This window comes from Trachemys scripta, chromosome 14 (genome assembly GCF_013100865.1).
Source record: "Trachemys scripta elegans isolate TJP31775 chromosome 14, CAS_Tse_1.0, whole genome shotgun sequence".
NCBI lineage: Eukaryota > Metazoa > Chordata > Testudines > Emydidae > Trachemys > Trachemys scripta.
Genome location: NC_048311.1, coordinates 24972550 through 25110256, shown reverse-complemented (window position 1 = coordinate 25110256; position 137707 = coordinate 24972550). Strand labels below are relative to the sequence as shown.

Below are 137707 nucleotides of genomic sequence, written 5' to 3'. Positions count from 1 at the left end.
AGGCAGAGTATATGTCTCTGTAACCAGAGTCAATATAGTCGCCTCTTTTAGTGGGGTAATGAGGCCTAATGGCCAGAGTCGATAAATCCCTTCTCTTGGCAGGGCAGTAAGGCCTCAATGGATTCACCCCAGTTCGCTGGGCTGACTTTGGTCTCCAGGCCTTGCATTGTATCTGCCCCTGGTATCAGGGAAGTACAGCACAGGGGCCAGAGTCAATAGGTTGGCCCCTCTTAGCAGGGCAGTAGGGCCTCGTGGCCAAAGTGAATTAGAACTGTCCCAGTTGGCAAGGTAGTACGGGCTAGTGCTCAAAATCCATGGATTCGTCCCTGTTCGCAGGGCAGTAGGGCCCAGTGGCCACAGTCACTGGATTCATCCCTGTTCGCAGGGCAACAAGGCCTTGTGGCCAAGTGGCCTCATTCAGCGAAGGGGGCTGCCATGCCCAGAAAGGGGGGTAGTGGTGGCCCAGGTAGGGGGGCCCGGGCCCTCCCTCTCCACTGGGCCCCAGCCCAGGTAGTGGCAGAAGCATGTGCCCCTGAGTTAGTGGGCGGGTGGGTCCGACTGAAACATGCTGACTCAATGTTCTGGTTCACTAACCGGGCCACTATCTGTTTCCCTTGGGTTGCTTCCTACTGTGTTTCTCGCTGTTGCAGTCTGAGCATCTCAGCTGCCTCCGGGTTCCCCAGGCTGCACTGTCCCCAGAGACTCTGGACTCTGCGGGGCCTCTGTGGGTAGCCTGGTGTCTCCCTGGGTTACGGTGTCTCTGACTCCCATGGCCTCTGGCTTCAGCTGATCCTTGGCTGGAGCCAGCAGCATGTGTCCTTCCTCTCCGGCGATCAGCCCCAACTGAGCTAAGCTGCTCCCATTTATACTGGTGCATTTGGAGCATGCCCAGTAGGGTTTAGGGGGCATGGCTTCCTCAGCCCACAATGTAGGGTTAACTCTTGCCAGTCCAATGCGGGGTGAGAGTGCCCCATCACACTCGGCTAAAAGCAGATCCCGCACACAGGAGTACTTCAGTAAATGGATGTTTTGCCCTTAAAGACATGGGATTTGATGGGTTTTCTATCACTTGAAGTCTTATAAACAAGATGAAGCCTAAAAGTTATGCTTTAGCTCAGCCATAAGGTCACTGGCATGAAATTACTGGGTAAGGTTTTGTGGCCTCTGTTATGCAGGGGTCAGACTAGATTATTATAATGGTCTCTTACAGTGTAGGAAAGTATCAAAATTCATGGGGATTTAGCATTTGGGATAATTTTTTCCAGAGTGTCTCATCTCAGTTACACAGTGGAAACCCACTCTCGTTAGTCCACCTAAATATTAGTCAGCCTTGTACTGTTGAGCAACACACATTTTTAAAGGGAAACATTTTCATTACTATGTTAAATGAATGGGCTGGAGGATTTTATTTAAACTCTTGTGTTAAAATACGTCAGCCGCCACCACCACCACCGATTGATCTATGAAAGGCAGAACCACATTCAGCTCTCTGTGAGGTCTGCTGTACTGTATATAAACCCCCAAGGAATCCAAACACATTCAGCCTGTTAGACTGCGTGTGTGGGAAAACTCCTCTGTGGTCCAGTCAGTTAGGTCAGCAGACATCAGGCATGACAGCACTGCAGCAACTGTACCAAAAGCGTCCAATCAAGTAGGAGAAAGTGACGGCTTTAGGAATGAAAATGTACTGAGCCTTCTTGAACATAAGTAACTCAGTCATTTTCATGGGGACCGATAGGAATTTTCCTGATTTCATCCACTTGTTTGGGTCCAAAAGCATTTAAACAAACAAAACAAAAAACAAGTAAGTTTGTTGCTTGAGTGTAATTGAGAGCACATGCCACTGTAGGCAATAAGGTTAGCACAGTAGATTTGGCATTTCATGGTTAAAGTGCTGATCGGTTTATGAAAACCCCTGTGTGCATGCTGCTTGAGTAGCAAACATGATCATTTGCAATTGGCTATTGTCTGATGCTTCGTACCACAACTTGCAGAAGAGTTGATTTAGAACTATTTGCGATACAAAGGACGTAAGGTTCTCGGATAGGAAAAGCCATTTTGATACACTGTATGTATTCTATTGCTAAAGCAAGCTTTCCCCCGAATGTAGCTTCAGTCCCATCACAATTTTGCAACTGGTTTGGAGTTAGTTGATTGGTCAGTATATTATTTTTCCTGGCATCCTGGTCCCTTTTATGTTTGGAAGTGAGGATATGATGTTGTGGGGCCTTGGGTAATCACAGGGTCCTGATATAATTAGACACTCTGAGGTGCAACAGCTTCAAAGAATTACACTTTGCATCATATTTCTTGCACATAATGTGACTAGGAACACTTCTTCTCCCTGGAAGTAATAAAACAAAACCTGCTTGAGGATTTAACTGTGCTTTCCATTGGGGTCTCTAAGAACTATACATCTGAGTCACGTCCAAAGTTCTTAGTGAAACAATTAATCTTCTGTCTCCCCACTCTACAGTACAGGCCTATTCAAAGCTAGGACCAACCTTTTAGAAGATGAATTCATTTTCATCCATTCTTAAGGGTCAACCAACTGAGCTAGTGCAAAAAGGCAAATCTATTTGTGTTGAGTAATATTTGGAAAACCCCCTCTAAAATATGGGAAATTGAGATTATAACCAATTTCAAAGAAAATTGACATCTGAAATAATTGAACTCACTCTCTTGAGCCACTGTTCTAATTAAAAGGGGGTGTTTTGTGACACAAAAAGTGTTTTCTGATGCACTGTAAAACATTTCTACTACATGTCTTGAAGCAAAGGACCTACCAGCAATCAGCTGAGGACTTTCAATTAGAGCTCTCTGGGGCAGGGGAAAGGCCAGAAAATTAGCAGCAATCATTTGTTTTCTTCACTAGCATCTGAAGTTTCTTTAATATAACAACATACCATGACAAATCCATAGGGGGAAGTTATGGCAGAACAATTTACTGCAAGATCTGGGCACAGTTGATTTCTCTACATGTAAGCTATTAACGGCCTTCAGACAATTCATAGATTTTAGGACTGGAAGGGACCTCGAGAGGTCATCGAGTCCAGACCCCTGCCCGCATGGCAGGACCAAATACTGTCTAGACCATCACTGACAGACGTTTATCTAACCTACTCTTAAATATCTCCAGAGATGGAGATTCCACAACCTCCCTAGGCAATTTATTCCAGTGTTTAACCACCCTGATAGTTAGGAACTTTTTCCTAATGTCCAACCTAGACCTCCCTTGCTGCAGTTTAAGCCCATTGCTTCTTGTTCTATCCTTAGAGGCTAAGGTGAACAAGTTTTCTCCCTCCTCCTTAAGACACCCTTTTAGATACCTGAAAACTGCTATCATGTCCCCTCTCAGTCTTCTCTTTTCCAAACTAAACAAACCCAATTCTTTCAGCCTTCCTTCGTAGGTCATGTTCTCAAGACCTTTAATCATTCTTGTTGCTCTTCTCTGGACCCTTTCCAATGAGACACCCCTTTGACACAGAAAGAGTCCTCCAGCAACATAGTCAGAAGATGGAGTTTTCTAGGGTACTGCTGCCCCACTCAGAGCTTATGATAACATGTCCATGCTCATCTGCATCAACAAATTACCCTGGAATTACATCCTCATTCTTTCAATTACATTATTCTAAAAGGCCAAATACATGGGTATCTTGGTTATATGATATTTATAAAGTAACATGCAGATTCACAGTTAAATAAGTTGGTTAAGGGCCAGATTTTTAAAGACATGTAGTTGCCTAACTCCCATTGAAGTCAAAAGTTAAAAATTTGACCCTTAGTAATTACACTTGAAAATACCAAGTAATTCAGAGACAAGTCATGTAAAAGGCAGTTTGGGGAATTACAGAATTCAGATGTATAACCCATCACTAACAAGTGTTAGAATATAAATTAAAAGTTATCTGGAGTACTCTGTGTTTAGATTAGAGGTTGGTGAATCATTTAAAGCATTTTTTCCAATGGATTATGCTAATTGTCTGAACAGGTTGGAATTTTTATTGGAAATTTACCAAGTCATTTGGGCCACGATGGAAGTTAGGAGCCTAAATTGCTTTGTAGATCTGGGCGTTGGTGGCTATAGCTCATTCATAGCTCATGGTGTGGTTCTTTTCCAAAGTGGCTAAGCATGACTCATCAGGCCAGTTTCAGGTTTGCCCTGCACTTTGTGTATTCATTTACACCAATGTGTAGCAAGTGCAGAGCAAATATACTTCCATTCTGCCCTGGCCCATGGCATCTGGTTTGAAGACTCACAGTTGTGAACTCAAAGGGTGGTTTTCATGAATATTCACTTAACCTTTTCTGGTTTCTCACTCACTTAGCAATTCACTAGAATGTTTGTGAAAAGCCAAACGAAACCTGCATGCACAAAATGGCTGTAAAAGAGGAAGCGAGTTTCAAAGTGGAATGAATATAAATGGAATGGTTTTTCCATTATTCACCCAGCTCTACTTCAGATGAGATTGTAGAATCCAAAGAGAACTGTATGTGACCCAATACACCATTTTAGTGATCCTGGTGGTGCAGAACAAAGAAAATGGTAGTGTCTCCTACAGACATTGTCTCAATAAATACAGATTGCCATAGACCAGGGCTTTGAGACTGTGGTTATTCAAAAGAGTATCCAGAGTGAAATCTGTCGTTTTTTGCAAGTGAATCTTTTGCAATGAAAAACAGTGGCAGCCACATTAAAGATCCAGATGTGGGAGTGATGAGCGTTTAGTCATCAGCCTTGACACAGAAAGGAATCCTTTGACATTAATGCAAAAGGAGTTCAATAACTAGAGTTAAAATGATCCTGCCAACTCATTTTTGCATCCTGCATAGCCACAGATCAGTAACCCCATTCAACTGAAACCACTTCTCCCTGAAATAACGTGAGCCGGCGAGCCTGTTATTCTAGCCGGACTTGCTTGTCACAATTCTTGTTACCCACACTGGACCATCAAGTATAGAACTACCTGAGCTCCCTCCCGAACTTTGGAGAGTCAGATGCTCATCTGGATCTAAGATTTGTTACTTGGGCCTCTTGATTGACATGTTTCATATCACTCCCCCCTCTCCACACAGCCTATATAGACCTTGATCCAAAGCTCATTCAAGTCATTGGGCATTTCCCCATTGCCTTCAATGGGCTTTGGACCAGGCCCATAGATGGTAGAGACTTACTGCAGTTTGAAAGCCTATAGAGGCATAGAAATGTAGGGCTGGAAGGGCCTATGTTAGCCATGTAACCCAGTTCAGGATAACGGGCAGAGCCTGTTACACATACGGATCCGTATGCTTCTCACTGTGGGCTTCTCTCTGTTTTTGTCCTATTCATGACTCCCCTTCAGCATGTTACATAAGTGTCCAGCACATGATTAGCCTCTCATAAAGAGTGGTTTGTTACTTGATTTAAAAAAACAAAAACAAAAAACCTCTGCTCTGACTTGTCAGACAGACAAAGACATTTTAATGATTCGGGGGTGGGGGAGAGAGTGGATTCTGAACTAACTGGGCACATCCTTACTGCTGAGAGACTGTACTGCATGTTCAGTAGCATGGGTTGGCTCAGAATTATCCCAGCAGGAAGCATATAATGAAAAGATTATTGAGCAAGAAAGATTTAAACTAAAGTCATTTTAGACCGAACAGCTGGCTTTGTTTTTAATTTGTGCTATCAAGAAAAGAAGAAAGGAAATTCTCTCTCCTTTCATGTAGAGGACATTAACAACCTCCAGGTGCTTAATCATAATCATTTGATTGCTCACTTAACACATCCAGATCTATAGTGTCTTTTGTTGAAAAATTTCAAAGCTCATTACAAATCTTCTCTTATGTTCCAAGGGTTGTTGCTATGTCTGAAGACCTGTTTTGAAAAAGCTTCTCTTGTAGAGTGCCAAGCACTTATTTGGGGGGTTTCTCTTTGTGGTTTTGGGTGGGTAATACAGGAGACAATGTCACTTCTGAGGTTTACCTGTAGACTTCTCATCCAGTGCCAAAGAGGTACAAATAATTGCAAGCTCACCGTATAGCTCAGAGACTTCTAGCTCCCTGAATGCACCTACAAGCCACATAATTAAACAACCAGAGTCTATAAAATTCACCTGCAATCGTAGGAGCCGACTCCAGGGGTGATCTAGGGCTGGAGCACCCATGGAAAAAGAAATAGTGGGTGTTCAGCACCCACTGGTGGCCTCGCCGATCAGCTCCTCCCCCATCCCTCCAACGACTCCCACCCGCTGGTAATCAGTTGTTCAATGGTATGCAGGAGGTGCTGGGCGGGAGGGAAAGGAGCAGGGCAGGAAGAGGTGGGGGAGGGCGTGGAATAGGGCAGAGTGGGGGCAGGGCCTGGGACTTCCCCCAGGAAGTCTATGCCTATGCCTGCAATTATCTGCACATGGGAAGGGGGTGGGGGAGCTGATTTGATGGTTTGCTGAAAATCTATTACCAACGAGTCTCTTTCTGCACAAGGTTAAATAGCCCATGTGGTGCCCAAATCCAACAGAAAGACTCTACTTTCGAAGTCATCTTTCATCCAAAGTATTATGCATCTCTGCCCATGTAATAGCTGCATGACGGCAGATTCCAAGTTCATTCTGATGCTAAAAAACTTGGAGCCAGATCCTGAGCTGGTGTAAACTGGCCCGAGTCCATTGTAGCCAACCTAAGTACACCAATTTGCACCAGCTGAGGATCTGGCCTGTAGTGTATATACATTAAGCTCCAAAAGCCTTGAGGTACTGAAGACTGAAAACTAAGAAATAATTAGATTTCTCTCTTCTTGCCAAAAACCCCCAAAAATATTTTGGCAACTGTTTGCTATGACAAGACACATGCAGCTGGTTCTTTGTTTCCACACTGACTACAGGCATAAATGGCACATATAATGGGGAGAGACATCGTAGGTTTATAACTTTAGACAATGGCAGATTTCCTAGGAGCTACTCAGTACCTGGCCAGGTCAGGTCCACAGTCAACAAAGCAACTACACATCACTTCAGCATTGATGAAAGGCTACAGGAAGGCTTTTTCTAATGCACCCTTTTGCAGAGGCTCAGAGCAAGAAGATACACTACTTAATTGGGACATTGGTTTTAATCCTTGCGCGGAAGTACAAATGTCAACCCCAATTAAAAATAGACATTTTCCCATATTGCTAGTCGCAGTGACATTACCCAAATCTATAACTTTACTGTAATTGACATTAAAGCTGTATTCCGTTTCCATGTAGTAGAATTCACATGAGAAATAAAAACACAAAACCTAGGTTGGTATTTTCATAAGCGAAATCCAATTTTACAATAGCTATTTGAGAAATTGTCAGTCTAATCACTTTAACGGTTGTTTAAGTGACAGTGATGGTAAGCATATGCACCTTAAGAATAATGCAAGATCTAATGAGTAGGAGCTGCAGGATACAGTTTAAGGGAAACACGCGAGTCCACAATGCGATACACGTGACTCCTGAGCCCGTACGGTGTCTCATTGACTTCAGAGAGTCTTTGCCCTCATCACATTGCAGGACTGAGACTTTTACTTACTTCACAGTGCTGAGGTACCACCGCAAATCTATTACAAAGGGAAACACATGGACACTAAGACTATAAAGAGGTTTTCTGAAAAATGGAAATACTTGCTCCAGTGGGCTGCTGGTTTTGTATAGCGTACACTTGGGAGCAGAGAGTGTTTGGCTTTTTTAAAATGGACTTTGTTTTAAACTTTGAGGTCTGGTGAGGGCAACCCCTAGATTCAAGGGGGATAAAAAGAAATGATACACCAAGGGAGATCTCAAACACACATGTACATCACATTCAGGCCCCACAGCATTGCAAGACATCAGGATAGATGACCTTTTAAGACTTCAGTCAAGATTCCTACAGTACCCAAAAAAACAACCCACCCAAGCCACTACTATTGAATAAGTAAAACCAAGTTTTGTTTGCTTTGAAAGAAAGGCTGAGGACTTCCTAAAACACGAGCATATGGATTGGTTTACTGGGCAAATTGTTTATTGTAAAAATTTCAATATTTTTCTTAAAGGAGGAAGTGAGCTGCAAGTCCCGATAAACATTGTATAATAGATGGTGCTAGGAAGGGGCTGCTAATCAAAAATCCATCTGAATGTATACAAAGACTTAACTTAGTGTCTGTTGAATACATGAGTCCAATTAATTCCACATCAAGTACTGATAGCAGTTCTAATACTTTGGGTAATAAGGAACATCCACTCCTGTTTATAAACACATGTATATACTACAGTAGTTAGAAGTTAGTAATACTAGTCATTGTAATGTTGTTCTCAGCAATGTACGCTCACTTCATAACTCAGGGTATTGGCTCCAAAGACAGCGTTTAATGGCAAGTTGTATGAGATTGCAGCCTGTATGAGAATGCACCCTTGTAGAGCACCCTTCTGACCTAACAGATCACTCAAAAGTGCACCTAGTGGCAGGCAAGCCAGTCCTACTGTTGTTAAGGGGATACTCAGGAATAACTGTGGCAGGATTGTGCCCATATGTAGAAGTGCTGGCCGAGGCTTGACCCTCTCCGGGGCAGCAGGGAGCCACACCAGCTCACTGCACACTGCTGAGGTTTGGGGAATTAGTCCGGCTGTGGGAGTCTTTCCTGGCGGCCCTTGTGGTAACCGGAATAAGCACCGTAAGCCCAGGCCCTGGGTCAGGGCGGGGCAACAATAAGTCAGGTGCTCAGGCCCTCAGGCAGGGCTGAGAGGCAGGGCCGGCTCTACTGTTTTTGCCGCCCCAAGCAGCGCGCCGAATTGCCACCACGGACGGCGGGGGCAGTCAGTGTGCCGTTAGGGCGGCATGCGTGTTTCCGAGGTAGCGGCAATTCAGAGGCCGCCGAATTGCCCCCCCTTGCCCCCTCAAATTTTTTTTTTAAACAGTCTCCATGGAAGACAAACTCTTTATAGTGTTTAAAAAAGAGAGATTGCTGTATTTGGTCTGGGTGTTATGTTCTGGGAACTGGAAAATGAGGGTTTAGTGTTGTCTTTACTCCAGGAAGTTGATTTCCTATTCGAAGAGACTAGCTACATTTTCATTTTGATAAATTGTTGTGGGTACCTATTACATCAAGTTTATATAAACTGGGAGCGCCAGAAGTAAATGCTTCTTTGGGGGTTATATAAAACTGATGGGATGCCAATTTGTACAGAATATGAAATTATTCATCTAGTAGAGCTTCACTGTCCTAACGAATGAACCAATTACAGTTTTTTCCCTACTAGTGTTCAGAAATGCCTGATTTTCTAACAGCTGGAAAAAAATGTTTTATCAGTGCGCTAAAATGATCCTGCTAATTTAAAGAATTTGGGGCCTGATCCTACAAACCCTTACTCCATAGTTGTCTTACTCAAACTTATAACTCCACTAAAGCCAGTGAAACTACATGTGAGCACAGACTACTCGAGTATAAAGGTTCGCAGGTTCAGGGTGTTGGATTGCTTTTACAGAAATACTAAGGTGCGCGTTGCAGCTGCAGAGGGTCACAGAATGGTTAAGTGATGTAATGGGAAGTTCTGTAGTTTCTCTTCGTCCAGATGAGAGAAATGTTTGTTTAGGAGTGTCCTCCCCAGAGCTGGGTAAAGGCAGAGTCATACGTTTTGCAATCAGCATTTAGGAGGGAGAATTGGAACTCCCATAACCAAAGCTCCTTCACTCGATAGTGGGGGTGCGAGAGTATTTGCCAAGTTCACTTTAGGAACTTTGTATCCTGCATTTGAAAATACAGGCTTGACAGAGGATTCCAATGAAATATTGGCTGTGGTGGGCCATACTAAAGAAAATAGTGTGAGCGGTAACTGTGGTTCTACAATGGCTACTTCAACTGCTTGAGAACAAAATCAAAAAAGTTCTCTTCTAATCCAGTAGTTATGCCATTGGCAAACATCCAAACAGGACGTATGCCTTGAGTAGGACAGAGCTCATTTTCAGAGAAAAATTAAAAAGTATTGGTTTTCTGTGCATTGGGTCTGTGGCAGGGCAGGGGTAAAACCCCTTGAATACCCTGCTAAAATGCTGGCAAGCCCAGCTTTTGGGCAGAGAGGCCAAGGGCAGAGGATCAGAGCAGCCAGCAGGAAGCCCAGCTGCGGGCCCTAACGAGGGCTGGCTCACTGCAATAGATTGAGCTAAGCAGCGACAGCTGGGCTGAAGGCTAGGAGGGCTATAAAAGCCCTGAACAAAACTCAGTTAGGAGGCTAGCCTGGGAGGGGACAGGAGGCTATGGCTCTGTGTCTTCACCACAGGAAGGGAGCCTCAAGGGCCAATAAACCCCGGAACGGGTTAGAAAGGGGACTACATGGTGGCACTGTCAAATAAAGCACAAGGGTGAAACACTGGAAGAAGGCATGAGAACTCTTATTTTACCAGCCTGGGCACAGGACGAGAAGGAGGAAACCTGTGCGGACCTTGTGACAGGGTCCCACATTAAATATTAATTCAAGGATTTTAAGACCAGAAGGAACTATTAAATCATCTAGTGTGACCTCTTGCATAGCATAGGCTATTAAATTTCACCCAGAGAGCTGTGTACAGAGCCCAGTGAGTTGTGTTTGACTAGAATATAATCTTCCAGAAAGGCAACCGTTCCTGATGTGAAGACTTCAAGAAGTGGAGAATCCACCACTTCCCTTGGTAGTTTGTTCAGAGGGGTAAACACCCTCAGTGTTAAAAAACGTATGCCTAATGCACCGTTTGAATTTGTCTAGCTTCAGCTTCCAACCATTGGTTCTTGCTACGCCTTTCTCTGGTAGATTAAAGATCCCTTTAATACCTGGTATTTTCTCCCCCTCCAGGAACTTCAGCACCTCTCAGTCTTCACTTTAAGCAGCTAAACAGATCAAGCTCTTTAAAGGGTATGTGTACGCTTTGAGTAGGAGGTAGAAATTCCAGCTCGAGGAAAGGTACCTGCACTAGTTCTGCTCAAGCTTGTGCGCTAAAAATAGCACGTAGCCATAGCAGCATGAGCAACAGCAGCAGTTAACTGCTCTAAGGACATAGCTGTCCGAGATGCTAGGTATGTACTCCCCGTGGGGAGCCCCTCCCTCGGCTCATGCTTCTGAGGTAATGCTATTTTCAGTGCACTACCTCTCTCAGAACCACCATGGGAATGGTGCCTCGAGCTGGAAGTTACACCTCCAGCTCCAAGTGTAGACATGCCTTAAGGTCACTCACTGCAAAGCTTTCCCTCCAGCCTCAGCTCTTTACATTTGTTTATTGAGTGGTTCTATTTCGCCCCCTCTCCAATTTTTTCTCACAGCCTTGTTAACAGGGTAACACCAGAACTGCATGCGGTTTTCCAGTCTCAGTCTCACCGATGCTGTATACAGAGGTAAAATAAATAAATAATCACCCCCCCACTCCTCCTCCTCCTCCTCCTCCTCTGTTTATACATCCAAGGATTGCATTAGATCTTTTTGCCACTGCAGGACGTTGAGATCTTGTGTTCAGTTGCTTGCCCGCTATAACCCCTAAATCCTTTTCAGAGTAACTGCAATCACTCATTCCATAGGTTCTGCATTCTTTGTTCACAGATGCAAGACCTTGCATTTGGCTGTGTTAACATGCATGTTATTTGAATACGCCCAACTTAACCAACTGATCAAGGTGGCTCCGCATGATGGCCCTATGCTCGTTATTTATCACTCCGCCAACCTGTGTGTTATCATTGAGAATGAAGGGTCTTCATAAAACCTCTTGTTGATCCATCTGACAATATGCATGTGACAAACTGTAATAAAATACAGTTTAAGGTCCAGTGACTAGAGCACTGGACTGGCACTTCAGAAATCTGGATTTTATTCATAACTTTGCGAGTATAACTGGAGCAAGTCACCTGTCGTCTCCAAGCCTTACTTTCCCCATCTTTTAAAGAGCAGGAAATGATGTTTACCCATTTTGCACAATGCTTTAATTTCTACAAGAGAAGAGGGCTAAATATTATTACGTATTAAATATCAAGACAATTGTCTGAAGAGTCAGTTTCAAACTGACTAAAATAAAGCCATTCAGAGTTAGTTCTGCCACTCTTCTTAGCTGACCCTTCTGTGCCTAGGAACCATAAGGGTAACGGATCAGCATTTCATATTTCTTACCAGAACACCACAGCACAACCGGGAATGCAGGCCCAAGTGTGACAGCCTTAACACTCAATTTCCTTCCTCTCCCAGTTAGAGTCAGAACCTTAACGTTATTTTAATGCAGCCTTTTGTGTCTAGTTTCCTTTTTTTAAACTGGACTATAATAAAGTTCTTTCCATCTCTTTAGGACACATCAAGGGGCACTTTGACAATACAAATGTACCACAGTGGTCTACTGATGAGTGTATTTTTATTTGATGGGTGCCATGATAGAGAAAGACAACAACATTATAATACTATCAAACAAAACTTCAGCACAATGTAAGGGCCCAAGCCATAAGGGTATATTGAGCCAGCCCACAGCTTATTGAGTATTCTAATAGATGGGAAGAATTGCCTGGTGGTTAGGGCACTTGTCTGTGACACCGGAGACCAGCGTTCAGATCTCTGCTCTGTCAGACTCCCTGTGACTCAGTTTCCTAGCCATAAAATAAGTAAATAGTACTTTGAAATCTCACAGGTGTGTTGTGAGGATACGGCCTTTAAAAGATTATGAAACAGTTGCTATGGTAGTTGGGGTCCCTTTTAAGTATCTAAAAGGGATAGACTGAATAGCAGTTAGAGGCTCCAGATGAGTTACAATTGCAAGCCCTATTGTTGGGCACAATAAATATGCCTAATAAGGGTACATCTACACTACAGGGGGGAGTCGATTTAAGATACGCAAATTCAGCTACGTGAATAGCGTAGCTGAATTCGATGTATCGCAGCTGACTTACCCCGCTGTGAGGACGGAGGCAAAATTGACTTCTGCGGCTTTCTGTCGGCGGTGCTTACTCCCACCTCCGCTGGTGGAGTAAGAGCGCCGATTCGGGGATCGATTGTCGCGTCCCGACGGGACGCGATAAATCGATCCCCGAGAGGTCGATTTCTACCCGCCGATTCAGGCGGGTAGTGTAGACCTAGCCTAAGAGACCGTCCCTGCACTGAAGAACTTAGGATCTAAATAGACAAGTCAGGCACAGGAAATATTGCTATCCTCAGTAATGGCAAAATTGGGCAAACCAATTTGAGTGACTTACCTGAGGTCACACAGGAAGTTGTGGTAAAGTTGGGAATTCAACCTAGATTACCCAAAACCTAATCCAGTGGTTTAGTCACAGGACACCTGTAAAAGCTGGCCAACAAGAACTATTATCTCATCAAGTTTAGCAGTAATTTTCTGAGCAACCAGAGGATTATGTCCTAAACCCCATATACTATCAAAAGCCCTAGACAACTGTTTGTTGTGGGGTTGCTACTGGAGTCTCAGGGAGTTTCTCAGGCATGCTGATAAGTCATCTGATATAGAAGAAGTCAGAGACAGAAACCATGTATTGGCCTGCTCAGAAAGCAGTTGATGCTGGATGGTGGTTGCTATTTAAATCATCAGCAGAAGTGTCAATGTATCTGTGACATTTTTAAAAGATGGTTCAGGAGGCCAGAAGATGATAAATGATTCCTCCACTTATCCCTGCTAATTTTGGATTTGCAGTGTTTATAAACAGGTGTTATAACATCCCCAGGTTCCATGGAAAAATGCTCCCAGAGAACTTGTGTGTGTTAACACTTTGAGGAATCTGAACCAGACCTTTAAGATTTTAAGAACCACCAAATTGGCTCACTCATTTTAGACCATTTAATGAACACTGGTATAGTCTTATGTTTCATCCATTGTGCCTTTATGAGATATTTGTTAGATGGCATTGGTTTTATCCTTAAATATTTGTACGTCTCATATCACGGTAATAGCTGACCACCTTGCAAACATTAATGATTGTATACTCAAAACTCATGTAAGGCTTTAAAATATTAACCCCTCATTTTTCACATGAGGAGCTTAGCAACAGAGAATAAACCAATTTTGCCCTCTCCCCTTCCTCCCCCATGTAGAACCTGTGGTAAAGTTTGGAACTGAACTTTCATTTCTTGAGTCTAAGTCAAGTACCTTAACTGCAAGACCATCCTTCCTTTCTACACGTAGTAATGGCTACGAATACAGTGTTAGTCAGCCAGTAGCAAGGGTGCCCAGATAAATACAGGCATTATGGTACCAATCGTGCTGCTCATAGTAATTTGTGTCTGCACTAGCAGTACGCACCATGACAGCTCAATTCATTACAAAAGCAGAATGGTTTTTAGCATAGCCTTTGGGCTGAGATGTCAGATCTGACAGGAAGACTCTTGCATTATGACAACTGAGGATGTGGAAAAAAGTGTCCAGGTGAAGAAATATTTCTAATAAAGACACAAGTTCATTCCACGTATGGCATTGTACACTGTGGCAGGAAACTATCAGTAGGTAACGTAGTGCTACTGCCACAAGGAAGAGCTTTTGAACTAAGAGGGTACTCATTTGAGTGCATGTTACTCTGTTGCACAAAGATATTTCCACTGATGAATGCTGAAGCCTTTTGTACTCCAATGGCTCACACTTAGGCAGAAGGCATTTCTTTCCAATAAGCTAACTGTAAGCTATTTCACTGTTGGGGGGAGGGATAGCTCAGTGGTTTGAGCATTGGCCTGTTAAACCCAGGGTTGTGAGTTCAATCCTTGAGGGGGCCATGTAGGGATCTAGGGCAAAATCAGTACTTGGTCCTGCTAGTGAAGGCAGGGGGCTGGACTCAATGATCTTTCAAGGTCCCTCCCAGTTCTAGGAGATAGGATATCTCCATTAATTTAAAAAAAAAATTAAATATACATGTACCACACAGCCTATTCTGGTATACATGTAAGATGCAGTTTCTACATCCATTTCAAAAAACATTTATCTCTGAAGCATTTCCAAAGAAAAGAGGAAAAAAATATCCAGTTTCTCCAGATTTGCACTGGCAGAGTGCCTGTGGAAAAGGTCAATGAAAAATAAACACAGTTCCTTTTAAGAGAGATGCGGTATTTACAGGAAAACATTGGGCTACATTGTTGTGGTTCTCTACATCAGTTTACTAAAACTTTAACTTAGTAAATAATTTTTAGCAGCAGTCAGACCATGTCTTGTATATCATATTCATCAACCCCTTCACTCCCACACACACGCATACATTTTTCAGCCAACTCTACTGCTTTGTAATTTTTAAATCCTAACATGTTCAAGAGGGAATGACCAATATATGCCTTCACTTTTAAAAGCAAATAAGTGTGGTGAGTTTGTATTAGGCTCGGAGTAGGAGTAATTAAGGTCTAGGACAGCAGATGATTTAAGGGAATTAAGACCCTCATTCGCAAGCTGTGTAAGCACATATGTAACCTGAAGCATGCTAATAATTGTACCAACTTCAATAAGTCAATTTGTGTTTAAAATTATGCACATGGTTCGATGCTTTGCTGGATCAGAGTAAGTGAACTGCATACGGCAGAGAGCATATTGTGAGCTGCCACAGTATTCCACTTTGCAGAGTCACCAACCAGATGTCAATGGATCATTAACAACATGTAATTGTTCCCTTATGGGAAAGTCCTAGAGAAATGAAAGCAATAGCCTGTCTATACAACTTTTAAGCCAGCCTCTAGAATTCAGTAGAGTTGATATGATTCTTTATTAAGTCCTACAGGATGGTTTAGAAAGTCTATAGAAGAGATGTAATTCTTTATTACATTCTTTGAGCTTTTAGAAGAATTCTTATGGAACACAAATTAACTCCTATAGAACCCTATTGATTCTATCCATATTAACCTCTACAGGGTTTTTCCCTAAGGCTAACAGCTTCTGAAAGCTGTCTTTCTCACGTTAACTCTTTTATGGGTGCCACTTCTGCAGCCCCAGGACTCTGGAAGGCTACAAGACGTTCTAGTCATGCAACTGGCCACGCAGTCATTTAAGTTTAGTGTAAAAGCTATTACCTGTGTTACATCATAGATAGTTCAGTGGTTGAAAATCAGCACTTGTTGCCATTCTCAGATGTAGTTTGCATGTGTAACATTGGTTTTCCAAGAAGCTAGTCGAAGGGTTATTGTATTAAATGGCATCTACAACTGACTTTGAAGTCCAGCTATTTTACCAGTACATATTTCATTTTGTACCACTCCATTGTATGATTAAACCTGTTCACTTCAGATTAGTACTACTTAGTGCAAGGGTTACAACAATGGGACTTTAACTCCATGCAGCTGTTAGGGTGCAAGAGTCATCAGAAGATGTTAAAGGAGAACAACTGAGTAAGTATTCAGAAAGAGAAAATACACATCCACAACTAGATTACTTTCCTTTCTCCTGTTATTAGATATTGATTGAAGGACACTGAAGAAAATACTGCCTCAGAAATCAACATCATATCAAATAGCAACAGTATGGAAAACTGCAGTCTTTGGAGTTCCTACAGGCTTCAGTTGTCCTGAGAATTGCACAAGCATAAGAAGTCAGAAGTGCTGACCTGAATAAGAATGACACCATTTTAGGCAGCTGGAATTTATAGTGTAGTGTTTGAATAAGAGGTTTTCCAATTCTAGGGGAGTAAACATGAATAAGTTACTGTTTCTGGGCTGTTAAAGGCAATCAGCAGCATTACACAGCACACTTTTGATTATGGAAGTCAATTCTGATACAGCCCCATTGGGTTTAGATTTTTTAAAAAAATGGGCCTGACCCAAGACATTCAGATCCAAACACCCTCATCTGGATCCAAATTGTGTCACTTAGGTGCCTTTTCAATTTTTATATCTTGGTTCTTGTCTGCCTCTCCCACCGCTTCATTTTTCATTCTTTGAAGCACCATTAGATTAGCTAAACACTAGATGACTCAGAAATCTGACTTCTGATGGGCCGATTTAGTGTTTTGTTTTGTTTTTTAAAAACAAAATGCGGGAGTAGCCATAGTGAATTACATCAGTTGTTCTCAACCTGGGATACCCATACGCAGAGGTCTTCCGGGGGTACAACAACTCATCTAGATATTTGCCTAGTTTTACAAACAGGCTACATAAAAACACTAGCGAAGTCAGGACAAACTAACATTTCGTAGAGACAATGACTTGTTTATACTATACACTGAAATGCAAGTACCGTATTTATATTCCAATTGATTTTATAATTACACCGCTACCTCGATATAACGCAACCTGATATAACACAAATTCAGATATAACGCGGTAAAGCAGAGCTCCGGGAGGGTGGGGCTGCACACTCCGGTGATCAAAGCAAGTTCAATATAACACGGTTTCACCTATGACTTGGTAAGATTTTTTGGCTTTGGATATCGAGGTAGAGGGTAGCTTCACCCATCAGCTAAAGAACAGAGCTCCCCTCTTCTTCCAGGAGTTCCAAGGAGTCTAACAGAAGTTCTGAAAACTTTTTCCCCTTACCACAGGGAGTGGGGCTCAAATATTTATCATTGGATTTCTTCCAATGCCTTCTGGTTGTGAGCTACACGCTGCTACAGGTCTCCTCAGTCGCCATCTTTTGAGAGCAAAATACCACCTCTTGCTGAGAGCTTACCAGACTTTTAAGCATTCCTCTAAGCCATTTCCAGCATCTCTGCCTGAGGAGACACTAAGACCCTCCTCGAGTTCCTAACTGTTCTGCACCAAGGTTGCTTCTACTAACCCCCCTGAGAGCTCTCCTGGCTTATCTTGCTGTGCCTAGTTCCTTTACTCCCTGGGAACCACAAGTCCCAGAATGCCCTGGCTTCAGGCAAACTCTTAAAGGGTCAGTTCACCCTCTGACAACATGCTTAAATGTATGAAGGATCAGCGACTAAGGCCCAGATCCTCAGAGGGAGTAAGGGATTTAAATACCTATGAGGATCTGGGACAGAGTCCTTTACAATGTTACAAATAATAAGGAAGAGAGAAGAGAAGCCAAAAAGAAAGTTGAGTTAGTGCACTTCAGAGTGGGGCTTGGTGAAAGTAAAACTGTGAGAGAGAAAATTTGCTAATTCATCTCACCTGGAAATCTGATTTTAGCAAAATGTCAAGAGCCTAAAACTCTTTCATGCACCAGCTGATCGATTTCTAGTGCAACATTCTTGGCATTTTCAAAGTTTCTCAGCATTCTCACCATAGAAGCCACCTCTGGCAGGTAGAGAAAACACACAGAGGAATAGAGCAACTTCCACAGACAGACAGACAGACAGACACACACACACACACACACACACACACACGTATTTATGATAGCACACAACCAGGCACACAGCAGAAATGGAGGTGGCTAGTGTGTGATAGGCTCCATCTGTTTATATGTAACAAGAATCTCTTCCTAGTCCTACACTCCAAGATCTTCAAGTCCATAGTCAGGTGAAGGGTCAAGCTGAGGGATTAGCAGCCAAAAGGGAGACAGCAGCTTCTGAGATATCAGTAAAACCAAGCCCTGTTATGTCTTCTATCAACATCTCCACAATTCAACCCTTTGCTTCCATCCCAATGGCTAAAGCAGTAGACCACAGGTCACATTCTATGCTCACTGCTATTGTTTCCTGCTCTCTAGTATCTTTGACGTCATCACTCCCCTCTAGCTGGCCCCAACTCATCTCTTTTATCAGCATCCCAAACTTCAGGCCCCCATAGTTCTAAGGCACTGGGTGGGCCAGACATAATGCAACAGCTGTTCAGAACCCCTTATGAAATGAATGGTGCACTCAGTCTATATCTTCTCGCACAAATGTTCATGTTAAACAAACAAACAGAAAATACCTTTGCTGGCAGAAAGGCAGCACGGCAAGGCCAGGGAGGAGTCTAGAGAGAGATCATAGGAGGCTCCAGGGTAAAGACAAAAGCCTGTTACTGGGGCTTGCTTCAGAAGTTTTCTTTTACCCGAATAACACAAACTTGGCAAAAGTTTCTGCCAGTTGCATTCCATCTCTATAGCTAAATCAAATACACAAACAAAGCTCCCACCCCTGGAGCCTAGTCAGCAAGATCCCAATACTCTGGCTCCCCTAGGCCTAACCCTGCTTCTCTTTGCATCGCCTGATTAGGCTCAGCTGCCCCCAGCTGGGTGTGTCACCTGAATCCTTGTCAGGAGTTACCCTCAAATACTCCATGCCTCCTGCCTTACTTGCTGAAGGAGTTATTTCTGGTGACACCAGAAGAGCTGGATACCCTTTCTCAGACCGGCTGACCTATCTTCTCACCCCTTGGGGTGTTCCGTCTAGGTCAGGGCCCGCTAGGTTGGCAGAAAGCCGTTCAGCTGCATTTTATATGAGCAGCCTATAAACCATCTTAGCAGGAAATCCAAAAGAGAGAAAAATGTTCATAACCAAGCCTGGATGTTCTAAAATCATGAATCAATATCTCTGAGCTGATCTCCTTTTTAAACATCTCTGCTCCCTTGTGTGCTTCTTCGGGGGCCCAATCCTGTCACAGTTCTTGGAAAGGACGGAAGGAGCTCTGTTTTGGGACTAGCCATAGAACCTGTAAAGTGGTGAGCTCCCTCACTTTCTGTTTAAGAAATCAGGAGGCGAGGGGGCTCGGATCATCCAGGAGACAATCAGCACCCAAGTAGTTAGGGACGGTTTCCAAGGTCCTTAACTGAAGTCAATGGGGATTTTTTTATTTTTTTGCTCAATTAAGGGCCATGAATTTTGGCCTTTACATCTTGGGCCAGATCCTCAGTTGGTGTAAATCAGGCTAGCTCCTTTCATACTAGTAGAGGATCTGGCCCAATGTTTGTAATTTGTTAATCTCTGCAACAGGTATTTCTCCTTCCTCTTCCCACTCCTGGGCCTTCCTTCCTCAACAGCTACAGTAATCCAAGTAACTAGAAATTGAAAATGTTTAACTAACATTGGGGTCAGAAAGTGGGGCTACTCCACTGTGAATTCCAGTGATTCATTGATTTTCTTGCTTTCGACACACACACACACCTCTTGAACTAGTGAAAGAAAAAAAATTGCTTCAAGATTTTACTTACCTTCTGCCAGCTCCTAGAAGCTCCAGCCAATATGAGGGCCCCATTTTACATGTACATACCCCTAGTCCCTGCCTCAAACAGCTAGCAGTCTAAATAGACATGGCAGGCAGAGCCAGAGGGGAAACAGAGGCACAGAGGGTTGGAGTGACTTGCCACAAGTCACACAACAGATCAGTGGCGGAACGAGGAGAGAATCTAAGTCGCCATCCTGACTCCCGGTCCAGTGACTTGTCCGCTACTTCATTCTGCCTCCCTAACGTACTAATAGGATGCAAGATTCTGCTCTTGATTACACCAGTGTGAATCTGGAGTAACTGTTGAAGTTGGGGAGTTACTCCAGATTCACACTGGCAATGTAGCTATGCCAGTTTACACCACCTGAGGATCTGGTCTTAGAAATGAGGTCAGAATCTTCCCCATGATTTTTAAACAATTCTAAGCAGATGTAAATTGACCTTAACAGCCTCCGCCGCAGAGGACCATATGTACAACCTGTTTTAAGGCATTAGGAAAGCTGAAATAATGTTAGAGGATGTTTTGTTATTCCTTTACAATCAGATTTCCAGCCACAATAGAACCTGATTTTACTTCCGCTCTAATCTCTTTGCATGATCTTTTGCGATGGTCAAAATGATGAATTACCCAGGCTTTGAGATATGTGTAATTCACCAGGCATGGAAAGTGAAGCACCCGCGAACGCTCATAACTTCCAGGCATGCTCTGAAGATGCTGTTATTGGCGATGGGGAACAATTGTCTGTCTGTACTCCATGCCAAGAAATGTTTGCAGGAACCCCTAAGCAACGGTACAGCTGCATAGAGCCTGCAAGACTGATTTCATGTTGCCAGTTTCTCTCCTCTGATTTTTCAAATGTGCAGTAACAGTAATTTGAAAAGCACTGTTATAATTGCACAAGGAAACAGGCCAGATTATGATAGAGTACGTCTGTTGAGTGATGTAGGCTGGGTCATACCCTGAAGGAGATTACAACATGAACCAGTATAAATACATACAATGTGTCTGTCATATGTCTTAGTTATTAGTCTGGGTTGCCTGTAGTTAATTAAGAGAACAAGGAAAAAGTAGAGTATACGATTCCTACAGAATCCAGCCAGATCTCATTAAATGGATAATTTACTCTCTTTTTGGGCCAGAATTTGATTTCACCTTGGTGTAAATCTGGAATAACTCCTCTGAAAGTCATAGGTAACTCCATTGAAATTAGTGAAGTTATTCTGGACTGGTTTAAGGCCCCGATTCGTCACTTAAAAATCTGAATCTAAGTGCTTTGCTGAATTGGCGTCTGACTGAGATCAGAATCTGGCCGTCTGCCTCTCTTTTGCCGGATTTTTCTTAATCTAGTAAATGATCCATGGAGGCTTTCAAGCAAACAAATGAGTACAGTGATAAGAAAATCTGTGCTACACAAAACTCACATCTTGCACAGCTTGTCTGTTTTACAAATTTTCCACATTAAGACCTTGATCCCTGTATAACCTATGAGGGAAGGTTTACAAAGGTTTTGGAGAGAGATTTGTACTGCTGGAAGTCATTACTGTGTTGGCAGTGAGTACAGGGTGAATTATTATCACTTAAGATGTAGAGCCAAATTTGGGTCTCCTCTACACTGGTGTAAACTTAAGTAACTTTCTTCAGTGCAGTCACTCCAGATTTAGACTGGTGTAAAGAACAGCAGAATTTGACCTAGGGACACTACTGAAATGAAAATGAGACCACAATGGGTCAAATTCTACTGTGTTACACCAGTGTACGTCTGGAGTAACTGATTTTAATGGAGTTACTCCAGATTTACATCAGCTTAACTATGCAGAATCTGGGCCCCCTGCATGACAGAAGTGATAAATATGTCCATAAAATGGAAGGACATGCCTGAGGGCATTCTGCGCCAAAAAATTAAAATTTCTGCACCAAAAAATTAAAAATTCTGCACACAATATTTTAAAATTCTGCAAAATTCTATGCCTTTTATTTGTCAAATAAATATGAATGCTCCAGCATGGCATTGTGGCGCACAGGCCACTGACTGCACAGAGATGAGAGATCACTTTGCAGTTCCCCTTGGGATATGGACTCAGTGGTGAGGCTGCTCCCAACTGTGACACAGCGCAAGGACCGGGCCTGCCCCAGAAATACCCCAGGGCCTTGCCCATCTGTTCCCCACTCTGGATCCCTGGTTTTGAACCTGTGACCTTCACTCCCGTCCCTGTTATTCCTTAGTTGTCCTACATATTCAGTTGGATCCTGGGTCCAGTGGTTCCTCCTGCAAGGCTAGGGGAGGGACCTTTAGACTCAGGTGAGTGCCTTGCCCATCTGTGCCAGGTGCACCAGGTATGGGCAGACAGGCTCAGCAAGGCAGGATCCAAGTGTGGAGGGGCTTAGTGGGGGGTATCCAGGTGTGGGTTGAGAGGGTTGTGTGGGGCAGTTTGGGTGCAGGCGGCTCACTGGGAGATCTGGATGCATGGGGGCTTATTGTGGGGTTCTGGGTGTAACGGTAATGGGACTCTGCAGGGAGGTCCAGGGGAAGGTGATTGGGGCACAGCGAGGTGATGTCTGAGTGTTTGTGTGGGGTAGAGCTTGGAAGGGGTGTTGGGTGTGGGGGGCTCAGTGGGGCAGTGATCCAGGTGCATCTGGTTGGGGCTCGGTGAGGTGGGGATCTGGGTGCAGGTGGCTCACTGGGGTAGTCCAGGTGCCAGGGGGGTTCTGAGTGTGGGGGATGAGGCTCAGCAGGAGGATCAAGGCATGAGGGAGTTGGGCGGATGGGGGAGCAGCTCCCTGTACAGGGATCCCTCCCCCTGCAGCTGAGGAGCGATGGGTGGTGGAAGTGGGACGGGGGAGGAGGGACTTTGCAGAGCTTCCCGCAGCCAGGGGCGGGTCTGACCCAGCCCTGGATGCTGTGCAGGGGAAGAGGAAGTCCCGTCCTCCCCAGCCCAGCCGGAGCTAGCAGCTGAGCCTGGTGCAGGGTAGGAGCCACCAGCCGGGTCTTCCCCCATCCTACCTCCTGCCCCACAGTGATTTATCTCTCTGCCAGCTGCCCTGGACACCCAAAACACTGCTGGGGAGGGTTGTGTGACCACTCTTGCCGCTGCCTTTGCTTCCCCATCAGAAAGTCATTTTTCTGCGGGGAAGCAAAGAAATCTGCAGGGGACATAAATTCTGAGCATGCACAGTGGTGCAGAATTCCCCCAGGAGTAATGATGGCAGTCTTTGAATAGTCTAAATAAAACAATAGCTCTAGACTATAACTAAAACTTTCATTCAACACTGACATTTTCAAGAGTGAAATTGAGGGTCTGATTCTCATTGACAGTAAGATCATTTGAGATCACTGTGGTGGTGAGAAGGTGCCTTAAAGATAGTGGAAACATAACTCACACCTACCTTAAGGCCTCGCTATGTGCTGCCAGGGTAGTGTAGAGTAACTTTAAATGTAAATGAGACTCAGGCCCTGAGTATCTATATAAAACCTCCAACATACTTCATTCCAGTGTGGGAGACTGTTTGGCATGGATAGATTTTTCTCCCTGTTTAATGAATGGTCTTTTATTATCAGTAGCATTTTCATAACAAAATCCATGATGAAGGATTATTCCGATTCAGAATTTTGGTTTTAAAAACAGCAGTAATGGCCAATTTTGACTCAAACACCTTAACTCTCCAGGTGTTTTTTATGAAGTGAATCAGCTCCATTGATGCAATACACACAATTGGCTATACCAACCTTGAGAGCTAAAGGCCTGATTCTGTACCATTGAAGTCAATGGAAAATTCTCGCCGTGAGAGCAAGAGCAGGTACGAAAGCAGGTGTTGCCTGTACTGCTATACAGTATATTGCTTAACATTTTCCAAATGCTGTTTCATATCCATTGTTAGCCACCTAAATAACAACAGTTGTTCAAGGGCAAATTGAATGAGAATTGCATGGAGACCACTGAAGTGTTATCACCTATGCTCTATTTGCCCAAGACGATGAAAACGCGATTTCTGCTTCACTGCTTATGGATGGAATTTTCAAAGGGACCTATATTAATAATATGTCCAAATCAGTACCATTGAGCAAAGCCTTATGTTGCTATCTGTACAGTTGCCTTTCACCCCCCTTTTCAGATCCTGGACCCAGAGGAGAATTGTACCCTTGTTCATCATAACACCTAACTCGTCATGCACGTTTGGAATTGGAACTGACAGACCCAGGGATGTTCATCCTCTTCCTGGTTCTGTGAGATCAAAATGTCTTGCCTGCAGCTCCCACAGCTGATCAGCATTGTTCAGCATCCCACAGGAGCCGGGCCCATCTCTGTATCAAGTGTAGCCCTATATTTCCAAAAAGAGGTGAACGTCCCTTTACATTCTTGTATCACAAAGCTAGCACACAACGGAACGGGAGCTTGCTTTCCAAACCCCGCAACGCATGAAGAACTACGTTTTAATGAGAGCTATATAGGAATTAAAGTTTCAGCCTAGAGACCATGAATTCCACCCAGCACACTACATGATATAAAGGAGTATGCTGAAAGAACCGCACCCCCCGCCCTCCCAGCTTTCTAATTACAGTCTATTGCCAGCTCTCAAAGCATGCTGCATAAGTTGTTGTCCACAGACTGGGCAGGATGTTTAAGGAGGAGAAGCTCTCAGCTCACATCGCCGAATGATATCATTACAAAAACAAACAAACACAAAGCAAAAGAGCCCTCCAGAAACTCTGCTCCCTTGTTTTGCTTGCGTATCACAAAGCTAAACACAGTATTTTCCCATTCTTGGGCCTGGATCAATTTGTGACAGTACAATTGGAGGCCAATGCTTGACGTGCATTGTCTTGTGAGGCTTACCAAGGAAATTGGGTTGGTCAGCAATTGTAAATATCCTCCTGGTAATTCAATTTGTTTGTTCTGAAGTGGGCTTCCAGCAGTTAGTGAGTTATGGGACACCCTGGCACCAGGTTTTTGGTGGGAAAGATCAGCTGCTTAGATAAGGATGGGAGTAGACTCCACCTACAGACATGCCACACACAAAAATCTGATTTATCCATTAACCGCTTTGAAGGCTGGTGAGTGTGACTCCAACAATAGGATTTTGACAATAAAATGCTGCATTGGCAGGAAAAGTGCTTTCCCTTTGCTCTGTGATTATAATGCGTTTGTTCTTGGAATTATTAAATGCTTGCAAATCCTGCAGTGGCTGCCAGAGGAAAAATGAAATAAATGTACCCACTAGAGTAACTGCGCATTGACGTGGTCCCATTTCCTCTTGGGACCTAAGGCGAAACATTCCTATCAACGTGAAATGCAATTAGTTTCACTGGGCCATGATTGCATTTGAGGGTTTTTGATATAGTTTTGCATGCAAATTGCAACTCCAGTACACTTCCCAGACAGATAAACGATACACTTACAGAATTCTACCTGTGATGTATTATTTGTAAATTGCCTTTTGCTGGGCCTCCTCCTTGGACTTTTCATTTCTATAGTTTCTTTCATCTAAGGATCTCAAAGTGCTTTCCAATTAATTAATATACTTGACTGAGGCAGGGTTCTAGCTGAGGCCTTATCAAAGCTGAATAGAGTGATAGAATTACATCTCGTGTCTTGCTTACAATACACCTACTAATACATCCCAGAATGTTGTTTGCTTTTTTTGCAACATAGTTGCATTGTTACCTCATATTTAGTTTGTGATCCACTATAACCCCAAGATCCTTTCTGCACTATAACCCCAAGATCCTTCCTAGGCAGTCATTTCTCATTTTGTATTTGTGCAATTGATTATTCCTTCCTAAGCGTAGAACTTTGCATTTATCTTTATTGAATTTCATCCTATTTATTTCAGACCATTTCTCCCGTTTGTCAAGGTCATTTTGAATTCTAATCCTGTCCACCAAAGTGCTTGCAACCCCTCCCAGCTTGGTATCGTCTGCAAGCTTTATAAGTGTATTCTGTATGCCCTTATCCAAATCATTTATGAAGCTATTGAATAGAACTGGACCCAGGATGGATCCCCGCGGAACCCTATGTGATATGACCTTTCAGCTTGGTTTGTCAAAAAGCATGGATCCTGCCCTGCTCTTCAATATTGTGCTGCGCGTTATGAACACAAGGCTATAAGAGGAGCTCAAAGGGGGAGGGGCTATTCACCGCCACTCTGACCCCAGCCCTCTCCTTGTAGGAGCAGCATGTCTGCGGCTGCACACCAGAGGCCATTGTATTCTGCTATGCCTGCCGCAGCTCTCTGAGTTTTACACGGCACTGCTGCATGTCCCTATCATAGCCCTTCCCCTCCATTCCCCAAGCAAGTTCCTGCAGCTGGAGCGGCGCCGTGCCTGCAAAGCCCCATCTCCCCACAGACCCAGGAGATCCACCTTCTCCCATGTACTCCAGGCAGGAGCATGCTTGTTGCGTGGAGCTGGCACGCTCAGCTGGGCAGTTGCTATGTGAGGTCTCCACACCGAGCAAACAAAAAGAGAAAGTTCAGAACTTCCCAGGGCTTTAACAGGGACAGGGGCTTTGACCTGAATACTTGGCTGCAGGGCTGTGGAGTTCAAAACAGTGACCAGAGTGGTCACAAAAGGATACCCAGGAGCGCCGCCAGCTTTTTTGCCGCCCTAGGCAGCGGAAGGTCCCGTCACTGAAATACCGCCTCAACAGAGGCAGCAGAAGGTCCCGCCCCCGAAATACCGCTGACGACCGGGGCGGCCGAAGATCCAGTCACCGCCCCCCAAATGTTAGCGCCCTAGGCAACCGCCTAGGGCGCCTAATGGGTTGCGCCGGCCCTGAGGATACCTCCTGGAGGCGACTTAGGTCAATGCAGTGTTTACACTGATACAGTGTCACTCTAAGCCTCTCATTGAGGTGATTTCATTATGTTGGCCTAGCAAGCAAGTTAAAGCAGCAGGAGAAGCATTGCAGTGCATACACCTCATTAGTTGAGGGCAACATCAGCTGCCTTATGTTGACAAACCTGCACGGCATAGACATGGCATTAGTGATTTATCCACGGTCACACACAGTCTGTGACAGGGAGGTGAACCCAGGTCTCCCCTAACCCCAGTTAGCATTTGAACTGCTGGACCATCCTTCCCAGCCCTTAATCTTCTGCTTTATTAAGTAGCTAACAGTACCAACTCTTTTCTAATACTCTGGTGTTACTTTGGCCGTGAGACAAATGGTATCGTTTTCCTATTCCTGTCCTTTGCTATTGGACTAAATATCGTTTATCTTCATATTAGTAAAGCCTGTGAGTGGCTCCGTTTTCATTGTAGGGAAGGGCACACCAAAAATAACACAACATTCGCCAGAGAAAAGACATCTGGGTTTGCATGGAACCGACTCACAGTAGCACAGATTTCTACTAATGATTTTCTTTCCAAAATGCAGTATAAACAGGCTTCGCTCAGATGGGTAGGTCAACAAATCAGTTCTAATGAACTTACCATAAAGATAAAATGTGAGTAAATCATGTCCAAGAAAAATCACTATAATTCTTTAAATTCATCATCCCGTGCTGCTGAGTGAATTATTACCATCCTAGACTTGCTTGCTAACTCCAGGCCAAGTTCTGAGTCCATGGAAGTAAGTCAATGGCTGTTATGTGGATAATAGACATATACAAAATATGCGAGGGACAGAGAGATAAAGAATGGGCATACCATATATCCTTTAAAAGGCTGCCTCTGATTCAAAAGGCAGAAATCTATTGTTTGTATATAGCGTGGAGTCTTTTCCCAAGAGGATATCCTGTCTGAGATTATGTGCCAGTTTGCTCTTTATGTTCTGAAGGGAATGACTAGTCAAAGTGAAAAGAACCAAAACTGCCTTGCAAAAGCAATGATTTATTTGTAGGTATGAAAGGGGATGGAAAAGCCAAAGTTCTTGGCCCCTCTAAACATCTTTCCTAGTTTTATACATTTAAATCTACATTTTCAGTGTAATTGGGCATGCTTTTGCCACGACTGCGCAGGAAAATTGCTTCACATGTGCATGGTAATGGATATTTAAATGTACAAGTACCTATTTACGCTCCTTAAATGCACGGCAAATGCACATGCAAATAAGTGCACAGGGGTTTTTTTTTGGGGGGGGGGTTATTTACTTGTGCCAAGAGACCGCTGCACACTGAAAACTCTGCCTTCAAATAACGTCACAGCCGGACAGTCAATTTCTCTATAAGTTGCATTATTATCCTTTGGTAAACATAGTAGGACAAACTATTTCCTCTAATGCACTGACCTGAGGTATTTGTGTAGTATTACAGGTTTGAATTATTTCACCTTATCGGTCCTGTTAGACTCACAAACACACAAAAAAGGAAGATAAGATACCATAAAACCAGGCATTATTTTACATGCAGAATTCAACGACGGAGAAAATAAACTTTGTTTCCTGCCCAAGGATTCAGATTCCTCTGTCAAGAACAATTCTGCAATGCAAGAGGCTGATATACTAGTTTATTTCAGCAATACCAGAAGGGGAGGCTCTTTTACGAGGCAATCTGGTTCTCTTATGGATAAGCTGGGATCAAAGGTGGGGTAATGTCTACCAATGAGATAACTGGATCATTGCCCATATAAATGCTTTGCCCATCCTATGATCGCTATTATGCAGTAAATGAGAAAGAAGCAACAAGGTTGTAAAATTCATTGAAAATTGCTTTCGACAACTTTTAGAATTGCTACTAATAATGGTAAGTAACAGCCAGCGGGACAGGATAATAGGTCCCAGTGGCATGATTTTCTGAGACATCACCAGAAAGTGAAATATACAGTTAAGCAGCCCCATGGAAGAGACACAAAGCAAAATGCCACTTCTCATCTGGCGGCTCCAGTATCATCACAGTGAGGGAGCCAGTGCTGAAAAGCCGTAGTAGTTCTAAATTTGGTACAAAACCCAGCAGTAATGCTACTTAATGCGCTGTTTAAGTCCTATCCCACCAAGAACTCCAAAATAGATATAGTGCTCCTTGGGGAAATGGCATATAATTAGCCCCAACTAAGTCAATTTCAGCACTGCTAAATAGGTCCTGGCTCCAATTAGGGCAATGAAGCTTTGAGCATTGTATGTGTAGAACACTCCACTCCAGGGCTAGTGAAGCATTGTAGAAATCCCTTAGCAGCACTTGTCCCTTAGCACGTTTAGCAACAAACTAGCTACAGGCCTGGAACTGCTGTAATCAAAGACAACGTCAAAGCACCCACAGAATTCAGTGGCAGAAGGATTGAACTGTGGGGAATAGCCCATAAAATTATGACCTATCAAGCTTCATAGTCAACTTCGTGGAGCATGTGGAGCAGTGCTGGGAAGGCTGGTCCAGCCTCTGGAGGTTTGGCTGACTGGTGATGAGCAGAGCAGAGAAGCTGGCCTCTCCGTTCCTCAGAGCCGTGGTTGGCTAGAAAACTGGCAGGAAATCCCGCCTCTACTTCCTGCAGCCAGCTCTCCTCCGACACAGGAGGATAGGTTTGGAATTTTGTAGCAGAGATGGCATGGGCTGCAAGAAATGGCATTTGCCCTTTGCTGGGACGCAGCAGGCTGAGAGTTTGAGCTTGGGGTTGGGGAATAGACCCAGGGAACAACCTCAGTGCATAGTTCCACTAGCCTGCACCACACTGAAGCCATTAGTCACATGCTATTAAAGGCATTGGGGGCAGATATGTTAATTGTCATTCCTGGTGGAATTCCTGCCTCCCTAAAGGTTGCATGAGTCAGGAACAACCTAGCAGAGAAGGGAGCTCCCACCAAAACTTATCACTAGCTAGGGTTACATTCTTTTTAAACTATATTGTATCTATAATTATAAGATACAGTGAAAAATGTCAGCAAACTGTGATCAACTGAAGTAGGGGAGGAGCACAAATGGGGAGGAGCACAAATCATAATTATTTGTCTTAATTAAGCATCTATTTGCGGAGTTGTGGGAGCTGGAAGAAAAAAGTTTAAAGACCCTGTCAGAAAACAAACCATGTTATTACAGCATATCCGTAAGCATGGAGATCTGGGAGCCGTAATATCAAGATCAGTCAGTCTATAGGGCTTTGCCTCTGATTTCAACAGACTTTGGGTCAAGCTCACAGTCCTTCCACTTTACAAAGATTGGTCCACAAAGAGAGAGAAAAGAGCAAAAATGAACACACAGCATCCTGAAGTTGGAGATCTCCCATATCAGTCAGCTTTCCTGGCACTGATGGCTTATTTGTATCTCATAGTATCTTGTATCCCATATATTTTCTAGTTTCCTCTGGTTCATTTGCTGTAACTCCGCTTAAGCAGTTTTCACCCTCATTAGCTGAGGCCTCACTGCCTAATGCAAACATTCACATTTTAGCTTAATGTTAACTGAATTATTAATTTCAGTGTCCCTTCGTTCAGGTCCTCCTTTATCTCATCCTCCACTGTCCCCCTCAAGATACCACTCTCAGTCTTCTCTTTTCTATAGACTTTCTCTGTTGGTAGATTCAAGTAACAGCTCTATGCCAGTGATTCCCATGTCTCCCTCTCCACCTCAACCTCGCCCACTCCATCCAATCTCACACTGCTAGCTCCCTCTCCGATGTTTCCCCTTGGTTGTCCTGCCACCATCTGAAAACACAACCTCTCTTCTTACCAGGGCCGGTTGACATTTTTTTTGTCAAAACTTTCATGATGCAAAACTGGGTTGCTGACTAAATGGAAATTTTCAGGAGATGTCTCCTAGGAAAATTTCAATTTTTCATCAAAAAACTGAAGATAGAAAAGTTTCTGGCCAGAACCAGAAAATCTTTAGGAAAATTTTGGTTTCCAGTTTCAATGAAAAGTCAAAGTTTTCTAGGGAAAAAAATGAAATATTTTCTAACCAGCTCTTCTGACCTTTCCCCCTCCTCATGCCCTTTCTTCTCTGTCTCCACTGTGAACCGTTTCACTCTCCTAGAATCTAGCCCTTTAATGTAAGTTCTTTGGGGCAGGGAAAATATTACTCTTTGTTTGTGAAGTGCAGCATTAATTTACAGTGGTGGAAAAACTCTTCATCATTAACAATAATAGTCCATCCAGATATTTTTTATGTGCACATGGCATCAGACAAGATTCTTGGGTAGTCACCATTTTGATTGTTCAAGAACATTCACTTGTAGTATAAGGTAAAGACATTGGGGTAAATTCACACCTTGGTGTAACCCCATTGACTTCAGTGGTGCTGGCACAATGGATGTTTGATTTTTATGACCATAGAAACTGCTTTTTTCCAGATTCGAATGTACAAACGCTTTAATATGAAATTATTCCAGCGTGTAGAAGCATGTCTGTGTAGTAATGGGCACTCTAGAAACATTGTTGTATTTCAAGAAGTACGGGCTTTTTGTACTAACATTCACAGATCTTAAAGTTATTTATTAATAGTAATGATAACATTTTTTCACATAATGTCTTTCATCTGAAGAGCACAAAGCAATTGAACAATACAAATTAAGCACAAAGCTGCTATTCTGCATAAATGGTGTCCTCTAGATATCTCTAAATAAAAAATATTTAAGCAGGAGAGAATGCTGATCTCATTTATTTTATACGGTTAATTGTGAAACGGATGCAGGGATTTTCATCTACCCTAAGGTTTTATATTTCGGCCCATCACCACAGTATCTGAGCACCTCTCATAAAATTGATACCAATAGCAAAGTCCCTAATGAAGTCTCTGGTACTTCTTACTTTGAGGGTATAAACTCTGCCTGGGAGAGGATGTTATACTCTAACTATAGTTAGTGGGATGCGTTTGGTTTTTGATCACTCTTTTCACTGTGACTTATTCAAAGGCTTGACGATAACTGAAGGCAGAATCTTTAAAACAGATAAATATTAGTAGATGCCACAGATGTCAGTAGCACAAGAACTGCACATGCAGGGTTGACTGTGGGTGACTTCACCCTTGGCTATGGGTGTGTGAATTTTTTTTTGGGGGGGCGACTAGGAGGGACAGGAAGCAGGGGGAGGTCAGGAACTGCCCCCCCCCCCCACACACACACAATGCTGAGGGGTCTGTGAGCCTGGGAAAACATCAAAGGAAGGGCTGGAAGGCAGGACGCCTGGGTTCTGTTCCCGGCTTTGGGTGGGGAGTGTAATCTAATACATGTAACTAAAAGCTGTGCCAATTCTTCACCATATTAATTTGTTTGTCTGTTGTATCCCAGTCCCCTCGCCTTTTTCTGTTTGAGTCTTTAAAACTCCAAGTCCTCCAGGCAGGGATGTCTCTCTGTTTATTAAACACCCAGCACAATGGGGCCTTGTCCACTTGAGGTCTTTGGATGTGCCCATAATATCAATATTTACGACTTGTAATAAGCAGGGAAATTGGTTTTTCCTAGCAGTTTCTTGGAGAGAGGGGGGAAGGCTTAGTGACGTAGAATTTGTTTGAGAAGGAGGCTGTAGATCCAGAAAAACATCAAGACAAACAGACAACGGTTATGCAGAAAGTACTGCAGTACCGCTCATTTCCTCCCCAGCTTTTGTAATCACTCCAATGTCTGCCCCAGCTGTGGAACACATGCTGCAAAGAAAGGAAGCAAAACAGCAGGAATTCATTTTTAGGTTTAAAAGCTTAAACCCTCCCAAGGCGAATATTCCAAGTTGAGAATGAAGCCGATTTCATCCCCCTTTGCCACAATGGCAAATTTTAATGCATTACCCAGAAATACAGAAAAGAAAAGGAGCATATGGTAACATTTGTTTAAAAATCACCCTTACTCGGAAAAGTGGCTGCATTTGGCACCTTCTCTCACCTCAGAGCTGCTCCCTGGGTGGATTCAGAGTGGGATCTCCCTACGTTAGTGATCCAAATAAATCGTTATTGCTTTTAACTCCTGTTAGCCCTGAAATCAGTCACAGCTGTGGGAGAGTGAGTTGGATTCCATTCTGGCTCGTGGCTCAGGAGAAATGTTAACGACACTAGAGACAGCGAGTGGGATCAACGAAGGGACTTAGGTCTTGCGACGCTGGGTGTCCTGGCTCCTAGAAAATCACAGGAACAATGCTGCAATTCACAAAAGCTGAGTTAGATGCTTGGGTGAATAGGGAGAGAGAGAGAGAGAGAGGCGCCTTAAAATGTGATCCACAAAAGCCAGCACACTGGGTGGGGAGCCACCTAAGCCAGCCAATCGGAAATGCTGATGACAAGGATGTGTCATAAGCCCCGCGGTGTCTCAGAGATAAGCACCAAAGTCCAAGCTGCAGGGAGGTCCCTAGCTCTGCTTAGCGACCCATGAATGGGAACCGGCCATCTGGAGTCAGACAGCTTCGGTGCCTAAAGAATTTCTTGTAGGAATGAGTTAGGTGCCTGCCTCGCTCCACACGAAACAGCCCAACAAGGAGGTGGTGGGGCCCACCTTATAACTTTTAGCTGAGTGGTTTGAGCACTCACCTGGGATGTAGGAAACCCAAGTTCAACGGCCTCCTCTCTGCCAAGGGGGAGAAAGCATTGGAACCAGGGTCTCCCATCTTTGAGGAGAATACGCTAACCACATAGCTATGGGATATTCTGAGGTGGGGTTCCCTCCGGCTCTCCTGTTGAAGCTGTTGCACTCTGGATAAAGAATGATTGGAGCAGGGGGACTGGACCTAGAGTCTCCAACTTCCTGGGTGAGGGAATCTTTTACTCTAAAAACCTAGGCACTGGGTAAGTTTAGGGGCCTACAGGGATCAGCGGGCATTTTGTGGGTCTCAGGGAGCCAAAACTGGGAATTAGGCACCTATGTCAGGGATTTAGGCACCAAAGTGCCAAAGGCTGTCTTCCATTATACCTATGCAATCCACTGGAATCAGGTAAATTAGAAAGGATGGTCCCGTGATTAGAGCACTAGCCTAGGCCTTGGCAGAAATGGGTTGGTGTGTACTCCTGTGTGACCTTGGGCAAGACTCTCAGATGCTCTGTGCTTCAGTTCCTCATCTGTAAAATAAGGATAATAGCACTGCCCTACCATGCAGGGGTGCTGAGAAGATAAATGCATTAAAAGACTATGTGCTATGATAATGGGGACCATACAAGTCCCACATATAATCAGCCTAGTTTGGAAATACATTTTTTTTCTTGTATTTCAGTACAAATATTCAACAAAGCCACTATTGTGTTTGCAATTAGAAAACCAGAGGCATGACCTTAGAGTTAGCCTTCTGCTGTCGCTACATGGAGAGGCTGCTGTAGGTATGTCTACACCGCAGTTAAACACTCACAGCTGGCCTGGGTCTGCCACTCGGGCTCACGCTTTCAGGCTGTAAAAGTGTGGTGGAGATGCTTGGGCTGGAGCCTGAGCTCTGGGACCCTGCAATGGAGGAGGGTCTCAGAGCCCGGGCTCCAGCCCAAATGTTTACACCACCATTTTACAGCTCAAGCCCCTGCGAGCCCAAGACAGCTGACGTAGGCCAGCAGTAGGTGTTTAATTGCAGTGTAGACATACCCTGTAGATTTCTACACCTATCACCTGTTAGAAGCTTTTGTTTCCTCTCTGGGAGAGTTTCAACTTGCTGCCAAGGTTCACTGGGGGGGAGGGAAAAGAGATAAAAGGAAGCTAAGGTGATGGTCATTAACAGAGAGATTCACTTAATGTTCCTTTGTTAACAACTTTCTATTTCAGTTGTCCTTGCTCTGCTGATCTGTACACATTGTTGCTTACGAACTCTATTTTGTATGCGTACTTGTAACAAGTAATGCTTACTCCCACTGAAGTCAGTGGGACCAGTCGTGTGAGCAAGTATTCAACATAAGCGTTGCAGAATCAGGTTCTAGTTTATTAAGCCTCGCGACATCCTGTGTGATGGGTGAATATCACTATTTCAGTTTCTCTCTGTAAAATGGAAACATGGAGAGTTTAAGTGACTTGACTAAGATCATGCAAATCAGTGGCAGAGCCAAGAAAGCCTCAGGAGTCCTGGTTGCCTCTAATCTCACTTTATTTCCTAGGAGTTACCTGTGTCCATGAGGGGGTTTTGGGGTGATGGTGGCAGAAGATTTAGAGCCTGATTCTGATCTCATTAACATTGGGGTACCTCCATTGACTTCAGTGGAGTTACACCTGCATTACACAAGGTCAGAATCAAGGCGGTGGAGCTAAATTTTCAAAAAAGCTCAGGGCCAGACCTTCAGGTGCTCCCTCTTCACAACTGGGGCCACGTTTTCTTAAGACTTTGGCTCCGATTTAAGCATTTAAATAAAGTCCAGATTTTCTAACTGCTCAGCGCCCAGCAGCTACCGCTGTGATACTTATGCCCATTACAGTCAATGGAGTTGTATCCAGTTACAGCAGTACTGAACTAGGCTCATTGTCTACCTCTACTCCCCTCCCTACCACCTTCCACTCATCTGCCTCCAGCCTCTGCTCTCTCACTCCATACAGTCTCACCACTGCTGATTATTAGCACCTTTTCTTATGCTTCTCCTGTGGCATACTGGATAGTGCACTAGTCTGGGTCTCAGGACTCCTGGATTCTTATTCCTGGCTCCGCCACTGGCTCCCTGGGTGTCCTTGGGCAAGTCGTTTCATCTCTGTGCCTCCATTTTGCCATCTATAAAAGGGGGATAAGGATACTGGCCTCCTTTTTAAAACAATTTGAGCTCTACTGATGAAAAGTGCTATATGAGAGCTAGCTGTTATTATATTTATTATCTGCTTTCTCTAAGGCCTTGTCTACACTGCCACTTTACAACGCTGCAACTTTCTCGCTCAGGGGTGTGAAAAAACACACATACACACACCCCTCCAAGCGTTGCCAGTAGCACTGGTAGCTACTCCCCTCGTGGGGTGGGTTTTTTACAGCGCTGGGAGAGAGCTGCCATGGGAGCGCTTTAACGTTGCTAGTGAAGACATGCCCTAACTCCCTAATGAAAAGTTTGGAACCAGATCTTTTCCCCTCAGTCCTGTACAAGTTAGTAAGAATGGGAGAGAGAAAAAATATGTCTTAACTCTGTGATATTCAAACACATATAAAGAGTTCTGTGATACGATTTGTATCAAAATTGCAAAGTGAAATAAAGCTGTTATATTATGGTCTGATAAAGGTAATTGTATGGTTTGGAAATGGTTCGGGAAGAGGAGGATTCTTAAATGGCCGCAACTTGTGTTTTTAAATTATGTCAAGGGCATCTAGAGTATCTGGATGGGTGCCATTGCAGCACTCCTATAAATTGGAACAAATACATTCAATAAATGAGGAGGCTTCCGACTGTTCGGTGCGAAATGGGACAGATCAGCTGGCAACAAAGTCTTGACTAATGATTTTATTTGGTGCACAGAAGAACGGATAACTTAAGCCAAAGATCCACTTCTGATGATGATTCAAATGAGCCACGTCCAAGTGAAATATTCCTTTCTTCTGAAAAACTGAGCACTCTGTTTTTCATGCCAGAGACTGAGGCAATAACTGAATGTACTGCAGGATACTACTTACTGCAGGGATTTCTACCAGCCCACTGATCAACCGGTGGCTAAACTGCCCTGGTCATGGGATGGAGGGTTGTACTCTCTGAAGATAGTATCAGGAATCAGGCCTTGTGGCAGAGCCAGTCTGTGGGCCCTAACAAACACAGCTGGCCTGTTGTAGGTTGCCTGATTGGCTCCATTGCCTGATTGGAGGAAAGAGTCAGCAGACTAGCTCTTTAGCCCAGCAGCAGTTGTTCAGTGGCTGCTCTAAGCATTTGCTCCTGGTTGCGATAGCTCCCGCTTCTTCCCAGCCCTGCCTCACTCCAGGTAATCCAGTCGTTACCCTCAGCACTGATTCCTGACTTTGGACTCTGGCTCTGATCCTTGGCACTGGCCTCTGACTCTGGGCTCCTATTTCTGGCTACCAGCTCCAGTCACTAGACATGATCACCATGTCCTGGTCTCTGACAGTCTTTGAGAACATTGGCCATTTGGAATGCTCTGGGTGGCACCAAAGCTTGCTTATCAGAAGTATCTTCATAAGCCCAATTTCCAAGTCCCATCAAAGAGGCATGATCTCCAGCAGAGTTAGGGAAACACACACACCCACACACACACACACTGTTCCTTGCTACCATCCTTCAATGGGAGCCTCGCGCCAGATACAGGGAACGTCATAGTTCCATGTTCCACCAAGCACATACCTCTGTCTCACTACCATGTTATTAAAAAGCTGAGAGAAGGCAAAGTAAATGAGAGACCAATTGAGATCCCCCCCGGAAGTGGCCAGCAGGTCCAGCTCTTAGGCGGCGGGGAGCGGGCAGGAGGCTCCGCAGCACGTGCTGCTCTCACCAGCAGGTACCAGCCCCCCCAGCTAGGAGTGCTGAGCCAGTGCTCGGGCAGCATGCAGAGCCCTGTGGCCCCCCCTGCCTAGGAGCCGGACCTGCTGGCCACTTCCGGAGCACAGCGCGGTGCCCCAGGACAAGTAGGGACTAGCCTGCCTCAGCTCCGCAGCACACCTGGTCACCCTATAATTTATACAGCATGCAGGGCCTGTTGGAATAACCAGGCCTACAAGTTCACCCTAATTGTAAGCTCAGGTGTAAGAACTATATGAAAGTTCATAAGATGTTACTATAACAAATGTTGCTGGAAAGTAGGTCAAGTTCCTTTCAATAATGAATGTTATAAACAGATGCAAGAGGACTAGACAGAGAGACTAAATTAGTCCTAACAAAAAGGGCCTTAAAGAAAGACTTTAGGGGGGAAAATAGGGAAGAACAGAATGAGGCTACTGGAGCAAGCTTGACTATCATGGCTGCCATCCCAATAGTCTGCTTCATCCTAATTCTGAGGGATGTCCTGATCAGATTGGGCCAGACAGAGGGACCCAGATGACATCGCCGCCCCTTCCAGCTCCAGCTGAATCCCAAACACCAGTGAGATGAAATGGGATTGGACTTTTCCAACAGCTCCAGCCCATCTCATTTAACTTCTTCTCTTTCCCCCCAAAAGACAGTTATTGCTATCTTTGATACCATCTAAGAGACTGTCAAACAAGGTTTTTTTCCCTTCTAAAGCTCTCTCCAGCTAAAGAGAAAGAGAACAAGGGAGGTTGTTAAAATGAAAGCCTGATTGAATACTTTACATTTCAAATCCTTTAACTGTTTTTCCTTCTAATCTTTGATAAAAGGTTAAAAGGATTTTTACTGTCGTGTTTGCCATGGTACTAAGCAGACTGAGGTCTCTGTATACCAAACCCCACATCTCGTGTAACACTGTTTAATGTTAGACAGTGACTGGGTTATGTTAATACCTTTGGCCCCCTTTATTCCATCCAAATTAATACAACAGGCCACACAATTGAGTGAAGAAAGGGCATGTGTGTGTTGGGAGCTCCACCCTCTTCCCCCCACCCCCAAAGCGGGAGGCTCCATTCTGGCAAGAAGAGGAAAAGACACAGATTGCAACAATTTAGCTCGGCCCCGAGGGCTTCAGTATATCTTGCCTTAACTTAGGTTTTCCAGTCAAGTAGGCCTGTCATTAAACTTGATTGACCTCTGCCTGGCCATTAGCTGGATGCTAGTTCCTGAGCAATGCCAGAGTAATTGGACATGATTTGTTGTGTTAACAGTAGTATATTACCAGCTCTGAACAGAATCAAGTCTCTAGAAATTTCCTTGCAGCCAGGGATGTTGGAACAATTTGTGTAGTGGAGGTGCTAAGAGCCATTGAACCAAACTGTTAACCCTGTATATGATGGAAACCACTTCAAGCCAGGGGGTGCTGCAGCACCGCCTAGTTTCAGCACCTATGCTTGCAGCTTCTCTACTCTCTGCACTAAGCAGGGAAAATGCAGTACAAATTACGGGGCGCTTGTCTGTTGGTGCATAAAACCCAGAGCAGCCAGGACATTCAAGATTAAAGCCAAACCCTTAGAATTAGGTTACTCTGTGATCCATTTTTTAAATCTGCTCACCCATATGGTTACATGACAATTTTGCAGAAGGCAGGCAAAAAAAAAAACACTGCTTTGGGAGGGCATGTGTGTCTAGAAAAGGCCAGGCACATGAATCAGTGTTCATTTTACAAACACATGCCCTCTCCTAAGCGGTGTTTTGATTGGCAGTCTGGAAAGCATCAGTGTTGGCAGGATGAACATTGTCGCTATGGTACACCAGAGACCGACACAACCTAACATAACCATCTCGCTGAATGGATGCACAGTTTAAAAACTGATCAACTAAGTGATGTAACCTTAAGTGTCCCTCTCTGTTTTGTATTATACATGTGCATATACAACCCTTGACAGATAGGGCCTGATCCAAAATCCATTGAAATCAGTGTTAGGATTCCCATTGACTTCAATGGACTTTTCAGACAAGATTTGTAGACTAGTAAATAAGGGCCTGGACGCAGCAAAGCACTTAAGCACATGCTGAAAGTTAAGCAGCTTCTTAAGTGCATTGCTGAATCAGAGCCAAGAAAACCAATGATGTACACTGGACCAAAACCATGTGCACCTTTACAAGTCAGAGACCCAATCATTCTTACTCCCACTGGTATCAATGGTAGAAGTCCCATGGACTTTGGCAAGATCAGGATCATATCCAAGGACAGGCATCTTCAAATCAATGTGTTTGACTAGGCGCCAATGCAGCTCATTCAAAATAGGGAAATTTTCCTCCCATGGGAGCCATGTTGGAGCTAATCCAAAGATTTATCAACCAAACTATCCCATCAGGAAGCACTGTGGTGAAAGGAACATTCTCAAGGCTGGCACTATAAGCCCATAATCATCCCTAGACCTGCTCTTATTTGATTGGTGAACATACGGTGCCATCCATTTGCCTCCACTTTTCTGAGCAGACCATTTTGGAAAAATCCTGCTCCTCGGGATACTCTTGTTAAAGCAACTTAACTTGGGAGCTTTGATCTTCTCTCCAGAGCCAGTACTGGGACCCACAAATCTAGCAGCCAAGCAGAACCCCAGAGAGGTCATTTGGGCCCAGATCCTCAGCAGTATTTATTATCTAATTTATGTATCTATTTGTTTATTACATGTATTATCATAGTGCCTAAGACTCCCAGTCATGGACTAGGACTGATGCGCAAGGTGCTGTACAAACAGAACAAATAAAAAGACAGTCCCTGCCTCAGTTTAGTCACCTAACTCCCACTGATTTCAAATTGATTTGAACCAATGGGAGTTAAGTGACTAAATACCTTTTAGGATCTTGGCCTCGGGGTCTTCCGCCCCTCAAACCAAACCTCGTTAGAGGCCTGCAAAAGTTCTGTCTGCCCTTTTCCCTCTCTTTTCTTCTTCTTCTTCATGAACCTTAGCATTCTGCTGTGGTTTGGCCAGAACCCAGAGTGGAAGCATTGGACAAAATCATTAGACAGAGCCTTTACTCATGAGAGTTCCAGCCCAATTCTGCAAACTCAAGGGGTTCAGAGAAGCCTTGGGATTGATGAATGCTTATCCAAACTGCATGTGTAAACTATATAAGCTAACTAAGAAGGTTCTAGCAAGAGAGAAATGGGATTTTAATTTCACATCTGAAGAGCAAATGATAAATGTGCTTTCCTCCAAGATATTGCATTAAGTCTGATTAATTTCACTAATATACTCCAAGCAGTTTTTCCCCCCCAGCATGAGTGTTCTTGGCTCCCTGGTCTTTGAGAACAACTGCTAGGAGACAACAAAAACCATAAACCCAAGCTATAAATCAGAGTTGTCAGTCTTCCCCGCCCCATTGTGTAAACAGAAAAAGCCTACACAATTATTATTCAATTTTGTTAGTTGGCTCCACTCTCCTTCTCTTGAGACAATTCCCTTTCGCAATTAGATTTAGGCGATATGTGACGACTGTGCTGTAAGCAGAACGGAGCTTTAATTGTAACAGCAGTCTCATATGTGATCTTGCCAGTTTGGGTTTTACAGATTATTGCTTTAAGCGTTTGAATACCCAGAAAAAATAAATCAGGAAATGCTGACTGGGATCCAAAGCAAAACAGATTCCAAATGTGCAAGTCTGCTGATGGCAGTATTTGGAGCTCATGCTCTTCTTGCTGTCTGTACCTCTGCCACTATAGAGATGTCTTATCAAAAGCCCCACTTGAATTAGCTTTTCCAATCCAGAAGAGGGATCACGTTAGATTGCTTTAGATTAGGGCACGATTTAAATTTGCAAAGGCAGCCTTTCGAGGCAAGATGATTTCCCTGGTTTCTTCTGGAAAGGGAAGACGAATTTTGATGGGTCCATAAGATACAAATCCTGCCTGCTGCGCCTCATGCATGAGCTGAGAGACTGCAAAGTGAGCAGAGAAACACCACACACCAAATGCTTTAACCAGCTGCAGAGCAGATATACCCTATGAGTTCAACTCAACTCCCCACCTTCCAGCACAGCCAGGAAGGTCCAACGGGTGATCAGGTTTCCACGCCCTATGTGCACCATGAGACAGTCTGCTCCATGGGAACGCCCTCCAGATCAATGCTCCTTAGAGGTGGGAAGAACTATGCAGATCTCCCAGTCTTTATCTCCCCAAGCACAAAAGGGTGCTGCAAACTCCAAGACATTAGATGCCTGGAGTAGCAGCCACAGAGTGGATTTGCTGTTACCCCTGGCTAGAGAGAGGAGAATTCCTCTCTTTGTCCCTGCAGAGTCTTCAAGGGTCCAGCCAAGATGCTCAGGCTGGAAGCAGGATTTCTGCCTTGGAAAAGAGACGTAGGGTGAAATCCAGAACTTGTGAAAGTCAATGGCAAAGCCGTTGATTTTAGTGGGGCCAGAATGTTACCTAGAGTCCATACACCTTATCCTGTTGTGAACTGAGATATATATTCAGGAGAGAAATAGCACTTCTTTGACTGCAGCCAAGAAGGCTGAGATTTTCAAAAGTGCTCAGCATGGGCCTATCTCTGCTCCCGACAACTGACTCACTGACACCACTGAACTGTCTGGAAAAGCCCTGCCTAAATGTAGGCCATCACTGTGGTTACAAAAAAACCAACCTACATTTCCTCCAAAGAAACGGCATGGACCAAAATCAGAGAAATGGAGCAATTGATTGCCAGTAACTGGAGGGAAAACGGGTCAAATGGGATGAACTGATTAAAAACAACAACAAAATCTTCATACACCAGACTCCTGATTTTCTGAATCCTTATTATCTGAACCTGGGCATTAACCAAATCCCTTCAGATAAGAAAGGGATTTGGATAATGCTGAGAAGAGACCCCTGGGGGAAGTCACCCTGCTGCAGAATGGCGGGGCAGGGAACCCCCTGCAGCCCCATCAGTCAAAGGAGGGAGTGAGCAGGGCCATGACAGAGGAGATACAGAGGGCTCCTTCCGCTGCCACTCCCATCCTCTCAATTATCCAAACTCCCGATTACCCAGCCAAACTCCTTGTACCCCATGCTAACTGGATAATCAGGAGTACACTGGGCACCTTTTACTAAAAAGTTCATGTTTTCAAAACTGACTCCGAGATTTGGCTACACAATTCCTACCAGAATCAATGGGATTTGTGTGGCTAAATCATCTAGCTGGCTTGGAAAATCTACACCAGTGTGTACCCCTGCTTTGACTTGCACCTTTTCTAGGGTAGGCAGGGTGGTCTAGTGGACAGGACACTGGATTGGGACTCAGAAGGGTTCTATTTCTGGTTCTTCCACTAGCCTGCAGTGTGACCCTGGGCAAGTCATGTCACTGCATTGTGCTTCAGTTTCCCCATCTATAAAATGTAATAAGTAATGATACTTCCTATGTAAAGAACTCTGAGGTCTACTGATTGAAAGCACTATATGACAAACAGTTACTTTCATTATTATTACCTAAACTGCTCTAGTCTTTGTGTTTGGCGCTCTCCCTTTTAATGCTTATGCAAGAAAATAATCTGTGGTGTGAACAAGAATCTTTAATAAAATGTTAGGAACTAAAAAGAGCACTTTCTAGCCATATCTGTCTGAGCCTGAATCAAGGTGCATGAAATCAATAACAAATGCAGGTGTTCAGCACCTCTCAGGTTTAAGCCAAAAGAGATTTACTGCTAGACTCTGGAAAATAAGAGCTTGTCTACACTACCATGCGAGGTCGATCTAAGATATGCAACTTCAGCTACATGAAGAGCGTAGCTGAAGTCGACGTACTTAGATCTACTTAGTGGTGTCTTCACTGTGGTAAGTCGACAGCTGACGCTCTCCCGTCGACTTCACTTGTGCTCCTTGTTCTGGTGGAGTACAGGAGTCAACGGGAGAGCGCTCAGTGGTCATTTTATCGTGTCTATACTAGACGCGATAAATCGACCTCCGCTGGATTGATCGCTGCCTGCTGATCCGGCAGGTAGTGTAGACAAGTCCTAAGTGAGGTACAGTACCGAGTGTAACCCACACACCTTCTGGGTGTGGTGTCTTGTCCCATCTATTGGCACCGAGACCACTTAGAGAGAGATTAATAAGTCTCCTCTATAGCCGTAGCTAAAAACCATATGGCTTTTAGCTCATACAGCAGAGACTCATGTACTACACTCCAGAGATCCTGGTTCTATCCCGCCAGCTGATGACCGGGGTCTGTTGGCATTACAGGAGCACATCTGAATAATATTATCTGTATCTTCAGCAGGGAGTTTGAATGCTATCTGCTGGTTTTTTAATCGGAGTGTAATTATATTAACATCTTGGTGTTAGGGTTCAGGATTTCCTGCTATAAAAAGCATTTGCGTTAATGGGCTCACTATCAACAACAAAGGATTCAGCAGGAGCTACTGTTACAGCGAAAGCATATATTGTCACTGCCGTGTGTGTAAGTGCTGTTTGACCTTCCATGTGCATTCAAGCTTGGATTCAGCAAAGCAGGTGGTAAACTTTAGCTTTAACCCAGTGGGTCTTAAGCATTTCCCTAAGTTCTTTGCTGAATCAGGGCCTTGGGGCTGTTTACTTTATGAACAAATCTATTAAACTGTGCAGCCATCTTTTTCCAATGTGTTTGAGTTACTAACATTTTCTACATCTCAGCCTAGCTGAAAATTAAGCCGCATACTGGAAGCTGGAGAGGACATTCTGCCCAGCATCTTCTACAAACTGCAGAAACTGCTCTTAGGGATCCCCTGAAAGACTTATTTCTTCAGATTCCTGTGCCGTTGTGCAGTCTATATGGTTTTATAAAAACATGATAATAAGTGAATATAATGTAACTGGGATATACTTCATGCAAAAGGTCTCTTGTAAGGTATCATTACAAAGCTTATAATCTACTGAGTGTGATCATCCTATTTGTAGAAATGTACCACTCTTGCATCTAAAACTAGAAATATAAAATATAACTCTGAGGGCCCATTGTAATTATGTAAAGTGTGGGCCATTAATGATGGTTCGGAATCTTGATGATTCCCATTAACCAGGACCATTGTCTGCAGATGGCTGTGTTTACCTGTTAGTCTTCCTGTATATGTGTGTGCTGGCAAGTGGGCAATGAAGTCTTGCAGTGACATGTGATTGTGTCACCTGAACTGGAATCCATCTTTAACCTGGTGCTTTTCCAGTGGTGGGGGAGAGGGTGTGGAAACCCAGAAGGACAAAGGGTTCCCGCCTTATGCAAAAGATATATAAAGGGGTGGAAGAGAACAGATGGGGAGAGGAGCCATCATGAAGAATCCCCTAGCTATCACCTGAGCTGGAACAAGAGCTGTACCAAGGGAAAGAATTGTGCCCAGGCCTGGAAGGTGTCCAGTCTGAGAAAAAACTTACTGAAGCATCTCTGAGGGTGAGATTATCTGTATTCAGTTTGATTAGGCATAGATTTGCGCATTTTATTTTATTTTGCTTGGTGACTTACTTTGTTCTGTCTGTTACTACTTGGAACCACTTAAATCCTACTGTCTGTTAATAAAATCACTTTTTATTTAGTAATTTACTCAGAGTATGTATTAATACCTGGGGGAGCAAACAACTGTGCATATCTTTCTATCAGTGTTATAGAAGGCGAACAATTTATGAGTTTACCCTGTATAAGCTTTATGCAGGGTAAAACGGATTTATCTGGGTTTAGGCCCCATTGGGAGTTGGGCATCTGAGTGCTAAAGACAAGCACACTTCTGTGAGCTGTTTTCAGGTAAACTTGCAGCTTTGGGACAAGTGATTCAGACCCTGGGTCTGTGTTGGAGCAGATGGGAGTGTCTGGCTCAGCAAGACAGGATGCTGGAGTTCTGAGCTGGCAGGGAAAACAGAAGCAGGGGTAGTCTTGGTACGTCAGGTGGCAGCTCCCAAGGGGGTTTCTGTGATCCAACCCGTCACAATTCCTATGTCTTAACAGCAGCAAGCTACTGCTGTCACTACCACCAACTCCACTTTCCTTGCATGAGAGAGCAAGATTGTAAAGGTATATTTAACACAGTGGAAAACAATTTGCATTGTGTGCCTCTAGTCTGGATGCCACCAGAAAGTCATCCCATCCACACTTCTCATGAAAATCATTTTCATCCACACCTCATTTCATGGGACATTAATCATTTGAGGCCCTAAATAACCTCGCAAGCTTGGTGTCCTCTCATTTTAATTGCTAAAAATTATTTACATTAGAAATAAGGGCTTATGAAACTGAGGTTCTAGGAAGAGTTGTTGATATAAAAGGAAGGAATTCTGCAGTATTTTATATTGCCTGCATGAATAATTATTGTGAGTCCTTCTGTGACGAACTGGGACTGTTCTTAATGTGGTCTTTGAATGCTGAGTGGGGAGGTTGGCTGGGACGGTCTGCATTGGGGGATGGGAGACTGGCCTTGAGGGAAGATACCTGAACATGCAACGTGAGAACCCAGGAAGGGGGTTGGAGGCAAGGTGACACCTCTGCCCAGGAAACTGGACAAAGGCTGGGGGAGGAGCCAGGAGAGGTGGGGTAAGAGACGCTGGTGGGAGTTGCAGTGGTCAGGAGCTGGCTGGTATAATGGAGGTGAGCCCAGACGGGACTCTGACCTCCCCAATGGGGCTGTGGTGCCCTTGGGACCCCAAGATGGACCTAACTGGGGAGGGGGTCCTGTTGTCTGTAACGGCAAGACCTGTCTTGGACTGTGTTCCTGTCATCTAAATAAACCTTCTGCTTTACTGGCTGGCTGAGAGTCACGGTGAACCGCAGGAAGCCGGGGGTGCAGGGCCTTCTGTCGCCCCACACTCCGTGACACCTTCATTCTGGGTCTCAGTCACACACTGGATGTTAGCTGGTTGAGAACTGTGTTCCCACTCATTGTCCCTTCACAAAATTACCACAACCATCTGCTGACAAATACAGCACTCACCACCTCCAAACCTTTACATGAGATGGAGGATATTACAAATAATTCTGTATTGACTCTTCGTCTGAATTACAGTTTTCATCCTGTGGGTGGCACAAGTCCACCAGGTGCCTGGAAAATCTGCTTTTTGAGTAATAGGGTTGACCTTAGTCCTAAAATTTGGACTATAGGCTATAGTCCTATAACAGGCCTTGGGGTTCCCAACTAGTACATATTAATTGAGAATGGGGTCAGCATCAATTGAGCCCCATACAGAGTCTGTTTTCCCCTTCGAACACAAAAAAGAACGGCTACATATCAGTATTTGCTTCAAGATCAGTTCTGCCCATTGAGACAAGAGCATTAACAAGCCCTGCATTTCTATACACTCCCTGCTGGCCTCATGCTTTTTTATTTCTGAGTCTGCTTTCCTTCCGCTTCATAAATCATCTGGCCAAACAAATCATAGTCCAGAAGTCATTCTATGTTCTGGTCTGCATAATGAGTGTGTGTCATTCCTCACAAGGCCATCTGTGCACATAGCGTTCTCCAGAAAGAATAGCCACCCCCAAAACTGTCTTTCAGAATGTCGCAAGGAATGTTCTTACCCTAATGATGGTCGGATGGGAGTCCTTCCATTGACATCAATGCCCTGAATGAATGAAGCCCCACTCATGTAAAAATCATGTGACACACCCAAGGTAATCAGCTCCTACTATTCCAGCCACTCCAGAGTCAAATGCCGTATGGAGCATATCCTCAACGGGAGGTGTTGGGACAATTTACACCTGCTAAGGATCCAGCCCTGTGACCTCAACCTTTGTATTCCCTGACCAATGCTAAATTTCCTGCCACAGTTCCGCTGAGGGAAGTCCCGGTATTTCTAACCTGTCCTGCTGCCGTCTCCTTGAAGCAATTGGCTCACATCAGACAACAAAATAAATGTTAACCCACATAAAAGGCTGGGTCTGAAGCATATCATGGTTCCTAAAATATCCTGATCACTGGGAAGTGTGTGCTGTTCTAAGGTCAGCCGTATGTGGGTGGACATTAGGTTTGAAAATCTCCACTTAATACGTTCCATATGATGAATATCTGTGTGTTTACAGGGAGGGGATGATAATGGACTTTGACTTTTGGACAGGCTGGAGGAAGATTTCCTTTTTATTAGAATGGGCTGACAACTGTAATTTTAAGAGCATAATTGATGGCCAGGGCTTGTTTACACATGAAAGTTGTTCGGGATTAAGGGAGGGTATGAATTTAAAGTGGAGTAACTCGATGTATGGACACAGACCTTATTCCAGAATAAGGATAGCTTTTCCTGATTTAGCTTAATCCTCTTAAACAGCTTGGCAGCATGGAAGGCTGAGACCCAGCCTATCATGCTCACTGTTTCCTTGTACTCCTCCGTCAGCCTCTCTGTATCCATCTGTTCTCTCTTGTTTTAGGGCTGGTCCACACTAAGCCCCCAGTTCAAACTAAGATACGCAACTTCAGCTATGTGAATAACGTAGCTGAAGTCGAAGTATCTTAGTTCGAACTTAAAGGTACTTAACACGGGTCCACACGCGGCAGGCAGGCTCCCCCGTCGACTCTGCCTACTCCTCTCGCGGAGCAGGATTACCGGCGTCGATGGCGAGCACTTCCGGGATCGATTTATCGCGTCTAGACAAGACGCGATAAATCGATCCCAGAAGATCGATTGCTTGCCGCCGAACCAGCGGGTAAATATAGATGTACCCTTGGACTGTGCACATCTCTGGGGCAGGGATTTTCTTTTTGTTCTGTGTTTGTACAGCTCCTCACACAACGGGGTTCTGGTCCAGGACTGGTGCTCCTAGGCACTATGGTTACAATAACAGTTGTCACTGTCCAGCTTGAATTTGATTAAGTCGTAGGCTGTCATGGCAAACCCCAAAGTTGTAGCTGAGCTAGTCACAGCCAAATGGAAATTGCCAATGTTTGGGATTATATTTTACCTAACACCCATGTAAACCCTATTTTGCCTCACATAGATTATGCTAATTGATATGTGTTGAATTACTTAAGAAAAGCCTTATTTCTGATTGGCCAATTGCCTCCCAAACATTGCTGTTGTCTAGTCTGTTTTAAAGGGCCAGTGCCCCCTGTTTAGCCTTTACAAGGTAGAGTGGGTATAGACAGAGTACACAAAATTTGATGCGTTTCCTCTCGCTATTTATGGTTGTTTAATTCAGATGTTTTCTTGCATTTTAGGAAATGACTCATTTATTTTTGCTACAGGGAGTTTGGCCAAAGAGGATATGGGTTTCGATTTTGCAAAACTTGGTTAGATGGGGCTATCAGTTTGTAAATCCAAATCCAAAATGAAGGGTGGCTTGGATCTAGGTTCCAATTTACCTAACATCAAAGTATCTAAACCTGAAGTTGAGGGTTTGGATTAAGATTCAGGTTTTAACTCTCTCTTGTTCAACCTTCCCCTACAAGAAAGAGCTTGCAGACGGCTTCTCTTGATGGGCTTCAAATACCATCAAACCCTACTGTGCCATCCCTGTAAAAGTATGAAATGGTAAAGGTGTCTCTTAGCTCCCCTCCTTCCTTCTTAGGTGCAAGTTTTTTATTAGAGGAAGCCCAGAATTACAGAGTGCAGGTCTGGGTCCAGATTTCCCCACGTTTGTGGGGTCAGATCTGAGGATTTTAGTTTGAGCTTCCTCTCATTGTATTGACTCCTAGTAATTAAAGGAATGCAATTAACTTTTAACTTGCCTTTAAAAGGTTCTAGTCTAGTGGAGAATGGTCCGCAAAGCTTTAAATATTGATATGTACTGAGATCCAGATTATCAACCCCTTGCTCACATTGGTGAGCAATTGCTAACTCAGCGAGTCAGACTGACAGTCCACCAATGGGTTTTACAGAAAAAATAAGATACAGGGCCAGATTCTCTGGTCTGCCCAATTCACTTTGTGCCTATGTAACACCAAGTAAACTTAAAGTAGGTGGAGATGTGCACCCGAGCACACCCTCTACACATGGCAGCACAGAGCTTCTGGTAGCCATCTCCTGTGCCAGCTCTGCTGTCCAACTCCACTGACTCTTGTGCAGGACACGTGCTTCATGATGTCAGGAGAGGCAGGGCATGTGCTGGGGACAGGGAGGGAGGGATGTCATGAGGCGGAGAGGAAAAGATTATGTCCATGGAGCAGCAAGGCTCCATTGTGCCCTATTCCTCCATCAGCAGTGCAATTTAAAGCTGCCCCCTTCAGATCACACCAGGAGGGGCAGCTGAGAATCATGGACCTGCAATCAGCTCCTTGTCAGAACCCATGTCCACTGACTTCAAGCTCTGCTCAGAAACAGTGCATCACTGGATCCACCATTTTTTAGGCCCTGAACTTGCTCCTCTTGAAGTCAGTGTGTGATGGATCAGGCCCTAAGCAACTACTTAACATTTTCTGCTTTCTAAGAGACTAATGATAGCCGTTTCCTCAAGAGGAAAACCTAAGAAATCAAGTGCATGGCATATAAAAACCAGAGTTCTACAATATCATGAGATAACTAACTCTCATTCCTACTAATCTCTTGGGTTTTGAAATAACTCTCATTCCTTCTAATTTCTAGGGTTCTGTACTATGTTTGCTGATAGTCAGACTTTCTGGTAACAAAATATGTGCAAACCCAAAATTCCCTTAAAAAATCATCCTTGTTAAGGCTCTTATATTTTATTGTTTTAATGCTCTACCTTTAACAACATACTGACTCAGAAGGATTGTGATGTGAGATGCATCAGTTCTTCACCTTGCGGAGATGGGAAGACATGATTTAGATTGAAAGGTCTTTGGGGCAGGGACTGTCTTTTTGTTCTGTGTTTGTACAGTACCTTTCACAAACGGGTCCTGGTCCATGGATTTCAAAAGGATTCAGCATGCAGGGACTCCTCTTGTTCTCAGTCAGAGTTGCTTGGTGCTGAAAATTAGGCCACGTTCTTTCACAGGGCCTAAATGGGCTTTTGAAAATCTGGACACTTATTTCGGTGCTGAAATGGGAGCTGCTGACTAAATCAATAATTTGTGAGGGGATCCCTGTGTCTGGTGCAGTCATTGGTATCCATGATTACCCATGTGGCACATCTCTAACTTGAAGCAAAAAAAAAAAAAAGATTTAAACGTTGGTGCTTTGAAAAAGTGTAAAACAATAACAAATGAAGCTAATAGTCAATGGAAAACAATATCTAATACTTTTAAGGAGGGGAGCAACAAATGGAAACTAAGCTACAATACATGGTCCAGATTTTGCTCTCACTTAAACCTTTGTATATCCAGAGTAAATCTACTAACAGCAGTGGGGTTATTCCAAATGTCCAGCACGGTAATTTGACTCTGTATTACAAACAGCTAGAGATTATATTAAAACACAGCACAAAACAGTAATAGGGAATATAACACTCATTTTAAACACTCCTGAATGTCCACTGTGGACTCCCCCAGAGATCAGAAATACCTGGGGACTGGGCTGTCTGGGTTATGGGTGGTAGAGAAAAGACAAGCAGTTTGGGCTAAAGAAGCGGTGCTTTCATTATTGGCAAATAACATGGCAGTTGGGTTGAGGTGGTTTGACAGGCCTGAGTTTCTGAATAGGTGTGAAACCACAGAAGGCCCAACTATCTGAACTATGTGAGTATGAGGGTCCTGCCAGGACCTCTTGGCTCAGAGCAGTCAGGGCCATCTCACAGGCAACACTGTCATCGCTTTGCAAAACTATATCTATGTACACGTGCAAAACGTTGAAGTTGTGGTGCAGAAATGGGAATTCAGTCATGGCACTTTTCCTTATCACCAGTGGTTATGGATCAAAACACTGCCAAAGGCAGTGTCTCTTCTAACTTGGAATATCTAAACTCAAGAGGGGGTGGGGGTGGGGATTGTTATCATAAAATTTCCTCTCTGCTTTTAGATCATGCTGGAAGGTGAGAGGATGTGGGTTGTTTTCCTGAGTACAATAACTTTCAAGTCGGTTCCACCTCTTGTGGAAACCGACCATAAATTGTTTTGGGAATGTGCAAATGCTCAAAATAGGCTTGTATTTCAGTGGAGTTACTCTTGATTTGCACCAGCATAGGTAAGATCAGAACTAGGGCTGTGATAATTACTCATTTATGGCTGAAAAAATAGGATTTTCTGTATTTGTATTACAATACCAACTACAGGCTCCAACCAAGATCAGAGCCCCATTATGTTCAGTTCTGTACAAACATATAATAAGGGACAAAGAGTTTATAATCTAAACAGACAAAGGAGGTATTGTCCCTATTTTACAAATGGGAAACTGGGGCACTGAGAGATTAAGTGATTGACCCAAGATCAGACAGAACATCTGTGAAAGAGGAGATGAGTTGAACCTATTTCTTCCCTATCATAGGCTAGGACTTTAGCCAGTAGGCCAATACCAAATTCAATTTTTCTAAGTCCTAGTCCAGTTCCTTAGCTACAAGACCACCCTTCCTCTATGAAATCAGAGGCATTGTTTGATGGTTAAGGTAACGGAGCAGGACAGATGAGAGCTTGTTTCTACTCAGTGGAAGGAGAGTTCTTACCCCCTGTGATGGGGTATCGAAACCCCACACTGGGATAAAAGGGACTAAGGAGTAGTTCTGGGGGGTCCAAGGGACCCCACCCCACTGCACCTGCAGAGCCTGCTCCAGCTGAATGAGGAGTTTAAAAGAGACCCAGACAGCTCAAAGAGAGGGGTAGCAGGTAAGTCCATCCCCATGTCCTATCTACAGCGCTCCTGAGTTGGGGCCTGGTAGGAGTCCTTGCTGCGGGGAAGTGGGAGGGGGGCTGTCTGCAGACCGCAGCTACCCCAGGACCTGGAGGAGGGACTAGCCAGTTGATAAGGATTAAAGAGCACTTGGCTCTGTCTTTCCTTGGACTGTTTGTGAAGCTGTGACCATGCCTGACTGGGAAAGGAAGTGGTAGGAAGTGTCCCAGGGAGGCCGCTTCGGAGCACTCCTGGGTGCTTGACAATGCTGCCATGTGTATGGCCCTCGGCTGGAGCCTGGCAGAGAGGGAGTGCCTCGGCTCCCCTGCCATCCAGCTATGAGGGTGGCATAGCCATCTTTTGGGATAAGGGGGATAAAAACCTTATAAGCCTTGAAGTAAGGGGGTGGGGCCTTTGGGGGGGGGGGGCAGAGTTGGCCACAAGCTCCTTTTGTGTGTGTATTTGGGGGGGGATGTTGGCCTTCTATACTTTGCTAGACTCTGTTACCTCAGAAAGGGGTGGGCTTCAGTGGTGAGCTGGCCAGAGGGCTGAGTTACTATCTACCATCACAGTGCTGGAGCCACCACTGGCAGGGACCACTAAAGATGGCGGAGAGTTGTGACCCAGGGCCCTAACCACTAGGCTGTACCACCAGTAAGCCCAGCCCTGTCACACACCCCTTATGCTCCTGTACAGGCAAACAGTCCAGGGCCCAGCCTCGCACTTAAGGACCAAATCTGCCAACTTCTTCAGTGTAAGTGATGGCAGAATGAAGCCCTGACTGCATCAATAACTTAACATGTGGGTGGGGGCCCAACTAAAACAAAAGAGTTGATGTCAGAGGATTTTATTTCCACATCGGCACAGATTTCTCAGAGCCTCCAAAACACAACACTTCACTTTCTGTGTGCGAGTCTGAGAGGAACATCTGGTAAAGGTTAGGGTCAAACGTATAAATGGGGGAAAGCACAGCCCATTTCACTGAAACACTCAATCTGTGACGTCAATTGAAGTGATCAAGCCCTTCTGCATTGCAGTCAGGGAACCATTAACTTTATCCACTGGTGGAGTGTTTATATGGAAAATATGAAGCCAGGAAGTTTCTCCTGAGTGTGATATTAAGGCTACCAAAGTAGCTTGTTCTTCCATGTGTTTTTCTGCATATGTTGCTTCTCTGCTCCTTCTCTTTAACACCAGCTCCTTCACTGCAACTTAAGTCACTACTTCTTGCCCTTTCTTCTGTTGCAGGGACGATGTCTCCTTTTCTTGTGTATTGTGTCGAGTATCACAGAAGTCTATGGATTCTGACCCAGTTCTCACATTTTGCTGGGAGTTGCAGCTTCCTACAACACATGCACAAAATGGCCCCAGTCCAAAATACACTTGGAAGAATTGGGATTAGGTTTTAGGAGTGTAATAAAAAAAAATAATGTCCATGAGAACAAAATCCTTACTGCTGTAGAGTTGTTTAAAAATCTAGAGCGTCTTTTAACAGTGCACATAAAATATAAGGGCATCGGAATACACATGACTTATTTATGCAGCAGTTTCACTGGAATTTTTTGGCTTTTCTAGTAAGACTTTTCAACATTTTATTTTTTTCCCCCACAGATTTTCTCCAGCAATTCTGACCCATCCAAAGCCTGAAATTCTGAGCTCTCACCAGTCAGCCTGTTTCTGCTGGGGAAGCTGTTTTTTTATGGTCAGGACTCAAGAAAAAGGGATTATTGAATGGGCTTGACAATAGTGTCTTTCAGAGATCTAGTCCATGGGTACAATTGAAAACATACATTATAAACCCAAGATCATCAGGTACCAAATGTCAGACTTTCAGTGCCAAAGCATAGAACTTGACAACATGAGCTTACTCCAGCAAGTGGCAGAGGACTATGCTCTTGTTCTCTGTGCCTGAATCATCTACCCAAGGGAACATGGCACATGCAGCAGACCTAAAATACATCTACTTCTGCTGGGAACAAAATGAGTGATGCCACCAATAAGATATCTCACAGGTGTGCACAGCTTGCTGCAATTTGGGGGCGGAGCTGGCCATTCCACAGACTATGCTCTGAGCAGCCATGTTTCACTACTCCTGGCCTCCCAGTCTCTAGCTCACCGGGCAAGTGATACGTGGACAGTCCCGTCAGCCCCTCAATGGGAGAGAATGCTTTACATTACTCAACAGCCAATGCTGAGGTCCTATTTGTTCGCCCCGCGCCCAAGGATGATGCAGAAGCATCTAGAGGGTGTCACTCGGAGCAGAATTTGACCCATTGCCTTGAGATGGGGAGATTGGGAGGAAGGAGTTGATAGACTAGGCTCCTCTACATAAAATAAAAGCCTCTGCCATCTCTCTTTTAGACACAGGCAGTTGTTCAAGATCCTCCTTTTGATAAAATATTGCCCAAGTTATCACAAATCGGTTGACAGCTGGGACTTCACATTTGTCCTTATATCGCACTCCCATGGCCATATGAAACTTCACTGCCTCAGCAGAGATGGGATCCAGATTCTCATAGACTTTAAGGTCAGAAGGGACCATTATGATCATCTAGTCTGACCTCCTGCACAACGCAGGCCACAGAATCTCACCCACCCACTCCTGTAACAAATCCCTAACCTATGCCTGCGTTATTGAAGTCCTCAAATCGTGGTTTAAAGACCTCAAGGTGCAGAGCATCCTCCAGGCTGCAGAGGAAGTGACCCGTGCTCCAGGCTGCGGAGGAAGGCGAAAAACCTCCAGGGCCTCTACCAATCTGCCCTGGAGGAAAATTCCTTCCCGACCCCAAATATGGCGAAAACACATGTTCCAAAAAAACAAATGCCTGAGAGAAGAAATGTTAGCAATATGGGATCTCTGGTACACAGCAGCAAAGTGCTGATTCTATCCAATAGAGGGCAGTGGTATACATACACACTAGCCAGTTTGTGGCACTGTAGATAGTATACCAATGTATGTGTGTGTGTGTATGTGTGTGTATACACTCATTGTACACAGTTATCAATCTAGACAGACCAGTTTGTACATGAATTATATGAGAAATTTTCACACATCCACTGCTATGCAAATTTTATTTCTTCTAACAATTTTGATTCATTATTTTAAGCCTTGCTTGCAGAATATTTGCCAAAGTTTTGCAGCCTGGTTCATCACAGAATCCTATATTTATGAGCCCTTCACAGGGCTGATAATGTGCTATTTTTTAAACTGGGGTACAAACCCCTGACCTTACACTTTCCAAGGAGAAAGACGTGTGAGAGGAGTCTGCCCCCCCAGATGTTAATTGAACTGCTCGGGGGAGGGTGTTGTGATCTCTGGGCTCTTTCCCTCTCTTATAGCTCTGATTACAACACAGTCACTGCTGGATTTTATCCTCAAAACATCAAAGTCTTGCTCAAGGTGACACAGGAAGCCTGGGATTGAAATGAAAATTGAACTCACATCTTCTGAATCCCAGCCCAGTGCCTTACCCACTAGGTCATCCATCCTTCCTGTAATAGGCCTACAATGGTCTCTTCATTTTCCCTTCTAGCTGTCAATCAAGAGGGGTTTGCTCTCTCCTTTTCAATCCTGCATGATTTTTCCATTGCAGATTATGCTGCATTTTCTCAATTGTTTCAGACTCTCTCTGTGGTACTTTTTTTGCATGGGACGGAGAAATGCTCATGCTCTCACCAGTAAAAACACACAAGCCACTTCAATACAGAATGCTTGGAGATGACCCCCTTCAGTGGGAAGGGGACCCCTGCAGGTATATTTTTATTTTGAAGAGTTTTTGTTTTATTCTGAAGCTGGCCCTTGTGCTGTTAGTGACCTGATCTTGGGCATACAGAACAGCTGGGAAAACAAGAAAGCTGTCAAAGCGGCATCCTGCCAAAAAAGGGGACTAGAAGGCATCAGAAACCATGAGAAAGATGGGTTTCTTGCCAAGCAACTGGGTGGTCCACATAGAGTCTGTGTCTCACAATAGACCTTGTGAAACTTACCACAGCCCTGAACGCAAATGTCTCCCTTGAAGACCCAGGCGACTTATTTATCTCCTGTTATTGCTCTGCTGCCAGCCCCTAGGACTTCGCCCTAAGCCACATGCCCCTTTGTTTTGGTTGTTGTTTAAGAAGAGGGATTAGGTTCCTTTGACTCTCATGAGAGTGAAGGACTAATAGCAGAGGAAGAGAGGCACTGAACATCACCTGGTCAGTGGAAACAAATAGACTGCTCATGGACTTTAAATTGAGTTCAGAATGGCTTCCTTCCGCCTGGCTTCTAAATGAATCCAGACCAAAGGGGATGGCTTTGTGCAGCCAGGGTCTAAATCTTGAAAACAACAATATTACCCCAGCCCAAGGATGTAGTACTAACAGCCAGCCAAGGCCCTCCAAACACAACCCTCTTACAGTGCACTGGGGGAGTAACATACCGTAATTCAATACAGCTGGCTGAGTTCCACTATCCTGCAGTCTCTGCACTCGGGGGGGTACTTCTACTCCAGGAGAGACTGCTAACCCTTTCTCGGCCAACCTCCGGATGGACCTTGTAGCCCAGATCACAGGACCCCGCTCCTGCTGAAGACTTTTCTCAGTCCTTTTTAGGGCTGCTCCCCAGAGGAAAAAGCCTAATATGTAGTCTCCTTTAGAGACAGACACACTTCCCAAAACCAAGTTCGTCACCGGGGGCAGAGATGGTGTTCCACAAAAACACCATGTCAACTGCAGAACCAGCCGAAGGGGTCTTTGCATGCGATGGGGAGCAGTTGGGGGTGGGCATTGGTGGTAAGCAATCTGCCTTACAGACAGATCTGTGGGAAAGATCCATTGTTATACATGTTCCATATTAATCTAACCTTTAAATCACAATTCAGTTCCCATATGTTTTCTACTTCTTGTAGAGCTTCATCTTTTGCTTCTTTGTACTTAAGTCCAGGCACATTCAGGGAGGCTGGAACAATCAGAACTGTTACTACAAACCCAGTCCCTGCATTTACCGATACGTCAGCATAACTGAGTAGAAGACTAATGTTGCCTTGGTATATGATAAGGTAGGGCTATCCTGTTGAGTCACACAAGGCTCAGGTGCTAAAACCCTATATTAAGATGCAGGGTAGCTACAGCTGTCATAATAATTGGCTTTGACCCAGATAAAAAGTGAAGTGGATACAAAGAAAATCTGTAATGGGGGGGGGAGGGGAATGGGAGGACAGAGGGAGTTTGGTGGGGGACACGGGAATTCTAAGAACAGCCAAGCTTACTTTATTTTATGTTATTGCTTTTTTTCAGTTACCCATAAATTTAAACCTTATGAAGCGGGTGAGTTTGGACACTTAAACCCCAAGCCTTATACACATGCTTCCCTTTGCATTTGAGCAGTGTCACTTACTCCAATGGGATCACTCGTGCCTAAAATGAAGTACATGTCCAAGTGCTTCTAGGATCGGGGCCTGACTGTTGAGGGCAGTGTGGGAATCAGCGCATTCATAAACAGCACAGAATAATTATTTTCCTTTCTCCCATGTTTTCAAAAGGAAAAGAACTCCCTCTTTTCACCGCTATTTAGAAACCTGATCGTGTATTTGAGGAGGTAAGAAATCAACCTTGTTTTCAAACATACATAGGTATGTGCAGCTTTAGAGGTTATGATCCAGCACAGGGCAGCCAATATGCTGCTAGAAAAACATTGTTTTATTCAAAGTGAAATCATTCCTACTTCTTTGAACCAGGGCAATCAATTGAAGTACTTCCAGACCCAAAGCCAGCTGTTTGAAATAGGATATTAAATTTAGTTTTCGCCATTTAGCACTGTCTCCATGTTGTCTATAAAAAAAATAATAAAGGAAAGAGATTTTCTAAGTCTAAAGGATCTGCCAAGCATAAGAATGTTATTTTGCTCTCTAATTAGATGATCCATCAGACTAAGAATGAAAACAACACCAGGTTGCACTTAGTTTGCTGTAATACAGCCCAAATGTGGACAACTACAGCCTGTGGGTTGGAACGGTTTTATCTCCTTGGGGTATGTTTGGTCATCATAGACCAAATTCAAACCAGTGTAACTGAAGTGCAGGCAGCTTAGTGACACCAGTGACTGATTTGGCCCCTTCTACTTGCTACTCTCCAGAGGATTTTCTTTTTGATTTTCTGCCTCTTTGCCTGGAGACTTGCAGGAAACTGTGTTTCGGACGGCTAGAACAACAAGGGTACTGAAGTGAGGGGAGCTGGCGGTTGGTTGGCAGTGGCCTTCTCCTAAGAATTCTAATGGCTCCTCTCTAGTCTCAAAGAGAGTCAGCTTTGGGGAAAGTACCTTGTAAATCAGGGCCTTAATGAATAACCTGGAGGTAGGAGGGGTGACAGCCTCCTGGAACATTATTCACACCAATAAAACTGCTGTCTGGAGAGAAGAAATGAACACAGGTCACAACCAGACTGATCATAGAATATCAAGGTTGGAAGGGACCTCAGAAGGTCATCTAGTCCAACCCCCTGCTCAAAACAGGACCAATCCCCAGAGAGATTTTTGCCCCAGATCCCTAAGTGGCCCCCTCAAAGATTGAACTCACAACCCTGGGTTTAGTAGGCCGATGTTCAAAACACTGAGCTATCCCTCCCCCTCATCAGGCTTGAACCCTGGCAGACAACAATCCACAGCTGCACCAATGGAAACTGAAAGTGGCCTCCCTGCCCCTTTTTCCCATCAGGGAACCTCACCGACAAACACTTCATAACTTTTTACTAGATTGTGCAACTTGGCACAAGAAATGGTTCAAAGGGCAGAGTTCTATCATCCCACATTGAGCCTCCTTCTGGTTTTGACAAGTGATGGATGAGCCAATATTCCCATGGTGTCACTTTGGGACCACACCCAAAAGAGGAAACTAAACCCAGGACAGATCACTTGGGTGGATAAAGCCAGCCACTCAGCTCAAAGAAACATCTTGAGTGAGTTTCCTCCTTTTCTCCCTGGTGTGAAGAGAGTGCACAAAAGAGAGCTCGGATGCGCTGAGGATTTTGGAAGCTATGCGCTGACACCTCTGGTAAATACTGGGCTCTGGATGGAATTGGGGTAGGGCCCTGCCAAATTGTTGCTGTCGCCGTCCTGATTTAGTGTGAGCTGTCTGTAGGCCTGCTGCTGGACAGAATACAGGGAAAGACATGAATTGTAGAAGTCAAGGATGATCAGACCATAATCCAGCACCCTAGCCAATGAGGGATTGTTTCTACAGCATATCCTCTCCTCTCTGCTTTTAAATGTGCCAATTGCTGGTGCTACTTCCCTTGGGAGACTGTTTGGAAAGCTTTCTCTGATAGTCAACCTACATTTTTCTTTCCCAATTTTCATCCCACTCCTCCTTGTTATGTCCCCTCCTACTACCCTAAAGAAGCCCCCTCGCTCCTTCATGTTTGCACCAGAGCAGTGCGAACCTCGGGGGAGGGATGATATGTAAGGATTCATGTACTAATACAGGCATCTGTCCTGCAAACACTTATGACTTTACTCCTATCAATACTCCCACTGAAGTCTATAGAAGTAAAGTTATGCATGTACCGGTATGTAAGTGTTTGCAGGATCGGTGTCTTATTTTATTTTGGTCTGAGTTTCACCTTAAATTTTAGGATTGAAAGATTCTGATATGGGACATTTGGGCAATATTAACATATAAATGCATTACCATTAATAGGTTGATGACCCAAAATGTCAATGCAGAACTATTAATGTTCGTCTAACTCCTCATCAAAACCATGAATGAAACTATGAATGTTGCATGATTTCAAAACAGGACCAGCAATTGTCACAAGCTCATTCAAAAGAAGCACAGCAAGTCTTTTGATGAGCCTGGGCCAAATTCTGTGGGTCTCATGAAAGGTCAGGCCAGGCAAGGTTTCATTGTGAACATGGGTCACCGTCTCACAATCTGTTTCCATGTCAGTTTCTCTTTCCTCACCAAGCAGCTGAAGACTATATTTGATTTGAGATCAGTTGAGTTTGCACTAAGACAAATCATTATGGACTGACAGAACTAGAACTGAACCTGAATGTTATGGAAGAAACATATCATGAGTCCAAATGGAATGACATGAAAACAATATGACTGAAGCCAAGACTCTAATGCTACACACAAAGACTAGGAGAGAGAGAGAGAGAGAGAGAGAGAGAGAGAGGAACATGATATGAAGCCCCAAAGGAACAATACAATAGTGATAAGAAAGCACTGAACGAGCACAATGCAAAAATGATGGAGACTAAATTCAAAATAGAATGTGGTGACGATGCCAGGATAGAAAAATCAGGAGCGGGGGAGGCTTGAAAACGACATAATAGGAAGTGTCTGAATTAAGAATGGAGCAGTTTGAAGGAGGCCGAGCAGCAGATTTCAGATCCACTTCCAAACTTCCCCAATGCTTAAGGGTCCAATACACCTGCCACAAGATAGGAGAAATGCCATCCACCTGCTTCAACAGGTGGAGGAACTTGAGGGACAGTTGCTGAGGGAGACAGTCGCTGAGGGACACCATGTAGCTCCTCCCCTTCACACAGAGTCTCTGACACCCATTGGCCAGCTGGGGAGGAGGGGTGTTGATTGGCCAGCATTTCCCACTCCCAGGATTTAACCTGGGGTGGGGGCCATGTGGAATCCCTTTGGGCTCCATTCCACCGGTCCCATCCTACCCCCATGAATGGAAAACCAGCCTGACAGATGCTGCAGGTTTAGCTGATCACTGGTTTGGGAGTCAGGAAGGAACTTTTTTTCCCCCATGGGCCAATTGACAGAGGGAGAGGGGAGTTGTTTTGCCTTCCTTGCCGCACCTTCAATCCACAGAGGGTTAAGTAGGAAGGTGCTTGGTACCTAACTGAGGTATTTGGCTGAGTTTCAGTCAGAACAGTTCCCAGAAGTAAAAAACCTGGGATGTTTGTGATGGGCCTGGGACTCATGGAATGGGGTCAGACCTTGTGACCCTCATGGGTTGAGGTTCCAACCCTTCTGCACCCTCTGATCCCCTTGCAGAGGGAGGGGTAGGACGCAGAGCGAGCTGAGTCTTGGGCGGTAGGCTGAAGAGGGCCTACTCCAGTTATGGGTTATATGGTAGGAGCCCTGTTTAACCCCCACACTGGAACCAATTAAATGGCTGGTACAGTAGAGTGGGTGATGGGTGGGTAGAGGCCCTCCCCTGTATTTAAGCTTAATAGAAGTTGCGGTTAAAATCCACCATGTGTCTTTCCTCATTTCACCCCTGTCTCTGCCTCAAACTCCCAGGCAATGGGGTTCTTGGCAGATCGGGGGAGCTAATTTTGTCCCATCACCACCGAATACAAAATAAAAAGGTAAGCGAGTAAGAAAGAGAGAGAGAAACTTGCCTCCTGCGAAACGGGACTGAAGGGGTCCAGCACAGGAGTGAGAGTCCCTGAAGTCGAATGAAGAGAGGAAAACTGGGCTGCAGTGAGTATTTATTATTACTATTTGTATTTTGGCAGCCCTCTCCCTCAGCCAGGGAGACAAAATCCCTGCCCTGAAGAGTTTATACCCTGTGCATAAAGTAGGGTTGCTCATAAAGAGGTGCTGGCAGCAAAGTGGTTTCTATGAGGAACCAAGCTTCCCTATGGTTCAAAATAGCCGCAGTCTGACCTTCAAGGCAGGCTGCAAGATTCAGCTCTGTGTGCACCCGCTGCTGCAAGGGGCAGTGTTTGACGGGGGTTGAATCTGCATAAGGGATGGGAGCTCTGGCTTAAATTTTGCTGGCTGTCCCAGAAGTAAATGCTATTTAAATTTAATCTTTGTTCTGCCAGCAGGGGTGTCTGGATCCTTGGAAAGGTCCCCTTCTTTCTATTATTGTATAACTCCAAGTCAATTAATCAACCAATAAAATCAGTGTCTTGTGGGGTCACACTGAGGGATGGCAAAGAGAGAGTGACACAGACGGAGTACCGGAAAAGAGGACTATGGGGCAAATCTCAGGGGTAACAGCTCAGCAGTTCACCCGTATTCAACAGGGCATTGAACTGTGGGCCCCGGATTAAGTCCCATTGATTTTAAAGTGTGTTGCTGAATAGAGATGGATTTAAGCATATGGTTTGGGGGGTTAATTGTTCATTGATTTTCATAGAGAAACAGACAATGAAAAGTACAAAAAAAAAAAGCTAAATGACTACAGCTTGTATACGGTTCCAAATACTTCACAGCACAGGCTCGCCAGTAAAATTATGGAATTACCCAAATTTATAACTTGTCAAAGCTGCAAGCCCAGACAGTATAAAACCAGACAATAGACATAACATGAGGGAAGGAAAGGCATTGGGGGGGTGAAGAGGGGGGGTTAGGTGGAATGGAGGTCTGGTATTCCGTGAGCCATCTCAATATTTCTATCCAAATGTATCGAGAAATGGGGTCCAAATTTCTTCAACTTCATATAGTTGCTGTTCATTTCTTTGGCTGCTAATTCAGACAGGTCTGAATACCACTGCTCTGTTCTAGGCATAAGCCTACTCTTCCATTTTTTGTGAAATCATACATTTTGTGATTATTGCACTCACAAGAACCAAAATCTTTTCAGCTTTGCTGATTTAGAACCAGAGGCCATAGAATTGATCTTATCTGTTTTTCAGAAGGTTTGTTCCTAGAGATCATTAGGCAAAGCCCTAGTTAGTGTGTGTGTGTGTGTGTGTGTGTGTGTGTGTGAGAGAGAGAGAGAGAGAGAGAGAGAGAGTGTGAGTGAATGTATGTGTGAGTAAAAGTAGACCATTACCTTCTATATAACCAGTGCATAATAACTTGAATACGGAGTTTGGAAACCATCCTGTATGTGATCAAATCTGTTCTACCATGATGCCTATAGCCAAATGGTTGACATCTACGTTTCTGCTCTTCCACCGAAGTAATTTTTCAACTTCCTGTTGATGTCCAGACTTGATCTATTTTTCCAGTTATCTGGGTTTTACAAAGTACTCCGGAGCTGGGCACGTGGGTGCTTTTTGTCTGTTCAACCCTCTCAGGGCTCGATTGCTTCATTGTGTTCTGCAAACAATGAAACAAGAGATGGAAAGAACAGCTGTGACTAGCTGGGCTTGTTGACCAGGTGTTTGGTTTGGATGTAAATCTCTGTCTTTGGGGGGTATCTAATCCCTGCAAACTGCTACAAACAGCCGAACCCAGACAGATTTCGATTTCTCCAGTGCCTTCAAACAACAAGACGTGACTCAATCTTTGTGATGCTTTTTTTTTTTTTTTTTTTTTTTTTTTTTTTCAGATTCCAGTAGGGGAATATTAGTATCCTTCTAATTTACTTTCTGATACATCAGGGACCCCAGTTGCAGCCCTGTAACGCCATTAAAGTGAATACACTCTTGAACTTCCACCACTGGGAAGACTATTAGATATTTTACCAGTTAGCTGGCCTGCCTGGTGGAAAAACTAAGAGTGGTCTGGGCTCAGTAGAGCTCCTAGCAATGGGCCTGGGGAAAAAAATAAAACAAAATCATCTACCCTAGGAGCCCTCATTGCTTTTACTTTCCCTTCCCATTTCTATCCTCTCTATTGGGTTGGACATTGAGCCACTTTTGGATGAGTGGAGTGTTCTGCAACATCTTTCAAGCCAGCGATCTGCTCAGGCTGTTTTCATTTAGAAGTTCCCCACCTCCTATCAACCACCTAATCTGCCTGCAACCTCTTCCTGTGACACGGCATCCAGGAAAGGCGCATTCTGGGTTGAAGAACAGTTGGTTTCACAGAACAACGTGGAACAATTGTCTCAGTCTGGTCTACTCGCATGGGTGGTCCCTAAACTCTGCCACCTTCTCATTTTGTCTCTGGGCGAGACCGTAGACTCCTGGACCAGCAGCCTCTGAGCAGTCTCTTCAAAGGCTCCGGTATGATGGGGAAATCATAGCGTGTGAATGAATGCCCATAAAAATGCACAGATGACTGGAAAGGCACCTCTGTGCTGCCACTTCTCCTAAGGCAGTGGAATCTTGAATTCAGATCCAGAACAAATAGTCCTGAGTTCAGAAGCAAGTGTATTCCTTATGCTGCCCCTAGCAAACATGTTTGTTCCAGGAAAACGAAGGGAGAGGCAGCCGTGCATATCCAATGCTGAAGAACGGCATATAGTATTTGTGCCAAATAGAGCAGGGAACCCGTTCAACAGCTTCTCATCCTACAGTGAAGACTGACATACAGCACTGCCAAGGTCTCTGAAACCTTTGGGTACCCACCCTCCATCTGTTGGCCCCAGACTTACAGCCTCCCTTGTACACCTTGTGCACTTGACTCTTCCAGGAAATCTTCTAAGTGTAACTCCTGCATGACTATGCCAGTGCTGTTCCTTCCACCTTGCTGTGGTCAGACATTTCCGCCCCCCCCACACCTACCCCTTTAGCACATGCTGGCTATGAGCCTAGTCCTGCAAGGAGCTGAATTCCCGGGACACCCAGAGAGGACAGCACTGAGAACAAGTCACACAGCAGGTCCGTGACAAATCCAAGAATAGACACAGCCCCCCAGGGAAGAGAAAACAGCTGATCGTAATATGCTACATGATGGTAACTAGTCTGGTTTCACTGAGGACTAAATTATACCGGGTTTTCTTTATCTACGACTTCCCTTTTAGTTGATTCACAGATAAAGACAGTTAGATGTAACTCAGTACCATGCTCTGGCAGTTGCAGGCATGATAGGGATGGCAGATAAGTAAAACCAAACTCTGGATTTAGGATTATAAGCTCTTTGGGGCAGGGACCAACTTTTCATTGTATGTGTGTACAGCACCTAACACAATGGGACCTAAATCCCTGATTTGGCCCTGTAGCCTTGATTCAGTAAAGTGCCTAACTTTAAGCATCTGAACAGTCTTAACCTCAGCCTTGCTGAACTGGGGCTGCTAGAAGAAACCACAGTGCAAATAAATAATATTATTTGGTGGAGTAGGTGCATCCAACAACTAGGTTACTTGTTTTTCCTTTTCATCTTTCTCCCTAAGTTTATATTCCTTCTTTATTAAAGTGATTGTTTTAATAGCTATAGTTTCCTCATGTAGTGCAGATCAAATAGATAAAAATGCACCTCTAAAGCAGGAAATGGTTTAACCACTGCACTTAAACATTTCCTGAGAGGAGAGAGTATAGCATAAACCATGAACAATAACAGTGGAAAATTGTTTCTCTCTTCAGAATGGGAATGACAGTATGGACTAAAAGAGTTTTAAAAAATAGAGGTCTCCCTCCTAATCAAGAATGTGTATGTTTCTAACATTTAACGGAACTTACAAGAAAGCATTCCGGATTTCCAAATGCACATGATCTTTTAATGCCATCTACTGGACAAGGAGGTATAGTGCAGCAAGAACTGCTCAGCATCACACAGAGGAATTCTATCCGATCCGTGGAAGAAATTCTGAAAAATCTGTTTCCAAATTGGTAATATTGAGAATTTTCATATCCTTTATAGGAAAAGTAGTAGTACATAAGAAACACAAATGGGTATTAGGCACTCAGACACCAGGGCAATGGGCATCCTTATAAAAACCTAGATGGATACATAGAGATCTAGAGATCATAGCACAACTAACTTTACCTCTCTATGCCTCATTTTACCCATCTGCAAAGTTGGAGTAATAGTATCTACCTCATAAGGGTACAGTATTGCCAATTCTCACAATTTTATCACAGGTCTCATGATATTTGGCATTTTTCTCCAAGCCCCAGCTCCTGGAGTCTGGTGAAACCCTGATAATCTTAACTTTTATTTTTAAAAAGGAAAGTTACTAGCAGAGAAAAGCTTGGAAACCTCGACCCTAGAAGCTCCAACAACAGAAGGAAAAGAAAGAACCCAAAAGGTATTAACTTTTAACATTTCATGGTTTATAAGCCAGTTTCATAACACTTTGGGGCCTGTCTCATGTTTTTTAACCCTGAGGGTTGACAATAGTGGGGCTGTTGAGTGACATAATGAATTAACAGTGGGAAAGTGCTTTGAAATCCTCAGATTCAAGGAGCTATAGAAGTGCAAAGTAGTAGATCCTTATTGTTACAACAAATTATTATTATGCGTTTGTATTGCACTAGCACAGAGGTGGGAAAACTACGGCCCGCAGGCCAGATGTGGCCCACGGGAACCTCCTGCCCGGCCCCTGAGCTCCTGCCCCTGGAGGCTCGCCCCCGGCCCCTCCCCTGCTGTTCTCCCTCCCCCGCAGCCTCAGCTCACCCCGCTGCCGGTGCAATGCTTTGGGCGGTGGGGCTGCGAGCTCCGGGGGCAGCGCCGCTGCAGAGCTCAGTCTGACCCGGTGCTCTGTGCTACGCAGTGCATGGCTGTAGCGCCACCATGCTCCAGGCAGCGCGGTAAGGGGGCACAGAGTGGGGGGGTGGATAGAGGGCACGAGAGTTCGAGGTGGTGGTCAGGGGGTGGGCACGTGGCTAGAGGTTGGGGCGGTCAGAGGGCGGGGAATGGGGGGTTGAATGGGGTCCGGGGTCTGGGGGGGGCAGTCAGGAAGGAGGGGGGGTTGGATGGGGCAGCAGGGGGCAGTCGGGGCGGGGGTTCCAGGGGCAGTCAGGGGACAGGAACCGGGGTGGGGGTGGATGGGGCAAGGGTACCGGGGGGGCCATCAGGGAACGGGGGGGTTGGATGGGACAGGAGTCCCAGGGGTGGACCGTCAGGGGACGAGAAGTGGGGGGGCGGATAGGGGGTGGGGGCCGGGCCACACCCCCTATCCGTCCCTCCATACAATTTCCAAAACCCGATGCGGCCCTCAGGCCAAAAAGTTTGCCTGCCCCTGCGCTAGCAGGCTGGAACCCCAGACACGGACCAGGACACCAATGTTCTAGGCACTGTACAAACAGGACACAGTCCAGTCTCGTATGCCCCTGGGAAAAGACTAGAAAGGAGAGCTATTGCTTTGCTCCCCGCCCACCCCCGTCCTGGATTAAGTCTATTGCCTTAGGTGGTGCATTTACTAAGTGTCCAGCCTACATTTATACATGGCTGTAATGTATGAGCTCACGTAGCCCCTCTAAATTAAAAGATCCTGCTTTGGGCAGCAGGAGGTGACGGGACAAACACCTCCCCCGCTGGCCTAAAGCAATACAGAACAGGATATATCAATCAACTAATCCCATCCTATTCTACACCTGATCTCCGTCCTCTATTTGTGTTCTGCATCATACACTGGGATTGCTGGCGTCTCCACTTCCCTCCTCTTCCACTTCAGACTAAGATTAAAGGGGTTTATTTATCCTGGGGCTATTCTTAGCAATGACTCTGTTCTCTGACAGAACAAGCAGTTAAACCAATCAACCTAGCTTGTTAATAATGATGACAATCAGTGTGTCAGTTAGCTTTCATGGTGTAACCAGCTGGAATCGATAGAGTGATGCCTGGCTTTTGAGAAGCTATTTTCAGTTCTGTTTGAGGCTCTGTTTGTGCCGCTGGCTGTCAGGATTCAATTCTGGAGAGTGACATGGGCGGAAACTGCTTCCTCCTTCAATTATTTAACAAAGAGCCGGAGCTGTATGGTGAATTCCTTTTGCAGGACCCAATATGCTTCCAGATTACTGTAACGCCTGAGAGTTATTAATCTAGATTGTGTCACTGAGGCACAAACTTGAAGTTTGGAGCGGCATGCTGCTGGCAATTCTGGAACTCGGCATACTTGAACAGTGTGGTCTCATTGTTTCCTTGTGTTTTGCTGTCTGTCTCCACCTGTTATGTCTTGTCTTAGGCTTAGACCAGGGACCGTCTTTTTGTTCCGTGTTTGTACAGCACCTAGCACAGTGGGTGCATGCAGGTTGAAGACAGATCCATATCAGAGATCAGAGTTCACACAAGAGGTTTAATAACCAGGAGATCCAATCCAAAGGGAGTGTATAGCAAGGCAGCTGGTGGGGTCAAGCTGGGGCTGAGTGGCAACTAGCAGGCAATGGCTTGTTGCTCAGACAAGGCCAGAACAGAAGCAGGAAATTTATATATGGTCACCAGCCAATCAGGGCCAAGAGCAAGTAGCCAATCAGGAAGCAGATCACAGAACCCTGGAAGCTGGCCCACCCAAGTCTGTGAATTCTCTGGTAATTGGATGAGTTGGTGTTGTATGATGGCCAAGGCTACTTCCCAAGAACCCAGTGGGTGTGGATGACCAGGATTTGAGACCGAGGTCCTGACATCAGGCCCCTTGTCCATGACGGAAGCTCTGAGATGCTACCACGCTGCAAATGATAATAACTGAACTTGTGGGGAATGCAGCCGCTGCATAGCCCTTTAGTTGGCTGCAGTAGATGTGGGAGGGTTGGGACATGGCCACCAGGTGCCTTTTAAACAGACTAGTGCCCAGATGGGGCTAGCATGGAGCCAGGGGCACCGGAACAATTTGTGTAGTGAGGGTGCTGAGAGCCATTGAATCAAACTGTAAACTCTGAATACGATGGAAACCACTTCAAGCCAGGGGTGCAGCAGCCCCTCCAGCACGTTAGTTCCAGCAGCTATGCGGGGAGCAATTCTTGTGCTCAAGAAAGAATAAGAGCCATTATTGTGGCAAGCTCCTATGCTGGGGGGAAGGATCCCAGAGCTCTCTCTCCTTCCCTTGTGTCCTCACATGAGTGCTGGTCACAATCAAGACATTGGCAATGACATTCCAGCTTTCTCACCTTTCTTCCTCATTAGTATCATTTTTTCTTCAATACTGATTTCACTGCAGCAATTGCTTCCTCTTTCTTTGAAGTATGGATTGCAGCTACTCCAAATGAATGAACCATTCTTAGCTGTCACTTCTTCCTCCATAACCAATACCCATTGCTTTCATTTTAAGGTGATTATTATTCTTGTGGTCATCTCCTACCTAATCAACTCTGATCTAAAACTCCAGGCTCCATCCTTACCCTCCTTACATTTTCAGTTTTAGTCCTAGCTAGTCTTTTTTAATCTTTGTCCAATAATTCCCTTTTGGTGAGTCCTGCCGAAGTTAGATGCAAGTCACGGCAGTTGTGATCTTGCAGGTTTCCTCTGGGTGAAATTCACTCCCATCGCCTCACACACAGTTGGAATCAATGGGATTTCTGTGAGGGAACCATGCAAGATTTCAGTGCAATGGAATCAATATGCAGGTTAGACAAGACAGTTAAGAAGTCCCTCCATGGTTGCTATACCAGCCCACAGGCTGTTACTTCTGTGCCTCCCATTGTGAAGGTTTTTACACACTGGATCCAGATCACTGGTGATCAAACTAATTTACTGGCCCATATAACTGCCCATAATACAATCATCCCTTTCAGGAAAGTCTTGTTATAAACTTTCTCAAGGTTTTGTTTTTTAACCCACGTGTGGAATTATATCCCTGCTATGGAATCTGATATAATGGATTTAAAAAGAAATTATAGGGAAGATCTCATTTGCTATTAGATGGGTTATTGTTTTATTCAAGTGGTGCCTAGAGTTGGGATTATGGCCCTATTGTGTTAGTCACTATATAGACACATAGTAAAAGACAGGCCCTGCCCCCAACGAGCTTGCAGTCTAGAGGGACAAAGAGTAGGAGAAGAAATGAAGGAACAAAGAGGCAAGTGATTTAATTCAGGTCACAGAGCAGGTTATTAGCAGGACCCAGAATAGAACCCAATCCCACTCTGTGCGCTCTATCCATTAGACTATGCTCTCCATACAGTTAATTTCTATAGACTGTATTAAATATCTGTAGAACCCTACTAGCTTCGTTAATGTTACTATCTATAGCATTTTAATATGAGGAATAACCAAGCGAACAAGAACTAATCTTGTATAGGAAGAACTGGAAACCTTCATACTTGGCCTCTGATTTCTTGCACAAAAACACACATGCTGCTTCTCAGCGCATGCGAACGGATGTTTTCATACTCAAGCCAGGGGAGCTGGGTGCATTTGCACAGGCAAAATTTGAGAACACAGATGAAAATTTGTCCCACAAAGGGTACGTCTATACTTACCCGCTGGTTCGGCGGCAAGCAATCGATCTTCTGGGATCGATTTATCGCGTCTTGTCTAGACACGATAAATCGATCCCGGAAGTGCTCGCCATCAAAGCCGGTAATCCTGTTTTGCGAGAGGAGTAGGCAAAGTCGACGGGGTAGCCTGCCTGCTGCGTGTGGACCCACGGTAAGTACCTTTAAGTTCGAACTAAGATACTTCGACTTCAGCTACGTTATTCACGTAGCTGAAGTTGAGTATAGTTCGAACTGGGGCCTTAGTGTGGACCAGCCCAAAGATAGTGCACAGAGGAAATTCACCAGGTGCCCTACAGCCTCATCTCTTGCCACTAGGTGGCCTCAGAGTAAACTATCTAAAAAGCATTTCAGCTGGGCAGCACATGATATATTTCAAGCGTCGTGTACGGAAATAAAGCAGTACTTGGTAGCAATTTCTCTCTGATAAGCAACAGTATCAACAGCCCTTCCAATCTGTCAGTGAAGCCAAGACATAGATCATTTGATTAGTGATTAACTAGGGTTTGTTTAAGACTATATAGTATGTACTGACAGCCCTTAAAAACAACTGCAATGCATTCTATTTAGGGGCTCATTCATAACCCTGTGTTATTTCATCAGACAAGAAAAGGAACAGAAATCAATGTTTCTGCACTTCTAAATTGTTGAAGAAAATCCTGAGCCTTGAGAAATGTGGACATAGATTAGTGGCAAAATTTTGAAAAATGCCTAAGTCCCATTTTCAACAGTGATTTAGGCACTTAGGAGCATTAATTTCACTGAAAACCAATGGGACTTAGGTTCCTAAGTCACTGTGGTGTTTTTGAAAATTCTGCCCTAGAACTAAAGTATATTAGATTTTCAAAATACTCCTTGAAAGATCAATAGGGTCTAATTTACAGCAAGGAGAGTCAGCATTAATTCATATGTTTTGTTCCACATAAGACACTCATCAAGGCTGTGAGACCTAACATTTTGCCATGAGGCTAGTAATGGATTTTAGCCTTTTGAAAAGTTCCCATGAAAAGCCCCACATCTAAACTAGAAAACATTTTAAGAATTGAATAGCAGCTTTTAGAAAGACATCTGAAAGTGAACTGTCAGTGCTGAAATATTTCTCATCCAACTTCTCTCATTTTTGCTAAAGCTATTTGGCACCAAGAAGCAACGAAGAATTCCAGAAACTTTCTTGTGCAGGAACAGTACTGCTAACTTCAAAGCTCAGGCTGAGATGTTCAGGATCACCTCGTCCATGTCTTCCCAACTTAAACCAGATCAAAATGACACATGAGTGTCCGCACACAGACTTGCACCGAGATATAAAAGGTGTGAAATAAAACTGACATCGCTATTTCTGTGTGTAGCCAAGCCTCAGTGTGACTCAGGAGCAGAAGTGACACTTTGAATCTGACTCCCAATTTCCCTTACTTTTCATGGGAATTGGGTGCCCAAATGGCTTAGCCAGACATGGAAAAAATCTCAGCCTCGATCTCTAATAAAACACAAATGGTGTCTGCAATACTTGATGTCTGCACATAGCCTGTGACAGATCCAAAATGAAGATTGCACAAACGTGGTTTATGCCAACGTTTTAAATTGCTGTGGGATTCCTTCCTTGAGAGGAAACGACTCGTTCTGCAACTTCAAGTTCATGGTTCTTTATTTTTTGGTGTAAATAATTTTGTGACAGTTAAAGCAAGAAAGGACCCTGGATTAATGTGGAAAACAGATGAGGGGGGTCTCAAATGAGTGGCATCTTTTGAAATGAAGTACGTTTCAGTGGTATGGCCAGATTATATATTTCCTCTTCACAACTTAAACACCAGGGGCCTAATTCCCATTTACATTAAAGCCTTTTTCCATAGTTCTGGCAATGCCAAGAGCCATAACTTCCTCCTCCCTTCTTAAATCTCTCCTTTGCTGAGATGCCCTACAAAAAACTAGACAAGGGTAAGGCAACTGGTGTGATAAGACCATTGCCTCTCATGTTGACCAATACTGTCTCGTTGTATCCTTGTGCTTCCCCTGTCTGTATCTTCCTATTGTCTTCTATTTAGATTGTAAACTCTTTGGGGCAGGGACTGCCTTTGTCTTCTATGTTTGTACAGTACCTTGCATGATGCGGTCGTGGTCCATGTCTGGGCTCCCCTAGGCACTACCAATACAAATAAATAATAATTTACACGTTAAGGCCCCTTTATACTACCAGGGCAGTACAAAGGGCCCGTCGCATAAATGAGAATCAAGCTCATTACATTTTAAGAACATTTCCCAGTGAAAAAATGTCTTTTTATAGAGTCATGTGTGAAATACTATAAATCCCACCTGGAATAATCCTCTGTCCAAGTCCCGCCTTGTTTCATCTTTCCCCCGCTCATTCAGCTCCTCACTTATTTACAGTTTTGTACAGCTAATGTTTTGTTATCTGTGGCCTTCAGTAAAACCTTCTGATAGTCACAATAACTATCAGTGGTATGGCCAGATTATATATTTCCTCTTCACAACTTAAACACCAGGGGCCTGACGCCATCTCTGGAGCTGAGTAAACAAAACAAATGCATTGTTTGATGCAGGCCTGCCAAGAAAAAAGAGAGATGGGTTCTAATAGCAAGATGGATAGTCTGCTGTTGGTAAAGGAATCAAATTTAGCTTCTGCCAATGTAGCCAACATGGTATTAAAAGAAGGAGCTTAAGTTATTAAACTGAGCAGCTTTAATCATCCAGTTCAGGAAAATCCATTGCTGCAGGAGTGCTGAGGCTTAATGTATTTTTACCGCAAAGCCAATACATTTATTCTGATCAGGGAGCCGTTGCTCACTAGTGTGTATGAAGCTTCATTCTCTGAGTTCTCAGTTAGGAGTAGGGAATGAAATGGATTTTTACTTGGAAATTGACCCTGTAACCTTGAACTTGATCATCCTGGTAGCTAGTTATGTTATTCTGCTTTTGGTGTTTCTGATTTCTTGCGTGCTATATGACTGTAGGGGGATAGATCCCAGTAAGGAATATGCTCCTGAGATTCCTACGGATTCCCAGCCTCCAATCCGATTGGTGGTGATGCAACAGAACTGCCCTGGTACCCGCTGGGCAAAAGGACTTGTCTCTGCTTATGAAAATTCTTCTGATCTGCCAGGGAAAAGAACTACTGTGGTTTAGGGGCCCACCAATTGCTTCTGAGCTCTGGTATCTATCGTTAAGCTTGCCTCATCTGCCATGTTTACGTTCAGTTCGCAAATGGATAATACACCAGCGAGGTAAGTTGAAACACTGACTGATTTGATGTGGTGGTGTCACCGAGTGAGTTATTTTGTGTTCGGCTTTGTTCTGTGTTCATACAGTCCTAGAGACTTGTAGTCCCACCAGTCAGGCCATAAGAGAGAGAGGGCCTAATTTTTATTGGCACTAAGGGTATGTCTACACAGCAAAGGAAAACCCGTGGCTGGCCCATGACAGCCGACTCAGGCTTGGGTTGCGGGGCTGTTTCATTGCTGTGTAGACTTCTGGGCTTGGGCTAGAACCTGAGCTCTGGGACCCTCCCACCCCACAGGGTCCTAGAGCCTGGACTCCAGCCTGAACCCAGAAAGCCACACAGCAATGAAACAGCCCTGTGGCTCGAGCCCTGTGATCCCGAGTCGGGTTTTTCTTTGCTGTGTAGACATATTTTTGAGCGCGAGCAGCAGTGACCCTCCTATCCCACTGTGGCACTGGAAAGGAGCCTTTGTATCAATGAGATTTAGGTTCCGTGTCTTTATTTTTACAAGCACACAGCATTGTTCAGTGAAACCCACCCCTGCAGGACTCAGCTGTACGATAATGGGATGTCTGCGTAGGGCTTCTATCAGCCAGACTGCAACTGACCTTGATAGGCTGTGTATCTCTCAAGTGGAAAAAGAAATGCTTAGGGATTTTACAAGCATATAGATGAGGTGTGTCTGATATGAGCCTGCTGCGGCTGCTATCAGAGTGTAACATTTATAATGTCATTTGTAGGCTCCTCAGCGCTGGCAGAGCCAAGCTGGTTTTGTATCAGATACAATATGATCGTTAAGCACTGCTGTAAATTGGTTCGGAGTGTGCCTTTCTGTGTTACCCTCTTCCACTGAATATTATATGCGGGTCTAGGATAGTTCTGGGCTGGATATGATACCTTCATTCATTATGAAAGTTTTATCCTGGTTTAAGTTTTCATTAATGCAGAAAGAATGAGTCATAAGCAATGTCCTCACTATTGAGAAATGTATTGCATGATCCCTTATAGCAAGTGCAATCAAGTTCTATTTGCATACATGTATTTATATATGCAAATTTCCTTGGCCTTTCTCACCAGTGCTTTCCTTTTGCTATTGTAAATTGTGGAGGTTGGTTTCCATCTGTGGCATTTGTACAGTCAAGATTTCTAGTATCTACAGTAACAACAGCATGATCTCCAAACAAATGCAAGAAGACTTCATGTTAAGAGCCTTCTTCATCAACCTATCTATGGTGTTTACCTAACCCCCCATTACCCTAGTATCTAAGCACTTCACAATCTTTAATGTACTTATCCTCACTATGAGCTAAGGAAGTGCCATTATCTCAATTTTACAGATGGTAAACTGAGGCAAAAAGAGACTAAATTGCCCAAGGCTACACAGGAAGTCTGTGGTGGAGCAGGAAATTGACCGTAGGTCTCCCAAGTCCTAGACTAGTGCCCCAACTACATATGCCCCTGTTTCTGTATGCAGATTGCTTGAGTTTTTATGCTAAGAGTACAGATTGATTGTGGATCCCAACTTACAGGTATTAAGGAACAAGTGTCACTGTGCTCATAAAAGAAATTGCTGTACTCTTGAATGGAAACCTGAAGTGAATATAGAGCTTTCCTTTCTGATGGGTCGTAATGGTCACCATTGTTTGCGTTCCTCCAAAGCGGCAATAAAATGGTGGCATCTAGCCACCATTCACATACAATACCCATGTTATTCCCCTTTTCTTCTCTCTCTCTCTCTTTGAGTTGCACCAAAATTACACTGGAAAGAGATCAATGGGAGGTGTTAAATGTACAGCAAAACAAATATTTTAGCCCCATTAAAAATAATTCCTACAGAATTCCAGAGTGTTGTGATAGCCCAAAACCTGCTGAAAAATAAGTTTCAGCCAAAAAAAAATTCACTCAGCTCTTGTTAGGTGCTACGTAACCAAGGTCCTGCAGAGCAGAAATGAGAGTAAATAAATATAGAACATTTCAAAGGTTAAGCTGGCAGTGAAGAGGAGACCACAAACCTCACTACCTTCCATTCCAAGCTCAAGGCACACATCTTTGACCTTGCTTTTGCTCATGTAAACACTTAGACCAGGGTACATCTCATACATTGGTTTTTTTAAGAAACCCACACACGTTCAGGTTGGGGAGCGGAAGAAAGAACCACATGTTCGAAACAAACGAAAGAACCATGAACATGACAATTATTAGTCACGTAGCTTACTGCACTTTGGAGACATTCCACTGCTCTGCTGATGAGACCCACATATGACTCTGAAAAGAATGGAATAGGGATATCTAACAGAGGAGTTCTTGAGAGAGCAGAATGCCTTGGTATTAACAGGGTCCGACAAAGACCCTAAAGTAAATAGCAACAAATGCTACAAAGAATGATTGCTAATGGACACAAGGCAGCTGATGTAGAGCAGATGTGATGTCCAAGCCTATGGGACAGATTCTGATACCCTTACTCATGCTGGGTATCACCTTACTCCTCAAACAGTCCCACTGACTTCAGTGAGTAAGGTTCTAATCCACATAAGTCAGGGCATCAGAATCTGACCCCGGGAATGAAAATCAAGAAGCTATGAAGATCATTATCCCCCTATCCACCTGCTGATGCTACCCTGAATTCCAAGGGACCAGATTTTCATTGCTTTTAAGGCCAGAAAGGATCTTTATGAAAATCTTAGGCCTATGCTATAAGCAGTAAGACTGAGAGTCTCACCCAGTAATCTCTGCATCCAGCCTATAACTTCTGTTTGAGCTACAGCATCTCTTTTAGAGAGGCATCCAGTCTTGCTTTAAAGACTTCAGGTGACGGAGAATCCACCACGTCCCTTGGTAAATTGTTCCAATGGGTAATTACCCTCACTTAAAATGTTATGCTTATTTCTGCAGAAGCACATGCCACCTTTCACATACTACAGCATGGTGACTTGTGCCCCCGGGTACTCTGAAGGTGGTTCTAAGTATGAAAAATTACAGGCCTCATGGAGACTTCATGCAAAATTGACCCCCTGCTATTACTGGACACAGCTCTCATTGGCCTCAGTGGGAGATGCACCCACTTATAGCGTGGCTAAATTTGTTCCTTCTTGTAAAAAAAGGAGAGAGGTGGTCAGTATAGTGCTTCGAATGAACATGGGACATGTCCATAGTTGTATGATCACAGGGATGACCATGACAAACAAACCAATATGTATGGAATATTCTAATAGAGAAAAGTCTTCTTTGATTTCAGTGATACTCTCAAATAAGGACCAGTTTCTGTTCTTACTTGCAGAACCAGAATAACTTCCTTGACGTCAGCATAGTTACTGTGTGGTGACAGAGATCAGAATTTGGTCCAAGATGTTCTTTCTGTAAATTTGACCAGTGTCAGGTATCTTAAGCTATGTCTACACTAGAGCTTATGTCAGCATAACTTACATACACCGACATAAGCGCCAGTATGGACAGCACTATATCGGTCGAAGAGCTTCTCCTGCCAACCTGGCTTCTGCCGCTCGCAGTGGCTGGAGTAGTTAATGGGAGAGCTCTCTCCAGTAGGCTTAGGCTACGCCAACACTACCGCAGTAAGTCGACCTACGCTACGCAACTCCAGCTACATGAATAATGTAGCTGGAGTTGACATACCTTAGGTCGAGTTACCGCGGGGTCTACACCGTGGGGGGTCCATTACTCTTCTCATCGGGGGTAAAGTACAATGGTCAACCTGAGAGCAATCTGCAGTCGATTTGGTGGGTATTTACTAGACCCACTAAATCGACCTCTGGTGGATCGATCTCTGAACATCGATCCCGATTTTAGTGTAGACCTGCCCTTAGAGTGACTACATTAGAGAGTAGTTCTCCAGTGTAGCCATGCCCTTCGTGTTTTGTGCAACTCAAAGTAACTTGAATGACATTTTTATTACCTTAAAAACATATGTATAGCTGTGTTTACAGTTCAGCTGTTAAAGTAATTATAGCAATAAAGATATATTTACTACATGACACTTCTGAGAATCTAGGGCAGTGGTTCTCAACCAGGGGTCCGTGTACCCCTGGTGGTATGCAGAGGTCTTCCTGGGGGTACGTCAACTCCTCTAGATATTCGCCTAGTTTAACAACAGGCTTCATAAAAAACACTAGGGAAGTCAACATTAACTAAAATTTCACACAATGACTTGTTTATACACCTCTATATGCCACACACTGAAATGTAAGTACAATATTTACATTCCAATTGATTTATTTTATAATTATATGGTAAAAATGAGAAAATAAGCAATGTTTCAGTACTAGTGTGCTGCAACACTTTTGTATTTTATGTCTGATTTTGTAAGCACATAGTTTTTAAGTGAGGTGAAACGTGGGGGTATGCAAGACAAATCAGACTCCTGAAAGGGGTACAGTAGTCTAGCGATATCTCAGGGTAAAATTCAGTACTTATCTGTTGCTACAACGTTGCGTTGTATTGAGACTTTGATCTCCTACGTAGTCAGTAAACACACTTGAAGCTGAACTGGGTAATTTTGACAACTAAATTATTCACACAACTCTAGCCCTCTAGCAGCAATGCTTGTAACCAGCTGTAGTCCAGTCCAGGCGTTTTAGGATTTACAGAGCCTCATTTTAAACAGTTAAAGGTCAGACAGCTAGCACTTATCTGTCTCTTAGGGGGTAGCTTTATGTCTTCTTTTGTCACTCATCAAACATGGGCTGACACCTCATAGAAAAATTTGAAAGCCATTGGGCCAAATTCTACCCTTTTGTAAATCAACCAGCTTCGGTGTGAATCTACATCTGGATGCAGGAGACCTGATGTCGTAGGGAGGGGCAGCTTACATGCCTTCGGCATTAAATTGGGGTGAATTTGACTACAATCTTGTTTTAATAGAAATGATCCTCTGAACGAAATATGGGAGAAAAGAAAAAAAGATATAACAATATTACAAGCCAGATTCTGCCATCCTTATTCAAGTTGAATGGTAATGTGCTATCAGTATTTCCATCCCCAAAAATTTTAAACTCACAAGTCAAGGTTGCCAAAAATAATGAGATTGGCGTAAAACTCATGAGACTGTTTAAAAAATAATGTATGTTGGGTCCTTGTTGTTTGTCTTCTGTTTTCTGAGCTCTTAGGGTGCACTTGGGTCACTTTTTCAGGCTTTCCTTTGCAACCGTGAGGGATAGGACTATACCTGTTTTTAAAATGAAAACACAGATTCTCGTATAATCACTTGTCTCCAAAAGTTGGGATTTTAAATAAAACACGAAACAGTGCAAGACTTGCAATACAGTCATTAGACCTAGCAGCACTGTGCTCTGCAAGTCGCCCCCACTGAAATCATTCTTTTTTTAGTGTTTCTTTTGTTTTGATTTTTAGCAGAAGAAAAATTAAGTTATTCCAAAATCAATTAACTGCAAGTTATAACTGCCCTGAATATGGTATTTTAAGCTTTGCTGGGAATAGATTTGTGGGGAAACCTAAAAATAGAGAGAGAACTAGATAGGACAGAGAGTGTGATCACAGGACATTTCTTTGCTGTTGTTGAGTTGCCATATGAAATGCCAGGCTGTAGGCATAATAGCAGGTCTGTAGCTGTTTAGAAAAGGTTGTGCAAATATTTTAATGGTACTAGGACACACTCACTGTATCTCTATTAGCTCATTGATATACAGTGAGTAATTATACATGCAGAGATAAAGACTTGCAAGGTTGTGGCAGTAAATATTCCTAGAGGGCAGAAAACTGTCAGCAATACATTTTCCTATCATTTGTGTAGATTTTGTTTGATTGGCACTTCAACCCCTAGGGTGAAATCCTGGCTCCATGAAGTCAATGGCAAAACGCCTATAGCCTTCAGTCAAGGAAGGATTTCACCCCTAAATGTTAGACAGAAGTAGGTCAGATTGTGTCCTCACTCTTACAGGCCTCCAGTGACATAAAGGATTGAATGGGATAACTCAAAGCAGAATGTGTCCCTGAGTTTTTTATGATAACAGTTTATAGAAGCACAGTGTTCAGCTCTGAAGGAAATAATCCACTGCAGCACCGTTTATGGACTCTGCCCTGACATGTGGAACTACGAGCAGTAAATAATCACTTGACACTGATGATAGTTTCCTAAAGAGTATGTACAATTCTGCTTACAGTAAATGAAAGATTAAATGGGTATCAAGTACCCAGGGCCGATAAAAACATTTCTTAGCACTTGTCTGTGCTAGAAAGTTGTACTGCTTTAACTGTACTTTAACTAGACAGTTATACCAGTCAAGTATCAGAGGGGTAGCCGTGTTAGTCTGGATCTATAAAAATCAACAGAGAGTCCTGTGGCACCTTTAAGACTAACAGATGTATTGGAGCATAAGCTTTCGTGGGTGAATACCCACTTCGTCTTAACCCGAGAAACCTGGCTTGGTCAGGGGACTAACTCTGACCGCACGTTTTTGGTTGGACCGACAAAGGATTGTTTTATGTTGTGGCCATCTTGAGTTAAATATCAATTTTCTGCTGTAAAATTAAGGTGAGCTTTCTTTGTGAGATGTCCCATTGGCTGGGTTGAATGTGTGAAACACATCTCTCACTTAAATAGTTCAATTGGTAACAGGTTGTGAAATGGGCCTGGTTTATTGCTACTGAGGATTAAACAAAATAGAAGCACTTAACAGAATTTTTGAAGATGACATAAAATACCTTGATAACTTCTTTTCAAATATTCTCTGTACATTCCAAGTTGTGACCTCCAGCCAGCTCCCAGTGGGCAGCTGCCCGCTTCACCCATAATCCCCCATTTCATCTGGTGCTCATTGGCTCTCCGGCTGGTAGGTTCAGTTGAGAAATCAAAGACTGAATAAGCCTTTTAGGCTGAGCTCTCATTTTCCTGCAGTTATGCCCTTCAACAAGTTAGTGGAGTGGGGGAGTTTGTTCTGATGCTGCTCTCCGTATTCCCATGGGAAAGAAACAGACCACAATGGCCCAGAGATCTCCAACACATTAAAGTACCAGCCATATAGCTCTTTGCACATACTGCACTTATCTTGCTTTCAAATTGCTACCCTGTTGATAATAGGCATATGCCTTGCTAAGTCGCAGCTGTGAGCTATGTTTGTTATCTTATAGCTTCAGCAGTGTTTTAAGCCCTCATCTTGATACTTAGCAATGGCAGTAAGTGCCCTTGGTGAACAAAGGTCTGAGTAAAAACTGCATCATTTAACCCTGATTGGGAGGCAGTTCAGTTTGGAGTGGCAGTGTGGTCTACGGGATAGAGAAGTAGATGGGGGATAGATGATAGACCAGTGTTCTATTTCTAGCTCTGCCGCCGACTCCCTGCATGATCTTGAGGAAGTGACTCTGTTTCCCATTCCCATTAGTCTTGTCTATTTAGACTGAAGGCACCTCAAGGGAGAGAGAGAGAGAGAGAGAGAGAGAGACTCTCTCTTACAATGTGTTTGTACAGTGCACAATGGGGTCCTGAGCTTGGTTAGAAACCCTGGGCAGTGCTCTGGTATAAATATTGTATATTTATATATACAGGGGTCCTCTGAACTGAAGTGAATTTCACCCTTAATGAACTGCACAGAAGTCCTCAGTTGACTCAGAAAACAAAACACACCTCCCAGTGTTTTAAAAGCATTTAAAAGGGGGGAGCAGGAAGATAAATGAACAAACTATAGTAAATACATGGCACTTGTAGGCTCTAAAAGCCCTTTCTGAAAACTTGCTTAAATGGGCTGACATTCATAATGGCTAGCTAGCATTTTGTGGCTGCGTGTTTTGAAGGGGTGGGTGTGGGGGATAGGAATTTGTTCTGAGTTTGGGTAGGACTTCACTCTAGACCAACTCCTGTTTATTAGGCTGTATTACCTTTTGTTAAAGCTACATATTGTTGCTTGCTGAGAACCCTTAATTCAAGGGTTTCCATAGAAACAGCAACAAAAAAGTGTTAGCATTTCACTTGCTAGATTTTTACGTTAATTCACATCAAATGTGTAGTTAAACTCACTAGGGCAAGGAAATATAGCTTTACCATGTGCCAATGCTACTGTAAAGCCATAAGATTTTCTAAAATCCCTGCTAAGCCGCTATATATGAATATAGGATTAGTTCAGACAGACTAAACCTCCCTCACAAAAGCAGAAGAATCCCAGCCCATAGAATTAGTGTTTTGACCTTTGCAATTTTGAATGTGCTGTCTTCACTAATTTTATTAGTGCACTGTTCTCTTACAGCAAATCATCATCTGTTGATATTTCTGAATACAGAAACACAGATTCATCCAAGACAAAAGTCCCTGGTGGTGAAAAGATATCTGCAACTAGCATGGGAGAATTATTGCGATTGCCTACCATCACCTCACCTTGTGCTGTGAGCTATTCAGCTCTCACAAAATAAGCATCATGAGGTTGGACCAGTACTTGAATGAGGATTTCAGCCATCTAGCCATAGCCTTGGAAATCTCTGCCTCTGCATGTATCACTCACTCATGCAACTGAGCTGACAAAGACACCGCAAGTGTCATAGTACCACTACAATATTTGCATGGCCTTTTCTAAACTACCAAGGTAGTAAAAGTGATGTTGGTTATTTAGTGGGAGGCTCTCTTTCTTCTGAGGAATGAGCCACTCCTCTTTCATGGCACTAAGGGGCACTGCACCACTGGAGGTACAGTACCGTCTTTTGGGGAAGATATAAAACTGAGATTAGGACCACTTGCGGTAAAGATATTGGGGCACTTTTTGTAAGAATAACGGTGTTAACTGTGGTTTCCTGGACATATTCCAATTCAAGTAATTACATTCTCCCCCCTCCCCAACATTTTACACTACGTGTCCTAAACTGGTTTTGTAGTGTTGTGCTGAAGTCAATGTCAGCTGCATTTCAGTGGTGGATAATGGGATCCCTTCATAGTTCTTCCCTACCACATGAGCGGTGTGCAACTAAATGAGCTGTTGGTAAATCGTGTTGAGATTCTCAGCTGAAAGGTGCTACTGAAGAGTAAAGAGCTGCTACTACTAATTTATTGAAACACAAATATAGCATAAATGTCCAAAATTTGGAAACCATAACTGTCATCAACTCTATCTTTCTTTTCTTGTCTTCTTGCGTTGTGCTTTCTTGCATGTATTAGTTTCCCCAGACCTGTCCCTCCCTGAGTTCCACCCCCTTATATTTCCAGTATTTAACATTAACCTTTCAAAGAGGCATTTCCATACCAATCTGACACTGGGGGTGGGGGCAAGTTTTCAGATGCAGATATCTTAATAGGGCATCTAAATCCAGCATTTGATCATTCAGCCCAGCTGACCAGTGGGTCAATCTGTTCCCAGCCCTGCAACAGATGTTCTGTGCTGGTGACCAATCTGCACCCCCATTTCTCAATCTGTTAAATGGTGATAATAATACTTATATCCTCGAGATGTTGTGATGCTTAATATTTATAAAGTGATTTGAGATCCCTTGTGTGCAAGGAACTATAGAAGCACAAGGTATTAATGATTACTGTGATTATTTATTCGTGTCCATTTCATGCCTTGAAGTCAGATTTGGATGTCCTATTTAGGCAAAACTGAGCTGTATAATGTTGCAACTTCTCATGCCAGGTCAGATATCCCTAGTGCACCCAAAAATCTCACTGAACCCAGTGTCATTAATTCAGTAGGAGTTTCAAGTGTGCAAGAAAGAGCGGATCAATACCCATCACAACTTCTATTGGCGATATTGTTTTGAATTAGAACTGGAAAATGTAGTGTAGTTACATTTAAAAACAAAGCCAACAAAGACATTTATATTCTTGGCATAAGCATCTGGACAGTGAATGTTTACTAAGAAAGATAAGGAAGCATTAGAATCTGATTCCGTAATGTCCCCAGATATGTGTTCTTCCAAATGACGTAACTCAAGCAATTTTCATGCCATTGAAGAATTAATATGATCTGCCTCCAAACTGCTATTGGTGTTTGGATATTCATAATGTTAGAGAAATCAAATGTAATAAACATTAGTATGGTAGCTTCTTTTTTTTAAAAAAAAAAAAGAATCCATCTGTAGCAACACAACAAATGATCTAAATGTCTCTACAATCAGAATTCTTAAAGAACATCTGATTTCCCACTTAATCCAAAGGGCAGCCAGATAAAGATAGGTAGTATTTGATGGATGAATATTAATAGGGCTTATTGCAGCTGATTTATATTCAGTTCTATATAAGTTCTTACATTGTGCTCATCACCATAGTATCTGATCACTTCCAATAGTGCATTAAGCAATGTGACTGACATCTGTAGTGTGATGGTTGTTCTCTCATCCTGCCCCCAGGTGAAGAAGTATATGCAGTGGGATGTCTTGTTTTGGTAATGTTGTTCACTTTTAACATACACATCGCTATGTGTTTGTGTTAGGGAAGGCAAGGCCAAAAGGAAAGCACTTTGCACCTGGAGTGGAAGAAGAGGAGGCTTGCGATGGTGCTCTGTTCTTGGGGGGAGTTCATTCCAGTCTCAGACTGGCCTTCAAAAAATTCTTAGACTTGTTAGGGACAAAGCGGAGTATAGCTTTTCACTTGCCACACCAGGATAAGCTATTCTGGCAAAAGCACTCTTTTGTTGATATAACTGCATCTACACTGGGAGGATTTGCTGGTATAGCTGTATCACCAAAACTTTTCTAGTGTAGATAAGGCATTATATAAATACAAAGGAATATTTGTATAAATCTGCCTAGGTGAAAATAGGGGAAATGCTTGCTAGTCTTGGTGTTTTGTCCATAAGGTATCAAATACAAGTCAACTCTTTAGCAATGGGATGAGCTTTGGTTTTGTTTTGGCGTGAATCCCAACACCAACTCTGGGCATGTGAAGAATGGCTAGCTGGAGAGAATTAATGTAGCGATGCAGACAGGACAAAGCCAGGAGTTCCAAGGCAATCATAACTCATTCTGGATTGAGGGGAAAAAAATAAATTGGAGTTGTGACACACTGACATGATGTCAGTGAGACTCTAAGCTAGTCAGAGCCTGCATTCAGGGATCTCTTGGAAGGATCAGGGCGTATGATTTTATATTACTGCTACATGCCAGACCCCCTGCAAGGAGTTGCTTGCAGAATCAGGGCCACAAACTGGACTGGGAAGAAATATTCTGTCTTGCCATTGTTAATTTTCCTTTGTGGATTTATCTTATCCCACATCATTTTGCAATTGTCTTGGCATTATTACTTTGCCTGCACAGGCACACGATGATATTGTATCTTTCTCTCTTTAAACATGTAAAGACAAGGAGTTCCTTTGTACATGGTAATTCTGTTTCCCCACATTTGCAACACCCTAAAGTATCAGGTTTCCTTCACGTTGCAAGCTCACCTGCTCAAACATCAATATTACCATTTCAAAAATTAAACGGAGACCTCGGGGCTGGAACTAGGGGTGCTGCCACACTCCCTGGCTTGAAGTGGTTTCCATCATATACAGGGTTTACAGTTTGGTTCAATGGCTCTCAGCACCCCCACGATACAAATTGTTCCAGCGCCCCTACATCAGAGAGCCAGACTCTGATGCCCTTACTCAGAGTGAGTACCTCACGCCTAGAATAGACCCAAAGTGGTCCTTCAGACATGAGGTACTATTCAAAATGTGTAAGAGTATCCGAATCTGTCCCTTAGTCTATTTTAAATGTGTTGGGGTGAATTAGGAGGTGACATAAATCTTGGGGTCAGTAATGTGTATGTGACATATATACTGTGTATGAGGAAAGGCAGGGCTGTAGTTAGGGCTGGTTGGAATGTTTTTTTCTAAACTTTTTTTGAGGGAGACGGAAATTTTGGTTTTCAAAAAACCCAAAATGTTCATGGAAAGTGTCTGTTTTCTTTTTTAAAAAATTAATTTTTCATCAGAAAACTGAATGCACAAAAATTGGAAAAAAAATCAATTAAAAGTCAGTTATCTGCTGAAAATGAAGAAAAACAAATGCTAGAAATTTTCCAGGGGCAGAGAGACATTTTCTAGGGGCCAGCTCCAGTTGTAGAACCGATCATTGGGGAGGTCTAAGATGGTATCATTGGACTTATTATTGAGTGTAGGTAGTAAAGATGGGTTTGCATCTCTTTCATCCCCTTTATGGAAAAAACATTGTATACATTCTCTGCTTGAGTGAATTTCTATCAAAGTGAACTCCTGTTATTTCACTTCTTTATAGGTTTCAGAGTAGAGAGTATTGTAAAACATAAAACATAGACAATAAAGTGTGCAGAGGATTTTGAAAACCAACATTTACAGACTCGAGAATGATAGAAGAGAGAATGATAGAAGAAATGACAATCTCTCTGCAAGAAGGCCAGAAAAGGCTTCCAAAAGAAGATGGATCAGGTCTTGCCTATTAAAACCTACATAAGCACATCCAACAAAAGCAGAACTTCAAAACAGGGATCCCAATTTAGAACCTCCATTATTTCTTCTTTTTTTTATATTAATAGCTGCATGAACTGGGAGGATGGGTTTTTTGACTGTGGTTTTTCTGGGCTCCATTTGCTGGAAAGTGTACAGGATAACCCCAGTGTGAAAAGTAACAAACAAAGATTGTAGAGACAGGCCCAATTCCACTTTCAAAGTACTGAACAGTTTGTGCTGAGCAAAGGACAATGTGCATCCAACTCAGACCCACCTGAACAAGAGCTGGTTGGCAAATGTCAAATTTTCTGTGAAAACAGGGATATGTGTTTTGTGAATTGTTATGGAACGTGTGTCCTCTTCCCCCCGTCCCTCCCAAGCAAGTGTAATGTGAGTCTTGCATCTGTCTGTGGTATGGAGCACAGCCCTTGCTCTGCAGATACTTCCTGCTGTGAGCAAGTGGGTGAGGACAGAGCTAGTCCTAGTTCCTCTTCAGCTACTCTCTGGCCAGATAGAAGTGGATAAGCAAGTTGCACCTCCTCCAGGCCTGCAGTCACTTACTCCCTCAGCAAGGCAAAAGGGGGGCAGGGAGGGAATTATGTCTTGGTGGGGTACCTCTTAGTCACAGCGCCTCCCCATGTGCCTTCTAGTATGGTGCAGCTTACACACCATGCCTTGGTCAGTGCAATGCTTAACACCACCTTCCAGCCCCTGAAAGATTTTTGCTGCTCTCACTCGGTTTGGGTGTTTACCTGTCGGATTAGCTATGCTATTACAGGATGCCATCTTTTCTGGCTTAAAGGATTAATCGTCTGGGGCCAGATCATGCCCACCCACAGAATAACCTGCCTGAGGACAAAAGGGGCTCAAGAGAACTTCCTGAGCTCAGAGGAACACCATGTTCACAAAATTCACACAGTACTGGAGCATGATTTTTACTTACTATTGTTTCAGATAGCACCCCAGAAGCTCATAAGAGGGATGGGGGTTAGAAATATGTTCCTCCATTTTTCAATTGGTTTTACTTTATGCATCGACAGTACATTGTCAGTTTTGCTATTCACCTTCTTTGGTCAATCTGTCACCCTCCGCTGCCACGGGAGTGGGTCTTTCGCGCAGTAATGGGAGAGAAAAAGTGGAGAGGAAGGGTGGTCTGGGGGTAGAGCGCTAGCCTGGGACTCCGGAGACCTGGCTCAATTCCTTCTGTCAGATTTCCTGTGTGACCGTGGGCAAGTCATTGGGGAATGTCTACAAACAAGCAAACCCTGCACCAGTGCGTCTCAGAGCCCAGGTCAACTGCCTTGGGCCCCCACTGTGGGGCTAAAAATAGCAGGGTAGACATTTCCACTTGAGCTCTGAAACCTGGGGAGGGGGTAGGTCTGGGAGCCAGAGCTCCGGCCTGAGCAGGAACATCTACACCGCAGTTTTTAGCCCTGGCGTATAAGCCCCATGAGCCATCAGCTGACCCAGGCTCTGAGACTTGCTGCCACAGGTTGGTTGGTTTTTGCAGTGTAGACGTACCCTTGGTCTCTCTGCGCCTCAGTTCCCCATCTGTCAAATGGGGTAATAGCGCTCTCCTACCTCACCAGGGGGTTGTTAGGAAAAATACATTAAAGACTGTGAGGTGCTCGGATACTATTGCAATGAGTACTTCAGACCTCGGTAGGGAGCCAGGTGTAGGAGCTGCAACTACTTTTACCCTACATTTTTTAAACTGAGCTGATTTCATGTTGACACTGTCCCTTTGAACCTGTGGTGCTTCCAACATACCATCAATGGGCTGAAGGAAATGCCTCTCCAAAGCTACCTTTAAGCTCAGGCTTAAATCTCATTGACTTCAAAGACACTTAAGCACCTGCTGAATATGGTTAGACATATCTGCTTTACAGAATAAGGGCCATAATAACTAAATGTATATTTTAGAAAGGTGGGTAGAAGAAAGAGTAACTCCTGAAGAGGGAGAACAGAGGGAGGGCTCTGCTGGGGATCTCTGGCCGGGGGGGGATGCTCAGTAAGTAGCAGCCCTGTTGTACTCCCCTTTCTCTAGCTCTCTAAGGATCTTCCTCCAGCATGCCAGGATGGTTAGGAGGGCCCTATTTCCTAAACACACACACTTGGTTTCTCTAGCTCTGAAGTTCCTTGCTGCATCTGTGCCATGCTTATCGCCCCTTTCAGAATCCACTACGTCACCAGGAGAGTTAGTTGACCAGTGGCATAATTTCTCAATTGTACAATACACTCCCTCTTCAGCTGAGGGCTGGGAATGAACCCCCTCCCCAGCACCTTGAACCTCTGCCAAGCTGGGGAGCAAGAAACAGCCTGGGCATTTTTAAAGTAGATTTCTGTTGTCACAGCAGCTTTCCTTGTTTGGAAGTTCCTGAGCCCTTGCTAGCATCTCTGTATTCTTGGCATTAGGGATAACAACTCTTGCAGAGTACTACGTCAATGAATTCTTCTCTTCAGAGATCAATGACTAAATCAACATGAAAACTTCAGGAGGCTCCCAGTTGTAGCTCTGGGCCTGGAGAATAACTTTCTATGCCCTGTTAAAGTTCTTTCAAGAAATAGTACTAAATGTATTTACGTAGTAGCACTTCAGAGTTATAGGAGTGCTTTAAAAAAATCCAGACCTAGAAAACTACACGCATGTATTTGGGACACGTCTAGACCAAAACCTGGGTTATGAATGACCCTGGATCTGTTATAAAATCGGAAGATAAATGCAAGGTATTCGGAGAATTGACCCTCTGAATCCAAATTTGTGACTCAGCCATACTATAGAGATTTGTATATTGAAATCTAATATGCAAACCTAAAAAGTGAAGCCTGGAGTCAGAGCACACTATTGATGATGGATCCAGAACCATGTACAATAGCAGTGTCAATAACATATGAATTCAAGCTAGCATCAATCAGTATTCTTTTGTCTGGTGTATTGTGTCCACTGTATTCAGTGTTGCTGTGATTGCAACAGAAAGGAAATTAAATGCTCCGAGAGAGGGTCTGGACCCTAGCTGGCCCTGTGAATCTGCTGTGAATTCAATGCCAGCTGGAATAACTCATGTGGTGTTTGTTGAGTGATACAGATGGAAAGAAGAATGAAGGGGGGGGGGGACCTCATGTATGAACCCTACTAACTCATCCCCTTAGAATGACAAAACAACCCAATACCCTCTCAACTGCCTCTCAACTGTCCAAATAGAATTCTGTATTCAAAGAAAGAGCCAAACAAGCTTACTACACAGAAAGGGCTCATAACAGCTGGCCATCAAGCTAATATAATAATAATAAAAAGACTGCCAGGAAGCAAGCCATCTCCACCCACAGCTCCCCTGCACCTATTATAAAACCAGAAGATACATGCAAGGAATTTACATGTCATCAGAAGAGTATATCTGCCACTCCCTTGTTGACCTACATTATTGTTTTTCTTTCCATTTCAGTCATGTGGAAAACTGGGTGGTCACAGTGTCTGCCGGAGCTCATCTGCAGCCCTTTGGGTTCACCACACTGCATGTTCTTTATGATCGGCAGTAATTAGGAATTGGCTATTAGAACAGGAGTGCTTGTGGCACCTTAGAGACTAACACATTTATTTGAGCATAAGCTTTCGTGGGCTACAGCCCACTTCATCGGACGCATAGAATGGAACATATAGTAAGAAGATATATATACATACACAGAACATGAAAAAGTGGAAGTAGCCATACCAACTGTAGGAGGCTAATTAATTAAGATGAGCTATTATCAGCAGGAGAAAAAAAAACTTTTGTAGTGATAATCAAGATGGTCCATTTCAGACAGTTGACAAGAAGGTGTGAGGATACTTAACATGGGGAAATAGATTCAATATGTGTAATAACCCAGCCACTCCCAGTCGCTATTCAAACCCAAGTTAATGGTATCTAGTTTGCATATTAATTCAAGCTCAGCAGTTTCTTGCTGGAGTCTGTTTTTGAAGCTTTTCGGTTGCAAAATTGCCACCTTTAAGTCTGTTACTGAGTGACCAGAGAGGTTGAAGTGTTCTCCTACTGGTTTTTGAATGTTATGATGCCTGATGTCAGATTTGTGTCCATTTATTCTTTTGCGCAGAGACTGTCCGGTTTGGCCAATGTACATGACAGAGGGGCATTGCTGGCACATGATGGCATATATCACATTGATAGATGTGCAAGTGAACGAGCCCCTGATAGTGTGGCTAATGTGATTAGAGCCTATGATGGTGTCATTTGAATAAATATGTGGACAGAGTTGGCATCGGGCTTTGTTGCAAGGATAGGTTCCTGGCTTAGTGTTTTTGTTGTGTGGTGTGTGGTTGCTGGTGACTATTTGCTTCAGGTTGGGGGGTTGTCTGTAAGTGAGGACAGGTCTGTCTCCCAAGATCTGTGAGAGTGAGGGATCGTCTTTCAGGATAGGTTGTAGATCTCTGATGATGCACTAGAGAGGTTTTAGTTGGGGGCTGAAGGTGACGGCTAGTGGGATTCTGTTATTTTCTTTGTTGGGCCTGTCCTGTAGTAGGTGATTTCTGGGTACTCCTCTGGCTCTGTCAATCTGTTTTTTCACTTCAGCAGGTGGGTATTGTAGTTTTAAGAATGCTTGATAGAGATCTTGTAGGTGTTTATCTCTGTCTGAGGAATTGGAGCAAATGCAGTTGGGGGACTAGAGCTAAGGAAGCGTTGTTCTAAGTCAGCCATAAAAATGTTGGCATACTGTGGGGCTATGCAGGTACCCTTAGCAGTGCCGCTATTGATAATTGTTTCAAAAAGAATTCTGGACAAACACTAACAGGTCCAGCCAGCTGTGTAAAACAAGTCAATGCTAATACCAAAAAATTCAGAGGGGAATAATTATATTTAAAATAAGGGAAAGGGACTTTTCAAGATATATCATTTAATAAAACTTGTGTTATGTGCATATATATTAATTGTTATTAAATAACAAGAACACAGGGGCAGAATTAACCCAGGTCAGTGTGGTGAGAGACAAATTCAGAATTTAATACATCAGAATTTACTTTTGGTTTGGACTTTATGTAAATAATGGCTTTCTGTAGCAGTGTCTGCGTACTTTATCTTGCATACATATTGATTCAAATGCAAAACACAAAGCTTGGGAAAGAGCTGGGTTTGCAAAAGGCTGTAATTGCAAACTTTTTCCTTCTTGTGTTCATGTTACGTGGGTGATAATGAAAGCTGATGTGTTACTGTGAATCTCTAGGAAAGGCAGTTGATTCTGTTTTAGAAGTGGCAAATATGTGCACAAGACATACATTCCATACATAGATTACCAGATTTTATCTGCACAAATAAATGAAGTTAAAAAAAGAGGGAGTCACTTTGAACGTGGAATAAAAACATAGCTTCAAGAGAGAACCTTTTCTTCATTGTTTCTCTAATCCATTTACCCATTGCTGACAATGGAGGTTACGGAACCCAATTTAACTGCCGATGGAGCCAAAGAGAAACAATGTCCATCAGCATTTCAGAGACCACTGCTAAAACCTGCAGAGAGCAGCTGTTAGAGGGTTTCCAGGGTGGGGAGATTTCTTTTGACCTGCACTATGTCCCAGAACATGGGTGACACAGGAGCCACATGAGTGTTTCTGCCTGACTCATAGATTTCCCCTACCCGGAGCAGAATTCTCCACTCGGTTTGTTAAACAGCTTCAGGGACACTTGTTTGCACTCCTCAGATCAGAAAATCTAGTCCACCGTGTTTATCCTTTGCCTCCTGGCCTACATCCCCAAAAAGAAAAAGAAAAATGAGACTGTGATTTCCCCCTGGCCACATTACAGAACCGCGATAGACTTTGGCATACCTGGCAGTCTCTGCTCAAAAATGGCCTTGGGTGCAGGAACAGGGGTGTTTCAGACAGCTTGGGGCTGAAGGTGAATTGGCAGAATCTTGTCAGGGAAGCATGCCTAGTGGCTGCCTGCATTCCGATGTGCTTGGCTCAAGTCTCTTAAGTCCCCCATTGCCATGCCTGTTGACATTCACACACACGTACAGGAGCAGCAGATTCACTACACCGTTTGTATAGGCAGCACAGCTGGCCTAGAGCTGACATAGGGCCAACACCTTCACCAGCTCCTTTTGCAGAAGCCTTGGCATACGGGTTGGCATTAAGGGAGAAGCTTACTGGGGGCATGACCATACGGCACCAAACTCCCTTGGGCCCTGTTGTCAGATGCATAGTTTAGAGCACTATCCAGGCTGCTCTAACCTATGATGGAGCTAAGGCTAGGGTGGGACTGGGGAGAAAAAAAAGATATCTGTAACTAGCTCCCTGCTGCCCTCTCAACTCCCATCCTCCCACCCCACCCCCATCTGCACCCTAAGCCCCAGTTGCATTGGGTGGATCTTGGCTGCAGTAGAGAATCTGTCCCATTTAAAAAAAAATAGAGTAAAAAGCATATTTCAGTGGTACACCTGGGGCAGATCCTCAGCTGGTGTAAATTGTCACAGCTCCATTGAAGTCAGCAGTGTCCGTTTATCCCAGCCGCCTCACTAAGTTAAGGGCAATGAGTTTTCTCTCTTTCATTCCGGATTTGGTTTGATAGTGCAAGAACCTTTCAACTGAGCATATTTAATGGGAACCTTCTCATATGCAGCAACGTTTAACAGGCACTAAACCTTTTTGGCAACCTTTCATTGTAGATTGGAGAGGAGGTTTTATGGGAACTGGATACATACACATTGCTGTATAAATATTTGCTCTCTGCTCCTTAGCAGCAAAGAGATGAGTATGATGAAGAGCTCCATTTAAGGTTCCATTCACTAGTTACAAAAGCTCATCAACTTAAGCCAGTTTTGCTTTCATTACAGACCTCCTGTTTTGCTTTCTGCAGGAACAAGGATTATGTAATGCTTTAAAAGCAGTGGCTCGGAAACCAATGCCAGTCAGTTCTTTCGCTATAGTTCTATAACAATGACATCTGAACAATGGAAACTATACCCCTAGCTGTGCAAAGTACTAGCTTCTTCTTTCTTCTTCTTCAAATATTTTTGCTAACCAGTTTAGCAAGATGTGCAGTTGTTCTCCAGCCAGTGACTGTAAAGAATCATAGGGTACAAAGGGGCCTTGAGAGGTTACCTAGTCTAGCCCCCTGCACTGAGGCAAGTAAACCTAGACTGTCCCTGATAGGTTTTTGTCTAACCTGTTCTTGAAAACTTCCAATGAAGGGGATTCCACAACCTTCTTTGGAAGCCTATTCCAGAGCTAACTACCCCTAGAGTTAGATAGTTTTTTCCTAATATCTAACCAAAATCTCCGTTGCTGCAGATTAAGCTGATTACTACTTGTCCTATCTTTAGTGGATCTGGTGAACAACTGTTCACCATCCTCTTCAGAGCAGCCCTTAACCTATTTGAAGACTTTCAGGTCCCCCCTCGCTGGTCTTTTCTCCAGACTAAACATGCCCAGTTTTTTTAACCTTTCCGCATAGGTCAGGTTTTCCAAATCTGAATGGCACCATTGAGGATTCATGTCCTCCAACCCTGCCATCAAATCTGCATGGGTAGATGCTGGAGCCCGAGTACAGACCTCTGGGGCCAAAGTCCATCTGCAGGATTTGGGGCCCTTGATTTGTTATACCCCAGTGATTCTATATACGCTTCACTTTGCTTACAAGACTTCACTGGGACTCTGAGCAACAGCCTGCAGTAGAGTAGGTTGGAGTCTGACTAGCCATGCCCTTGAAAAAGAGCAACAGTGTGCTTCTCCCCATAACAATCCACCTCTGCTGGCCAGTGCAGGTGGGAGAATGGGCTGTGACTTGATTAAGATTTTGTGCACAAGCACTGACATTGGAATGGGACCTTTAAGGCCTTCTAGTTGGTCACTTCAAAAATGGCCATACTACCAAAGGAGAGAGAGGGTAGTCCAGTGCATTGCCTGCTGGACTGAGCATTGTGAGACCTAAGTTCTGTTCCCAGCAATGCTGCATGACCTGGCCCCTGTGTCATTTCCTCTCACATTATCTTGTTTAAATGGTAAGCTCTTTGGAGCAGGGACTGTCTCTTAATACTTGGAAGGTGTGTAGTGAATGAGCAGGGCACTACAGGAAGAGAAAGCATGATCTCGTGGTTAAGGCAGTTGAATGTCACCCTGAAAAATGGGATTCTATCACTCCCACAGAGCTCCTATGTGATGCTGAGCAAGTCACTTAAACCAAACTTTTCACAGGTTGTGTTCCTCATTTTCTGGAAGCCCAACTTGATATCCTGGGGTCTGACTTGCAGAAGCGCTGCTCATTGGCAGCTGAAGTCAATGGGTGCTGTGCTTTGAACATATAAAGTGCTACGTAATGCTAAATACTCTGAAAAATCAGGTCTGAATGGTCTCAGAATGGACACCCAAAATTAGTGGAAACTTTTTAGGTTAATCTCTGTGCCTTGGTTCCCCTTCTGTACAATGCGGATAATGACACTCCCTCGCCTCATATTTGCAAAGCACTCAGACACTCTAGCAACGAGCACCATAGGAAATCCCAGGAGGAAATTAATAACTCCATCTTTAGAGATGAGTTTGAATAGTGTGTGGGAAATAAACCTTAGGACCCCCATTGAACAATGATGAGAAAGCACAGGATTGAGTAGCACCCTCCGTCCTGGGCACTGAACAAGGCAGGGGTTGTGTAGAAAAAATAGTATGTATTAAAGACTGAGGCATGATGTTTATGCACAAGGAGGCTGAATTAAGGTTCCTTGGGCAACCGTAATCCTGCCATTTCCTAACTTTTGAGTGCTGGACGTTTTGCAACATTAATCAGGTTCTTTTACTGTCGTTTTTTGTGTGTGATGATATCTACGGTATGACCTGAGCAAAATGAGGCCCTGATCTTGGTTGGGGGGCTTTCTGAGCTACTGTAATACAAATAATAACAATATACGTGAGAGTGATGCCCTTGATGGTTATTTAGTCATGTGTGAATTAAAAGCAGACCCTGAGCTAGGATTTTAGCTTTAATTTCCTCTTCTGGCTACATATCAGACCAGTATCTTTAATGTAGTTTACTATTAACTTTGTGAGGCTTAAGTACAAGCAGATTTCTGAGATCCCAAGTAAAGTTATCTAATTATTTTAATAACTTCCTCATTACTGTCTATTTAGCTGGAGACAGAAGGTTCAAGAGCGTATTTAATTGTGGAGGAGTCTGCGTCGTAGCATGACATCTCAAACAAAGGCAAGGCATTCTTACAGCATGTATAATCTGGAGCTTTAAGAGGATCAGTCACCCTTAAATAGCAGTGTATTGATGACTAAGAGCAGCACAAACTGTACCTCAGTACCCACTGTTCCTGGGACTTTTTACTTTAGCTTTCTATTTTTCAAGAAATGGGAATGAAGTTATGAGACCTGGTATACTATTGCCCTGCACTTTGGGTAGTAATTTGCACTAATGCAACATGAATAGGAAATTGACACTAATGCAAAGTGAGTAGGAGGCAGGAGTAAACTATCAAATCACTTTGCATTAGTGTAACTGATAACACAAAGTGTGGTTCAGTAATGAAGCAGACCCCTAGAGTCTAATACTCCTCTGTCTGACACCAGGAAATGTCTTCTTGCTGTGTGAACGGAGAGACACATGGAGATTTCCAAAACTGTGATCAATAGGACTCCTTGGAAATTTTCCATCAAAACTGTTTTTCAATGGAAATTGGAGTTCTGACTCAAAAGTTTTCAAAAACAATTTCTGCTTTCCACAGACAAGTTTAATTTTTTATTAAAAAATCAATATCTGAAAAGTTTTTAGGTTTTCACCAAAAACAGAAAACGTTTGGTCAAAAACTTCAGTTTGGAAATGGCACCAAAGGAGTCAGTTCCTCGGGCTCCAATTCTCCTCTATAAGCCAGACTCTTCAGCTGGAATATCTCCCGTGATGCACCACAGCCCTAGGACTTCTATGGTGGTTCACCAAGCAGAGAGCTCATGGTGCATCATGGGAGATGTAGTCCAACCAGGGATCCCAGTCCGAGGAGAAGGGGAGCCTGAAGTACCTAAACTATAAGTCCCATGAGGCACCATGGTGGTATATTGGAACTGAAATGTTTGGTTTTTAGACCCCCAAAAATTGTTTTTCAGCCAATATTTTGGACTAGCCATTCAAGTCCAAAAAGGGCAACACTACAATATATTTCCTACAGTATGTTTTCTCCTGTTTTGTCCAGTTGTATCTTCAATATGTAAAATGATAGGGTGTTTTACTACTTCCCTGTGAAGAATGTTCCATAGCCTCTTAACTGAAAGACAATTTCTAAGTATTCTTTCTTTAAGGGAGAAAATAGTATGGAACAGTCACAAAGAGTACTCTAGTACAAGCCTAAACCCACTTTAAGGAAAGGGTCTCCTTTCCTATTATTCCTTGAGGCTGCTCTAATACTGAATTGAAGACCTACTAAGTAGTGGTATAAATTTAAGTGCTGTGGTCAGTCTGGCTTCTCCTTATTAAGTTGACTTTGACAGATTATGAACATTGGCTGCGAACAGCCTTATGGGTTTAATTTATCCATTTGTTCCAGGCCACATCAATAATTCATTTGTCTCAGTTTCTATTTCAGGAGCTTCTACAAAGAGTTGTGTTAGACAAAGCGCAGTGCTAATTAGCTGCCTGTATCCATTTGAGATCTTATTTACCAGTAGGCTAGTTACTCGCTGGCTACTCTAAAGGAGGATTCATAGGCCCAGACCCTCAACTGACGTAAATGGGTGAAGATCCATTGATATCAATCCACTTAATAGATTTTAAGGCCAGAAGGGATCGCCAGATCATCTTGTTTGACCTTCTGCACATCACAGACTACTATTCCCCTTTAATGAGACTAATAGCCTGGATTAGACTAAAGTATTAGTCATCTAAACTGTGCATACCATGGACTACTGAACCTCACTCAGTAATTTCTGCATCTAATCCATAACTTCTTTCTGAGCAATAGCAACTCTTTTAGAAAGATATTCAATATTGATTTAAAGTCTTCGTGTGACTGAGGATCCACCAAGTGACTAGGTAAATTCTTCCAATTTACAACAACTCAAGATTAGGCCCATAATATCTTTATACCTAAACCACTAAGGGTATGTCTACACTGCAATCTAAACCCAGGGTGCAAACTAGGGCTCACGCCCAACCCCCTTCCCATCTACACACACATTGCACTAACCCAGGGTTCAGACCCAGTGTCCCCAGACTCCACGAGGGTGCAGGGTCCGAACCAGAGTCACTGATTTGCAGTGTAGACGTAGACCCACTGGACTCATGTTCTGGGGGTATGTCTACATTGCCATAAAATACCTGTGGCTAGCCAGCCTGGGTCAGCTGACTTTGGCTTCTGGGTCTCATGCTGCATGGCTATAAAATGGCAGTGTAGACATTTGGGATCAGGTTAGAGCCCAAGCTCTGGGAACCTCCCCATTCCTGGGCTCCCAGAACCTGGGCTACAGCTGGAGCCTGAATGTCCACACTGCAGTTTTATAGCCCCCAGCCTGAGCCCTGCAAGTCCGGGTCAGCTCACACAAGCCAGTCACAGACGTTTTATTGCAGTGTAGACATACTCTGGCAGTCAGCCACTAATATCCCACAATCCCCCAGGCTGACTTTCTTTGTTCTCTGGACAGTCAAGTTTGGTGAACTGTCAAGTTTTCCCATCAATACCACGAACAAAGGACTAGAGCAGCCACATTTTGGGAGGGTGCCAGGAAATCTGAGACATGGGTGGTTTGACTCAGGCCTGCATAATGCAGTGTAGACACTGGAGCCCCAGGTTGGGACCAAGGGTTCAACTATTCCTAACCTGGGGTTACAAATAAATGTAGATGCTCAAGCCCTAACAAACCCGGGAGCTACTGATTTGACTTCTACTTACCCTGGGCTTACATTGCAGTGTAGACATACCCTGAGATGTCCAGAAATATATTATTCACAGTAACAGTATCCCATCATATTGGTGCTTTGGATTATCATGAAACGGATATAGAGTACATTCAACAGACACAATATTGCCAATCCAAAGAATTCAGAACTCATGAATCAGGCCCAAAATTATGAGGCTGTCTTAAAAAATCATGAGATTTTAAAACAATTCCTTTGGAGTCTTTTTTATTTGCCATCTAGCTTTTGTACCATTGGGGTTCAAATTTTCCAGCATTTATCCAAAACCAAGACGGCTTGAATCTTAGTGCTGGGTTTTGTTTTGTTTTGTTTTGTAATGAAAACTGAGTTTAAGAAAAATACCAAATATCACAAGACTCACGCTAACATTGGCAAGAGTTGGCAATACTGCAGAGACCAGCATTAAATGTAAGGGTGATTGAAATATTTATGCTATATACTGTAGATAAAATTATATTTTATGAGAGAGATCATGCTAAAACAAACAGAAGAAAGAGAAAGGTGTGGCCTAAACTCAGGAGGTGTGGTTAAAATCAGAGGCAGGGATTCTTGAAGTCTGATCTATCTCCAGTACTGATTATCTTTGGGCTGTGAGAAAGTCACTGAGAAGCACATTTTCAAAGGGTGGGCTCTGTTCTGAGGCTGCAAGTTGCATTCCCCAAAAATGTAGCTGCATCTTTTGCATTCAGAAGTCACAGAGTGCAAGGAAACTAATTCCCAATTCACGGGGGACCAGGTATCAGGGGGTAGCCGTGTTAGTCTGTATCTACAAAAACAACAAGGAGTCTGGTGGCACCTTAAAGACTAACAGATTTATTTGGGCATAAGCTTTCGTGAGTAAAAACTGACCAGGTAACTCCTGATCAGCTTCTCCGTGCCCTTCCTCAGGTAACCAGAGGAAAGTGCTGTAGAAGTAAGAGAGAAAGAGTCAATGGCTTTGCTCCATCCACACCCAGGTATCATACAACTGGCCTGAACTTTCCTCTAGGGAGTTTGTCTGTTTATTTTCTGTTTATGTTGAATGATTTTATCTTGTTGTAAGAAGTGCACCCTAACCTCAAGATTCAGTCCTGAGGAAGAGACTTTGCAGTCTAAAGTCCCAATCCTCCAAATAAGAACCGTGTGGGTGGAACCGTTATTCCTGGAATTTATACCATGAGTCAGGTCCTCAGCTAGTGTAAGTCAATGAAGTCCAACTGAAGTCAACAGAACCACACTGATTTAAACCAGTTGAGGATCTGGCCCCTGGATCCAGTTGTGGGTACAAATCAGGCAGGCAGTGAGGCACAGGTATTCAGATTTCTGCTCCGGTTTATTCCCCAGGTGTGAGCTACATCCACAAAAAGGGAAGCCAGGCCTCAGCCTTTCTGAAAACTTATCCTCTCTTTCCCTCTTCCCCCATTTCTTCATCTATGAAAGATGATGGTTAGCTAATACCACCCTCGCAAGGCTGATGTGAGACTTAACTAGATGGCAAAGATAAGAGGTGCTGGTAAGTGTCATTATTAATAGTAGTAGCATCTGTCTGGGAGTCACTCAGTGTTTGTCTACTAGTTAGAACAGTGAGACAGGCAATTGGTCTCTTGATATCTCTTTGCCGCTGACTGCGCGAACTTTGGCAAGTGACGTAACCTCTCAATGATTCAGTTTGCTCTTCAGTAAATTGCATGTAACAATACTTTGCTACCTTGCTTAAGGGATGTTGTGAGGATCAATTAATTCAGATGACATGCACTATAAAAGCATCAAGTATGATTATTATTTTGTCCCAGTGCCCAGGTCCCCGTTGAGTGCCACAAATTGTTCCGTAGGCTGAGTGGAGAGAGCTACCTCATCAGTAATGACATTAGATGATTACATCATGACTGTTCTTTTGCCTGCCCATCCCCTTCCTCCCCATTTCCAATGCTGGTAATATTTTATTTTAAAGGTAAACAATACTTAGATTGTCAGCAGGAACTTCCTGTTCATTCTGAGTTTGCATAGCACCCTGTATAATAGGATCCCAGTCCATGACTGCGACTCCGCAGTGCTACCACAGTACAGGTAATTAATACAAATCCAGTGAAAACAGATGAGAGGAACCAACTGGAAAAAGAAATGCCATGTTCCTAAAGCCAGGTAGCTGCCTTTTCCACAATGAAACATATCTATGGAAAAAGAACAGGAGTACTTGTGGCACCTTAGAGACTAACAAATTTATTAGAGCATAAGCTTTCGTGGACTACAGCCCACTTCTTCGGATGCATATACAGTGAAACATATATTGAGGAGATATATATACACACACAGAGAGAGCATAAACAGGTGGGAGTTGTCTTACCAACTCTGAGAGGCCAATTAAGTAAGAGAAAAAAAACTTTTGAAGTGATAATCAAGATAGCCCAGTACAGACAGTTTGATAAGAAGTGTGAGAATACTTACAAGGGGAGATAGATTCAATGTTTGTAATGGCTCAGCCATTCCCAGTCCTTATTCAATCCTGAGTTGATTGTATACAGACTAACACGGCTGCTACTCTGAAACATATCTATGGAGACAGTCCTGGAAGGTGATGTGCACCTTCAAATCTCCCTGACTTCATTCTATATGTCAATAAGCAATTTGGGATAGGGACTGTCTCTTTTTAAGTGTTTCTACAGAGCCTAGCACAGTGGGGCCCCGATCTCATTTGGGACCTCTGGGTGCTACTATAATACAAATAATAAGATGGCTCGTGCATAGATTCACATGTTCTATGCTCGTGCATAGATTCACATGTTTAGGTTCAGGTTTGAACCTAAACATTAATGAAAGAAATCCCACATTTCTAGTTCTAGTTTCCAACACACATGATAAAAACAGCAACCGGTGAGTACATTCATAGAATCATAGAAGATTAGGGTTGGAAGAGACCTCAGGAGGTCATCTGGTCCAACCCCCTGCTCAAGGCAGGACCAACACCAACTAAATCATCCCAATCAGGGCTTTGTCAAGCCGGGCCTTAAAAACCTTTAAGGATAGAGATTCTACCACCTCCCTAGGTAACCCATTCCAGTGCTTCACCACCCTCTACTTTGGATTTGGATTTATATATGATAGCTTCACTTCACTTCTCAATGACTTTTGCCACTAACAGCAGGCTGGAGGAGACCTGGATTTTTAAGTTATTCTTTACTAAAATCTATTTGTCAAAAGTAAAAGAACTGAGATGTTTATTTCAAGTTTGAAAGCGTGCATCTCAGTCTATATTTAGGTTCTCAGATTCCAAATTTATTATTCAAACAACCTAATGAAAACCATTTTAACAAATAACTAGCATAATGCTGTCAGCATGGTCTGTGATTTTAAATGAATGACTCCTCAGCTCTAAGCAAATCCTGGGTCTGGTCCAAATACTAAACAAGAGATAACTTGTCATGTAAACACAATAGACCTGCTTCTAGTCCCACTTACACCATTTTGATTCCATAAACTCCAATGGAATTCTTCTTGATTTACATCACTAGACGTGAGAGAAAAATCTGGCCTGAGATTTTTATTTATCTATTTTCTGGTTATTTCTCTTTATAAAGAAAGTATAACAAAAGGACTTTAGGTATCTTTGTATTTTAAAAATACAATCATGTAAAAATAAATTCAGCTGCTTCTCATCCTAAAACTAGACAATACCCACTTGGAATAAAACCTCTGCCAGGCTTAATCATATATTAGGAAACTGCAATTTTTTCCCTTCAGTTAGGAAACAATGTATGTTAAAATCTGTAAATATGAAGGGCCAGATTCTGTGACCTTTATTTACTGAAGGCCTGATCCAAAGCCCATTGGATTCAATGGGGGAAGTCTTTCTATTGTCTATATCGACAATAGATCATGGCTTTAGATCAGACCCATTGACCTTACTCTGCCAAGTATTCCCTTCATTGCAATGTCAAAGGAAGGTATTCCTTAATGTGAATAAGAATGGCAAAATCTGGTTCATCATCGATGTGTTTCCAAAGGGAAAAAAATCTGAGGTTTGGGAGGAAGTGAGAGAGAAGTCTTTACATGTAGGTGTCTGCTTTACCAATCCAGACTAGTTCTGCTTTGTTACTGAAAAGGGACTTGCAGGTGTATTAATTATATAATGGATGCTGGCACAAATGTGAAAATCCCGTACTTTTTTTTTGACAATATAGAAGGTAAAATATTGATCAAATATCGGTGCCAAGGAGAATGAGTTGTTCTGAGTGAATGGCACATTGCCAAGAAAAGCTACAGAACCTTGTGAAAAGACTACACTTAATGGGCTGAAGAATTAAGGACTCGTCATACTGACAACTGAAGTTATCAGCTTTCTCATGCATTACATCAGCTACTTTCTTCTCTACATGGTCATTCTCCCATGCTGGAGTGTCAGGACCATCAACCCTGGCTTGGAAGGACCTTTCTGCTCTGCAGAGGAGAGAACTGACTGGTATCTTGGGCCAGACTGTGATATCTTTATTCACACTGAATAACTCCTTTCACCATGTGTAAGTGGAGTAAAACACCACTCAGTGTGAGTAAGTATATTACAACCTGCCCCTTTATCTGTATAATGTTGTACATTAGGGCAGATTATTGAGTTGTCCCAATTTATCTGGGAACCATCCAGCTCCAGAGATGATACAGATTGTAGAAATAATCAATGCCCTGATGACCATCCAGACAACCAACAAGCTGAGCATTTGATCTGTGAAATGCTGTATTTCTACATGGAAAGTGGGGTGGCTTTCAAATGTCTTGTTATTTAAATTATAGTATATGAATGTACAAGATGATAGTTGTTAGGAAAATTGTGGATTTTTAAGAGGTCCTAATCACTATTGGGAATAGGGGGTTCTGGTTCTTCTCATCTGTGTTATGGGCACAGGCCAGCAGACAGGAGCCCATGTTCGGGAGAGCAAAAAACCCACATTTCCACCCCTTGATGTGCTGAACATTCCATGGCCACAGCTGAGTTTCTGACTCCACAAACTCTATTTGTTGCTCATGCAAGAATCCAACACCACAAATCAACAAATGGTGACTATTTTTCTATCAGCAGTCTCCTATGGGGGGAGGTGTTAATAGCGAATGTCTCCTTCATAGCAGGATAAGACTGAAAGCAATCAGCAAGAGAGGAGGAGAGGGTAGAAAATTCAGATTCACGAAGAGTCTGTTGAGCTAATTATAGTATGTATTGTTATAAACCCAAGAAGTGATAGTTCTTTATCCACTAGTGGAGACTTCCTTGTGGCAGAATACAACGTAAAACATCATGCAGTATGAATTGTACTTATTACATTTGGTTAAATGCATCCCAGTACAAAGGGTTTGGCCCTCTGATTTAAGTCACTATGTTACCCGAGGTTTTCTGAACCCAAAACCATGGTAACTAGTCTCTGTTTTCTAGGTGGCGACAGGAAATAAATCAGTGGGGAACACAGCACCTCTAGCTGATAAAAAATTGGTACACACAAGAGTGCTTTCACCCCCAAATCCTTGTTTTTATTAAGTATAAAGCACTCATCTAAAATAGCAATAGTCTCATCTAGAGCTCCCCAGATATAGTTACCCAAAGTTTGAGATGTATCAAGTAGTCAGCAGCAGAGTTCTAGTGACCAGCCTTTCTCCGAGCCACTGGGGAGTTCGGTGTCAGTCTTTTAGCTCATTGAAATCCACTCCAAAACTTCTCCAAAGTGCACACTCTAACAAATCTCTTTTATAGATAGCTCAAAACAAAGCACATAACCCCTAATGGGTCAAACATTTCCCTAGCAACAGCAAAGAATTCATAATTTCTTATCAGCAAAGCAGCTTCCAACAAGAAACTCACAGAAACCCAGAGCCAAGGTCAACTATCCACACTCCCTTCCATTCGCATGAATCCTTCGCTTTATCTCTTCTTGTTAGCAGCACAGTTTCAGTGTTGCTGGTTTGTCTGGCTAAGCCACAGGCTAAATTATTCCCTCCTTGCAGAGCAGTCATCTAGCTCCTCCTCTACTGGAAGGCTGGATTCTATTGGCATGCCAATGCTCCTTTTTTTCATCCTGACTTATCCCACCTCTCCTGATAAGTCCAACCCATCAATACCTGGAGAGCAAAGGAGTTCCACCAGTCAAACTTGTCTCCTCTTGCCTCATAAAAAGACCTAAGCTATTCTCTGCTATGTTAAAATGGATGATGGCTCCCAGAGTCACAGAAGGAAACTGGCCACCTTAGCTGTGTACCAGTGACCACTGAAGACTCAGACAAGTATCCAGGAATGTAAACCAGTCAGTAAGGAAAACATTAACTATCATTGTGTAAGCGTTTGGTGACTACCAAAGCACACTCCAGAAACAATTGCAGTTCCTTATTCTAAATGTTTGTTAATCTCTTGATCTGACAAATGAAAAGGCTGGGTAGATCACGTATGTCAGACATACATACTAATGACAATAATTCCTATGTTGTTAACGTGACAAGAAGAGATTCAGCTTCTATCTGAGAGATTTAATTTTGTTAGTAGGACGTCTACATGGACTTCTTGTGGGATACTACAATTTAGCCTTGGCCATGGTGTGTGTTTTGCCTATGCCAACCATCATATGTAGGTTCTGCGTGTGCTGTGAGGCAGAGTGAAAATGGCAGCTTGTCATAAAGATCCCATCTTTCTGTCCCTGTTTAGTATAATCTCCCCATGGTGCTTGATGTCTGTGCCAAAAACAAGAAATGCTATATATGTGTGAACTTAGCTCATGAAAAATGATTAATGAACAGCTCGGGGGAATGAATTTCTCTATCCACAGAACAATGGCGGTGCAAGCTTTGCATGTCCTCCAGCTCCTCCCATGTGTCAAACCTGAAATAGCAATAAAAAAAGAGGTCACTCCATGTGGCCCATCCATTCGTTGTGCTCTGTGATGAGCCTGCCACTAAGCATGGCAATGAGCAGCTGGTTTGCTGTGTGGATACCTGCCTATTAGTTTCAGTCTAGTTCCTATCAGGCTCATTTCATATCACCCATCTAACAAATTTCCAATATTGTTGAGAAGAGGTGTATTCAATCCACCAACCTAGAGGTGAAAGCTTCTGTATCTTATTAGCAGTCCCCTGGGCCATCCATCATCAGCATGCAGCCATTTTGTTTCTAGGTGGACAAAGACATTGTAGCAGCTAGGGTTTCATCCCTTAAGAAACCATTGGCAATTTTGTTTAAGCAAACCTGACACATCGAAAAAATGCACTCCTAGCTAAAGCGAGGCAACATGTTTCTAGTGCCAGGAGCACTTTGTAATAAAGCAATGAAATAGCATCTTAGGTTTTTTAATTTGCAAAGTATAAGAGTGTAATAAAAATAGTGGTGTTTGGAAGACTTGGGGGATTTGGTTTCTGCAGTTTAGTGCTTGTTGCCAATTTTTTTAATTAATTTGTAGCTCCTGAAACCATAAAAAAGTCTGAGCTCTTCTGATATTTACAAAATACAATAAAATGTCTGAGTCATTAATACATGAAATGCAACTAGAGCTGTGATTTCCATGGGAGTGGTAAGTGCTAAGTATGGTATTGTTCAGGATCAGGCTCTTAAATGTGAATGCTGAATAACTTACTTTCATTGCAAAAAGAAATATACATATTTGACTCAACATCAACATCACAAAATCTTACGATTTTTATCACAAGTCTTGTGATTTTTTTTTCTTTTCTTAAAGCCCCAGATGCTGCAATCAGGTTATTCTCTGAGCATCTCAGCTTTTCATTAAAACACAGAAGTAAGTTTCTAATCCTCATGATTCCAAAGAAAAACTTGAAAATGTGAATCCCCAGTGCTCATGCAGCAGAAGGCCAATAAAAGGAACCCAAAACTTAATTTTTAAAAATCTCATAGATCTTGAAATTATTTTAGGCTGTCTGCAAACACAGGAAAATTAATCTGCAGTGGCTAAACCCATTTGGCAATTTGAAGGTTTTCTTTTCAACTACAAGGGATAAACTTGCCATTCCTCTCCCTTCCCCTTTTTTTAAAGAAAGCTTAGGTGTTGACCATCCACACTGAGGATTTGTGTACCTGCCCTGATGAAAACCCTTGCTGTAAATGAGAAAGGTGTGATCTGCACCACTGCAGCTCACTCCAGCTTGAAAGTAGAATAAACTGCATCATAGCTTAGGTGTCTACACCAGTGGCTTGCCTTGGTCACTTTCCATGCAATCCCAAGCATAAACAAGACCTTAGATTCTTTAATGAAAGACAGGAGCTTGTGAGAGGTGGTACGTCTTCCCCCTTCATAGTATTTGGTAAGTTTTAAATGGAATGTTGTGTTTTCTGTTACAGCGCTGCCTACTGTTTCCAACATACTAAATAGTGTACAAACATATTTAGAGGCAATCCCTGCTTGGAAAAGGCTATCGTCACAATAGACAAGACAAAGAGTGGGAGGGAAAACAGAGGTACAGAAAAGTGAAGCAATCTGCCCAGTGTCACACAGCAGCTCTGTAGCAGAACTGGGAACAGAAGCCAAACTGCTCTGGGCGCACCATGTCTGAGGCCATGCTATCTTCTCTCCATTGTTTCTGTTATGGTGATGGTATCTGACCTTTTTATAGACAAGTACATTGTTCTTGGAGTCAAGAAGATTCATCGTCTTAAGTTTACTGCTTCCTGGGGCAACTAAATTAAAACAAAGGGACTGACACCACTATCCTTTCTGATTCAGCCCTGGCCTCTTTTTCAGCTGTCTGTCCTAGCTCTCCTCTCTTACTTTCCCCTTCCAGTCCTTCATCCACCCTTACAACTATTCTGTTTAGGCTCTTCGCCCAGCACCTGACCGTCTCCTATCTTACATTTTCCACTTTTACTGTCTTCCTTCTCCCCAGCGGCACTAAAACCATTTTTATAGTGGGGGGTGCAGAGAACCATTGAACAAAACTAAATCCTGTATATGATGGAAACCACTTTAAGCCGGGGGTGCTGCAGTACCTCTAGTCCCAGCCCCCCTGCTTCTCTCCTCACCTAAGAAACAATTGTGCTCAGGTCCAGCCTGGCTTTCTTTTTAGAGAGAGAGAGAGAGAGTGTGTGTGTGTGTGTGTGTGTGTGTGTGTGTCACACACGAAGGGAATCCCACGTGTCAGCCAGTACACGGGTTTTCTTCTTCTTCTTTCATTCTGAAAAAAGAAATCCAGCTTGCTACCAGGATGTGCTTATTACACAGCAGCGCCCCCCGGCTGTTGGACTAAAACGGGGTCTGATTTTCCCCATCGGCCGGGGACTCCCGCGGGCTGCCAGCCTGGGGTTTCCACTGTAGCGCGGAAGGCGCCGCGGGCAGGTTCAGCCTCTGCGCGGGGAGGCTCTGCGGGGAGCCCTATGGACCCCCCGCCCGGGCCGCGTCTCGGCCTTCGCTCCCTCCTTGGCCCGGCGCCGACAGGGGCGGGACGGCGCCGGCGCTGTGGGCGGGGATGGGGCGGAGGGAAGCCCGGGCCGAGGGGCCGGATAAAGCGGCAGCCCCGAGCGCCTCCCCCCGCGTGTGCCGCCGGCTCCGTCTCTCCCGCACACGCCGCTGCCGGCCGGCGCTCCGGGCCGCGGGGCTCGCAAGCCAATGAGGGCCCGGACCCCGGCCCTCGCCGCCGCAGGAGCCGCCCGCAGCCCCCCGGCCCGACCCCCCGCCCGCCCGGCGCCCAGGACCCATGCGGCTGCTCCAGGAGAGGCTGCGGAGGTGAGCCCGGGGCCGAGCGCCCATCCCCGGGGGGACCCCCCCAGCCGGCAGGCGGGGCCCGGGGCTCCCCACGCCGCCCCCGGGGCTGGTGCCCGGATCCCCCCGGCCCCACCCTCCTGGGGTCTGTGCGCCCCCTCCTGGGGGGGTCTGATACCTGCCTCCCCCAGCCCCAAATACTGGAGCAGGGGCGGGGGGCCAATTGCTAAGCCTTTGGGGGGGACCAGGGGGTGTTTGGAGGGGTTAAAATTCCAGGGCTAGAACCCCCCCCCCATAGCTGCATGCAAAGCGCCGCCAGCCCCCCATGGGCTGCATCTGTCACTGGGGAGCCAGTCCCTTCCCTCCTGGGAAACGGGCCCTGGGCTGTGCCGGGATACACCGGCCGGCAGGAGAGATGAGGAGCCAGCGTGTCTCCAAAAGGCACTAGATCGCAGGCAGGGATGAGATCTCCCCCCCCCCCCTTCCCCTTTTAAGTGGGTGAAGGGTCACGCATCCGGTGGGATGCTTTGTCACAGGTTCATCTTTGGTTGGACTCCGCCAGCTCTCCCTGCGTGGGCAGTCGCTGGCAGGGGAATTTCCAACCTAGAAATGATCTGGTCTCGGGAATGACTGGCCGTGGGGACTGTAGGGTATAGGGTGCTTTGGGATTATTATGTCTAGCTGTTTGTTTTGGCTGCTTTACGCTGCAGAACGCGTGGCAGGAGGAGAAGGGTTGGCAAGGGACAAGCAAAGAGTGTGGTCTTTTGTGCTCTGATGTGGTTGCGGAGCCTTACGTATATGGGGATATTTTCAATCCCTGCCGGCTTCTTTAGATGTCTCTTAGAGAAACCGGGAGGGTGAGGTAATATCTTTTATTGGATCCACATCTGTTGGTGAAAGAGACGAAATTTTGGAGCCACGCAGAAGCTCTTCTTCAGGTCGGAGCGATTAGGGTGGCTTAAAAACTTCTCTCCCTCTCACCAACAGATGTTGAAGTGTTCAAGCCACCCTAGTTGCTCAGACCTGAAGAAGAGCTTTTGCATGGCTCCAAAATTTGTCTCCCTCGCCAACAGAAGTTGGCCCTATAAAAGAAATTACCTCACCCTTATTGTGTCTCTAATTTCCTGGTACCAGCACAGGTATAACTACACTGCATACAACAATTAGATGTCCATTAGCAGACAGAATTAGAATGCTGGCCTCATTCCTTGTTCTTGTCCCCTCCCTTCCAAAAATGGGTCAGTTCAAGGAACAATAGAACCCAGGTACTTACATAAGTATTTGGGTTTTCAGGTGCTTCTTTATTCTAACATCAGGTACAATGAAGGTGAAGTTTTGAATGACAGTGAGCCTCCCAAGTGTGTGAGACCTCTGGTGTATTCCCCTCTCCCCCCCCCCCCCCCCCCCCAAGGAGGTACACCATCTCAGTCTCTTGCAAAATTACAATAACTTTTTACTTTTGAGCAAGTAAACCAAAAGGCAAAGATTGAAAGATCAAAGAAATCAAACCTAAAGTAGACATGCGGGGAGAGAGCTTGTCTACATTGCCCATGCCTGTTTTGATATACTTGTTTTGTTAAGCTCCCCAGCTCAGACATGTGCTGCAGCATTACATGAGTGTCATCTAGTCTTTCCCAGCCCCATCCCCATTATTTTCTCATTTTGAGCTCTGCCACCTTAACACGCCTTTACTTTGCAATTTCCAGTAATCTGGGGATATTGAGGCGCATGTAGCAATGAATTTTAGATTAGGCCATAGGGAAATATAAAACAGCAGGCCTCTATTTTTATAATGGAGATTGTGAGCATATTGTGGGCTTGGGTTAACTTTCAGCATTCGCTTATTTCAAGAAGACTTTATGACCATGTTATGTTGGCTTCAGAGTTCATACTACTTGTGAACAGTGTTATTTATGATATCTAATGTTGAATGTGACAAATGGAAGCAATCTAATTCTGTGCTGATACATGTTTTGAAGCATTCTGAATTCTGTTGCCTTTAAAATAATTCTGTGTGGTAGTCAATAACATCTCAAACAGTGATCAGTGTGGTGGTTTTATTTGGTGAAGGGATTTCATTTATTTTCTTTTATTCTGGGAAAAGATGGAGGGAAGTAGAAACAGCTGCCAGGTACATTATGAACATTAAACTTGATGCAGAACTGACTTTTTTTTTTTTAATTTTATTTGTACCTTTATTTAGAGAAAAATAAAACAATGAATGGAACAATGGAAATCACTCTTCCTTCCCCCCCTTGGGTTGTCTAGTCTGTTTAGTTCCTTAAAACTATTACCTTGGTATCTAAATGTGGAATTCCATTTAATCGATTCCCCTGCTAATGCTGGTTTGTTCCTGCCAGTGTATTTTCTCAGACTCTGTCAGTCATGGATTTATTTATTTATTTTATAAAAGGCCATTCAGACCTCCTACTTGGGTTTCTAGTTATACAAAAACAGAAGGGCACCAAGTAAAACAAAAAGGCAACGCATTTAAAATGGATGAAAGGAAATACCAGAGGCTTAAAGTAACTTGGTCTATGAAACTAAATACTGAAAAATATTTACCTCTAAAAGATTACAAAATTGGACTATTGTGTGAATAACATCATACAGAGTTACTTAGCTAAGATGAGAACTAGAAGGTGCTCTGACTTCATGTTTCAAAGCTTACATTGATCACTAGATGAAGTCAAGAATATATTGCAAAATGGGCAGGTTTCTTGTCGATGTGTTTCTTACTACAGCTTTAGATGTAACCCAGTGTTCAACACAATGTTGAGTGTACAATTAGATGGGCCACTGGTCTGATTACAGAAAAATAAAGATCGAATTGTGAAGTAGTGTCTTGGCTACAACAGTCCTCATACTGTCTTCCAAACTCATTGTGGTCCATGGTACAGTTTAAAAAAAAAAAAAATCTTCCCCTTAACATAGGACTATTTAATTCTATATAATTCACATTTGAAATACAGAACACAGTGTACAAGGCAGTCTGATGGGAAATGAACAAGAATTTACATTAAAAACTTCACATGAGTTCTGTCCTTTCACTAATCTAATAGGTTACTCTGTTTTTTATTTAAAAGACTGTCAGATACTTTAGGCCGAAAGTGTGTGTGTGTAATAAACCTTAAGATGAAGATGTTAGTATGAATTGCCCAAGCCACTTGCCCCCCCGTTCATTACTTTCCCTGTCTGTAAAATGAAGATGCTTGTCCTCATGTGGAATTCTACATTGAAGATGTAAAGGACTTGGTTTGCCTTTGCTCCAAGGCCATTTTAGTTTGATGAGTACTTCATTTTAAAGCTTGGATGCCTTCAAATGTACTTTATACATATTGCAATGCTTTCACATTGCCTTGATTGATACAATTGACTGGTAACCGATCTAAGGGAGTCTCATGTCAAAATTGATTTCCTTCAGCAGAGCTAACTGGGGGAAGCTTCCCCAGCCCAATCTGCAGAGTGTCTGTTTCTAATTAGCATTATTAGTCCATTACTTTCATAAACACTAAGGTCTAGTACACCAAAAAATCAAGAAAACCAGGAATCCTATGTGTCATTTTCCTAATGGGCTATAAAATCCCTAAAATAGCAGTTAGTGTTGATCATATAAACATGTTACAAATTCTCTCCTGCAACTCCTTTTCAAGTCCATGTGTTTACCTGATGGACCTGAATGACTTGGCTTGGTCTGCGCTACAAAGTTAGGTCAACGTAAGCTGCCTAGTTGCATGTGCCTACGTTTAAATTTTGTGTCTGGCCAATGTAAGCACCCTGTTACACTGTCTTCTCAAACAGCGCTGAACTATGCTCAATGTACTGAGAGCCGTGCAGTGTCCGTGTAGATACTGTGTGACTTACGTCAACTCTAACAGTCCGCCAGCAACTGTCCCGCGATGCCTGACGCTGACGGCTCTGGTCACAATTGTGAACTCTGCTTCCCAAGGGTCGGCAGAGAGTGGAAGCCACCCCCACCCCCGCTTAAAAAACCCTTCACCATTTTGTAATACTTTTTCCTGATTGCCCAGCTTGGTGAACACAGCTAGCAGCTTCCCCTTGGGTGCAACTGACCACGCCGTTTACACACTCTAGATGCGCTGCTGCCTGGAGTAGATGGGAGGTAATGGATTTCCTGGGCCCATGGGGGGCAGGGAGGGGAGAGGCTGTGCAAGCACAGTTATACGGCAGGCATAGAAACATCGACGTCTGCAAGCAGATTGCATAGGGGATGTGGGCGAAGGGGAACAACAGGGATCAGCAACAGAGCTGCATTACAGTGAAGGAACTACGGCAGGCATGCTGCGAGGCTAGCAGTCGATCCAGTGCTGAGCCACAGACATGCTGCTTTTAAAACGACATGCATGCCATACTTTGCGGACACCCCACCAGCACCCCACAGAGCACTGTGGGTACCTCCAAGGAACTGGACACACAGACCTCTGCATGAACAGCCAGGAGGAGGAGGCGGATACATAACCTGTGACTGAGGAGTCCAGCCATGCTGAAAGCCAGGACCTGTTTGAGACTCCTCCACAGTCCAGGCCGTCAAGCACAGGGGAGCCTGCTGCAAGATAAATGTGTGTATGCATTTCCCATTACAATCTTTAAAAGTACTGATGGTGCCTGACCCCAATGTAGCAAGGTCCATCTATTGACTTATTATTTTCCTCATACTAGAAGAAGTAGTGGTACAACAAAAAGAGGTGGAGTGATCTGCTTTTCATTCCCCACTAGAGATAGGCAGAGGGTAGGGGACCCGTGGAGCAGTTTGTTTACGTACACATGGATGTCCTTGAATCGTCCTGAAAGATCTCAACGACACTTCCATGGAGCTGCTCTGCAATCCTCTCCTACAGGTTTCTGGGGATGACTGCCTTATTTCTTCCTCTGTGGTAGGACACAGTCCCACTCCACTCTGCGATGACTTTGGCAGACATCATTGCAGTTGACAGCTAGCAACATAGAGGCTTGGGTGGTTTCAGGTCACCAGCCACAACTGTGCTCTCTATGCCTTTTCGTTACCCTCAGAGGACAGTTCAGCTAAAATCACCACTGCCTGTAGAAAATAGTGCCCGTAGTCACTGCCATTGCCCTATACTTGTATTGTTTCATGCAACCAAACAATTCCCTCCTCATTTCTCTTCCCTCTGGCCGCCCATGCTCACGATGGCTGGAATTGGAGCGTGGAGCTGTGCCCGAGCAGTGTCAATAAGCGTGTCTTGTTTAAAACCTGAGGGCAGCAAGGGAAGGGAGTTCTGAAACAAAACGTACACTTTCCATTTTGACTATTACAATGACACCTCTGTGTGTGTTAGCTGTAGCTCCTGCCATTGTGGCCTTCAGGGGTCCCCCTCCACACCTGTGGAATGCTTGAGCTAGATAAGGAAGAGAAAGAAGAGACTCCATGGAGAAGGAAAGGGTGGGCTGGAGATAGGCCCATCAGGAAAAGGAGAGGCAGATGCACCAGGGCATAATGAGGCTTCTTCAGCACAAAACACAGATCCTGCAACCCCTCTGGGGGGCCTGCAGGATCAACAAGCCTGGACTTGCCTCCCTTTGCAGTCAATGGGAGGTGCTAAAATGAAATTCTTGTACACCCCTCCCCCCCCCATGCTCTCCAATGTTCCACATGGCATCAGGGCTGCATCCCTACCCCTGCCACTCCACACTGGGAGACAGTAAGGACAACCACAGCTTCACATCCTGACCTGAGGGAGCCATGATTGTTGTCTGTGTAGCTGAAATGGACCTGAATGTTCTTTCCCTGTGTTTGTTTTTGAAATAAATTAAAAGGAACTAATTATTTGAGGGGTTTTTTTTAATTGCATATAATTTCTATGCACTGGCTTTGGTACCCAATAAAATCTATTTTTGAGAACATAATGTATCTTTTATTTCACAACATAATGCCTAGCACAACTGAAAGCACCCACTGTTAGTTATTGTACAGGGCAACAGAACTCGTGGGATCAGTGACAAACACCATAATAATTATAAAGGTACAACAAGCACCGCAAAATTGAACACTTGAATAACATCAGCCCCTCATGGTGAATTTTCCAACTCCAAAATGATTTCCCATGTATCAGCAGCAATCCAACATTGCAGGCTTCCCCAGTGTGATTGTCATTCAGTTCTCAACTGACCGTGCAGCTTTCATTCTGGTGTCCCTGTGCTGGAAGGCTGGGGTAAGCTCGGCCCACAGATCCAGGAATGTGGCCTTTCACAACTCAAAAGTTCTGCAGCCTCTACTTGTCATCCCAAACCTGCTTTATGATTCAATCCTACTTGTTTCTCAGGTCCAGAAGCCACACTAAACCATCTGTAGCTGCTTCATGAACACCACTAGCAACCTTGAATTGGTTTTTGCTAAGTCCCACAGCAAGCTGTACTCCATGAAATTATCACGTTGTTGGCAGCTATGGTTCTTTTTGTGGCTCTGCCAACACCAGAGGATCGTGCGTTTGTGTTTGCAATGCTCATGACAGTAGTGCAGAGCTATGTGCACTCCCTGCTTCTGTCAGAGATGGTGGACAGTGACTAGTACTGCATGGGTTTGTGGGGCTTTTACAAAAGGCACAAATGTTATGGGATAGAAATGGCATAATAGGATGGAGAAAGTTGCATGATCAGAACTTGACCCTTCACTCCCAGACCCCCTTACGTCACTCATTTCTGCCCAACCACACAGTGCCTGAATTTCCCAAAAGAGGCCGCACAATGGCAAGTTGCACACTGGGATATCCGCCCGTGCTGCACCACATTGTGCATCAACACCAGCACTCCTGGTGAGTATGTGCACTGCTGGTGCAAGGAACTCAGTAGGCACATGCACAAGCCATATCTTAACTGCAGTGGCTTTACACTGGCGTAGCTTGCATCAACCAAAGTTCTGTAGCGTAGACATGCCCTCGGTGTATGACTTCTGTGCTCCGCAGTTAAAAAATAACCTTAACACAAGATACCGTGTGTGTGTGTGTGCGTGCGCGCGTGCCTAAGCAGAGCCCCAGTGTCCTATCCTGGAAACTGTTTGTTTTACAATCTTAACTATATTGGCTCTAATAATAAAAGAACTACTATAAGAACAGTATATCTTTGTTTTCCAGTGTAAGACTCTTGAACAGTATTTATGGATTCTCTTGGTGTAACAGATAACTAAAACTAACTGGGTTTTCTTGTAAGCTATTACTGTGCATTCCTTGGTGGTGTGTTTTGTTTTTTTTCCCCCTGCCCCTCTCCCCCCCATCTGCCTGGCATATTCATTGTTTTTATTTATATTTTGAGGTCTATTTGTTCAGCTTAAGGCTATGTCTACACTGCACTTTTGTCAGTAAAACTTTTGTGGGTCATTGGTGTGGGGGGGAAAAAAACACGCCCCTGACTGACAAGTTTTGCCGACAAAGTGCCAGTATGGACAGGTGGACAGCGCTATGTTGGCGGGAGATGGTGTCCTGCTGATAAAGCTACCATCCCTCGTTGGGGACTTATTTTATCGGCAGGAGTGAGCGGGTAGTGTGCTGTAAGGTGCCCGGTGTAGATATAGCCTAGGAAAGTTTCTCCTAAGTGTAAATTTGAAGATTCAAACCTCCCGACCCTCACTTTTGAACATACGACTTAGTCTGAATACAGCATATAAATTTTTCATGTATTCTCCCTCTTTCAATCTGAATCCCTCTTGTCACTACAGTACCTTTTTTCTTTTTTTCTTAAGTGGCACATTTTCCTGCTAACCCAATATTCGAGATAACCAGTATCATCATCACTGCAACATTCATGATTTTAGGGAACAAAAAGCAGCAGCATTCCCACAGGAGAAACAGCGCAATCTTGTGCGTGATGTTCCCAGTCCCAATTGACTTAAGGAACAAGCATCTCAAGGTCACCTTTAGCATGGCATATCGGGTCAGGAAATCAATTCTTCTATCTGTCTCGGTGCTACAGTATAGCTTTTAACTTTTACATACAGGAATAGTTGTCTGAGCTGATCTTTCACAGTAGATGTCAAAACCATATGTTCGTTTTTGATGAGTACGTAATCTTTAAAAGTAACCTTTTCTCTCATTGGCCCAGTTTCTGCCTACACTGAACCAAAATAAATAGCAGAACTTTCTCAACACATAATGAAACTTGCGACATGGCAACAAACTCTCCATTCAAGATTGGATAATTATGAGCACTTCCCAGGGGCAAAAAAAAGCCATATGTGCCATAATAAAATTGCTGTAGAGCATTGGCCTGTCTTGAATGACCACTTAAGGGACCAACAAACTAGTTGTTTAAGAAATGCAGTCTGTAAATGTGGAGCATACCTGTACTTGGTACAATTATAGATGCTTGTGGATACAAGACAGAAGGTTGCCCAGTAAGGAAGTGTCCACATTTCACTGCACTTTGGGAGTTGGAGGAGATTCTTGTCATGAAGGGAAGTGGCTGACCTGCGTACGATATAAAAACATTAAATCTAGATACTAGATAAACTAGACTCTCTTCCAGTCAATTCCTCCTTATAAACAAAATTATACTAGTTGCTGTAACTTGCCTAGTGCTCCTAAGGCACTAGTCTTGTGTTGTAGAAAAATTATTTCACCATTTTCTTAAATTCGCTTTACACTAACATTTGGTTTGTGTATTTCTTGGAGTATTTTTTTTTTTGTTTGATAACTGTAAGGAAATACACCAGACCCTTGCTAGAACGTGGGATTTGAGACCATGTTATAGTAGAGACTGCGTTAAAATGAATTGTAATTAAATAAATTAATTGAATTTGGGATCCATGGGCACAATCGCGTTATATGCAAATTCATGCTATATAGACGCGTGTTCTAGTGAGGGTCCGGTGTACTTGTAAATGTTGGTCTTCTTGGAAATCTAGAATGGGAGTCAGTGTGACCTAGCAATTCTTGTGGTGACACTGAGGTATCCACTTTTTTCACAAAGGAGGTATGGGGGTGTCACACCTAAAGCTGATAGGTGATGCAGTGCTTTGAAATCCTCCCATTAAAGGCACAGTAGAAGTGCAAATTTTTCGAACCTTTCCAAGATCCAAAGCAGAGCTCTAATGTTTATTATCCCCAAACTCATTTGTTTTCCTTGATGTTTAAACAAAGCATTTGTAGACAAATTAGGATCTCTGTCACTATATGGATGAGCCCCTCCCTAAAAACACAATCCTGTGAGACAATCATCTATGGTAGAAAAAGGGTAGGGCTCAGTTCCCATTTAGTAGCTCAGTAATGCTGCTCTTCCAATAAGATTCTTGCTAAAGAGCTCTGAAATTCTCTACTGTGCTGTCAATGTGTCCACCACGTGGAAACATTCAAACAAGCTTCTAGAATCTTGTCTAAAGAAACAGACTCCATGTGTGTGAAGATCTCCAAACTCGGAGGCCAGTTCTACAACAGGGCTTTTAGCCAGTGTAATTATGTTGGTTAGGGGTGTTATTCTTTACAACACATTTATACTGGCAGAAAGCATTAGTATAGATGCAGTTTATACCAGCAAAAAAGTTCTTTGCTGCTATAGTTGATTTCATTTGGGGAAACTAGTATAAGCTATCCGGACAAAAGAACTCTTTTCCTGCTATAAGCTGTCTACCCACTGGTATAAGCAATACCAGTCTAGTCTCCACTAGTTTATGGTATACCAGCCAACTCTCTTGGAGATGGGGGCCTTAGTGAAAGTCTGTATCTAACCCAGTCCCATTAAAGTCATTTAAGTTCATCCAGTCTTTAGAGGATCTGGTAATGCATTCACCCAATGCGGGCAGGGGACTGGACTCGATGACCTCTCGAGGTCCCTTCCAGTCCTAGAATCTATGAATCTATCTCCTGTGCAGATGATTTTCTTTATTTTCACTGAGTTATAAAACTATAATTTAATTTAAACTTGTACTGTGGTATCCCATTAACCATCTTAAACTCTTGTAAATCACGAATAGCTCAAAACAACTGAAGTAGTTAACATTCCAAATCCTGAAATAAGCAAAGCTTTAAAGTTAACTCTCAAGATATAATTATTCCTTTTGTTTCTACATATAATAAGGCCTCAAAGGTACCACTGTGGTCTATGGAGAAATTTTGTAAAATCATCCCAGATGTAATCAATGGAAAGATGTCTCCTGTGGTTTTGAATCCACTTAACTGTGCAGGAGCAATCTAATCCTGAACACGAGGCTAACCTAACAGATGCTTTATTTTTAACTATTTCCCCAACGTGGAAACAAAACTGAGTGAACTGTTGGGCTCCCTCTAGCCAACGTTCAGATAATCTTTAACAGTTGTTGAATAAATAAAGATAGGCAACCAGGCATTAATTCCATTTTCCAAATGTCCTGGAAATCTGTTTACCTCTGATTGCAATCCTACAGTTGTTCTAGAGACTAAGAACAGGTGTAAGTCTGCTAAATTCCTCATTGATTTAGGAGTTAGTATAGTTCACTGCAATTAGGCATAAATGTTCAGTATTCTCTGGTGTGTGAATAATCATTACATTTTGTTCTGCCTCTATAGGGAACTCAGAAAATGCAACTTTATGTAGAGATTGTATTTGTTAGTGGACCAGTTTAGAAGGGGAGTTTTATTTTGATATCCTGCTCAATTTATCAATCTTTGCAGGATTCCTTATTTATCAGTTTAGTATACATGAATAAAAAGCATTGGCACCCAGAGTTTCAATGTTAACTTGCACTGATTGTCATTATGAATAGATCAAAATATTTGTCACTATTTTCTATTTCACAAATAGGACTCTATATTTGGTCAAAAGAACTAGCTTCCAAATGCCACAACTTCAGCTGCTAAGGTTGGCCTGGTCTGACGTCACAGCACAGTAAATGGATGGTATTAAAATAGGACTCTTGACTTAAGAAAAACAAAGTGCTTGCATTATAAACAGGACTTGCATTATGAAGCAGTTTTGAGCTCTGAACATATAAGTACCCATTGGGAAGTCAGGGGCCTGTGCATTCATGATTCTGTTCCCTGCTGGGTACCAGTGAAAGCCTGAGAAACCCATTTGGGTGTTACTGGTTATTGGTACAAAATGATCTACTTGGAATAATTATTACTAACTATTGTTTTGTATTACTGTAGTGCCTAGGGGCCCCATACCAGAACCCCACTGTGCTAGGCACTGAACAAAAAGAGGATCCCCGTCCCAAGGGACTTAGTATAAGTTTAAGACGAGATGGATATAGACCGACGGGAGAGTAAGTTAGTAGGACATTTCTTCTTGAACATTAAATTTCCCTATTTGTGTATAGCTTTAAAAAAAGGTTTTAAAATGATACAGGGAATATTTGCATATTGGTTCTGGTCTTGTTGCCTGTGTCTGCAGTTTTATGTGACACAGGGTTTTTCCAGCTGCTCTCAGAAGAGTATAGCTCAGGGATCGGCAACATTTGGCACACGGCTTGCCAGGGTAAGCACTGTGGCAGGCCGGGCCAGTTTATTTACCTGCTGAAGTGGCAGGTTCGGCCGATCACGGCCCCCCACTGCCCGCGGTTCACCATCCCGGGCCAATGGGGGCGGCGGCAAGCCGCAGCCAGCACATCCCTCTCCCGCGCCACTTCTCGCCGCCCCCATTGGCTCAGGACGGCGAACCGGGGCCAATGGGGGCCGTGATCGGCCGAACCTGCCGCGTCAGCAGATAAATAAACTGGCCCGGCCCGCCAGTGTGCTTACCCTGGCAAGCCACGAGCCAAACATTGCCAACCCCCTGGTATAGCTTATGCTGGCAAGTTTTTTCTAACATTCTCTTACGTTTCCTCAATTGATTCTATTCACAAGCCTCTTGTGACTGACTCTTGGTTCAAGAAGAATTAAAATGCATTATTTATTTTAGATGTATACTCACATCCACTTCAAAAGGACCACCTATTCTTGCTCTATGCAATCCTTCAATTTCTAAATAAACAATAGGATATTTGCCATAACTTGCTGAAATGTGATCTAGATGTATGTTTGACTTTGAAACCATTGTGATCTGAATGCAGTCCTAAGCAGGCAGAAGATGGAGTATAGTCTTAAAGGAAAAGTCTTTAGAAATTGGTTCATTGGTCTTATTAGGATACCTATATAGAGCTCTAGCTCTATAAAAATACTACTCACTTTTGGTATTCAAAACTATGTGTACATTTATAATATAATTTTTTTTTACTTTTAAAATAATGCATTTCATTCTAGATCTAGCAAAATATTACTTGCTTGGTACTGAAACATGTAATGCAGCATGGAAGGGCAAGTTGAACATTTCAGTTATCTGGACTGTCTAAAAATATGGCAATTTATACCATTTATTAAACAGCTGCTGGGAATGATTTATTTTAGTGTCCTGATGCTACATTTTGCTTAGAAGTTAAACTGGAAAAAATATGGGGAAACCTTTTTCATCAGAACCAGATGAACAGTAGTTCATGATCAGCGAGAACTTTGATATCCCCTTTGGCTTTCACTTTTCTGAAGCTACTACTGAAGTAACATGCTCTATGAGCAAGACCGGCTCCAGGGTTTTGGCCGCCCCAAGCAGCCAAACAAACAAACAAAAAACCGCGATCGCAATCTGCAGCAGCAAGTCGGCGGGAGGTCCTTCACTCCGAGCAGGAGTGAGGGACCGTCTGCCGAATTGCCGCCGAACAGCTGGATGTGCCACCCCTCTCCGGAGTGGCCGCCCCAAGCACCTGCTTGGTAAGCTGGTGCCTGGAGCCGGCCCTGTCTATGGGAAAGGTTGGGAGAGTTCAGCCATGCTCCCTCTCCTCTGAATCTAATCTTAATTTGGAATAAACCCCATTTTCCTCCAGGATCTTCTGAATACTATGGGTCCATATGGCCTGGGGAAGAGACTGTAGTGAAACAGTCATTCAAAAAAGAAAAACATGTCTTAGACTTGGATGACAGACCCAAAGTCTTGACCTTAGCTAAAAACACTAGGTTAAAAGACTAGGCACACTCAAGAGGCAATTGTTGAGGCCCCTTAGAGGAACAGAAACACCAGTATCTCAGCTGTCATGATCCAAAGGATTAGTCTCCTGTATCTACATAGAACTAGAGAAAACTGTTACAACTTTAGATAAAAGAAATCTTGGTCCTAGGATTACTCCTATTTTAACATGTATTCCCTTGAGTCCTGGCCATTCCTCAGAGCTGCCACCTCGTGTATGTTTAAAGAAAACAGAACAAGCCATGGAAAAAACTAAGTGTCTTCCATGTCTAGGGGATTGGTCTTCTATACACTGGGACACAGAAAAAAATATTTAATGAATTTCTTCATTAGGTCAGCTTTCAATTGTATATTATACCTTCGAGATTGTTTAAAATATCTGTAAGAAAAACATCGCTTTGCTTATATTTTTAACATGTTAACAGATTTAAGTTAGATGCTACTGTGTGTGGTGGTGTGTTAACTTTTCTAAAAGTATTCCGTGATTATCTGAACAGGTTCATGAACCACCCAGCTCCAGCAAACAGCCGCTACAAACCCACTTGCTATGAACATGCTGCTAACTGTTATACACACGCAGTAAGTAAATTCATTATTTTACCAGTTCTTTCAGTGAAACCCTTTATGGTATTGGAATCCTAAATTTCTTTCAACTTTGAATTCTTAAATATATTTGTTTGCAACTTCTAAAAATCAATCTGATGGCATACTATTACTAGAAAGTAGCAGTAAATACAAGCAGTGATCATAAGCACATGTTCCGGGAGCGCAGAAGGATCCAAGGAGTCATATTTTGGAAAAATCCTGCAGGTTAAAGGTTTTGACCCATCTATTTTCATTCTGCCCAATCAAAGGGTGACTAAAGCATCATGAAAATGGATCTCTATAGCTAACGATTACTATAATCCTTTTAGACGGATTATTTTTCAGTACAGGAAGAACAAGGAAGATTTAACAGTTTAAAAACTTTTGAGCCTTTAAATACAAGGCTGCGGATAAAAATAGAACTGAACAGTTTTGCTATGATAAATCTTCTCTTTCTAAATTGCTTAGAGAGAAGTCTAGACATTTTTTAAAGACACTAACAATTAAGGTGAGTGTAAACTCTAAGTATCTAAATATAAATATCCACATGTTCCCCTGGACAAAACATTTTTGAGTGACTAGTTTATTTGCCCAAAAATGCAGTCTCAGGTCAACTAAAACTATTTGTGAATTTGACCCTGATTTGGCAAATAGTTTTGGCAAAAAATAAAATAAATGTTCAGGCTAGATTTAGCAGGGAACTTGATTGCTGTTCAGCCTGGTGGTGGAATGCCTTTTGATCCTCTAGCCCAGTGGTTAGCACACTCATCTGGGATGTGGGAGGCCCAGGTTCAAATCCATTCACTCTTTGATTTGGAGCAGGGATTTGAATTTGGATCTGCCACTCCTACAGTTGAGTGCACTAACTGTGAGATGCAGGAAGGGCAGCTAGCGGATGAATGTAGCGACACTCAAGACTGTTCTTTTTGTAGCTGCAGGAACAGGAAAGAAACCGTGCGTATGAGTGAAGTTGGGAGACGTTTACAGTTAAGTTGCTGTAAACTCCATTTGATATGGGAGTGGAGGGGTCAATCCGAAATTATCCAAAATACATATAGTAAACTAAAACTAGCAAAATGTAAACAACTTGTCTTTGCAACAATTTTAAAAGTCCCTTCCCACTTGCTCTTCTTTCTGTATTTCAAAATATGAGTCATGGTCTATATGCCCCAATGCTGCATCATGCAGCAGGGAGCAAAGGACTGCAAGTATTCCCAGAAGGGAGCAGTGGAGAGCTTGTCAGCTCCTTGGAGGAGGCTCCTCAAAGGTACAGATTGTGAAAGAGCTGATGGAGAGAGGGCCCTGTTTCTCTCCAGCCAATGTTAGAGAGTACAGAGGGAAACCATGTGGCATGGCCAATGATCATCCTATACTGCCAGTGGAGAAGTCCTCTCTGAAAGCCATGTACCGGGACAGGCAATCGAACTGAATGCCTCAAGATCTTCAGTGTTGAGTCTGGGACTGCTGCATGCCTCCCTGTGAATACTCGGGTTCCACATGGTGCTACCTGCTTTACATAGTCTTTCCACTTGTCTCCATACACAGAGCAAGAATTGGGGTTTTGCACACTTTTGCCTTTCCTGTGGAAAACTTATGCAAGAGAATAACTTTACATTGTGTTGCAGTGGCCTGTGCAACAAAAAGAGTAGTAACGTAACGCACAACTTGCCTTAACTTTGTGCATAAGCCAAAGCGATCTAACTGGTGTAGCTACTATTCAAAGACCAAAATGGTGCTACGTAAACAGTGTGAAATGTGGAACAAGTTGAGGCAAAGTCGTGTCTATACCACCCTAGTAAACTGAGAAAATTGATGGGAAGTTTATACTGGTCTGCTATTGTGTGACAGCAAAAAGCACGTTGGTGTTGCAATATATGAGTGTTCAGTGGTTGCGTTACATATAAGTTCTGTGGGTTTCATTTTGTGCTGCAAGAAGCTTATTAGAATTGTGTGGAGGATGCAATTATGTTTCACGAAGGATTTCTAGTGGTGGTTTTTTTGTTCTTGTTTTTTTTAATTTGGCTTCATTCCAAATTTAAACAAAAACTGAAAAATTTTGAAGCTGTAAGACAGAAACTTCTACAAAAATTGTTTCAGGTCAGTTGAAACGTCATTTTGTTTCAACAAAATTGAAACATTTCATTTTGATTGTGACCGTCTTATTTTGCATTCTTATGAGAGATGGTACAAATTTTTAAAACTTCCAAATGGAAAGTTGGTTTCAAAACAAAAAATCAAAATGTTTTATTTTGAAAATGTCCAGACAGAATGTTCTGACACTGTTAAACATTTTCTTCTGGTTTTCTTCCAAAAGGAAATTCCAGGGACATGACAGGATTTCGCAGAGTGCCAAGATTTCAACAGCTCTGCATGTTCCAATGGCATATGATTCCATCAAAACTTCTCCAACCAGCTTTAGGGCTTATAGTTTCTGCATCATTCATTCTGCTGTGGGCCCTAATTAAAGTTGCTGTTATGTGTAGCAATAGGGAAGGGCTATTGACTTTCCCCAGTGTATTTGCCACCTTTCAGTTCCTTCAGCAGATATTCCTACCAGCAGCGACTGCGACTTTCTCATAATTGAATGATTAGGATTTTTCCAAGGGTCTAGCAGAGTTAGGTGCTTAAATCCCAGCCAGTTTCAATGGACATTCAGCTCCTCATTCAACAGGCTCATTTGATGATCCCAGCCCATAAAAATAAGCTGTTAATGCATCTTAACTCCTTCCTGTCCTTTCCTTAATAGAAAGTAAAGCAAATGACTCTATCAGACGAGGTTCTCCAATTTATTCTAAAATATCTTAGTAAAATTGAAAGAACTAGGCAGCAATTCTGCTACATCTCCTCTAAAATACTGTCACTTCCCTGACCCCCCACTCCATCCCACTTGCCTCTCCAAAGCTCACTGCTCACTTCCTCTAATTTAGCAAGTACGCTTTGGCGAAGGTGCTCAAAGTAATTGCTAACCTTGAACTATGAAACGGAATACTTTCTAAATTGATTTACTTTATTTTAATGCTGGCTTTTGTTTCAGTTGGGCTATTTATAAAGTAGTGGATTTGGCACACAGTATTAGCACCCTGGTACAGTCTCTCCTGTTAATACAGCTTTGCTTACACAATGAACAAAGTGTAAATTTCAGCAAATTTGAATACCAAGAACAGGACATTGTCTGGCAGTTTAGCACTGTTACATTATATTGTGATGACTCGGCATTTTTATGATTCTGTCAAAATAGATCCATTCCCCCGGTTGGTTAGCAAATATCAATCCTAAAGGTACTGTCAGGACTTTCCCCTTTTGAGAACTGATACTGTATTTGTTGTATAATTTTTGAAGTTTTAAATTTCTAAAAGATCTGCTCCAGGAATTATTTTGGGGAAGTTGTATAGCCTGTATTCTAGATGGTCCCTTCTGACCTGGAAATCTTTGTATCTATGAAAAGTTTGAGTGGAAAACTTGTATTGCTTATCACTGCTCTAAGACTAAAGCTATATCTTGCTTTTTAAAAGGTGGATGAGAAATCCATTTTTATATACATCTTATTTTTATTAGAACCTATATTATGTCCAGTGTAATTAGTGTAGTAGAGAATTCTGTTTGCCAGTAGGTAAGCAGACACCAGAATTTCACTTCTTGTCTGACATAAAATGGCTAGATTGAAAGCAAACACCCTGGAAGTAATAAAACACCTTTTGTTTAGTTAACTGTTCTCATGATGTACTTGATGGGATATAGGCAAGGCATGCTATTTTCCCCAAATGGACCACTTAGAAGAAAAGAGAAATGTAGAGTGTGTAATTCTTCCATAGCAGGAATGGAATTTTTTTATTTGGAGCTCAGAATAAAAGCCAGGAAAATGGCAGAAATAAAATTACATTTGATAGCTTGCAGCTCTGTATTGATTTGTATCTGTATTCATCCTTTAAAGGCATGAAGGAAGAGATTTGCTTCACCCTGCTATAACTTGAACTACAGTGGTCTTTATAAAAGTTAGACCCCACCTTGTCAAAAATATCTGATATTTTAAATGCACTGTTTCTTAATTGTATAAAAGTTTACTTTTTAATGGTGACCACCAGTGCTTAAGGTGTCTTATGAGTAATATACCTCTAGGCTCAAGTATTCTTTGGGTTTATGTGTATTCCATTAAATCTGAGGATGGAGAAGACTAAATTGTATTCAGTGTGAACTTCAAATTAAAAGGTAAACATGTCTTGTACATTGGTTCATTTGCTGTGGTACTAACAGTGTAGTACTCAACATATTTTTACAGTTATGCAGTTAGTTTATATATTCTAATCTTTGTAAAAGGGCCTTGAGGTCTGTGAATGGAAGGCAAAGGCATCATAGAAATGCAATTGTTGCATTCTCTGTGTGTGTTTAAGGATCAGTACATGCATTTATCTCTTTTTATTTATTTTATTTTATTTTTTAAACAAACAAACAAAAAACAGGCACCGGTTCTGTGCTTTTTACATTGGTTTATGAACTCTGGTCTTCAAGTTACAGACTGTTTGTTTGTTTTTCAATCCACAGTGCAGACTTTTCTTGAATGATCTCTATTGTAGCCAGGCTCGGGATTTCCATTTATGCTACAGGGAGTTTTGCATGTGGATAAAGTACAGTATATCTACTGTATATCTATAATCAAGGAAGAACTTTGCATCCTGTAATTCTGTCTTGCATTACAGACTTTTAAAAAGGTGAATCATTGTCAAATTCCAGGCTGCAGTGTTTATCATAAAAGACCTGTGTTTTCCCACTTTGGGCTGTACCAATAATTTCATTGGTTAAATTAATATTTCATTTTTTCAATAAAGCCTGAAAAATCTATAGTCAGGACCAGTAGAATACTATGCTCAAAATATTTACAGATGTGTATTTTCTGTAGTTTGAAGGGGGCAGCTTGAAATGTTTCTTATGACCTAAACCAGGGGTCGGCAACCTTTCAGAAGTGGTGTGCCTAGTCTTCATTTATTCGCTCTAATTTAAGGTTTCACGTGCCAGTAATACACTTTAACGTTTATAGAAGGTCTCTTTCTATAAGTCTATAATCTATAACTAAACTATTGTTGTATGTAAAGTAAATAAGCTTTTTAAAATGTTTAAGAAGCTTCATTTAAAATTAAATTAAATTAAAATGTGGAGCCCCCCAGATTGGTGGCCAGGACCCGGGCACTGTGAGTGCCACTGAAAATCCGCTCGCGTGCCGCCTTTGGCACACGTGCCATAGGTTGCCTACCCCTTGACCTAAACAGACCTCATCTGAGCACCTTTTTATCACTGTTACTGATTTGCCAGACATGCATACAAAAAATAGAAGGTGATAAAGATCTTTGAACTGCCACATATTAAAATCTAAACCGAAGTAGCACATTTTAAATTTTCTTCACTATAATTATATAAAATACACACAACCACTTTTTTTAGGATTTCATGTAGCATATTTTTACCACTAAGACTTAAAGATAACTCGGGTATGCAGAATGCTCTTTCAAGCCTAAAAGTGATATAGGTTATATTTTGTGTTGTGAATTGAGGATTATTTTTCTAAATGTTACTCTGCAGTGGCCTTAACCGATCCTTGTTCTGTTTATCAAGAGTACAGAAAAACGCCTTTTAAATGCTCAGTACGTACATGAGAATTTCCTCCTGCTCTTATTTAGGCCTCTCTACACACAGATTTTTGTATCACTATAACCATTTTGCTTTGGGGAGTGGGATTTTAGTGAAATAGTTATGCTGGGTACAATCTCCAATGTGGACCCAATTATACCAAAATAAAGGTGCCTTATACTGGTATAGATTATTCCCATTTTTCCTTCAGGAATAATTTATACAGGTATAAAGGCATTTATACCCGTATAAATCTTCATCACACGAGGGGGGTGTTGTACTACTTTAACTATGCCAATACAGTCAGTACTTGAATCCTCTGTTCAGCAAAGCACTGGTCTAAATTCTGTTGAGTTCAGTGAGGCTAAAACACTTGCTTTAGTGCTTTTCTGAATTGAGGCTTTAGTTTTCTTTAAAGATTTCTCTTGCTCAGTTGATATACTAAAAAGAGAACTTTTGCTCATGGATGCATGCATAGGGTGGGGACTCTCTTAGCCTCCGGTGGGCACTGTGAAGGAAGAAGTTGGCCTTCAGTTTGCATTACTTCCAGCTAGGTAAAAATACCATATCAGGTTTTAACCTGAAATTAGTTTGGCAAAGCAGTTGTGAAGACCGAAGATCTCCTTCAAAATCTTTTGTATTTTAAGTAGCTTACTAAGTGAAGAGCTGTGCTGAGTGTCTGTTTCCCTGGTGCTTTGTGACTGAAGAGGCTAATGATTAATCCCAAACACTAATGTGAGGAAGAGGTAGAATTGATATATAAACCTACTCATAGTAACCCGTGAAATATTTAGACATCAGTGATATTAGGTTTTGTGCCCTTTTTAGGGAGCTGCCATCAGTCTGTGCAACAAAAACAGCTAATCAGGTCTTATTTTACTCAGTGAAAAGAGGTTGTGGGAAGACAGACAGGCACACACTTAGCATATTGTCTGTTGCTGCTGCTTGTGTATTGTGACCAGTGAAATCCGTAGTTCAGGAATGGGTGGATGATTCTACACAGTGGCTGGGGATGGAGAATAACATCCGTGTTCTTATTGTTTCCTTAGTTCCTCATTTTTCCAGCCATTGTGGGTAGTGCCCTCCTCCACCGGCTCTCTGATGATCGATGGGAAAAGATAACCGCATGGATGTATGGCATGGGCCTCTGTGCACTCTTCATTGTTTCAACGGTGTTTCACATTGTTTCCTGGAAAAAGAGTCACTTAAGGTATCCACAGAGAACTCACCATTTGTAATGTTTTTCATGCTGCTTCTGAAGTGGTCAGATTCAATTACCCTGAGTAAGCAGATCAAGGAACACGTTTTTTTTCCCCCTGCTTTTGCAGAGCATTGTGAGGAGTATCTTGTGTGCTGTGTGATAGATTCTCCAGGAAACCTTCATTCTGTCACTGCAGACCTTTGGCTTGCAAGGTTGGGTCACTAAAGTAACACTATACTCTGTTTGTCTGGAAGAATTACTCCAGAGAAAACTAGATACATTATTTAAAGAACATACAATACTGCACAAAGTGTAGCTGTGTGTCACATTTCTATGTGCCTGCATGGCATATTCAAATATGAGTTGACTTCTAGGAAGACAAAACTCAATAGGACACTGAACCAAAAATACATTGGTCTTCTGCTAATCCTACACCTACCATTATTTCTGATCACTTTCTATAGGCAGAACGTAATGAATCACTATCATGTTCCTGATTACTTCTTTATTAAAATAATAGCATATACTTCCTTCCATCACGAGGCTCTGAATCACTTTCACTGTATGTGTACAGGACAGAGCAACACAACAAAACCACACAATTTATGCTGGCATTAACTGTTGCAGTTAATGGATGTCACGAGCAACTCAACATTATTCTGTAGAAGAAAATTGCTAGATTAAAAGTGAGGTGGGTTTGATCTCAATATAGAAATGTGATTGCTGGCTGGATGTTTTGCATTCTACCATGCATTGAGCTAGACACAGAACCGAAGGGTCTCACAATCTAATACACAGTTGACCAGACGAAGGTTCTGTTTCAAAGTTAGTCTCTAATAGCAGAACTCTGGCTAGATTCTTCCTCTGGAGTCACAAAGCTGTCTTAAACAGCCTCTTTAAGGATTCCCCCTGCATAGTGCCTGTCATTGGGTAGTGTAGAGCTTGTGTAGCAGCTCCATGCTACCTTGCCCTAGCATGGGGTCATGGCTGGGGAAAAGACATGACAGGAGCACTGCTGTGCTCTGGGTTGCCTGAGTCAACTGGCCCAACGTAGATCATCCTGGAGGCTGCTGCAGGCTGAAGGCATAGCCAGCCCTGAAATGAGGGAGCACAGAGCCAGACCTGAGCACTTGGTCCCTACTCTAGTGTCTCAAAGACCAAGAAGCTTTACTATTGTACATGAAAGCATTTAAAAGTGAGACACTTTCACGTTGAACACAAAAAGATCTAATGCTTTTTCTTGACAGAGAGGAATTGACGTTTTTCCAAAACTTGTATTTTAGCAGCTTGTTTTTTCTTTGTTAGGACAATGGAGCATTGTTTTCACATGTGTGACAGAATGGTGATCTATGTCTTTATTGCAGCATCATATGCACCATGGTAAGAAATCAAATGTATATTTTCAAGGGATTAAAACGTCCTACGCTGTATTAATATGATTTCCAAATAACTTTTGTAAAGGTGTTGAAGTAGTTGATTAACAACATTATTGAACTGGGAAATGGAATATGGCCTAATCCCTTGGGATTTAACACTGCTGCCTCCTCCTTCTTTTGTATGACAAGAAGAACAAACTGTTTTTAGAGTAGCAGCCGTGTTAGTCTGTATCTGCAAAAAGAACAGGAGTACTTGTGGCACCTTAGAGACTAACACATTTATTTGAGCATAAGCTTTCGTGGGCTACAGCCCACTTCATCAAATGTTACTTTCTTTGTATTGTTGAATGAATTCCGAGCTACATGACTAGAAATTATGGGCTTTAACCTGCATTCCTGCTTATCCAAAGTTCAAACTGACTTCAGTGGGACATCAGGTTATGGAAGGAATGTAACCGGGCCCCTCATTTTTACCTTGAGTTTTAAAATTTGGACTGAAGAAGAAAGGGAGGTAGCTAACAGTGATACTCCTTTCGAATGAGCAATTGCTAAATTATCCAAGTACTGCAGTTGTCTTTTTCTCTAGTCTGTCATAAGCAAAATACTACAACTTGTTATTGAAAATACTCTGAACATTATCCCTAAGAAGGGATGGTAGAAAGGGATTTGGAAATAGAAAAAAACGCTCTCTTCCTCACATCTGTCCCAGCACACCTAAACACTACTTAGTTTAGGTTCTCAAATAAATTTTCTTACCTCTCCAAGAAGTCGCAAGATTATTTCCTCTTCCTGTTTTCTAAACAAAGTGTAGCCCATATTGTTTTAAAAGAATAAAAATCTTTGTATGTCAATAAGTTCCATTCAGTCATCACTTCTGTTGTCTATTGTAATCTTCACGTTTTCAGGTTAAATCTTCGTGAGCTTGGACCTCTGGCATCTCATATGCGTTGGTTTATCTGGCTAATGGCAGCTGGAGGAACCATTTATGTATTTCTCTACCATGAAAAGTAAGAATTCTAATTTGCATTAAACTGTAAACTGCATTTGAACTTGCTGCTTTATAAATACTCCTATAATAAAATGTCAGCTTGTCTTGCATATTGACTTAAGAACTTCAAAATAGCAGAAATACATAAATAGAAGGATGCAAGCTTATATCTTGTGAACAGATATTTGCACCCACTTTATCACATACAAATTTACAGTAACTTGTATATCTCGCATTTAGAACAAATTTATAAATGCTCTTCTATGTCTTCTGTGGAAAACTAAGACACAGCTGGTGGAAAGTAGGCAAGGAGAGGAGGAGTATCTTTATTGACTTCATTCAGTAGTTGATCTTTACTGTCCTATTAAATCTGTTGACGGGAGTTGAGGGAAATGTCTAGACAATCAAGATGTCTTCATTGCTTCCATATTCTACTATGCTAGTTAATTGATACAACATCCCTTATAGGATTACAGTGCAATATAATTTAAGTTGCACATGGAGAAGTTACTAACCCAGGAAATGTCTACAATGCCCCTGTTGAGCTATTTGGAGAGCTGAGTCTGTTTAGTTTACACTGTTTCCTTGAGCCTGTGTGACTGCTTCTCATCGCATACCCCATTCCCGAGGAGCAAGCGACTAATCTTCATAAGTCTTTCCCCACCTAGTTAAAAAGAAGGGTTGAAACCATATGCATTGACCCACTTGGTGGGAGACTCAAAGTGGTAGTTACAGATACATCTCAAAAGTATGGAGAAAAATTGATAAATTTAGCTATATATCGAAAGTGTGTAGGCAATGTTTATAGCATACTGTCATCCTCTTTCCCTTAATTAGAGAAATATCAGCCCTCTGTTATGTAAATAAAACCTCAATATCTGTAGATCTGTCTGTATACAAAGAATTTAGGTGGCTGATGGGCATCTGTTAGTTTAAAAAGTCATACATTAGCTGTTTTTGTCTTTTAAGGAAATATTAAATGTGCATTAAAAATTCATCTTGTACCTTTCCTTAAATTATTCCTTTAGGTATAAGATTGTCGAACTCCTTTTCTATTTAGCAATGGGATTTTCTCCTGCTCTGGTAGTGATATCCATGGTAAGGAATATGCTCTTAATGTAATAAATGAATATGCTGTTAATGTAATAAATACCTTTCCTTTTAAAAGTAGTTTAAAAGGGAGCTCCAGTGAAGTTCCATTTTTGTCTGTATAGCTGTTAATTTCAGTTCAACACACTGTTATAAATGCTAGTTGTAGAAGCACTGAAAGTATTTAGCCATCTGTTTGGGTTGATTGGTTCTTAAGCTATAAGCCAATGAAATTCCATCCATTATGTAGATTCAGTTTCTTTAATAATAATAATAATAATTAATAAAAAAGCTTAAAAGAATCATGTAGGGATAGTACTTCTATTTCACTAGAGCCAGAAAGAATCAAGTAGTGCATTTCAGTTCCATACATCCAAACATCATGTATTTCAAAGCAATGTGTTTGAATTGTAATATTTATGACTCCATTTAATGATTGCTTCCTTGTCCCTTGGAAATTCAGAAGGAAGCTTTTAATTTAGAAGTGTGGCATAAGATTCCCTGTAGTCCTATTTGGCTTATTCACTAGCTGTCTTGTAAGTTTTGGGGTGGTTTCTCTCTCCCCCCTCCCCGTCCCATTCTGGCCCAAAATCTAGAAATAAGTTACTCCTTCCCTCTTTTTTTGCCCTTTTACATCCATTCTTATGTGTTTGTGGTCTCCCATGTGTGTACTCCACTCTCAGCTGGGTAGAATGTCAGACCTGCTCAACTCTGATCATGTCACCTGATATTGCTTTGATAATAGTAACCTGTGAAACACGTCACCATACACAAAATCAAGAATAGCCATTATATGGTAAATATTTAAGTACATTACAGCGTGTTGCTCAAACTGCTAGAACGGTGAAGTGATGACAGAATTATAACAGCAGAAACCGTGACATTCTAACTTTACACATGTGGCGCAACATCTTATAATGATCACAACACCAGGCCAGTGCTCAAACAAGCTGAGTCTGAAACTCCAACCTGAACTGTAAGCATTTTAGGATTGGCTGTCCTGTTTGTTCTGTTCATATTAGCTGTCACATGAAAAGGTTTAGAAACTCACCCACAATTAGGAGCCATATACTATGTACTCCAAAGTGATGTCTCAGAATAATATTGTTTGGCCTTTTAAATGTCATTAAATAAGTCATCCGTCCCATCCCCTATCCCCGCCCCAATAACGAGGCCTGGAGACTTAGGGTACGTCTATACCCAGCCGCTAGTTCGGCGGCTGGCAATCGAACTTCTGGGTTCGACTTATCGCGTCTTGTCTGGACGCGATAAGTCGAACCCGGAAGTGCTCGCCGTCGACTGCGGTACTCCAGCTAGACGAGAGGAGTACCGAGGAGTCGACGGGGGAGCCTGCCTGCCGCGTGTGGACCGAGGTAAGATCGAACTAAGGTACTTCGAACTTCAGCTACGTTATTCACGTAGCCGAAGTTGCGTACCTTAGTTCGATTTGGGGGGTTAGTGTAGGCCAAGCCTTACTAACTCTGTTCCAGTTTTCATTTTTGAAGACTTAACTTTTTTTTGTCTCTCCTTGTTAATTAACAGAACAACACCGATGGACTTCAAGAAGTTGCCTGGGGAGGCTTAATTTATTGCATGGGAGTGGTGTTCTTCAAGAGTGATGGAATCATTCCATTTGCCCATGCCATCTGGCACATGTTTGTAGCTATTGCAGCTGCAGTTCATTACTATGCCATTTGGAAGTACCTTTACAGAAGCCCTGCAGACATTATCCGTCACTTATGATTTAAAAAAAAAAAAAATCTGCACTAGGCCTCCATAACAGTATTATTTGATGTAAGGAATTCTGGGGAATTGAAAAATTGCACAGGAAAAACTGCACTGACCTAGATAGTTCTCTGAATACATTTACTGTGAACAGATGTTAAATAATGTGTCCTGGAATTGCCCTTCATACAGCAAGTACTGTAAATAATCAAGGCACTAAAGTACAGTACGGATAGTCCATTCCACACTAGTAGAACTGGGTTCCTGATGTTTACTAACCAGAATTTTTGTATTCTAGATTAATTTTACAGTTTTTACTATATGAATTTTTCTAAATTAGTGATTCAAATTGTGAAAGTCAGTGCAATAGCAAAGATGTAACGTCTTTTTGTTTTAAAATTGGTTTCTACTGTTTTTTCACTAGCCATTTAATAAACATAAATCATGGAGGGACAGATCTAGTTTTACCACATGTCATCTTGGCATAATGACTTTTATAGAAATTTTAAATTGTTTTTTTGTAAATTTTAAAAGTACATTTATTGAAATGAAAACAGAGCTGTCATCTATGCAGTTATTCATATTGCAAACTCTTGCAAGAAACTTACATTCCACATACTGTACTGACAAGCGAACATTATACCTCTTCCAAAAGTTTTATTACAAGTGTGGTTGTAACTCATAATTTTTAAAAACTTGTAATTTCAAAACGTGGTTCTGCCAAGCTTGAACGTGAAAACATGCTGCTCACTATAGTACATTTAGTTACTCAGGGCTTGTCTACATGGTGGAATAATGCAGATTACAGGGTGTGATTCGTAAAGTGCACTAACATGCTACATGTTAATTAGTCCATATGGACCCAGATGCTGCACATGAAAGGCTCCCTAATGCAATTTAATGTAGTGCTATTTGAAACAGTATTAAGTTAAAGTGTACTAGAGAGCCTTTAGTGCACACCAGCAGGGTCTGTATCAACTAATGTGCAGCATACCCCCGTAGTCCACATTACCACACCATGTAGACAAGCCCTTAGTATGGCTTATCAGTGAAAGAAACAGTGTTTCAGACAAGTAGTTAATACCAGTCAAACATTTTAAAGCCCCTCCCCACATGCCATCTATAGAGACAGTTGAATTGATGAGAGCAGACTTTTCAAAACTTGGCAGTATCAATGCAGGTGGCCAGCTATTAAATATTCCAGTATCCAAATTACAATGAGGAAGCATCAGTAATTGTCTAGAAGAGTTAATATATATTGGTGCTGAAACATTAAGGCTGGGATATCCAAAGGATCTCAGTGGAGTTGGGTACCAGCGACCCTGGGCTTTGAGTGGGCATTGTATGTCTAACTCCCTTAGGCTCCTTCAGAATCCCAGCCAAAACTGGTATATTAGAGTATTTTATGGTTACTGGTTCCTCACACACATGGCCTTCTAGTGAAGAAAGCCTGAAGAACTTGATACAATATCTCTCATCAATTTGGGACCTTAAGAAGAGCAAAACTGGGCTTAGCATATTGCTATTTTCTGTATGGGAAAACAAAATGTAGCAAGGCATGATTGTAGAACACGTGCATTAAATATCTAGATGTAGACGCCTCACTGTAATGCTGTTCGTCCAGTTATTGTATCTGTCCCACTACATTATCAATGTCTTATATTAAGATTGACTTGATCCTTTTTTTCTAATTTACTCAGTTTTTCATGTCAGTGTTTTAAAAACTAAAAACAAAACAAACAACATGTTGCCTTTTTCAGATTTTGTTCTGGGTATTGCCTGTCTTCAAACAATAGACTAGTATAATAGAGATGTTTTTTGAGGTACTATTTAATATTTCATCTGAACTTGCCAGTGGGTTGTTTGCATATTATAGAATCTGTACATGTCTATAAAATTTCCAGGAAGGGACACTTTTTAAAAAAAAAAAAAAAAAAAATCAAGGCATGGAAATGAGTTGCCATACAGTGTTAGCTGGTGACTGGAAAACGGCACCACTACACTCGTAGTGTACCACTAGTTAAATCTCTAAAAAGCATAAAAATGGAACATCTGGGCAGACAATCCCTTGTATGACAGTCTTAAACATATGGATGCCTGTGGGTTTTTGTTCTTCTTTTTTTTAACATGTCTGTTTTTAATACTTCTGTGGGTTCATCTATTCTGTTCAAATGCAGCACTGTTAAAACCACTAAAATCTGTATAAACGTTTGCTTTTTGACAAAAATGAAATTTTCGCTTGGATTTGTTCCATTATCTTTTAAGTTAATTTTCCCGGCCAGTTGTTTGGAGTGTTTAATGGTGAAAATGGTTTTTTAAAAATTTGAACTCGCCAAAAATATTTTGAATTACTGTATTCTAGTCTAAATGAATTTGAATGTACTAGACTATTAAAAAAATAAATATTTTGTGAATTTGGAAACTTCATGGTGGTTAGTTTTTTGTTTTTTGGTACCCAAATGGAGGGCCAAAGCCACTGCAGATATGCCAGCTTGTGCTGCAATCATACCTCTGGTTGCTGTGTAAACATACCCTAAAATGTTAGTCCAAAATGTACAGACCAAGATAGTCCCTGCCCCAAGGAGCTTACAATGTAAGACAAGACACAACAGATGGATAATCCTGCCACATGGATCCACTTTGGACTGTCCTCTTCATTCAGAATTTTGATTCATTAACCAAATTGCTTTTTTTAGCCACTAATTTGAATGCTGAAAGCAGGTACTTGAATTATAACACACATTTGTTTTAGAACTTAATTCAGTGACTGAATTAAGTGAAATTGCTGGGGATATTCGCATAATTTTGGTTTAAAATGAATGTTCTTTCATGCACTGTAGCATACAGGAGTGGTATTTTACCTCTGTAGGGAACATTTTTCTGAGTCGCCTCCAGGATTCTTTATTTAGGTCTAGGTTATTTTAGCCTCCAGAGGAATCCAGTGACTGTGGCCGTCATGTTGACGTCATGTGCTTGACTACGTCTTTTCTCATGGCTTTGCTACTTTTAGAAGAATACAGGATGCTAGTTTATGCTAGATAATTGCTTTTAGTAGTGAGAGGTGTAGTAAGATTAAAGCTAAGAACAGTTAGAATTTCCTGTTCCCAGAAGAATGCCCAGGATGAACACCTTCCTACTGGTATAGGAGCCTTTTTATTAAATCCCTATTTCAGCCTCTCATTTAGGGTTGAGCAGGTCACTTAACCTGCAGCTGTTCCAGCTCTGGATCTATTAAGAGCCTCTGTCCTCGTGAAGTAAAATCTTAAGAGTTTGTAACTCATTTATATTTTGTTTAATGTGCTAGTAAATGAACTTTATACGCTGCATAAATACAAATCACTTGTAACCCATGCTATACAATTACTTGAAATACATTCAGGCCTATGGTACCACCCTCATTCTCTTTCCCCCCCACTCCCCCCCAAACCACTCCACAATGTATTTCTCTTTCCCACGTCTGGAATCAACCACTCCTTTTGGTTAGGAGGGAAGTTAAGTGGTCATATAGGCCCCAGAGCTGCAAGGTGCTGAGCGTGCACCATTGCGGTTTAGGACACATCTCCTCAGAAGATTGCAACCTTAGTCAGCTAATCCAAACATTAGGTCTTGTGGGCCTACCCTCAGGGGAGGGTCTCCAACTGGAAAGTAGTGGTTTCTATTGAGATACTATTCTCTAGTAGGCAGGCACAAAGTTCATATTCCTGTTAGTGACCTGAATGCTATTTGCTAAGATAATTGGCATAGAACTAGCTTTCTCTCTGAGCGATGTATCTCTGTCATCAGCTTATATTGAATACAAGAGAGTATTGCATATTTCTTTTGTGAAATAAGGACGCTTATTACTATGACTAAGGATAAACCAGAGGAAACCAAAGTCCTCTTACAAAAGTTTAGGGGTAAAATCCTGGCTCCAGTGAAGCCGTGGAAGATTTGCCATTGCCTTTACCCTAGAGCTGTATGCACTTACGGGAATATTTTCACATGTGCCTCAATGAATTAGGAGCACAGGTTAATAGGATTTGTGCTCTTAAATCGCGTGGGAGAGATTTGCAAATCTCCCCCTTAGGTTTTCTTTATTTATTTATTTATTTATTTATTTACACCCCCCCCCCCCCCTCTCTCTCTCTCTCTCTCTCTCTTCCCCACTAAATTACCAAGGCTTTAGTTCTGGAAAAAGTGTTCTTGCTTTCTTATGCATCCTGTTCAATTTTAAGAACAATGACGCACAGGTTTGGGTAGCAGGGTATAAAGCTCTTGATCTGCCAGAATGTTATAACAGACGCTGACCTTCTTGCAGCTTCCCTGACGTGAGCGGTGTTACCAATGTCAACTGACAGCCCAGCCTCATATCAGACGGGAAGTTCAAACCCGATCACAGGAAGCTTGGCTGGAGAAAGGTTTGTGCTTATTCATCACGCTGTTAAAATAACACTAGACTCAAACCCACAAAAGCAAGAAAATTTAGTATGGAACTTATTCCAACAATCATGCGCTGCTTCTTGCTTTTAAATAGTGTGATGATCTTAGAACGTACCATATAATACACGGGCACAGTGAGTAATACAGTGCAAGCTTAAATCACTGAAATTTCTTGCTCTGGGAGTTTAAAAGATCATTTTGCTAAAAATCACAAACTTACAAAACCTAAATTTTTTACATGTTACTAGAACATATATGTATTAAAACAAAGAAATTTTAAAATTAGATAACCTTTTTCACGATCCTTTCTTTTCTTTTTTTTTTTTTTTTTTTTTTTGGCATTTCACTCAGCTTGAGAAATGAAAATAACCTAGTCAACATTAATTGGGTCAGTTTCCGTTTTGGATTCCCTTGCAGTGACTAAGGGCTAATGTTATCAAACTTTCAGGGAAATGTTACAAATTCAGGGCCTGGGTTTTCACTGAATATTTTTGCAAAAGAAATCAAAACCTTCATATTAAGTAAGTTTAGCTTTTGTAAAAATAAAATTTTAGTGCCCTTAAATGTGTGCCCCTTTCTGAAGTCGGCTGTTTCACTAGTATTGCAAAATAGGCATTTTTGTTGTTGCTTGGCTGAGTTTTAGGGGTGGGGGGTTGTAAATAAAATTACCTCAGAAATAATCACAGCTAATCAGAGCAAAAGTTCACCATCCATCCCTCTCCCCCATCAACAGCTGTGTTAGAAAGTAGTCCTAGTGCTAAATCAAGCTTAATAAAGACAATATGCATCTAAATACATGGTAATAGTCCTCTGGTTAGTATCGTGTCTGTATGTAGAACTC

General features: G+C 43.0%; 1 protein-coding gene and 1 long non-coding RNA gene across 6 annotated transcripts; both read left to right on the top strand.

The window, feature by feature from the left end:
* The first annotated feature begins 53471 nt into the window (after positions 1 to 53471).
* Positions 53472 to 56895, top strand: LOC117887631. Its single transcript, XR_004648180.1, has 2 exons — positions 53472 to 53870; positions 56775 to 56895. It is a non-coding gene; the product is annotated as an uncharacterized LOC117887631 (long non-coding RNA).
* An 8698-nt stretch (positions 56896 to 65593) lies between these two features.
* Positions 65594 to 134410, top strand: MMD (monocyte to macrophage differentiation associated). 5 transcript variants are annotated; one of them, XM_034789650.1, is made up of 8 exons: positions 106787 to 106949; positions 118019 to 118134; positions 120362 to 120443; positions 127118 to 127278; positions 128575 to 128649; positions 129551 to 129652; positions 130662 to 130731; positions 132265 to 134410. In XM_034789650.1, the coding sequence occupies exons 1-8, from the start codon at positions 106833 to 106835 to the stop codon at positions 132463 to 132465; spliced, it is 924 nt and encodes a 307-aa protein (XP_034645541.1). In that variant the 5' UTR covers positions 106787 to 106832; the 3' UTR covers positions 132466 to 134410. The 5 variants fall into 5 exon arrangements, with proteins under 5 accessions (XP_034645544.1, XP_034645542.1, XP_034645541.1 ...); XM_034789653.1 differs by lacking the exons at positions 106787 to 106949; positions 118019 to 118134 and adding an exon at positions 65594 to 65673; XM_034789651.1 differs by lacking the exons at positions 106787 to 106949; positions 118019 to 118134 and adding an exon at positions 72998 to 73032.
* Positions 134411 to 137707: the final 3297 nt, after the last annotated feature.

What these genes read in the sequence shown, in the direction of transcription:
- MMD (XM_034789650.1), top strand. Translation starts at nt 106,833, where the DNA reads ATGAGGGCCCGGACCCCGGCCCTCGCCGCCGCAGGAGCCGCCCGCAGC. An exon ending in CTCCAGGAGAGGCTGCGGAG is followed by an intron (nt 106,950 to 118,018) that starts GTGAGCCCGGGG and finishes GTATTACTGTAG; the next exon opens with TGCCTAGGGGCCCCATACCA. An exon ending in GGATATAGACCGACGGGAGA is followed by an intron (nt 118,135 to 120,361) that starts GTAAGTTAGTAG and finishes TTATCTGAACAG; the next exon opens with GTTCATGAACCACCCAGCTC.